Below are 144,179 nucleotides of genomic sequence, written 5' to 3'. Positions count from 1 at the left end.
AATGCCAATAAGTCATAGATTTTGTTCCTTTACATAATCCTATATTTCTCAAAAGTTTGGTTCATTATTTTTAAATTCCTTTTTTTATTTTTGTCTGACTGGGTTGATTCGAAGGTCTGGTCTTTGAGCTCTTAAATTATTTTTTCTATTTGGTCTAGTCTGTTGCTAAGGCTGCCAACTGTTTTTTTAAATTCCTATAGTAAATTTTTCAATTCAAGAAGCTCTGCTTGGTTCTTTCTCAATATAGCTATGTTGTCATTCAAATCCAGGATCGTTGTTATGGGGTTGTTGGATTCAACTTTCTGTTGGATTTTGGTGAATTTTTTTGCCACTTATATCTTGAATACTATACCTGTCATTTCAGACATTTCATTCTGGTTAGGACTCATTGCTAGGTTGCTGGTGTAATCCTTTGGAGGTGATGGAACATTCTGGCTTTTTGTATCGCCAGAATTCTTGTGCTGGTTTCTTCTCATCTGAGAGACTTGATGCTTCTTTTGTTGAATTTGATATCATTTGGAAGGAGGTTTTTTTTTTTAATTTTTCATTCTTTCTTTCTCTTAAGGGTGTGACTGTGGTGTATGTTGTATAGGATCAATTTGCTTCATTTCTGGGTACTTTCAGAGGACCAAGGCTCTGTACAAGTTCCTTGGTTGCAGATAGGCTCCTGTGGTGGCTTGATGTGGTGATGTATTTTTGTTTGGTGGTGTAATTCAGGCTTTAGTGCAGTAGAAAGTGCTTAAGAGTAACAGCTGGCTGCAGGGTCTTCTCCTCTGTGTACTTGTCCTCAACAGGTGCAGAAGTGACAAAGTGCCAAAAGTGCCCTGTCCCCATGTGTACTAGTCTTCAGCAGGGGCAGAGTCCTGGAGAAACCTAAGAAGCAGCCTCTTTCAGCTCACGTTCCTTGGGCCCCAACAGGGTGACCACTACTGGGTCTGCAGCAGTGCACTAGGAAGGGGACAGAGGGCAAGAGATGACCACCTCTCTAAATCTGTTCCCAGGCTTTGGTGTGCCCCTTTCAGCAGCTGATGTCATGATCGTGTTTCCTTTGACCCAAGGGGTGGGTTTGGCAAGCTGTATTCCTCCTTCCCTTAGGGCTGGTCCTCACCAAAGTTTAGGTCTCCTGGGGAATGGGGTTCACCTCCCCCCTGTTTTGTGGAGCTGATGGGGTACTCTCTCAACTGACCAAGGGAGCAGGCTGGGACACCCAGCAATGACACACACAGACCAGTTCCAGGTTGCAAAGCTGTTCTTGGCTGCAAGTCTCACCATCCTTGAGAAACCTCTGCTTTAGCAACTCTCTTCCCACTACAGTCCTGCAAGAGGAGAGAGCCTAATTCCAACACCTACTGCTGGGGCACTTTCCACACTCAACACTCAATTCTGGCTGTGGAGGCTGCTCCCCTGCTCCAGAGCAAGCACTTCAATTCCTAGCCCAAGATTAAAGTGTCTGCAGTGGCCACCATTGCCAGGCACCAAAGAATGATTGACTTTGTATGAGCCCAGATTTAAAATGGCATCCTTCGCTCAGTCCCAGGTCTGGGGAAATGCCTGCAGCTTTTCTGAGTGTCTTTCCTCTTTCCCCATCTCTCAGCCACTTTTGTGCTAGCTCTAAGCACATAAGTGCTTTCTTGGGAGAAAACAGTGCTCTCCCTTAATCTGGGTTGCGCAGATCCCCAGTGGAAAGGTGAGTCGCAGAGGGAGACTGGATGCTCTTCTCTCGTACTGGAGTTTCATTCCCTTTTATGAACCAAATGCTATCACAGAGGCTGCTTTCCCACCTCCCCCTCCACAGGGTCTGGAGTGTTCTTCTCTATTCCTGTGAATTCCTATTTTTCTTCTTGAATTGAAGCTCACAAAGTTTATCTTTATGCTTATTTTTCTACTTCCAAGTGGCTGAGGCACACTGAAAGCCCCTAATCCATCATTCTAGGAAAAAAAGGATGGTTTAAATAAAGGAATGTTCATATAAAATATATATTAATTAACCCAAACATATTTTGTTTGACATGAGTTAGGTGAATCTTTGATACATTAATTAATTTTAAAATTGTTAAATAAAATTAGAAATATCTTCGAATTTGCCAAGGTATGTTTCTCTCCTGGGATTACTGGTCAGTTTTATTTTTTCCTCGGATAGATGTTTTAAGCCATAAATCTTGACATAGACCTGATGTAGACCTCCATACCTTTCCCAGATGTGGGACGGAGCAACTGGGACAGGTCCATCCTAGCACTAAGGGATGATTAAGCCTAACTTGTAGTCGTTGTACAACCATAGACATGGTTGATGCTTCAAGAGAAAGATCTTGATGGAAAGGGGTAAATGTAAAAATTGATCATATGAATTGGGTCATTCTTGTCACACCAAATAAAACCATCAAGAAGCCAGGGGGAGGAGGCATTCAGGGCAAAAACACCACTCCAAAGGCGTAATTCTCTGCATGCCTGGCTGCTGAAATTACCTGCTTTAAGCTGAAACCAGTTTTATCGAATGGTCACTGAAACAACCTCTTGCAACACTAAGACTAGTTTTACCCACCACTGTCCCTCACCTATCAGAGCCTGCCAGCTCTCAAAAACCTTACTGGTGCCAGTGAGCTTTCTCAAAGAGAAATACATACCGTTTTACTCTCTGTCTCCCTTTTTATAAAACCTCTAACTTTCTCTTTATGTTTTGGACATACTAAAGACACCCATTCTTCATGTATGTGTCAAATTGTAATACTTGAATATCAAATAAAACATTTTAATTTCGGATGTTTGTCTCTATATTTATTTGACTTTGACAATCTGATATTATTTAGCATTATTTCCAGTCTCCCAAATAATGTCAAAATTTTGTTATGTTAGATAGGAATATCTTGTTATTCAACTTGAAGGTAAACTGCTTGATCAATGCATGCAATTCCTTGACAGATCGTCAGCACCTCTAAGACAACATGTAGATATTGCTCATTATTAACTCATTTCATCTTTTCATGATAAATTACATAAATCTAATTTTCGTTTTTAAAATGCAAACCATTATGCCTCGTATTATGGCATTCTTGCATTACTATAAAGGAATACCTAAGCACTACGTAATTTATACAGAAAAGAAAGGTTGACTTGGCTCACAGTTCTGCAGGCTGTACAGGAAGCTTTGCACTGGCAGTTGCTTGGCTTCAAGAAGGGTCCTCAGGGAGGTTTTACACATGGCAGAAGGTGAAGCAAAAGAAGGTATGTCACATGGCCAGAGCAGGAGCAAGCAGGGAGAGGTGCCACACACTTTTAAACAGCCTGATGTCATGAGAACTCACTCACTCTTGCAAGGACAGTGCCAAGAGGATGGTGCTAAACATGAGAAATCAGCCCTCATGACCCCATCACCTCCCACCAGACCCCACCTCCAACACTGGGAATTACAGTTCAACATGAGACTTAAAGGGTACAACATCCAAACTATTTCATTCCATCCCTGGCCCTTCAAATCTCATGTTCTTCTCACATTGCAAGATACAATCATCCCTTCTCAATAGTCCCCCAAAAGTCTCAACCTGTTTCGGCATCACTCGAAAGTGCAGTTTCTTCTGAGACAAGGCAAGTCCCTTCCACTGATGCGCCTGTAAAATCAAAACAAGTTATTTACTTCTAAGATAAAATTTGGGTACAGGGCATTGGGTAAACATTCCCATTACAAAAGAGAGAAATTGGCCAAAAGAAAGGGGCTACAGGCCCCACACAAGTTCAAATCCCAGCAAGGCAGTCATTAAATCTCGAAGTTCCAAAATAATCTCCTTTGAAACCATGTCCCACATCCTGGGAACATAGAGCATTCCCAGGATGCATAGGGTGGGCTCCCAAGGCCTTGGGCAGCTCTGCTCCCACAGCTTTTCTACACTGAAGACATGAGCTGCTGGTGGCTCTATCATTCTGGGATCTGGAGGGCAGCAGCCCCCCTCCCACAGCTCCACTAGGCAGCCCCCCCGAGTCAGGACCCCGTGTGGGGCCTCCAACCCCACATTTCCACTTGGCACTGTCCTAGAAGAGGTCCTCTTTGAGGGCTCCAGCTGGGCATAGGCTTCTTCCTGGGCATCCAGCCTTTCTCATACATCCTCTGAAATTTAGGCAGAGAATGCCAAGCCTCCTTCACTCTTGCACTTTGCTCACCTGCAGGCTTAACACCACATGGAAGCCACCAAGGCTTATAGTTAGCACCCTCTGAAGCCATGGCCTGAGCTCTATCTGGAGCCCTTTGAACCAAGGCTGGAGCTAGAAGGGCCAGGATGCAAGGAACACCCTCCTGGGGGTGGTACAGGGCAGTGGTGCCCTGGCCCTGGTCCAAGTGGAACAGGAATTAAAAGAAATTAAAGAATGTGTAAGCAGGAACTCAGTTGTATGTAAGAAAACCCAATTCCCCCTGAGAAAGAGAAAGAGCTGGAGCCCTTTAAAAATTAACTGCCGGTTTTTCTGTGGCTAGTGAGCCTCGTCTCTCCTCCTTTCCCAGGCATTGTGAAGACCCTGTTCCTCTAGCTGCGCAGCTGCAAGGTCACTAGACAGATAAACTCAAGTCGTAAAACATGTTTTTCCTTGAAAAGTAAGAAATGATATAATGCATGTCTCAATTAATTGAATAACTGTCTTTGTTTCTCGCTTCTGTAATACACTTCCCCCTGGACAGATCTCCCCACTCCCCACCACCCTACAAAATGCTTAAAAGGTAACTTAAGTCTTTGATCAGGACTCAGTCCTTTGGATGTTAATCTGACTGGGCCGGTGCAACTAAATAATAAATATCCTCCTCAACCCCATTGGTCTCTGATTCCTTAAAAAATCCCACTGCAGCCTGGGCATGGTGGCTCACGCCTGTAATCCCAGCACTTTGGGAAGCCGAGGTGGGCAGATCATGAGGTCAGGAGATTGAGACCATCCTGGCTAAGACAGTGAAAACCCGTCTCTACTAAAAATACAAAAAATTAGCCAGGCATGGTGGCAGGTGCCTGTAGTCCCAACTACTTGGGAGGCTGAGGCAGGAGAATGGCTTGAACCCGGGAGGCAGAGCTTGCAGTGGGCTGAGATTGTGCCGCTGCACTCCAGCCTGGGTGACAGAATGAGACTCCATCTCAAAATAAATAAATAAATTAATTAATTTATAAATTCCCACTACACAAGAAACCATTCTTTCATCCTAGACCTCTAGGTCTGTGCTGGGATGAGCTGCTGCAAAGCTTTCTGAAATGCCTTCAAGGCCTTTTTTAATTGTCTTGGCTATCAGCACCTAGCTTTTTCTCAGTTATGCAAATGTCTCTAATAAGTGGTTGCTCCACAGCCTGTTTAGATTCTTCCCCTGAAAATGCTTTATCTTCCTCTGCCAAATGGGCAGGCTGCACATTTTCTATACTTGTATGGTCTGCTCTTCCCATTTAATTGTAAATTCCAACTTTAAGTCATTTTTTGCTCCTGCATCTGAGTGTTCAAACTTCCTCAGATCCCTAGTACATGAACAGACTGCAGCCAAGTTTTTTGCAAAGGCATAACAGGCATGACCTTTATTTGAAGTCCCAGTAAGTTCCTCATTTCCATCTGAGACCACATCAGCCTATCCTTCACTGTCCATATCACTATCAGCATTTTGGTCACAACCATTTAACTAGTCTCTAAGACATTCAGAACTTTCCTTCATCTTCCTGTATTCTGAGCCTTACAAACTCTTCCAACTCCTGCCCATTGCCTAGTTCCAAAGTCACTTCCACATTTTCAAGTATCTTTATAGCAATGCCCCATGTCTCAGTACCAATTTTCTGTATTAGGCCATTCTTGCATTGCTATAAAGAAATACCTGAGACTGGGAAATATATAAAGAAAAGAGGTTTGAAAAGAAGATTGTATAGCTGCAGGCTGTACAAGCATGGTTCTGGCATCTGCCTAGCTTCTGGTGAGGCCTCAGGAGGCTTTTATTCATGGCAGAAGATGAAGAAGGAGCAGGCAGGCACATCACCTGGCAAGGCAGGGGAAGCACCACACACTTTTAAACAAATAGATCTTGCAAGAATTCACTCGCTATCACAAGGACAGCACCAGGGAGATGATGCTAGACCATTCCTGAGAAATCCACCCCCATGATCCAATCACCTCCCTCCAGACCTACCACCAACATTGGGGATATCACAATGCAACATGAGATTTAGAGGGAACAACATCTGAGGTATCTCATGCCTCATGTTGTGACTTGGTATAATTTCCATAAGATTACACTGACTTTACACATCATATTGCAGTTTTTGCTAGCTCTCCTGTAATAAGAAAATGGGATTCATCAGCAATGCCTTCTAAGTCTGGCTCTGTTTTCCCATGCAGACTTTTCCCTGAGCTCTGCTTGTAAGTCTTGCTAGAACCTCACCCTAGGCAGCAACCCCCAGTCTGAGACTGCCCTTGACAGTGGCTGAGGTTTGCATTGTTGGGATTAGAAAAAACAAAGGGAAGATAGACCAAAACAGATTTAAATACAGATCCCATTCGTTGAAGTTTTAAGTAATTTTAAATGTTTATTTTCACCAGCTGCCCACTCCCTTTGTACTCTCCTCACCCAAAAAAGCTGACTTGATATTCTAGTAAAAAGCCAAACTGTGCTTTAGAGAAACCCACTTGTTACTTCTTTAAATCCATATAATTTTGCCAAAGTGAATTTTTCTTAATATGCTCTGGCAGGATCAGAAAACTAATTATTTACACTAGAGTCACTTAACCTTTCCTCTTGGTCATTTGCATGTAAATTATTTTTATATGTATAAAATTTGCTTACTCATGAAAGCTCTTAACTATGCATATTTTTTGTTTCTGTGGTATCTTAACATATTCTAGTCTTGTCTTGAATTCCTTAAGACTTTGGGGTAAAGAACTCTATTGCAACAAGTTTCCACATCAAAGTGGGAAAGAGGAAGATTAGGTTAAGCATTAGGTCGTCAGGTATGTAGGACAGCTAATACCATTATCAGAATGGTAGCGATAGCCAGTTTGCATTTTGCATATTAGTTGTAACAAAAGTATTCAGCATTTTAGTGACAAAACCAAAGTTGTTGTGAATCAGTTTGTAATTTATTTTTTGAGATAGGGTCTTACTCTGTCACCCAAGCTCAAGTGCAGAGGTGTGATCTTGGCTCACTGCAGCCTCAACCACCTAGGCTCAAGAGATCCTCCCAGCCCAGCCTCCTTAGTACAGGTGAGTGCCACCACACCCAGCTATTTTTTCTCTAGTTTTTGTAGAGATTGGGTCTCACTTTGTTGCCCAGGCTGTTCTCAAACTCCTGGGCTCAAGCAATCCTTCTGTCTCAACCTCCCAAATGGTGCTGGGATTACAGGTTTGAGCCACCTCACCTGGCCAGTTTATAATGTTAATGGCTTTTGGAGCAGGAACCAGTGGGTGCTGCTTCTTGTCTGCAAGATGAGGAGCCTCCTCTCCCCAGAAGTGAGGCATCTTCTACCACAAGGGAGGCTTTGCCCAAACAGTCACCGAAAGGCTGAGATTGGGGAGAGAACAAAACAGGAGTGAATATTTCCCTGGAAACTAACTGCTCCCCAATTCAATTCTACTGCAGACATTCAGAATGAAGGGGACATTCAGCTGAGGAACAGGAGTGCACTGGCTGTTAAAATCTCAGATTGTAACAACAATTTTGCTTCATTTTCCCTAAATAATTTTTAAACAATTGTTCTTAGGTGGTTTTCTAAACTTCGGGTAATATCTGTGAATTAGTAAATGTTCTTTAAAAGATGAGATAATATTTTTATTTTGTTTAATTATATGTGTTTTTAAACTAATTTTGTGGGAAAAATAATTTCTTTCCTTCCCTGTTATACCAAACACAGCCTTTAGCTCAAGACATAAGTAATTCCAGGAAAACTGGAATTTAAGTTCAATATGTTACACTAAGTACATTTGAAAGTTCATGCATTTTTATTTTAATTTAAAAAACAAATTTGCTTTATGCCTAGAAAAATCAGCAGACCAGACCTCCCTGGATACGCCTTCTGCTGCACTCATCCTCTTGAATGCCCAGCTTCAGGGAGGTCCATCCCCAGGCCTGATGGCTATCCCCATCTCTTCATCTCTGGTAACATTTTGGCTTGATTTGCAGCTCATACAGTGAAGGCTTTGTAGCCCTGGGAAATTTCTACTAAACAGAAAAGTGGTTTTGTGAAGGTCAAGTTTTTTCAGTTGTGGTGATGGAAAAACCAAATTCTGCCAAAGTATTTAGATAGCTTTATTCTAAGCCAATGTGAGTGACCATGGCCTAGGGTTACACAGTCTTAAGAGCTCCTGAGAGAGTGAGCCCAAGGTGGTCAGCTTACAGTTTGATTTTGTACATTTCATGGAGACAAATTGCAAATTAAATTGTAAATCAATAAGTGGAAGGTATACATTGGTTCATCCTGAAAGGGCAAGACATCTCAACGAGGGGTCTTACAAGTCATAGGTGAGTTTTAGGAATTCTTTAGTTGACAGTTGGTCAAGAGAGTTAAACCACTGTGTAAAGACATGAAGTCAGTAGAAAGGAATACTTGAGTTAAGATAAGGGGGTCTGCCATCTGTTATGTGATGCTATCACAGGGTCAGGTTGGAAAATAAGCCACATTATACCAGGTTAATTGAAAAAAAAAATCATGAGATTTTATGGCTTGTAGAGTGTGAATCTCCAGGCCCCTTAGACAGGATTTTTGGCAAGAGAATAAAAGGTCAGAGTTGAGGCCTCAGTCCCCACTATTGGCCAAAGATCATTTTATGGAATGTATGTGAAGGCCAACAACCAACAGGAAGTCCCACAATGCTAGGAAGTCTCATTCCCAGGGTTGTTTATTTGGTCATCTGTCATTGGTGATGATAGCTTCAATATTAGTGAGTTCAGATCACAGAAGAAGGACACAATCTGACGTGATTTAATAGCCAATTGTTTAAGTGGTGAGAGGGAGTAAGGCCCAGGGTTCAATCTGAAAATCCATCCTGGATGAGATCTATCCTACAATTTATGATGATCTGGGTCTTTGATTGCATCTTTTTCTTTTCCTGCAATAGGCATGGCATTGACAGGAGACATATAATGATAAAATAGCAATACATGTATAAAAATAGTGAAGATTGGGCATACAAGAAAGTTATAGATAGAATCAGAGGACAGTAAACAACACAACCAGCCAAAAAAGTCCCCACATGCATCATCATATTCTTTAATGGAACTTACAACATGCATAACTTCCTTGTCAATAGACTTTTGAAGTTTACGATCAATCTTATTTGAGGATTGTAGGACCAACACCAAATCAGAGTGCAGTAAATTTAATTTCTCTTCTGGCCAACTGGTCTCAATAAGGATAACACCCTGCGGGGGTGTAATAGGCCATCCTTGCCCTGCTATAAAGAAACTCCATGAGATTGGGTATTGTATAAGAAAAGAGGCTGTAATCCCAGCACTTTGGGAGGCCGAAGCAGGCGAATCATGAGGTCAGGAGTTCAAGACTAGCCTGGCTAACATGGTGAAACCCCATCTCTATTAAAAATACAAAAAATTAGCTGGGTGTAGTGGCAGGTGCCTGTAATCCCAAGCTACTTGGGAGACGGAGGCAGGAGAATCACTTGAACCCGGGAGGCGGAGGTTTCAGTGAGCCAATATCGTACCACTTACTGCACTCCAGCCCAGGCAACAGAGTGAGACTCCATCAAAAAAGAAGAAAGATGAAAGAAAGAAAGAAAGAAGAAAGAAAGAAAGAAAGAAAGAAAAAGAAAAAAGAGAGTTAATTGGCTCATGGTTCTGCAGGCTGTATAGGAAGCATAATGCTGGCATCCGCTTCTGGGGAGGTCTCAGAAAGCTCACAGTTGTGGCAGAAGGCAAAGGAGGAGCATGCCTGTCACATGGTGAAAGCAGGAGCACGTTTATTTTTTTGGCAGGGGCGGGGGTGCCACATACCTGTAAATGTCCAGATCTCATGAGAACTCAAAGCCAGAGCTCACTCATCACCAAGGGGATGGCCCAGGCCATTCATGAAGAATCACCCTCATGATCAAAACACCTCCCACTAGGCCCCACCTCCAAAACTAGAGATCACATTTCAACATGAGATTTGGGCAGGGACAGATATTCAAACTATATCCGGATGGTATGTGTTAGGCCATTCTTGCCTTGCTATAAAGAAATACCTTAAACTGGGTAAATATAAAGAAAATATGTTTAATGGGTTCACAAGCTTTAATGCAACCTGTACAAGCATGGTGCTATCATCCATTCAGCTTCTGGGGAGGCCTCAGGGAGCCTTTACTCTTGGCAAAAGGTAAAAAGTGGGAGCTTGCACATCACATGGCAAAGCAGAAGCAAGAGAGAGAGTTGTGGGGGAGGTGCAACATCCTTAAACAGCAAGATCTCATGAGTACTCACTCACTATTGCAAGGATAGCACCAAGCCATGAGGTATCTCTCCCCCTGGCCCAAATGCCTCCCATTAGGTCCCACCGCCAGCATTGGGAATTAAAATTGCATGAGATTTGGCAGGGACAAACATCCAAACTATATCATTCCACCCCAGGACGAGCCCCAAATCTCATGTTTTTCTCACATTGCAAAATACCATCATGCCTTCCCAATAGTCCTCCAAAGCCTTAACTCATTCCAGCATTAACTCAAAAGTCCCAAGTCCAAGTTCTCATCTGAGGCAAGGCAAGTCTCTTCCACCTATGAGCCTGTAAAACCAAAAACAAGTTATTTACTTCAAGACACAATTGGGGTACAGGCATTGGGTAAACATTCCCATCCCCAAAGGGGTAAATTGGCCAAAAGAAAGAGGTTACAGGCCCCACGTGAGTTTGAAACCTACCAGGGCAGTCGTTAAATCTTAAAGCTCAAAAATAATCTCCTTTGACTATGTGTCCCACATCCAGGGTACACTGGTGCAGGGGGTAGGCTCCCAAGGTCTTGGGCAAACTCTGTCCCTGCATCTCTGCAGAGTACAGCCCCCACAGCTGCTTTCAGGGGTTGGGGTTAAGTGCCTACAATTTTTCCAGGCACAGAGTGCAAAATGCCAGTGGATCCAGTATTCTGGAATCTGGAAGATGGTGGTCCCTTCTTACAGATCCTCTAGAAAGTACCCCATTGAAGACTCTGTGTGGGGGTCCAACCCCACATTTCCCCTTGGCACTGCCCTAGGAGAGGTTCTCTGTGATGGCTCCACCCCTGCAGCAGGCCTCTGCCTAAACACCCAGGCTTTCTCATACGTCCTCTGAAATATAGGCAGAGAATGCCAAGCCATCACTCTTGCACTCTGCATGCCCATAGGCTTAGCACCACATGGAAGTTGCTGAGGCTTATAGCTTGCACCCTCTGAAGCAGTAGCCTGAGCTGTATCGGGGGTCTTCTGAATTGAGACTGCTGCTGAAGTGGCCAGGATGTGGGGAGCAGTGTCCCGGGGCTGTCCAGAGCAGTAAAGTCCTGGCCCTCAAAAGCATTCTTTCCTCTTAGGCCTCAAGGTCTGTGATGTGATGGACTGCCATGGAGATCTCTGGAATGCATGCAAGGCCTTTTCCCCATTGTCTTGGCTATCACCATCTGGCTTTTGTTGTAATTATGCAACTCTCTCTAGCAAGTGTTTGCTCCACAGCCTGCTCAAATTCTTCTCCTGGAAAAAGCTTTTTCTTTCTTTGTCACATGGCCAGACTGCAAATATTCCAAATTTTTCTGGTCTGCTTCCTGTTTAAACATACATTCCAACTTTAAGTCATTTCTTTGCTCCTGGATCTGAGTATAGAAGCAGCGAGGCCACACCTTGAATGCTTTCCTGCTTAAAAATGTCTTCCATCAGACACCCTAACTCATCATTCTTAAGTTTGGACTTCCACAAATTCCTAGGGCATGAACAGAATGCAGCCATTTAACCAGTCTCTAAGAAATTTCAAACTTTTCCTCATCTTTCTGTCTTCTTCTGAGCCCTCCAAACTCTTCCAACCTCTGCCTGTTACTCACTTCCAAAGTCACTTCCACATTTTCATGTATCTTTATAGCAAAACACCACTCTTCAGTACCCATTTTCTGTGTTAGGCCATTCTTTCATTGCTATAAAGAAATACCTGAGGCTGGGTAATTTATAAAGAAAAAATGTTTAATTGGTTCACAATTCTACAGGCTGTACAAATGTGGCGCTGGTATCTGCTCGGCCTTTGGGGAGGCCTCAGGGAGCTTTTACTCATAACAGAAGGTGAGGCAGAAGCTTGCACATCACAAGGCAAAAGTGGGAGCAAAAGAGAGTGGGAGGGAGGTGCCACACCCTAAAACAACCAGATCTCACAAGTACTCACTCACTATTGCAAGGACAGGACCTATTCATGAGAGATCTGGCCCCATGACCAAAGCACCTCCCACCAGACCCCACCTCCAACACGGAGGATTATATTTCAGCTTGAGATTTGGACAAGGTCGTTAAGTGCCTCCTTGCCACTTGGGAAATGCTGATCAAAATCAGTGCTGAGCAGTGGAGCTGACAAGTCCCCCTTGCAGACGTTCTCGCTGCACTGGGTACGCGTCTGCCCAGGAGTGGGGAACACAAGGGCTGGACACAGGTCCTCCTTCTGACCCTGTGTATTCCTTTACATAAAATGGGAGAAAGATACTTAGACCAGGACAGCTTCTCAGGTCCCTTCCACTCCAAACTCCCTGACCTATGACCTGGTTTCCTGCATGAGGCCTGGTGTGTAAAAGGCTCCCCTCTGCTGTAACCATGTGGCTCTTTGGTTGCATAGAGGAGGAACAAAGGAGTGATTCTGGCTTCATAAAATAACTTATACACTTGGCCTCCCTTAATTCGCGCATGTCACTGGCAGCTGTTTATTGAGCACTGATGGAATGCCAGGCCCTGTTTCAGACAGGATTGTCTTAGGTCCCCGTGTGCCAAAATCTACATTTTACAGGGCTTAACTACAGATTTCTACACCCTCCCAGTGATGTGAAACCATTTCACCACTAATCTGAAAGGGGAGCTCCCTCTGTAGTCTGTGTTTGCCCACCTAGGACTTCAGGTGGCCCAGGGCTGCTTCCCCACGTGCTGCTCTGCTCCTCCAGGAGGCCCAGCCTCCCTCTAGGTGATTGGGAGTGAAAAGATTCCCTTGTGGTGACCGAGGTGAGGGGGCTCAGAGCCCTGCAGCCTGGTGCTGAACCCCGGTGTTAGTTCAGAAATCAAAGCCTGTGCTTTGAGTTCTTTGAGATTAAGCTCACAGAGGGTCACACAGCAAGGCGGGAGACTGGGGTTTGAGCCCCAGTCCTGCCTCTTTGCTGCTCACAGTCTGGTGGGAAGAGACCACTACTGTTACCCGCAGGAGCCCAGTGGCAAAGTGCCAGGACCCTGGACCTGTGTGGGGCCCTGGGATGCCCCCCTTCTCAGCAGGGAAAGTGGGCCTCAGTGGTGTGTGGTTTGCTCCCTACAGCAGCACCCCTGTGGAATCCTGGGGTGCAGTGGGCTTTCCTTGAGGGGAGGAGTTTTGAGGATTGCCTGGCTGCCTGGAGAAGAGGGTGAGAGGGGCAGCAAGAAAGGCAGGGTCTCCAATGGACCTTATTTCTCAGACACTGGGAGCCCTTGTAAGTTCTTGAGAAGAGGAAGAGCCATGTGAGGCAAGCGGACTTACCTGTGGGGTGTCTGGGTGATTTCTGCTCATAGTCGACTCTGAAGAAATGGCCAGAGATGAAGAGATAAGGTGTTTGGACAGCTGCCTGAACCCTGATGCAAGGAGTAGGATTCAAATGTGACTCTGAAAAGGCAAGTGCCTGCAGAGCAGAGGGGAGGTAGGCAGGCCTGGCCAGCAACAGCCTTTGGAGCTGGGCCACCTGTACCCTCAGTCCAGCAGTCCCCAGGGAGAGAAAAGCTGGGGTGGATGGCACTTGCTGACTGCTTCCTTTGGCCCTGCCCCATGGGACACACAAAGACTGTGGGCTGAGTCCAGCACAGCCCTTCAGGAAGCACCCACTCTGCCAGTCCCCCTGAGGCAAATGCACTGACCCCTGACACCTGGGGCTGGTGCTGGCCACTCTGGACACAGTGCAGTGGGAGTGGGAGAAGGAGGCCCCCAGCAGCTTATTGCTTAGCAACTGACCTTGGTGTAAGAAGGGGCGCTCAGAGATGGGGATGGGCAGAGGCCATATTTGCCACTGTCCTAAAGCCTAAAGCAGCCTGTGGAATGTGGGTGGGGTGAACTGGCTGAGTGGCTGTATCATAGGGCCTGTTGGAGAGAGTCCTTTGCTGAGGAGCAGAGGAAGGAGGCCATGGCAGTCACCCAGGCAAGGGAAGCTGGATCAAGTGGGTGGAGCAGTGGGGCAGCCAGGGGAGGAGCATAAGGAGGTAAATCCAGGTGCCTGATCTGAGGGCCAGGCAGCGTAGCAGTGGACAAAGACACCAGGCCCTGAGTTGGCCACTTGCCCTCCAAGGGTCTGAGCTGGGCTTTACAGCTTCCAGGGGAGTGGGAATTGCAGGGAGGGGTCTTCTACCCAGGGCCCTCACCCATGGCCAGGCCCTCTGGAAGAAGTGGGCAGCCCCTCTGCAGCCCAGGAGTCCACCCTCCCCAGAGAGCCAGCAGAGGCTGGCTGTAGAGAGGAGCTCTGGAAGTGAGGGAATGATGGGCTTTCTGGGCTAACCCTATGTTCCCTCCCTCCTTCTGTGTCCTCTGTGCAGGCCACAGCCCAGGAAGCCAAGACCCTCCTGGATGCAGGGCATCCTGGGAAGGGCACTGGGCTACTGACTATTGACCATCCTGGCTGGTGGCAACAGTGCCTGTCACCTGCATCTGCTGGCTGCCTGATCAAACTGCATGAGTTTGGAGGCCTTGGGGGCCTGGACAATGTGCTCTAGGAAGGTTCAGGGGATGACAACCTCCCAAGATGGATAGAGACTTCTGCAATTGGGGTTGCCTGCTGCTGAGACTGAGGGACAAAGTGAGGGCAAAGAGGCCTTTGCCCAGGCCCTTAAGCTGGGGCTCACTTTGGCCGAGAACAGCCTGTGCTGGGCCCCCACAGTACAGGTGTTTCTGTGTCATGGACAATGCTGCCTGGAGGAGCACTGCTACACAGAGGCTTGGATGACAGCCGAGATCATTCTCCTGGTGAACCCCGATCACCATGGCCTAAAGAGGCTGAAGGCCAGAATCCAAAGAGAGGCATCGTCAGATTGCCAGCTCCACTGATGGGAGACAAACAACCTCTCAGGCCTAATCATAGGCCCACCCTAACATTTTCATCCAATGCCCAGGCTCAGGAGTACACCTGGCTCCCTCAAACTGGGAATGTGCCAACCTGCCCTCCCAGCCTTTCCAGCCCCAGGGTGGGTTGGTGCTGGACAACCAGCCTCATACGTTTTTGTCTTGGGAAGCAAAGGAGCAGCTTCCTGCTTACATGGAGGAAATGCCCTAGGAGACTTACAGTTTCTTCTACCATGAATAGCCTCATCCTTGAAGTTGGAGTCCTCTTGACCCATACCTGGGGCTCAGACCCAGAAGCAGCAGCCTCGGGTCTTGTTCCTGACCTGGGATCCTGCAGGATGGAATTAAGGCCCCCACCCTGTGGCCCTTGAGGAGGTAGTGCCATGCCCTCCTTGGGCATGAAGCTGACTTTGATTTTGATCCTGGCCTGAGCCTAGGGTCAGCGTGCAACAGAGCCTAGGAAAGCATCCTTCCCCAAAAATAGAACTCCCAAATGGGCCCAGCCAGCTGAGACCCATGGAGCTGACCTTTCAAAGTGCATTCATGGGGTCCTTCATGGAGAATCCAGTGCCTGAGCCATCACCTACAGCCCCGGTGGTTGATCTTACAGTCCTCTGCAGCCCGGCTTCCAAGCAGAGACCACCAAGTGTTCCCCTAATGAGCAGGGTTCCCTGGCTTTCACTGGTCTCATCTCCCCACAAAACTGTCAGAATGTAAACTGGTGCTTCCAAAGAGCATGAGAACAACGTGTTCTTTGTGGATTCACCATCCTGTGCAGTCTCACTTGCTGCAAGTGCTTGGGAAATCTCTCTTGCATAGGGCAGAGGATGTCAGCCCCATTACTGTGGGTTTCACAGATGTGAGGGCCAAGCTGTAGGGTTTTCTCTCACGTCTGTGAGGAGAGATGTGCTGGGTAGACCGGCTTTGCATGAATCCTGTCTCTGAGCTCCTTCCTGGGTCTGCCTGCAGGGACAGGGCCACAGCCACCTGTCCTGGCTTCTCTCTCCTTCTGCCAGCCACTGTAATTTGCCTCCTCACTTGTTGGCCTCCTTCTCTACCCCTTCCTTCCATGGTCTTGAACCCAGGAACAAACCCCGTGCCCTTACCTCCAACTCAGCTCTAGAATCATCTGACAGAACCCTGAGCCAGTCCATGGGCTCAGGCAGGGAGATGGCCCTGGTCCTCGACCTGCAACATGCCTTGCCCCATGCCTCTGGTACCTTCCTACTCCAGGAAGCAGGTTAGGGGCCAGGTAGGGTTGGTGGCCCTCTTCCTCCTGAGGCCCCACCCACTACACATCATCCCTTCATGGTGAGGGAGACTTCATCCCTCAATGCCACCTTCATCTTGGCTGGTGCCACCTAGGACCTGCTGGACTGTAGCCACAAGAGCCTGGGCAAAAGGTGAGTGCCTCCCACAAGGAAGACCAAGGGGATGTGGACACCACAGAGTGGGAGAAGGCTCTGAGGGAGGCCCTTCAGCCCTGCTTCACCTCCTCACTTTCCCCACTTGGAATTTTCAAACAGTTTCTGCTCTTCCGTGATTTCCTAATGCACATTCCTCACCAAGTTACTCCTTTATCTGGCCACCCACCATCTCTCCATCTGTCCTTCTGTCTGTGTTTCCATCCATGCACTCATTGGCCCAACAAACACCTGCTGACAACCCAGGAGCCAGGTGTAGGACCAGGTGCAGGGGTACAGGCAAGTCCCTTTTGTCAGCTGGGTGTCGTGGAACCAAGGGAATGAGGCCAGGGCTGGTACAGAGGGGCTGAGTTGCAGCAGAAGACCCAGCCCCTGAGCTACAGCACAGAGTGGAGGTAGTGGGGAGCTGTCACCTGGGTATGCCACCCTTTCCCCTGTGCCATCACTCCTGCCATCCTCCTCAGCTGGGGTGTCCTGCCCGATCCGTCCATGCAAGGCCATGTCAGAGCTCATCATGCTAATTGTACAGATGGCCAGCCCAACCAAAACTCCTTCAGAGCCTTCTGGGCCTCTCCCAGCCACTGGTGTTTCTCGCTCACCAGGGAGCTGCACTTTTTGCCAGTGACTCATCTGGCAGGTATCTCAAGTCAGCCCTTGCCTGGCCTGGCACCTTGCTGTGGTCTGAATGGGCTCAACTGGCTGAAAGTATTATCAATAGAAAGGAATGTTTGGGTTCTTCAATTTTAGAGTGTCCTGGCCTAGAAGAAAGCCCATTCAGATGGTTCTGGGACCTTAGAGTTTAATTTTTTGTTTACAGGCTGATGTATTTTCTCCCTAAAATATATAAAAGCAGGCTGTATCCTGACCACCTTGGGCACATGTTGTCAGGACCTCCTGAGGCAGTGTCATGGGCATGTCCTTAAACTAGGCAAAACAAACTTTCTTAAATAACTGAGACCTGTCTCAGATGTTTTTGGAAGTGGAGGTCAGATATGCCTCATTTTACTTCTCCACAGAACTTAAGTCTGATAAGAACTATTTACAATCTGTTATCTTGGAAGCCTGCTACCTGAAGGCTTCATCTGCATGACAGAAACTTGGTCTCCACAACCTCTTGTCACAATGCAGACATTCCTTTCTGTTGATAACTCTTTCAACCAATAGTCAATCAGAAAAATTTTTAATCTACTTATAACCTGGAAACCCCTGCTTTGAGTGGTTCTGGCTTTCTGGACAAAACCAATGTATTTTTTAAAAATGTATTTGACTGAAGTCTCATATCTCCCTAAAATGTACAAAACTAAGATGCACTCTGACCACCTTGGGCACATGTTCTCAGGGTCTTCTGAGGGCTGTGTCATGGACCATGGCCACTCATATTTGGCTCAGAACAAATCTCTTCACATATTGTACATATTTTGACAGTTTTTTTTTTTTGAGATGGAGTCTTGCTCTGTTGCCCAGGCTGGAGTGCAATGGCACAATCTCAGGTCACTGCAACCTCCACCTCCTCGGTTCAAGCGATTCTCCTGCCTCAGTCTCTGCAGTAGCTAAGATTACAGGTGCCCACCACCATGCTGGGCTAATTTTTGTATTTTAGTAGGGATGGGGTTTCACCATGTTGGCCAGGCTGGTGCCGAACTCCTGACCTCAGGTGATCTACCCGCCTCAGCCTCCCAAAGTGCTGGGATTACAGGCATGAGCCACTGTGCCTGGCTGATTTTGACTGTTTTCATTGACAAATCAATACATATAAGATTTGCACTGGTTTGATCTCAGGGTGCAAAGTGGGGGCTTCCAGGTCATAGGTAGATTTAAACATACCCTGATTGGCAATTGGTTGAAAGAGTTATTATCAAAAGAAAGGAATGTCTGGGGTAAGATAAGGGGTTGTGGAGACTAAAGTTTTATTATGCAGATGAAGCCTCCAGGTAGTAGGGTTCAGAGAGAATAGATCGGAAAGATTTCTTATCAGACTGAAAATCTGTGTTGATGTTAATGCTGGTTGGCTTTTCCTGAATTCTGAAAGGAAAGAGGGCATAATGAGGCATATCCAAACCTCCCTTCCCATCATGGCCCAAACCAATTTTCAGGTTAACTTTGGAATGCCCTGGTCCAGAGGAGGGGTCCATTCAGATGATTAGGACATCTTCAGAATTTTAATTTTGGTTTACATAACTTAAGAATGAGGATTAAACTCTGACCTTTTTTTCTTCTCTTGCCCAGATTTCTATCTAATGTGCCTGGGGAATCATGCTCTATAAACCATAAAATCTTGTTAGACAGTTTTTTTTTTAGGTTAACCCTGTATAATGTGGCTTACTTTCCAACCTGACTCTGGTATAGCATCATATGACAGCAGACTCTGAAGGAAAATGAAAGTATTTTACCCCAAAATATTTTTTTTGACATATTTTGAAATGGCTGTCACAGGGCCAACACATTAAAATGGCCCTGCAAGGATTTCTTTTGTGGAGGAAATTTTGCACATGTAGAGAATCTCCATTAGTGCAGCCAGGCCTTCCTTTTCTAGGCCTTTCCTGGATCTAGGAGAGATTAACTGAGAGTCTGACACCTTTAAAGTCTGAAAAGAGACATTCACCATCTATTCTCTTGGAGGGCTACCACCTAAGAGCCTTCATCCCCATAACAAGGGCCTTGACCCCCACAAGTTACTAGACATTCCTTTCTAGTGATTTCAGGTTTTACAAATAGCTGAAATGTGCCCCTGGGTGACAAGGGGCCAATTGGGAGTGTCTGAGGGTGACTCCCCATGATGTGCAGTGACCCTAGACGAAATCCCATAACAAAATTAATTAAAAGAAGGCTCATCCAGGAAACACATATAAGAGCTGTTTACTCAGTGTTTTATGCCCTCTTGGAGATAATAGATCTCTGAAGAGAGACACGTAAGAGGGTGGAAATAACTCAATGGTGAAATGCTATGGAGTCCTGACCACAATCGGCACACTCTGTTCTGACACACTAAACCCTAGGGCACAGTTTGTTCTTCCTTTTTAAAAAAAATGGGAAATAAATCCTCTAAAAAGGAGGAAAAGCAAGGAGAGTGGCCCCCTTTGAGCATCTCAGTTGGCTTTATGTTTGGTAATTATGGCACTACTACTTGCAAGTATTTATATAAATGGGAAGATCTTACTAAGGATGACCTAGGTCTAAAGTTTCCAAAATGGTTGATATTTCCAAATTGGTTTTCTTGCTTACTAAATTAAAGAAATTAGGCTCCCAAATCAAGGAAAATGAATGACAGCTGTGTTTTAGCTGGTACCTAGAATCATCCAAAAGAGAGAATGATAAGCCTCCCTCCAGGAAGTTAATAAGAAAATATTGGAGACTGTCTTGGAATTCAAGAAATTAGCAGAAACCGGCCTGCGACCCTTGAGTTTCTTGCTACTGGGAACCCACGTGCATGTCACAAAAGATCAATAAACATTTAAAGGTGAATGTTGTCCAGATTGCATGACTGTCCCCATACCAGTCCCGAGAGGAGGCACTTAGGCCCACTGCAATGTTCCTGAAGGAGGAAGGGACTTGGCCAAGGTCGCACAGCTCTTCTGAAGTCCTGGGACTTATCAGTTCTCTTTCCAGAGGCTGCGTGGCAACAGCTTGGGAACCCGCCACAAGTGAGATTTCTCAAACGTGCTGCATGGGCTGCCAGGAGATTGGCCTTCTGGACCGAGACCCCAGACGGAGAGGGCTTGAATGTCATGTTCCCCTCAGCCACTGGCATGTCTGCCTTCGGGTGCCCAGACTCGCTCTGCTTGGTGAATTGGAATTATTACAAGTAAACACTGTATCAACTACGTCAGAAAAAAGATCACTGTGTCTGCTCCAGTACTCCACTAATTAAAACTAGCCTTGTGCTCCAGATTCCCACCCATCAGGAGGGTCCATTGATGAGCAAATCTAGAATATGTGGAACTGTTTTGTAGGGGATGGAGACAAGCTAATTCACTGAGCACCTGCTCTATGCCCAGTCCGACACCATGACTGGAGTGAGATGTGGAGCCAAGCTAGGCTGAAGGGTGCTTATTATCTGGCTGGAGGCATCTACAAAGGAGAATAGTAAAGAATATTTTCCTGGGAAGTAATGCACACATTCTGAAATCTACCCCTCGGGTTTTCTGGTTCTAAATGTCTCCTTTTTGCTACATCCAGAAAAGACCTTGCAGATCATTGATTCTAACTATTGAATTTATAAAGAAGAAAAACTGGTGCCCAACTAAGGGAAGGATCTTGCCAAAAGTCACACAGTAGGTTAGTGGCAAAGCTCATACTGCCTCACCTACTGAGAAGGTTCGGCCTTTAGGGCAGAGCTACTGTGCACCCAATGAGAGAAAATTGTATCCAGTGGTCCAGGGTGGGTATGTTTGAGGCTGTGGGTTAAAAGGAACATTCCACAGCCCCAGGTATTTTCTTCCTAAGAAATGTGATGGGAGGGGCTCAAAAATGTCCACTGGAAAGATTTTTATTTTATTTTTTTCAATAATAACTTTCATATTAGAAAAGCTGCTGGACATGCCTATAATCTCAGTGCTCTGGGAGGCTGAGGCGGGAGGATTGCTTGAGCTCAGGAGTTCCAGATGAGCCTGGGCAAACAAGTGGGACCTCATCTCTACAAAAGATTTTAAAAATTAGCCAAGCATGGTGACACGTACCTGTGGTCCCAGCTACTTGGGGGGCTGAAGTGACAAGATAGCTTGAGCTTGGGTGGTTGAAACTGCAGTGAGGCGGGATGGCACCACTGCACCCCAGCTGAGGTGACAGAGCAAGATCCTGTCTTAAAAAAAAAGCAGTAAGTATTTGTTGCTAGACCGGGCAAAGGTAAGATAATGTAAAGTATGCCCAACTCAAACTGTACTTGATTTTTACATCATGTTTGAAAAAACATTCAAACATTTAGGGACTCTTCCAAAAACTTTGAGCATGGTGGAAGTGATGCGTTACTAAATTCTAGATTTGCACAAGGCTTAGATGATGAGTTAGCGACTTCAATAAAGTGAAATAATGTGGCTGGGGCTTCTTTGCCCACTAGTCATCAAGTCCCCACAGCTGACCAGTTGTCACAAATGATCACCGAGATGGAAAAGGAAACATCGTTTAAGGTCATGAGTTCAGAGCAAAAACAACTTAGTAACAAAGTAGGAAAGTTGTAAGTGTTCCATTTTCTGTTCCTCACAGAGATCCCAAAAAGGTAAAAAAAAGCAATTTGCCACTATTGCAAGAAGAAAGGACATCTTAGAAAGGATTGCATGAAACACAAACAGGTGCTTGCACAACGGGAGGAGAATACTCCAGAGGAAGGCACCAAAATAACTGAAAAATTAGAATGAAGATGCACTGAGGGAATAGAGAGGGTTTTCCCTCTACTTTTAACAAACAAGGAGAAGTAGAAATATCCACAAATACGGAGAATACTAGAGCCCTTATAGACAACGGCAGCTATACTGTCGGTCCTCAACCCTACCTTGTTTAAAAACCCTCTCCCTTGGGGTCATATAAAAGTTCAAATGGTAGAGATTTTGAACTCCCAAGTTATAGCTTTTCCATCTAATCTTCTTCTATTTCAATTAGAACTAATAGGGCATCTTTTTTTGTAGTAGAGAGTGAGCCCATATATCTGCTTGCACAGGATTTTCCAGATACCCAAAATGCCCACATGTCATTTTCGCAGAAGGGAAATATGATTCTCAACTTGGAAAACACAGAAGACTTTCAAAAGCTCATGTGTGATATTATGCTTGCCAAAGTCAATAAAGAATTTGAACAGGGGTAATTAGAGTCTTATCCAATGTACCAGATTCTTTATGGGCAATTTATTCCATGGATATCAGGAGAATTAAGTCAGCAGTACCCATAGAGATAACCACAGATAAACTTAAACCTCTGCCAAACATTAAGCAATATCCCCTTAGACCTGAAGCCTTACTGGGAATCAAACCATTCACTCAGGACTATTTACACAAAGGACTTGAAGCAGTCCTGGCAGTACACCAATCCTCCCAGTTAAAAAGCCAAATGGAAAAAGCTGGAGATTTGTTCAGGACTTAAGAGCTATATAAATACACTAATAATTCCTAGAAATCCTGTTGCTCCTAACCCCCACACCTTGCTGCCTAATGTTCCTATCACTGCCAGCCACTTCTCTGACACTGGCATATGTGATGCTTTCTCCAGCTTACCTGTGGAGCAGAACAGCCAATATCTTTTTGCCTTTGCTTCAGAAAATCACCAATACACATGGACAATTTTGCTTCAGGATATTCCAAGTGTCCTACTTACTTTTCTCAAATATTAAAGACATTTACGTGATATCAAATTTTCTAGCAGAACCATCCTAGTCAATATGTGGATGATTTGTCACTTTCATCCTCCTTGACAACATGCAGAGAAGACACTGTCCACTTGCCACAACAGCTTGCTTTAAGGGACAAAGATTGTCCAGAGATAAATTGCAATTTTCTCTCTCTCAAGTTAAATATTTGGGACATGTGATTTCCAGGAGTGGGCTACTAGTAAGCCCTGATGGAGCCTTTGTTGTTATGACATTTCTTGTGCCCAAAACAAAAAGACAATTAAGAGGGTTCTTAGAGTTAACAACCCATTGTGGAAGTTGGATTTGGGATTACTCATTCATGGCTCAGCCGTTTCATAAAAAATGAAAACAGACCCACTGGACCAAATCTGCTGGGAAGAAAGGGGAACACAACACATAGAGGATCTAAGGAAGGCTCCCACCCGAGTGCCAGCCTTAAGCTTCCCAGGCTTCTGTTTTCTATTTCTATTTCTGTACACACAATTAATAGAAATGTATTTCTATTTCTGTACACACAATTAATGGAAATGCTCTAGGAGTATTATTATTATTATTATTATACTTTAAGTTTTAGGGTACATGTGCACAATGTGCACATTAGTTACATATGTATACATGTGCCATGCTGGTGCACTGCACCCACTAACTCGTCATCTAGCATTAGGTATATCTCCTAATGCTATCCCTCCCCACTCCCCCCACCACACAACAGTCCCCAGAGTGTGATGTTCCCCTTCCTGTGTCCACGTGTTCTTTTTTCAATTCCCACCTATGAGTGAGAATATGCGGTGTTTGGTTTTTTGTTCTTGCGATAGTTTACTGAGAATGATGATTTCCAATTTCATCCATGTCCCTACAAAGGACATGAACTCATCATTTTTTATGGCTGCATAGTATTCCATGGTGTATATGTGCTACATTTTCTTAATCCAGTCTATCATTGTTGGACATTTGGGTTGGTTCCAAGTCTTTGCTATTGTGAATAATGCTGCAATAAACATACATGTGCATGTGTCTTTATAGCAGCATGATTTATAGTCCTTTGGGTATATACCCAGTAACGGGATGGCTGGGTCAAATGGTATTCCTAGTTCTAGATCCCTGAGGAATCGCCACACTGACCTTCACAATGGTTGAACTAGTTTACAGTCCCACCAACAGTGTAAAAGTGTTCCTATTTCTCCACATCCTCTCCTGCACCTGTTGTTTCCTGACTTTTTAATGATTGCCATTCTAACTGGTGTGAGATGGCATCTCATTGTGGTTTTGATTTCATTTCTCTGATGGCCAGTGATGGTGAGCATTTTTTCATGTGTTTTTTGGTGGCATAAATGTCTTCTTTTGAGAAGTGTCTGTTCATGTCCTTCGCCCACTTTTTGATGGGGTTGTTTGTTTTTTTCTTGTAAATTTGTTGGAGTTCATTGTAGATTCTGGATATTAGCCCTTTGTCAGACGAGTAGGTTGTGAAAATTTTCTCCCATTTTGTAGGTTGCCTGTTCACTGTGATGGTGGTTTCTTTTGCTGTGCAGAAGCTCTTTAGTTTAATTAGATCCCATTTGTCAATTTTGGCTTTTGTTGCCATTGCTTTTGGTGTTTCAGACATGAAGTCCTTGCCCATGCCTATGTCCTGAATGGTAATGCCTAGGTTTTCTTCTAGGGTTTTTATGGTTTTAGGTCTAACGTTTAAGTCTTTAATCCATCTTGAATTAATTTTTGTATAAAGTGTAAGGAAGGGATCCAGTTTCAACTTTCTACATATGGCTAGCCAGTTTTCCCAGCACCATTTATTAAATAGGGAATCTTTTCCCCATTGCTTGTTTTTCTCAGGTTTGTCAAAGATCAGATAGTTGTAGATATGCGACGTTATTTCTGAGGACTCTGTTCTGTTCCATTGATCTATATCTCTGTTTTGGTACCAGTACCATGCTCTTTTGGTTACTGCCTTGTAGTATAGTTTGAAGTCAGGTAGTGTGATGCCTCCAGCTTTGTTCTTTTGGCTTAGGATTGACTTGGCGATGCAGGCTCTTTTTTGGTTCCATATGAACTTTAAAGTAGTTTTTTCCAATTCTGTGAAGAAAATCATTGGTAGCTTGATGGGGATGGCATTGAATCTATAAATTACCTGGGACAGTATGGCCATTTTCATGATATTGATTCTTCCTACCCACGAGCATGGAATGTTCTTCTATTTGTTTGTATCCTCTTTTATTTCCTTGAGCAGTGGTTTGTAGTTCTCCTTGAAGAGGTCCTTCACATCCCTTGTAAGTTGGATTCCTAGATATTTTATTCTCTTTGAAGCAATTGTGAATGGGAGTTCACTCATGATTTGGCTCTCTGTTTGTCTGTTATTGATGTATAAGAATGCTTGTGATTTTTTGTACATTGATTTTGTATCCTGAGACTTTGCTGAAGTTGCTTATCAGCTTAAGGAGATTTTGGGCTGAGATGATGCGGTTTTCTAAATATATAATCATGTCGTCTGCAAACAGGCACAATTTGACTTCCTCTTTTCCTAATTGAATACCCTTTATTTCCTTCTCCTGCCTAATTGCCCTGGCCAGAACTTCCAACACTATGTTGAATAGGAGTGGTGAGAGAGGGCATCCCTGTCTTGTGCCAGTTTTCAAAGGAAGTGCTTCCAGTTTTTGCCCATTCAGTATGATATTGGCTGTGGGTTTGTCATAGATAGCTCTTATTATTTTGAAATACGTCCCATCAATACCTAATTTATTGAGAGTTTTTAGCATGAAGGATTGTTGAATTTTGTCAAAGACCTTTTCTGCATCTATTGAGATAATCATGTGGTTTTTGTCTCTGGTTCTGTTTATCTGCTGGATTACATTTATTGATTTGTGTATATTGAACCAGCCTTGCATCCCAGGGATGAAGCCCACTTGATCATGGTGGATAAGCTTTTTGATGTGCTGCTGGATTTGTTTTGCCAGTATTTTATTGAGGATATTTGCATCAATGTTCATCAAGGATATTGGTCTAAAATTCTCTTTTTTGCTTGTGTCTCTGCCCGGCTTTGGTATCAGGATGATGCTGACCTCATAAAATGAGTTAGGGAGGATTCCCTCTTTTTCTATTGATTGGAATAGTTTCAGAAGGAATGGTACCAGTTCCCCCTTGTACCTCTGGTAGAATTTGGTTGTGAATCCATCTGGTCCTGGACTCTTTTTGGTTGGTAAGCTATTGATTATTGCCACAATTTCAGATCCTGTTATTGGTCTATTAAGAGATTCAACTTCTTCCTGGTTTAGTCTTGGGAGAGTGTATGTGTCAAGGAATTTATCCATTTCTTCTAGATTTTCTAGTTTATTTGTGTAGAGGTGTTTGTAGTATTCTCTGATGGTGGTTTGTATTTCTGTGGGATCGGTGGTGATATCCCCTTTATCATTTTTTATTGTGTCTATTTGATTCTTCTCTTTCCTTTTTTATTAGTCTTGCTAGTGGTCTATCAATTTTGTTGATCCTTTCAAAAAACCAGATCCTGGATTCATTAATTTTTTGAAGGGTTTTTTGTGTCTCTATTTCCTTCAGTTGTGCTCTGATTTTAGTTATTTCATGCCTTCTGCTAGCTTTTGAATGTGTTTGCTCTTGCTTTTCTAGTTCTTTCAATTTGGATGTTAGGGTGTCAATTTCGGATCTTTCCTGCTTTCTCTTGTGGGCATTTAGTGCTATAAGTTTCCCTCTGCACACTGCTTTGAATGCATCCCAGAGATTCTGGTATGTTGTGTCTTTGTTCTCATTGGTTTCAAAGAACATCTTTATGTCTGCCTTCATTTCGTTATGTACCCAGTAGTCATTCAGGAGCAGGTTGTTCAGTTTCCATGTAGTTGAGCGGTTTTGAGTGAGATTCTTAATCCTTAGTTCTTGTTTGGTTGCACTGTGGTCTGAGAGATAGTTTGTTATAATTTCTGTTCTTTTACATTTGCTGAGGAGAGCTTTACTTCCAACTATGTGGTCAATGTTGGAATAGGTGTGGTGTGGTGCTGAAAAACATGTATAATCTGTTGATTTGGGGTACAGAGTTCTGCTGATGTCTAGTAGGTCTGCTTGGTGCAGAGCTGAGTTCAATTCCTGGGTATCAATGTTGACTTTCTGTCTCGTCAATCTGTCTAATGTTGACAGTGGGGTGTTAAAGTCTCCCATTATTAATATGTGGGAGTCTAAGTCTCTCTGTAGGTCACTCAGGACTTGCTTTATGAATCTGGGTGCTCCTGTATTGGGTGCATATACATTTAAGATAGTTAGCTCTTCTTGTTGAATTGATCCCTTTCCCATTATGTAATGGCCTTCTTTGTCTCTTTTGATCTTTGTTGGTTTAAAGTCTGTTTTATGAGAGACTAGGATTGCAACCCCTGCCTTTTTCTGTTTTCCATTTGCTTGGTAGATCTTCCTCCATCCTTTTATTTTGAGTCTATGTGTGTCTCTGCACATGAGATGGGTTTCCTGAATACAGCACACTGATGGGTCTTGACTCTTTATCCAATTTGCCAGTCTGCGTCTTTTAATTCCTGAGCAGCCTAACTGAGAGGCACCCCCCAGCAGGGGAAGACTGACACCTCACACGGCTGGGTACTCCAACAGACCTGCAGCTGAGGGTCCTGTCTGTTAGAAAGAAAACTAACAAACAGAAAGGACATCCACACCAAAAACCCATCTGTACATCACCATCATCAAAGACCAAAAGTAGATAAAACCACAAAGATGGGGAAAAAACAGAGCAGAAAAACTGGAAACTCTAAAAAGCAGAGTGCCTCTCCTCCTCCAAAGGAATGCAGTTCCTCACCAGCAATGGAACAAAGCTGGATGGAGAATGACTTTGACGAGCTGAGAGAAGAAGGCTTCAGACGATCAAATTACTCCAAGCTATGGGAGGACATTCAAACCAAAGGCAAAGAAGTTGAAAACTTTGAAAAAATTTAGAAAATGTATAACTAGAATAACCAATACAGAGAAGTGCTTAAAGGAGCTGATGGAGCTGAAAACCAAGGCTTGAGAACTACCTGAAGAATGCAGAAGCCTCAGGAGCCGATGCGAGCAACTGGAAGAAAGGGTATCAGCGGTGGAAGATGAAATGAATGAAATGAAGCAAGAAGGGAAGTTTAGAGAAAAAAGAATAAAAAGAAACGAACAAAGCCTCCAAGAAATATGGGACTATGTGGAAAGACAAAATCTACGTCTGATTGGTGTACCTGAAAGTGACGGGGAGAATGAAACCAAGTTGGAAAACACTCTGCAGGATATTATCCAGGAGAACTTCCCCAATCTAGCAAGGCAGGCCAACATTCAGATTCAGGAAATACAGAGAACGCCACAAAGACACTCCTCGAGAAGAGCAAGTCCAAGACACATAATTGTCAGATTCACCAAAGTTGAAATGAAGGAAAAAATGTTAAGGGCAGCCAGAGAGAAAGGTCGGGTTACCCACAAAGGGAAGCCCATCAGACTAACAGCGGATCTCTCGGCAGAAACCCTACAAGCCAGAAGAGAGTGGGGGCCAATATTCAACATTCTTAAAGAAAAGAATTTTCAACCCAGAATTTCATATCCAGCCAAACTAAGCTTCGTAAGTGAAGGAGAAATAAAATACTTTACAGACAAGCAAATGCTGAGAGATTTTGTCACCATGAGGCCTGCCCTAAAAGAGCTCCTGAAGGAAGCGCTAAACATGGAAAGGAACAACTGGTACCAGCCGCTGCAAAATCATGCCAAAATGTAAAGACCATCGAGACTAGGAAGAAACTGCATCAACTAACGAGCAAAATTACCAGCTAACATCATAATGACAGAATCAAATTCACACATAACAATATTAACTTTAAATGCTCTAGGAGTATTAACTCAAAAACATGGTAACAACCACAGGCCAATTGCTTATTTCAGCCAACAATTAGGTCTGGTATCAAGAGGATGCCCCCTTGCATGAGGGTCAAGCCAGCTGCAGGCTTCTTATCCAAGGATGTTGAAGAATTTGTTCTATGGTCCCCACTAATCATCTGCACCCCCTACAACTGTAGCATCTCTCCTAAGCTCTCACCACATTGAACACTGTTTGGTCAGCCACCTCGCCTCTTATCAGGCATTCCTGCTTTCTGTCCCTAACATCACTTTGAAGTGCTGTAACACTATTAACCTGCTCCATTTTTTCAGGTGAAAAACAAGAAGAGCACAGCTGCTCTCTAAAACAAATATCTTACTCTCCCCTAGGGAAGATTTACATGAAACTTCTGTGGAGAATACTGAATTAATTTGGTTTGCAGATTTTTAAATTAAGACAATCAGGGGCATAAGTGAGCAGGATATTCCATCACTTTCACAGTAGACATAATCAAAAGCACTAACTCCAAGGAGTAAAATCAGTCCAGATGGCTGAGTTAATAGTATTAACTGGAGCTTACCAATTGGTTGAAGGAAGGGTGGCAAATATATACACTGATAGCCCATATGCTTTTGGAGTAGCCCATGATTTCTACATGCTATGGAAACAGAAGGCTTTCTCACTACACCCGGGTAACCTACATGAAACATGTACTGAGTCTTGGAACTATTAGAAACAGTTTAAACGCCAAAGCAGCTCACAATGGTAAAAATCCCTGGACACCAAAACTAATAATACTGAAGAAACAAAAAGAAATAATCTAGCTGATGCTGCAGCAAAGAAAGCTGTCCTAGAGATGATGGCCTGTCATATATAAGCATGCACCCTCCATCCTGCTAGTACCCTCACTAACATTGTTTTACAATACCAGTGGGCATCAATTCCTCAGGAGAAACAAATCTGGCAGCAAAAGGGAGGCATGAGAATTGTGGCTAGGCCCTAACAAAAACCACATGGTTCCCAAAAGTGCACAATTCCCTCTCCTTCAATTTTTTTCATGAAAAGATTCACTGGACCCTGAGAAAATGATATGATGGGGAAATACTTCTGGAAATCATACCCCTTTGTAGCCCAAAAGGTATGTTCTATATATGGGTAATATATGCCAAAAGCATAACCCTAGAAAGCCCTCACATGGCTCCCAAGGTCACTGTCTTTTGCCAACAAGACCCTTTGAATTACAGCAATTGGATTTCATCCAGATGCCACCATCTCCAAGTTATCAATGTGTGCTGGTCTTGGTTTATATGTTTCCTCACCGGGTAGAAGCATTTCCTAGTTGGAGGGCTATTGCCTTAACAGTAGGCAAAATACCACCAGAGAGAATAATTCTGGTTTGGAAAATCCCTTCTGAACTACACAGTGATCATGGGACTCATTTTACTGGACAAGTTGTTCAACCCATTCGCAAAATCTAGCCCATAACACAAGATTTCCTTCGTGCCTATCATCCCCAATTCTGTGGGTTGGCAGAAGGGACAAATGGCACAATGAAAACTCAATTAGCTAAGTTAACAGAGGCTTTTAAGCTCCCTTGGCCAAAAGTCCTCCCACTGGTCTTGCTTAATCTTAGATCTACTCCATTTGGAAAACATTGTTTATCACCTTATGAAATAATAACAGGAAGACCTATGAGGTTGGACAAGGGCTTACAAGAGCCAGTTTTACCCAAGGGAAAAAATACTGCATTATAGCCAAGGATTTTTTAAACTTAAAAAAACACAAAGTTGGTAACAGAACCTTTCCACAATGAGCTCCTGGGAGCCAAGGACTCCAAGGATCTGAGATCACACCCATTTGACTTTGTGTACTGGAAAGACGTCAACTGAAAGACTTCCTATAGCCTCGCTGGAAAGGACCTTACCAGGTGTTTGCAACTAACTCTTGTGCTGCAAAACTAATGGGCATTGCTTCTTGGATTTACATCTCACACCCATCATGGGCATCCAAACATATTTCTGACTACACCTGGACTTCTGAACCAGCCTCTGACACCCACGTGTGATTTTAGAAAACAGCTGAGGTTCAGCCGGTCTCCAGAGCAACAATCAAAGCAGACATTCTTCCAGAGAATTCATGCCTGTCCTCATGAACCCTGCAGTAACTCTCATGCTTGATTTCCTTGCTATAGAATATTTTGTTGAAAACCCCGAATGTTTTAACCAAGACCCCTGAGAGGTTATTTGAGATCTATGGAATCTCCCTTGGTATATCTTTCTAAATGGGTGTGGTTATGAATTCCCTTGTTAAAAAGCAGAAAATAATGTTTTACCTGATCACTCTCATTCCCATAATCTCTTTTATCTGCCTATCTCACACTCCTTTTCTCTTCAAACCTAAAGACTTCTCCTAGTTCCCTGCAAACCTCACCAATTTTCCGGCAGATAAAGCTCACATTTCTTTTTTGTATGACATATATCAGGATGAAAGAAAGTCTACTAAATGGAACAGTTCAACCCTAAACATTGTCTGAGGGCCCTCCCTTTTCAGGGTGTCTCTATTATAAGGTTCTTACCAAATATAATGCCCTGCAGGAATATTTACTTAACAAAGATATAACATCATATAACAACAGATATTGGTGATGACAAGCTTAGACAATTGCCTGGGTATGACGGAAGAAACCTAGCTGCCTTCTGTGTAAACTGCTGCAGCATAGCCTGACCAAATGACCACCAGCCCTGTGCCTGTGGCTGGATGCCCTACCTAGCACCAGACACAGTGACACTGCCCTTAAAGTACTATTATGGGAGTCAGTTGGTGGTTAGAAGTCTCTGACAGTACAAATTCTACCCTAAATGCCAGGGCACCTCTGGTAGGCACCTCTGGTAATTACCCAGACAAGGGCATGCTTAGATGTAATCTCCACTCTCCTGACAATCATTTGGGAAACCCTATGATTCTGGGTTGACTTCATTTATTCAAATTACACTGATGCCATCAGGATACAATAGCAACAGCATTCCTGGTGGATACCTCAAACTTGGCCACCCAAAAGGCTAAAACGTGACATCATTGAATGAATTGGAGCTGGGCTAAGTATATTTGGACAAGCTGAATTTGTGGCTAATGAAGGGAGGCATTACTTTGAGAAAAATTCCCTTTCAAAAATAGGCCACATGGGGGGAAGGCTTTTCCAAGAAGAGGGAAAGAGATGGGAAGCTGCCCTGAAAGGTGATGCAGCAATCATCAAATGGATAGAAGAAACCAGACAAATCATGACAACATACCTCCAAACCCAAAGTTGGGAATGGGTGTGTGCTCTCACCCAACAAGGTTTCACATCCATGTTATTACAAATGGAATCTGAGGTGGCTATAAAGTGATGGCTTGCAGTTCTCATTGCCGAGGCACCGTCCAAACACCCATGGAAGGTATATGGTCCCAAAAATTTATATGAGTTTTAGATGGTAAATGTGACCTCAGACCACTATTCTTAAAGAACAGGTCTCAAAGTTGGATTAGGCAGGCATTGGGCCCGTTGTAAATAATATAAGGATACTCCTGTGGGAAGCTGGTGGGCTGTTTTGGCTAAGAAAAGCACAGGGTGTCCTATTTACCTCTGAGTTTGTGAGAAGAGAAAAGGAGAATGGTTATGACTTCAAACCACTTGGAACCCCAATTTCTCCCATATTTGGCTTCTAATATCCACCCTGATGGGACATGATATTTGGCATTTGAGAAAGGGATGTTTTTGTTCTAAGGGATGACAAAATGACACTAGAATTATATGGCTTCTCATGTATGAAACCTCTTGTTCTCTCCCAAATACCAATAGATGGTGCAACAAAAAAGAGGTGGGAAAAATAGATCTGTCAATTGTAAACAAGTCCGATGACAATTTTGACATTGAAGATCATATGCTTCTTGAATGTGATTTATATCCCGATATAATTTGGATATTTGTTCCTGCCAAATCTCTTGTTGAAATATAATCCTCCGTGTTGGAGGTGGGGTCTGGTGGGAGGTGCTTTGGTCATGGGGCCAGATCTCTCATGAATCGGTCCTGTCCTTGCAATAGTGAGTGAGTACTTGTGAGATCTGGTTGTTTTAGGGTGTGGCACCTCCCTCCCACTCTCTTTTGCTCCCACTTTTGCCTTGTGATGTGCAAGCTTCTGCCTCACCTTCTGTTATGAGTAAAAGCTCCCTGAGGCCTCCCCAAAGGCCGAGCAGATACCAGCGCCACATTTGTACAGCCTGTAGAATTGTGAACCAATTAAACATTTTTTCTTTATAAATTACCCAGCCTCAGGTATTTCTTTATAGCAATGAAAGAATGGCCTAACACAGAAAATGGGTACTGAAGAGTGGTGTTTTGCTATAAAGATACATGAAAATGTGGAAGTGACTTTGGAAGTGAGTAACAGGCAGAGGTTGGAAGAGTTTGGAGGGCTCAGAAGAAGACAGAAAGATGAGGAAAAGTTTGAAATTTCTTAGAGACTGGTTAAATGGCTGCATTCTGTTCATGCCCTAGGAATTTGTGAAAGTCCAAACTTAAGAATGATGAGTTAGGGTGTCTGATGGAAGACATTTTTAAGCAGGAAAGCATTCAAGGTGTGGCCTCGCTGCTTCTATACTCAGATCCAGGAGCAAAGAAATGACTTAAAGTTGGAATGTATGTTTAAACAGGAAGCAGACCAGAAAAATTTGGAATATTTGCAGTCTGGCCATGTGACAAAGAAAGAAAAAGCTTTTTCCAGGAGAAGAATTTGAGCAGGCTGTGGAGCAAACACTTGCTAGAGAGAGTTGCATAATTACAACAAAAGCCAGATGGTGATAGCCAAGACAATGGGGAAAAGGCCTTGCATGCATTCCAGAGATCTCCATGGCAGTCCATCACATCACAGACCTTGAGGCCTAAGAGGAAAGAATGCTTTTGAGGGCCAGGACTTTACTGCTCTGGACAGCCCCGGGACACTGCTCCCCACATCCTGGCCACTTCAGCAGCAGTCTCAATTCAGAAGACCCCCGATACAGCTCAGGCTACTGCTTCAGAGGGTGCAAGCTATAAGCCTCAGCAACTTCCATGTGGTGCTAAGCCTATGGGCATGCAGAGTGCAAGAGTGATGGCTTGGCATTCTCTGCCTATATTTCAGAGGACGTATGAGAAAGCCTGGGTGTTTAGGCAGAGGCCTGCTGCAGGGGTGGAGCCATCACAGAGAACCTCTCCTAGGGCAGTGCCAAGGGGAAATGTGGGGTTGGACCCCCACACAGAGTCTTCAATGGGGTACTTTCTAGAGGATCTGTAAGAAGGGACCACCATCTTCCAGATTCCAGAATACTGGATCCACTGGCATTTTGCACTCTGTGCCTGGAAAAATTGTAGGCACTTAACCCCAACCCCTGAAAGCAGCTGTGGGGGCTGTACTCTGCAGAGATGCAGGGACAGAGTTTGCCCAAGACCTTGGGAGCCTACCCCCTGCACCAGTGTACCCTGGATGTGGGACACATAGTCAAAGGAGATTATTTTTGAGCTTTAAGATTTAACGACTGCCCTGGTAGGTTTCAAACTCACGTGGGGCCTGTAACCTCTTTCTTTTGGCCAATTTACCCCTTTGGGGATGGGAATGTTTACCCAATGCCTGTACCCCAATTGTGTCTTGAAGTAAATAACTTGTTTTTGGTTTTACAGGCTCATAGGTGGAAGAGACTTGCCTTGCCTCAGATGAGAACTTGGACTTGGGACTTTTGAGTTAATGCTGGAATGAGTTAAGGCTTTGGAGGACTATTGGGAAGGCATGATGGTATTTTGCAATGTGAGAAAAACATGAGATTTGGGGCTCGTCCTGGGGTGGAATGATATAGTTTGGATGTTTGTCCCTGCCAAATCTCATGCAATTTTAATTCCCAATGCTGGCGGTGGGACCTAATGGGAGGCATTTGGGCCAGGGGGAGAGATACCTCATGGCTTGGTGCTATCCTTGCAATAGTGAGTGAGTACTCATGAGATCTTGCTGTTTAAGGATGTTGCACCTCCCCCACAACTCTCTCTCTTGCTTCTGCTTTGCCATGTGATGTGCAAGCTCCCACTTTTTACCTTTTGCCAAGAGTAAAGGCTCCCTGAGGCCTCCCCAGAAGCTGAATGGATGATAGCACCATGCTTGTACAGGTTGCATTAAAGCTTGTGAACCCATTAAACATATTTTCTTTATATTTACCCAGTTTAAGGTATTTCTTTATAGCAAGGCAAGAATGGCCTAACACATACCATCCGGATATAGTTTGAATATCTGTCCCTGCCCAAATCTCATGTTGAAATGTGATCTCTAGTTTTGGAGGTGGGGCCTAGTGGGAGGTGTTTTGATCATGAGGGTGATTCTTCATGAATGGCCTGGGCCATCCCCTTGGTGATGAGTGAGCTCTGGCTTTGAGTTCTCATGAGATCTGGACATTTACAGGTATGTGGCACCCCCGCCCCTGCCAAAAAAATAAACGTGCTCCTGCTTTCACCATGTGACAGGCATGCTCCTCCTTTGCCTTCTGCCACAACTGTGAGCTTTCTGAGACCTCCCCAGAAGCGGATGCCAGCATTATGCTTCCTATACAGCCTGCAGAACCATGAGCCAATTAACTCTCTTTTTTCTTTTTCTTTCTTTCTTTCTTTCTTTCTTCTTTCTTTCTTTCTTTCATCTTTCTTCTTTTTTGATGGAGTCTCACTCTGTTGCCTGGGCTGGAGTGCAGTAAGTGGTACGATATTGGCTCACTGAAACCTCCGCCTCCCGGGTTCAAGTGATTCTCCTGCCTCCGTCTCCCAAGTAGCTTGGGATTACAGGCACCTGCCACTACACCCAGCTAATTTTTTGTATTTTTAATAGAGATGGGGTTTCACCATGTTAGCCAGGCTAGTCTTGAACTCCTGACCTCATGATTCGCCTGCTTCGGCCTCCCAAAGTGCTGGGATTACAGCCTCTTTTCTTATACAATACCCAATCTCATGGAGTTTCTTTATAGCAGGGCAAGGATGGCCTATTACACCCCCGCAGGGTGTTATCCTTATTGAGACCAGTTGGCCAGAAGAGAAATTAAATTTACTGCACTCTGATTTGGTGTTGGTCCTACAATCCTCAAATAAGATTGATCGTAAACTTCAAAAGTCTATTGACAAGGAAGTTATGCATGTTGTAAGTTCCATTAAAGAATATGATGATGCATGTGGGGACTTTTTTGGCTGGTTGTGTTGTTTACTGTCCTCTGATTCTATCTATAACTTTCTTGTATGCCCAATCTTCACTATTTTTATACATGTATTGCTATTTTATCATTATATGTCTCCTGTCAATGCCATGCCTATTGCAGGAAAAGAAAAAGATGCAATCAAAGACCCAGATCATCATAAATTGTAGGATAGATCTCATCCAGGATGGATTTTCAGATTGAACCCTGGGCCTTACTCCCTCTCACCACTTAAACAATTGGCTATTAAATCACGTCAGATTGTGTCCTTCTTCTGTGATCTGAACTCACTAATATTGAAGCTATCATCACCAATGACAGATGACCAAATAAACAACCCTGGGAATGAGACTTCCTAGCATTGTGGGACTTCCTGTTGGTTGTTGGCCTTCACATACATTCCATAAAATGATCTTTGGCCAATAGTGGGGACTGAGGCCTCAACTCTGACCTTTTATTCTCTTGCCAAAAATCCTGTCTAAGGGGCCTGGAGATTCACACTCTACAAGCCATAAAATCTCATGATTTTTTTTTTCAATTAACCTGGTATAATGTGGCTTATTTTCCAACCTGACCCTGTGATAGCATCACATAACAGATGGCAGACCCCCTTATCTTAACTCAAGTATTCCTTTCTACTGACTTCATGTCTTTACACAGTGGTTTAACTCTCTTGACCAACTGTCAACTAAAGAATTCCTAAAACTCACCTATGACTTGTAAGACCCCTCGTTGAGATGTCTTGCCCTTTCAGGATGAACCAATGTATACCTTCCACTTATTGATTTACAATTTAATTTGCAATTTGTCTCCATGAAATGTACAAAATCAAACTGTAAGCTGACCACCTTGGGCTCACTCTCTCAGGAGCTCTTAAGACTGTGTAACCCTAGGCCATGGTCACTCACATTGGCTTAGAATAAAGCTATCTAAATACTTTGGCAGAATTTGGTTTTTCCATCACCACAACTGAAAAAACTTGACCTTCACAAAACCACTTTTCTGTTTAGTAGAAATTTCCCAGGGCTACAAAGCCTTCACTGTATGAGCTGCAAATCAAGCCAAAATGTTACCAGAGATGAAGAGATGGGGATAGCCATCAGGCCTGGGGATGGACCTCCCTGAAGCTGGGCATTCAAGAGGATGAGTGCAGCAGAAGGCGTATCCAGGGAGGTCTGGTCTGCTGATTTTTCTAGGCATAAAGCAAATTTGTTTTTTAAATTAAAATAAAAATGCATGAACTTTCAAATGTACTTAGTGTAACATATTGAACTTAAATTCCAGTTTTCCTGGAATTACTTATGTCTTGAGCTAAAGGCTGTGTTTGGTATAACAGGGAAGGAAAGAAATTATTTTTCCCACAAAATTAGTTTAAAAACACATATAATTAAACAAAATAAAAATATTATCTCATCTTTTAAAGAACATTTACTAATTCACAGATATTACCCGAAGTTTAGAAAACCACCTAAGAACAATTGTTTAAAAATTATTTAGGGAAAATGAAGCAAAATTGTTGTTACAATCTGAGATTTTAACAGCCAGTGCACTCCTGTTCCTCAGCTGAATGTCCCCTTCATTCTGAATGTCTGCAGTAGAATTGAATTGGGGAGCAGTTAGTTTCCAGGGAAATATTCACTCCTGTTTTGTTCTCTCCCCAATCTCAGCCTTTCGGTGACTGTTTGGGCAAAGCCTCCCTTGTGGTAGAAGATGCCTCACTTCTGGGGAGAGGAGGCTCCTCATCTTGCAGACAAGAAGCAGCACCCACTGGTTCCTGCTCCAAAAGCCATTAACATTATAAACTGGCCAGGTGAGGTGGCTCAAACCTGTAATCCCAGCACCATTTGGGAGGTTGAGACAGAAGGATTGCTTGAGCCCAGGAGTTTGAGAACAGCCTGGGCAACAAAGTGAGACCCAATCTCTACAAAAACTAGAGAAAAAATAGCTGGGTGTGGTGGCACTCACCTGTACTAAGGAGGCTGGGCTGGGAGGATCTCTTGAGCCTAGGTGGTTGAGGCTGCAGTGAGCCAAGATCACACCTCTGCACTTGAGCTTGGGTGACAGAGTAAGACCCTATCTCAAAAAATAAATTACAAACTGATTCACAACAACTTTGGTTTTGTCACTAAAATGCTGAATACTTTTGTTACAACTAATATGCAAAATGCAAACTGGCTATCGCTACCATTCTGATAATGGTATTAGCTGTCCTACATACCTGACGACCTAATGCTTAACCTAATCTTCCTCTTTCCCACTTTGATGTGGAAACTTGTTGCAATAGAGTTCTTTACCCCAAAGTCTTAAGGAATTCAAGACAAGACTAGAATATGTTAAGATACCACAGAAACAAAAAATATGCATAGTTAAGAGCTTTCATGAGTAAGCAAATTTTATACATATAAAAATAATTTACATGCAAATGACCAAGAGGAAAGGTTAAGTGACTCTAGTGTAAATAATTAGTTTTCTGATCCTGCCAGAGCATATTAAGAAAAATTCACTTTGGCAAAATTATATGGATTTAAAGAAGTAACAAGTGGGTTTCTCTAAAGCACAGTTTGGCTTTTTACTAGAATATCAAGTCAGCTTTTTTGGGTGAGGAGAGTACAAAGGGAGTGGGCAGCTGGTGAAAATAAACATTTAAAATTACTTAAAACTTCAACGAATGGGATCTGTATTTAAATCTGTTTTGGTCTATCTTCCCTTTGTTTTTTCTAATCCCAACAATGCAAACCTCAGCCACTGTCAAGGGCAGTCTCAGACTGGGGGTTGCTGCCTAGGGTGAGGTTCTAGCAAGACTTACAAGCAGAGCTCAGGGAAAAGTCTGCATGGGAAAACAGAGCCAGACTTAGAAGGCATTGCTGATGAATCCCATTTTCTTATTACAGGAGAGCTAGCAAAAACTGCAATATGATGTGTAAAGTCAGTGTAATCTTATGGAAATTATACCAAGTCACAACATGAGGCATGAGATACCTCAGATGTTGTTCCCTCTAAATCTCATGTTGCATTGTGATATCCCCAATGTTGGTGGTAGGTCTGGAGGGAGGTGATTGGATCATGGGGGTGGATTTCTCAGGAATGGTCTAGCATCATCTCCCTGGTGCTGTCCTTGTGATAGCGAGTGAATTCTTGCAAGATCTATTTGTTTAAAAGTGTGTGGTGCTTCCCCTGCCTTGCCAGGTGATGTGCCTGCCTGCTCCTTCTTCATCTTCTGCCATGAATAAAAGCCTCCTGAGGCCTCACCAGAAGCTAGGCAGATGCCAGAACCATGCTTGTACAGCCTGCAGCTATACAATCTTCTTTTCAAACCTCTTTTCTTTATATATTTCCCAGTCTCAGGTATTTCTTTATAGCAATGCAAGAATGGCCTAATACAGAAAATTGGTACTGAGACATGGGGCATTGCTATAAAGATACTTGAAAATGTGGAAGTGACTTTGGAACTAGGCAATGGGCAGGAGTTGGAAGAGTTTGTAAGGCTCAGAATACAGGAAGATGAAGGAAAGTTCTGAATGTCTTAGAGACTAGTTAAATGGTTGTGACCAAAATGCTGATAGTGATATGGACAGTGAAGGATAGGCTGATGTGGTCTCAGATGGAAATGAGGAACTTACTGGGACTTCAAATAAAGGTCATGCCTGTTATGCCTTTGCAAAAAACTTGGCTGCAGTCTGTTCATGTACTAGGGATCTGAGGAAGTTTGAACACTCAGATGCAGGAGCAAAAAATGACTTAAAGTTGGAATTTACAATTAAATGGGAAGAGCAGACCATACAAGTATAGAAAATGTGCAGCCTGCCCATTTGGCAGAGGAAGATAAAGCATTTTCAGGGGAAGAATCTAAACAGGCTGTGGAGCAACCACTTATTAGAGACATTTGCATAACTGAGAAAAAGCTAGGTGCTGATAGCCAAGACAATTAAAAAAGGCCTTGAAGGCATTTCAGAAAGCTTTGCAGCAGCTCATCCCAGCACAGACCTAGAGGTCTAGGATGAAAGAATGGTTTCTTGTGTAGTGGGAATTTATAAATTAATTAATTTATTTATTTATTTTGAGATGGAGTCTCATTCTGTCACCCAGGCTGGAGTGCAGCGGCACAATCTCAGCCCACTGCAAGCTCTGCCTCCCGGGTTCAAGCCATTCTCCTGCCTCAGCCTCCCAAGTAGTTGGGACTACAGGCACCTGCCACCATGCCTGGCTAATTTTTTGTATTTTTAGTAGAGACGGGTTTTCACTGTCTTAGCCAGGATGGTCTCAATCTCCTGACCTCATGATCTGCCCACCTCGGCTTCCCAAAGTGCTGGGATTACAGGCGTGAGCCACCATGCCCAGGCTGCAGTGGGATTTTTTAAGGAATCAGAGACCAATGGGGTTGAGGAGGATATTTATTATTTAGTTGCACCGGCCCAGTCAGATTAACATCCAAAGGACTGAGTCCTGATCAAAGACTTAAGTTACCTTTTAAGCATTTTGTAGGGTGGTGGGGAGTGGGGAGATCTGTCCAGGGGGAAGTGTATTACAGAAGCGAGAAACAAAGACAGTTATTCAATTAATTGAGACATGCATTATATCATTTCTTACTTTTCAAGGAAAAACATGTTTTACGACTTGAGTTTATCTGTCTAGTGACCTTGCAGCTGCGCAGCTAGAGGAACAGGGTCTTCACAATGCCTGGGAAAGGAGGAGAGACGAGGCTCACTAGCCACAGAAAAACCGGCAGTTAATTTTTAAAGGGCTCCAGCTCTTTCTCTTTCTCAGGGGGAATTGGGTTTTCTTACATACAACTGAGTTCCTGCTTACACATTCTTTAATTTCTTTTAATTCCTGTTCCACTTGGACCAGGGCCAGGGCACCACTGCCCTGTACCACCCCCAGGAGGGTGTTCCTTGCATCCTGGCCCTTCTAGCTCCAGCCTTGGTTCAAAGGGCTCCAGATAGAGCTCAGGCCATGGCTTCAGAGGGTGCTAACTATAAGCCTTGGTGGCTTCCATGTGGTGTTAAGCCTGCAGGTGAGCAAAGTGCAAGAGTGAAGGAGGCTTGGCATTCTCTGCCTAAATTTCAGAGGATGTATGAGAAAGGCTGGATGCCCAGGAAGAAGCCTATGCCCAGCTGGAGCCCTCAAAGAGGACCTCTTCTAGGACAGTGCCAAGTGGAAATGTGGGGTTGGAGGCCCCACACGGGGTCCTGACTCGGGGGGGCTGCCTAGTGGAGCTGTGGGAGGGGGGCTGCTGCCCTCCAGATCCCAGAATGATAGAGCCACCAGCAGCTCATGTCTTCAGTGTAGAAAAGCTGTGGGAGCAGAGCTGCCCAAGGCCTTGGGAGCCCACCCTATGCATCCTGGGAATGCTCTATGTTCCCAGGATGTGGGACATGGTTTCAAAGGAGATTATTTTGGAACTTCGAGATTTAATGACTGCCTTGCTGGGATTTGAACTTGTGTGGGGCCTGTAGCCCCTTTCTTTTGGCCAATTTCTCTCTTTTGTAATGGGAATGTTTACCCAATGCCCTGTACCCAAATTTTATCTTAGAAGTAAATAACTTGTTTTGATTTTACAGGCGCATCAGTGGAAGGGACTTGCCTTGTCTCAGAAGAAACTGCACTTTCGAGTGATGCCGAAACAGGTTGAGACTTTTGGGGGACTATTGAGAAGGGATGATTGTATCTTGCAATGTGAGAAGAACATGAGATTTGAAGGGCCAGGGATGGAATGAAATAGTTTGGATGTTGTACCCTTTAAGTCTCATGTTGAACTGTAATTCCCAGTGTTGGAGGTGGGGTCTGGTGGGAGGTGATGGGGTCATGAGGGCTGATTTCTCATGTTTAGCACCATCCTCTTGGCACTGTCCTTGCAAGAGTGAGTGAGTTCTCATGACATCAGGCTGTTTAAAAGTGTGTGGCACCTCTCCCTGCTTGCTCCTGCTCTGGCCATGTGACATACCTTCTTTTGCTTCACCTTCTGCCATGTGTAAAACCTCCCTGAGGACCCTTCTTGAAGCCAAGCAACTGCCAGTGCAAAGCTTCCTGTACAGCCTGCAGAACTGTGAGCCAAGTCAACCTTTCTTTTCTGTATAAATTACGTAGTGCTTAGGTATTCCTTTATAGTAATGCAAGAATGCCATAATACGAGGCATAATGGTTTGCATTTTAAAAACGAAAATTAGATTTATGTAATTTATCATGAAAAGATGAAATGAGTTAATAATGAGCAATATCTACATGTTGTCTTAGAGGTGCTGACGATCTGTCAAGGAATTGCATGCATTGATCAAGCAGTTTACCTTCAAGTTGAATAACAAGATATTCCTATCTAACATAACAAAATTTTGACATTATTTGGGAGACTGGAAATAATGCTAAATAATATCAGATTGTCAAAGTCAAATAAATATAGAGACAAACATCCGAAATTAAAATGTTTTATTTGATATTCAAGTATTACAATTTGACACATACATGAAGAATGGGTGTCTTTAGTATGTCCAAAACATAAAGAGAAAGTTAGAGGTTTTATAAAAAGGGAGACAGAGAGTAAAACGGTATGTATTTCTCTTTGAGAAAGCTCACTGGCACCAGTAAGGTTTTTGAGAGCTGGCAGGCTCTGATAGGTGAGGGACAGTGGTGGGTAAAACTAGTCTTAGTGTTGCAAGAGGTTGTTTCAGTGACCATTCGATAAAACTGGTTTCAGCTTAAAGCAGGTAATTTCAGCAGCCAGGCATGCAGAGAATTACGCCTTTGGAGTGGTGTTTTTGCCCTGAATGCCTCCTCCCCCTGGCTTCTTGATGGTTTTATTTGGTGTGACAAGAATGACCCAATTCATATGATCAATTTTTACATTTACCCCTTTCCATCAAGATCTTTCTCTTGAAGCATCAACCATGTCTATGGTTGTACAACGACTACAAGTTAGGCTTAATCATCCCTTAGTGCTAGGATGGACCTGTCCCAGTTGCTCCGTCCCACATCTGGGAAAGGTATGGAGGTCTACATCAGGTCTATGTCAAGATTTATGGCTTAAAACATCTATCCGAGGAAAAAATAAAACTGACCAGTAATCCCAGGAGAGAAACATACCTTGGCAAATTCGAAGATATTTCTAATTTTATTTAACAATTTTAAAATTAATTAATGTATCAAAGATTCACCTAACTCATGTCAAACAAAATATGTTTGGGTTAATTAATATATATTTTATATGAACATTCCTTTATTTAAACCATCCTTTTTTTCCTAGAATGATGGATTAGGGGCTTTCAGTGTGCCTCAGCCACTTGGAAGTAGAAAAATAAGCATAAAGATAAACTTTGTGAGCTTCAATTCAAGAAGAAAAATAGGAATTCACAGGAATAGAGAAGAACACTCCAGACCCTGTGGAGGGGGAGGTGGGAAAGCAGCCTCTGTGATAGCATTTGGTTCATAAAAGGGAATGAAACTCCAGTACGAGAGAAGAGCATCCAGTCTCCCTCTGCGACTCACCTTTCCACTGGGGATCTGCGCAACCCAGATTAAGGGAGAGCACTGTTTTCTCCCAAGAAAGCACTTATGTGCTTAGAGCTAGCACAAAAGTGGCTGAGAGATGGGGAAAGAGGAAAGACACTCAGAAAAGCTGCAGGCATTTCCCCAGACCTGGGACTGAGCGAAGGATGCCATTTTAAATCTGGGCTCATACAAAGTCAATCATTCTTTGGTGCCTGGCAATGGTGGCCACTGCAGACACTTTAATCTTGGGCTAGGAATTGAAGTGCTTGCTCTGGAGCAGGGGAGCAGCCTCCACAGCCAGAATTGAGTGTTGAGTGTGGAAAGTGCCCCAGCAGTAGGTGTTGGAATTAGGCTCTCTCCTCTTGCAGGACTGTAGTGGGAAGAGAGTTGCTAAAGCAGAGGTTTCTCAAGGATGGTGAGACTTGCAGCCAAGAACAGCTTTGCAACCTGGAACTGGTCTGTGTGTGTCATTGCTGGGTGTCCCAGCCTGCTCCCTTGGTCAGTTGAGAGAGTACCCCATCAGCTCCACAAAACAGGGGGGAGGTGAACCCCATTCCCCAGGAGACCTAAACTTTGGTGAGGACCAGCCCTAAGGGAAGGAGGAATACAGCTTGCCAAACCCACCCCTTGGGTCAAAGGAAACACGATCATGACATCAGCTGCTGAAAGGGGCACACCAAAGCCTGGGAACAGATTTAGAGAGGTGGTCATCTCTTGCCCTCTGTCCCCTTCCTAGTGCACTGCTGCAGACCCAGTAGTGGTCACCCTGTTGGGGCCCAAGGAACGTGAGCTGAAAGAGGCTGCTTCTTAGGTTTCTCCAGGACTCTGCCCCTGCTGAAGACTAGTACACATGGGGACAGGGCACTTTTGGCACTTTGTCACTTCTGCACCTGTTGAGGACAAGTACACAGAGGAGAAGACCCTGCAGCCAGCTGTTACTCTTAAGCACTTTCTACTGCACTAAAGCCTGAATTACACCACCAAACAAAAATACATCACCACATCAAGCCACCACAGGAGCCTATCTGCAACCAAGGAACTTGTACAGAGCCTTGGTCCTCTGAAAGTACCCAGAAATGAAGCAAATTGATCCTATACAACATACACCACAGTCACACCCTTAAGAGAAAGAAAGAATGAAAAATTAAAAAAAAAAACCTCCTTCCAAATGATATCAAATTCAACAAAAGAAGCATCAAGTCTCTCAGATGAGAAGAAACCAGCACAAGAATTCTGGCGATACAAAAAGCCAGAATGTTCCATCACCTCCAAAGGATTACACCAGCAACCTAGCAATGAGTCCTAACCAGAATGAAATGTCTGAAATGACAGGTATAGTATTCAAGATATAAGTGGCAAAAAAATTCACCAAAATCCAACAGAAAGTTGAATCCAACAACCCCATAACAACGATCCTGGATTTGAATGACAACATAGCTATATTGAGAAAGAACCAAGCAGAGCTTCTTGAATTGAAAAATTTACTATAGGAATTTAAAAAAACAGTTGGCAGCCTTAGCAACAGACTAGACCAAATAGAAAAAATAATTTAAGAGCTCAAAGACCAGACCTTCGAATCAACCCAGTCAGACAAAAATAAAAAAAGGAATTTAAAAATAATGAACCAAACTTTTGAGAAATATAGGATTATGTAAAGGAACAAAATCTATGACTTATTGGCATTTTTTTTTTGAGACAGAATTTCACTCTGTTACCCAGTCTGTAGTGCAGTGGCATGATCTTGGCTCACTGAAACCTCCACCTCCTGGGTTCAAGCAATTCTCGTGCCTCAACCTCCCAAGTATCTGAGATTACAGGCATGTGCCACCATGTCTGGCTAATTTTTGTATTTTTAGTAGAGATGGGGTTTCGCCATGCTGGCCAGGTAGGTCTCAAACTTCTGGCCTCGAGTGATACTCCCACCTTGGCCTCCCAAAGTGCTGGGATTACTGGCATGAGCCACTGTGCCTGGCTGACTTATTGGCATTTCTAACAGAGAAGAAGAGAATGTAAGCAACTTGGAAAACATTTTTGAGGATATAATTCAGGAAAGTGTCCTCAATCTTCCTAGAGAGGTCCACGAGCTGATACAAGAAATCCAGAGAACTCCCGTGAGACTGAAGGTAGGCAGTGAAGCATATGTTTGCATTCTTGTGTGGCTCTGATTAGCATCAGGATATCTACATTTTACATAGGAAAGGAGGGAGCAGAGGAAACAGTTAATTATGTGTTCATCTCGCATTCAGTAAATCTTCATTTTACATAAGATAAAGTAAGCATGTGAATAGAGGGAGTGGAATAGAGGAAAAGTCAATGATTCATTCATCTCAGGATAGGCAGAGGGATGATTTCTGGTCCTGACCTTGTCCCAGAACTATGAAAATAACCTCGTAATTGAGATTGTCAGGGTGAAATTGAGCCGACTCACTTTTAGGGCTAGTTTATAGGTGGGATGTGCATTCTGAAAGATTTAGGGGCTCACAGCAAATTGTGAGGGAGGACATCTGAGGAGACATGCGGCCTTCTGTCACTGTGGGAACCTGGCTTATGGATGAGGCTATGACACAGGGTTGTGAAGTTATAGCTATGTGTTTGAGAACAAGGAAGGCAGTATTGCATAACTCAGTTCCCAAGCTTAATTTTCCCTTTGACACAGTGAGCTTGGGGTTGGGTCTCTATTCTCTTTTCTCTCACAAAATCATATGGGAACATTCCAGAAAATGTGAGGTTCTGCACTCACTATTAAATAAAAATGACCAGGAGAGCCATGGGTAAGCTCCCTCCTCAGTCATCAGGACCGCAACAGAGAGTGTTCCCCTGTGTGGACGGGGTCCTGAATTCTGCAGGATCCTGTGGGGACACAAGTGTCAGGATAGAGGCACTCATTCAGCCAGGTACAGTGTCTCCTGCCTGTAATGTCAGCTACACTGGAGGCTGAGGTCGCCTTGAGGCCAGGATTTCGAGACCAACCTGGGCAACAGAGCAAGATCCCATATCTAAAAATAAAATTAGCCAGGTGTGGTGGCATGCACCTGTAATCCTAGTTACTTGGGAGGGAGGCTGAGGTGGGAGGATTGCTTGAGCCTAGGCGTTGGAGACTACAACGAGCTAGGATTACACCACTGCACTCCAGTCTCGGCAACAGTAAGGCTCCGTCTGTAACAACAACCAACCAATTCTGTGTTTTGAGTGTAAATTACCATAGCCTTTGTAACAGAAATTAGGCAGCAACTCTCATCATTCAAAATGCATAAGCAATTTGGCTAAGCAACTGTACTTCTAGATTATTTACTTATTTATTTATTATTGGGACAGAGTCTCACTCTGTCCCCCAGACTGGAGTGCTGTGACATGATCTCAGCTCACTGCAGCCTCTGCCTTGTGGGTTCAGGCAATTGTCCTACCTCAGCCTCCCAAGTAGCCGGGGCTACAAGTGCGCATCACCACACCCAGCTAATTTTTGTATTTTTTGTAGAAACGGGGTTTTGCCATGTTGGCCAGGCTGGTCTCAAACTTCTGACCTCAGGTGATGCACCCACCTCGACCTCCCAAAGTGCTGGGATTACAGGCACTAGGTCCCTAATTTAGAGCCATATTCTTTAATGTCTGAAAGCACTCTTGCATATTTATTACTGCATTGTTTGAACTTAAATATCCACAACAGGATAACAGGATAACTAAACAGTTAATTGCCCTATGGCACATCCATCTGTTAACAAAATGAAATCGATCTTTTTGTACTGCGGTGGAAAGATTTTCTGAACATAGTTCAGGTAAAAAAAAAAAAAAGACCACTGTTGAATAATGCTTCCGGTATAACACAATGTGTTTGAAAATGTACACAATACACTGTAATATCCAATACATACATCTATCAAAGTAAATATATTTTATTCTAGGGTAATTATTAAAACATTAAGAAATACTCTTTAATAATATATGTTAAAACTTGTAGAAAATCAATAACATACAAGTTAAGAAGATCAAGAAGCCAAAAAAAGTAATTCCAAGTATAGAATGCATGGTGAAAAGTGATGGAAGAAAACTGCAGAAATATAAAATGCAAAATTAAAATACAGCCCTATAATTCATGATACAGAATTCTTCACTGAACCCCGAATCTGTCAGGACATATGTGTGATCTTGGATAACGCATTCAAACTCCTTGACATTGAATTTTCTTGACTGTAAACTGTTTTAGAGATGTTCCTCACCCAGTTGCATGAAGCAAACCTCTGTGTGTTAAGGCACTTCCCACAGCATCTGCGACACAGAACAGTGGCAGCTGTGCTCTTCGTGGTCCCTGCACACAGACCCACAGCAGTATGTTGTGTTTTTTTTTTTTTTTTTAATATAAAAGGCTTTGAAAATGTCCCACAGGTTCCTCAGTAACTGACTATCAAAAGGGGCAGCCTTCAAAAGTAGAATTCTGGCAAATGTCTTCAAAAGACATGAAATTCTGGCAATGGGCACATTTCCCCCTCCCACCTTGCTCTTCTGGATGGATCCATTCTCTCCCACAGCATATTCGTTTTCTTCCACTCCACTGTGAAAATTGTCCTTCTAGTGGCAAGAGTGACGTAAGTGATATGCGGAAATTTCTTTCCAAGCCTGCTTGGAGGAGCTTCCTCTGCCTGCTTCTCTTTGGCCACCTCCAGGGCTGCTCTGTCACCCCCAACAGCATGGACCTCACTGCAGTCACTCTGGAAGCTTCCCTCAAAAGGAAGCTTGTGCAGGAAACATCATGCATCGAGCAGCATGGGGACAGGGGCTGGCCAGCTGGGCAGGGCTCACACTCCTGACACCCAGACTCCACGATACTCCTCTGTCCCCACCCAGGGCAGATCCCTGCCCTAAAAGTTTTCCCTCTCATGTCCAGCAAATGCTGCATGGAGCCCTGGAATTCTATGTGGAAAGCTAGGAAGAGGGAGAGCTGAAATGAGGATGTTATCACCCTTTCCAAAGAGGTCAGTCCAGTACTACCCTGTGCTCCTGGGCAAGCTCTCCAGGCTGAGGGAACAGGAGCAGGGGTTATGTCGGGTGAAGGTGGAAGTGAGGGACCTCCCAGGAGGTGTAGAATACTCCACTAGGGACACCTTATACCCTTCCGGGATTAGACCTTGAGGCCTGGAGATCCCCAGGCAATTAGTATTGAAGGTTGAAAGGCCAATGACAGGAATAGGAAGGCCCACTGTGTCACTCACTCACAAATCACTTCCAAACCCATCACCACAGGTGACCCTCACAACAACCCTGTGAGACCTGCAGGTCACGGGCTCTCACCAAGGAGGAGTTGGGAATGTCAAGATTTTAACACCTTCTCCAAGTCAGGATCAGGAAATGCTGCCCCAGCACTGACCTATATTCCCTATGCTTCCTCCCACAAAAGAGCTTAGGGTGACTGCCAACTTGTGGGCAGAGACCCTCACTTTCCAATCCCCACGAGGGGCTGTGCAGTGGGGAGGATGAGGCCCCCTCCTCTAACTGTCTCCTCCAAGACCCTGTTTTCTGAGGAAGGTCACTCTGGGAACTGTTGGCCTCTGCAGATGGGGGCCTGGACCATGTGGAAAGATGACGTGAAGGTCACACCTGGCAGGGACCAGGGCTGGAGGGTAAACCTCACCTTTAAAAACTCACACTTTTAATTTTAAATTTATTTTTATTTTTAATTTCTATGAGTACATAGTAGGTGTATATATTTATGGGGTACATGAGATAGTTTGACACAGGCATGCAATGTGTAATAATCACATCAGGGTAAATGGGGCATTCATCACCTCAAGCAAGGGAAATGCTAGATGCTTATAAAACCGTCAGATCACATGAGAACTCACTTACTATCATGAGAACAGCATGGGCGAAACTGCCGCCATGATTCAGTTACCTCTCACTGGGTCCCTCCCATGACACATGAGGCTTATGGAAATTACAGTTCAAGATGACGACATTTGGGTGGCAACACAGCCAAACCATATCATCTTATAAAATGAATAATGTGAAAATAGCACTGGGCCTGAGGCTTGGCCCCTGCTGTGTGATGCCCCCTCTTGGGGAGAGCCTGGCTTCTGTGCCATGCAGAAACTTCCCTGTGGGCTTGGGGTGAGCCAGGCCCTCCTGGGGGAGCTGGGCACTGTGGGACAGGAGGGTCCCTGGCCTGGGGTCTCCATTTGCCTCCTTACCCCATCAACGAAACACCAGAGGAGCCAACTCAACAAACCTCAATGCACGGCCCTTCCTGGACCATAGGTGCTCACGGCCCCCTGAGCTGCCCTGGGGCAGAACACTGGGCAGTGGCCAGTGCTTCCCTAACAACTCCCCCATGCACAGATGCCTGGTGGACATACTTCCTTTAACCCTGCTCAGCTGGAGCTCAGCCCCCATCCTAGTACCTCTGCCTCCTCCTCCAGGGCAGGAAAAGAAAAACCAACCCCAAACCCATGGAGAATCCTCACCTTGGGCGAGGCCCTTGCTGGGACTCAGTCTCTTGTCAGACCCTTGAGGAGCTCCATCTTTCCTTGTTTCCCTGCCCCATGGGACCCCAGGCCTCTGGGAAAGAGTTGAGGGTGTCATCCACTCAGCAGGTACCGCATGATCTTTGGGAAGGATTTGTGTTATACCTGCTCCTGGTGGGATGGGAGCCTCTGGAGCTGGGCAGTATTTGGGCTGTAGAAAACTGAGAAGCCCCTGACCCATCAGGTATCAGAGCCCACTCCCAAGATGTGGAGCCCTCAGCTGGAAGAGCTGGGAAGTGGCAGGGGACCCCAGACCCTGAGGCCTTCCTCCCTTCCATCAGGTGACCCTAACATGTGGCCTCAGCTCTACGGAGGTGGGCCCTAGCTGGAGGCACTGCACAGCAGCATCCTGGGTAGAGGTGCCAGGAGGGCAGGCCTGCCTTTGAGGCTGTGAGGCAGGGCTGCGGCAGGCAGTGGCCAGTGGAGGGAATGGGGTGGGTGCCAAGGGGCTACATGGCCATCTGCCAGACATGGGGTCGGGCTGGGGGACATGGGATGGGCAGACACTGCCATCTAGACTGCATTGGCCCATCTGTGGGCTGGGACGGCAGCTGGGAGTGTGGCCAGCTGGGAGGTAGGAGGACTCTTGGTGAAGTGACAGTCACCTGCATGAACTCAGGGCTAGAAAGCTGTGGCTCTGGGACACACCGGGTGGCCAGGGGGAGGCTGCAGTGCCCTCTGCTGTTGGGGATGAAAGGTGCCTGCCTTGAAGTGAAAGGGTCCCTGTTCCGCTCTGGGCTCCTGTGGGACCCTCAGCAGGGATGTCCTGAAGGCTCCTGACAAGCTGGAAAGCAAGGAAGCTGCCTTGCCTGGAAGTCAGGATCGCCCAGCCAGGGTGGCCATCCCATGGCCTGGCTGTGTGAGGCCCTGGGGATAGCTGTCCGCCTACCCTGCAGGGAGTGCCTCTCCTCAGCCATCAGCTGATCCAGTGCCCAGAAGATGTCTTCCTCTGTCAGATACAGGAAGAGGATGGCAGTTAGGCAGCTCATGTCCCTGTGCTAGCCCACCTCCTGCAAGGGCCAGAGTCACCATGGAAGCATGTCACCTGAGAGGGCTGAGGCCATCTGGGAGGACTCATGTCACTGGAGAGGACAGAGGTCACCTGGGAGACCTCCCTCTGGCCCTAGCAGATTTAGGGTGCAGACTCTGCACCCCTCCCCTGACCCTGGGCATGAGGACTAAGCAAGTCCCCCACAACTCAGTTGAAAAGGGACCAGGAGGGACTTCTGCAGTGAGTGTCCAAACTCACGTAGTCCGAAGGGGCACAGGCAAGGATCATTCATGTCCCCTATCCTGGGACAGGCTGAGAAGGCCACTGTGCCAGGCCTGGGGCAGCACCTGTGAACTGCACCCACCACAAGGGCAGGCGATGGGCCACTGATCACCACACAATGGGTCCTGTGATGGCGCAGGGGCTGCCTGCCAGGCACGGGAGGGCGGCTGGGTCCAGACCCCATGTGGGCAGCCCATGGAGTGAGCTCAGCGGCTCTCCGTGCCTGGAATGGTCTGGGAAGTGGGGGCCAAGCAGGAACAGCCACCTGGGTGACCTCCGCCCTGTCTACTGTGCTCCTATGGGGTTAAGGCAAAAGGGAAATTGGATCCTTGCCAGGTTTCCAATGAAAAGGTTTCCTCAGGATGCAAACTCATTTCATGACAAGAGCCTGGCCCCATCAGGCACCTCAGCAGCTTGTCAAACATGTCTCCTGCAAGGACTATCCTGTGTGCAACACTGCTAAGCTCCTTGTTTGGGGCAGCACCAGGAGGGGAGGGTCATTTCTTCTTCTGAGACATGGTGGTTGGGTCCAGGTGACATCAACAGTCTGGGCCCTGACCCCTTTCTATCTCAGCGGGACCCCTTGAGACACCAGCTTCCCATCCGTGCTTGGGTGTCCACGCCAGCAGTTCTACCTACTACGTTATTACAGCCAGATCAGGATAAATGTCCTCTCTCTGGAATAAATGCAGTGACCACTGTTCTTTGAGCATTATTTATCTTAAATTATTGTTTTAATTAGAAATGTATCTAACTTATATTAGCCAAATTTCCTTTCAGTGTAACCAAATTTCTTTTAAGTGAAAATTAAATATTTACCTCCTGTTATCAAGCATTCTATGAATACAAAATATTTATTTTTTTCAACTTTAGAAGAAATTGAGAATGTCTACATGCTACTAATCTAAAAATACAGGCTCTGGGTTTATATGGTGTTAACCTTTCTTCCAAATTTTAAGGAATAGATATTTAAATGCCATCCACTTTGTTTTAAAATACATAAAATGTTTTAAGCTTTTGACCTCAAAATTTACAGTAGCACAGCTACTCCGTAATGAATAAACCACAGAATCAAAACAAAGAAAGATTCTACAGACCAGTCTAACCAACAATACAATTATAAACTAGTGGTTCAAATATCAAAAACCAATTTCAATGACAAATACATGGTATGAAAACCCCGCAAAGGTCAAGTAGAATATATTATACTTGAATGAAATTATGAGTTGAGAGTAGGAAATCTATGGTTAACCAAACAAATTAAATAATGTTTATGAGGAAATTATACTGCTAATGTTTTATTATTTGGCAAGCTATTCAGTGGAACACAAAGATATTCTTAATGAAGTTGAAAATATATTTTAAAATGTTACTAAAGTGGATTAAAAAATAATGAGGACATGAATAACTTTAAAAAGTATTTAGGGATAAAGAGAGAAAAATTAATTTAGATTTCATACATAATTAAAATATATTTTTAAAGTTGTGTTTTTTGGTTGCTCAAATAAAAGGAGCAGATACTTAAATTCCACGCTTTTCATTTTAAAGTTTAGGAAATGCTTATAGCTTTCCACACTGACATTTATACTAACACAGTTAATCTAATCTAATCTAATCGATAACAAAATCAAAACAAGCAGAATTCTCTTGACCAATCTATTTCCTTGATTTTTAAAAGTAAATGTACTCTCAAAGAAATAAAACTATTATTCGTGGATTCTGTTATTTGAAAATATTTACTGATCCTTTACCTTACACCAAGTGATCTCCAGCTCATGGAATAATATGTAACGTTGCCCAGCTTCATTAAGCTTAAACTCTTCTGAAGAAGAAAAGAAGCAATGGAGTAGGGACATTAAAGCAGGAGTGTGGTGATATGGCTGAGACTTCTACTTGCACACTGTGGTAGCTGTGTGGAGACTGGATTGAAAAAAGGGCAATGACAGAAGCTTAAATTAGTATCAAATATAGTAATCCTATAATTTTAAGGGTCCTTGAAATAAGAATGTATAATAGTTCTCATTATTTCCCCAAGAAATCTCTGCACTTGGCCTTGTGAGAGAAGTGCTATAGTTACCAAGTGGTGGGGGTGGGAATGTGAATTTGGAAACAACATTTGGAATTATTACACTTTAAAGGTAAAGCTGGCAGGAATTCCATACACATCAGATCTGAAAATGTGTGTGTGTGTGTGCGTGTGTCTGTCTGTGTGTGTTTGTGTGTGTGTGAAGCAGGGAGAGAGAGCAAGAGTGACAGTGAGCAAGAGAGAGAGGAGAGAGAGGGAGAGAATCAGACAGATACAGAAAGAGAGTGACAGAGCTACAGAGACAGAATTAAAAGGGGACACCAAGAATATTGAGCTGAGAAACTATAAAATGGGAGTTGCCATTAAACAGAATGGGGAAGAGCAAATTTGGGGAGTTTCAGTGGCTCCATATAGACATATTAATTTTGAGATTCCTAACTGACATCCATGTGGATAAGTCAGGGAGTGCTGGGTGTAGTGTCCAGTGTTTAAGTGTAATGTGAAATATCAGGAAATTAATGACACAAAAATCAGTAAGAAAGCAAAGATAAGAAAGATAAGAAGTCAAAGTCGTGAGCCTAATCGTCCTCTGACATTTAAAAAATAGTAAAGATGAAACCTGCAAAAAAGGACTAGAGGTAATTATCAAAAACATGGTGGAGGGAAAGTAGGTTAAGTGTTCTGGAATTCTATAAAAAAAATTTTACAAAGAGGAGGAGGAGATCAACTGTGTGAAATGCTGCTGATATATAAATTAAGATGAAGTCCGAGGAGTTATGGTTCAATTTATAATTTAACAATATGCATAGCACTTATGTTTTGATACGAGCAGCTTCGTTGGGGTGAGTAGGTGAGAAACCATATTGGAGTGTTTGCTGAAATGAAAGTCTGATCTCTGGATTCTTAAGGAAAAATTTTATTGGACTGCAGAGGCATAAATTGGATTTCTAATTCTGGAGTCAGGATGTGCTCAGTAAACATGTGCCCATCAATGCCTCCTCGCATTTTTTTTTAGCTAGGTATTCTGTTATCTTTTAATAATACAATAATTACCTGCAAAACCTACACCCATTTTGCACATTTTGCAGCAAACCATGACACATGTATATCTATGTAACAAACCTGCACGTTCTGTACATTTATCCCAGAACTTAAGTATATATATATATATATATATATATATATATATATACTTGTGTCTGTGTGTATATATATATATATCCCAGAACTTAAGTATATATATATATATATATACTTGTGTCTGTGTGTGTGTGTATACATATATATGTATATACTTGTGTGTGTGTGTATATATATACATATATATATATATATATATATATATGTATATAAAAGAAAGAAAAAGAAAACCCAGCCAAGTGCGGTGGCTCATGACTGTAATCCCAGCACTTTGGGAGGCTGAGACAGGTGGACCATCTGAGGTCAGGATTGAGAACAGCCTGGCCAACATGGTGAAACCCTGTCTTTACTATAAATACAAAAATTAGCTGGGTGTGGTGGGGGGGCAACTGTAGTCCCAGCTACTTGAGAGGCCAAGGCAGGAGAATCACTTGAATCTGGAAGGCAGAGACTGCAGTGAGCCAAGATCACACCACAGCACTAGAGTCTGGATGACAGGGTGAGACTGTCTCAAAAACAAGAACAAAAACAAATACAAAAAACAAAAAAAACACCCATTTAATTGACAAACTTTACAAAGACTGATACTGGAGGTTGTTGGAGAGGACGTTGTTCCACATAATATCTTATGAGTTGCCGATGGACAAGTATGATGGTAAAATGCCTTTGAAAAACTGACCATACCTGCTATACTTAAATATTCAGATACCAAACACCCAGAAATTCCATCTTGTCATTTATTTCCACAAGAAAAAACAAGAGACCTGTATTAAAATATCCACTTCTATTAAAAATAATCACACTACGTTTCCTGAAATTTTTTTATTAATAGCTCTTATTTTCAGCAGTACAACCTCTAATATATGTGTATATGTATATGTGTATATACACACACATATGTATATGTGTATATACACACACATATATGTATATGTATACACACACATATGTATATGTATACACACACATATGTATATGTATACACACACATATGTATATGTATACACACACATATGTATATGTATACACACACACATATGTATAGGTATACACACATATGTATATGTATACACACACATATGTATATGTATACACACACACATATGTGTGTGTATACACACATACATATATGTGTGTGTATACATACACACATACACATATATGTGTGTGTATACATACACACATACACATATATGTGTGTGTATACATACACACACATGTGTGTGTGTATACATACACACACGTGTGTGTGTATACATACACACATACACATGTGTGTGTATACATACACACATACACATGTGTGTATACATACACATATACACATGTGTGTATACATACACATATACACATATATGTGTGTGTATACATACACATACATGTGTATGTATATATACACATATACACATACATGTGTGTGTATATATACACATATACACATACATGTATGTGTATATATACACATATACATATACACGTATATGTATACATATATGTATATATACATATACACGTATGTATACATATATGTATATATACATATACACATATATATGTATATATACTCATGTACATATATGTGTATATATATACACTTATACATATATATGTATATGTGTATATATATTAGACAGATATATATGTACATATACATATATGGTATATGTATAATATATGTATATGCACATATATAATATACATATACTATATATGTATATGTATAAATATATTATGTATATATATACACATATGTATATATGTATATATACAAAATGTATGTATAGATATTAGACAGAGTTTTGCTCTTGTTGCCTAGGCTGGAGTGCAATGGTTCAATCTCGGCTCACTGCCACCTCCACCTCCCGGATTCAAGCGATTGTCCTGCTTCTGCCTCCCGAGTAGCTGGGACTACAGACATGTGCCACCACCCTCGGCTAATTTTGTATTTTTCGTAGAGATGGGGTTTCACCATGTTGGTGAGGCTGGTCTCGAACTCCTGACCTCAGGTGATCCACCTGCCTGGGCCTCCCAAAATGCTGGGATTATAGGCATGAGCCACTGTGCCTGGCCTATTTTGTATTTTTTAATCTACCACACTCTAAGAACACATATTTTAAATCAATTTGTACATTCATTGCCTAGAACAAAACCAGCATTTTGTAGATTCCAAAGAATTATTTGTTTTATAAATGATGAGTAACGAGTTATTATTTATAACATCTATATACAAACAATATATTACCTCAGAATACAGTGATAACATTTGTTATGTATGATTTCAATTTCAGTTAAAAATATTTTTTGCATGAGTTATTGTCATATACAGATGTTCACATTGTTTTGTTTATATGAAAATGTTTGTAACTACTATGCACATTTTTGCTACTTAAGCCTTTTGGTCTTGCTGCCGTAGCAAATACTGTGCCTCTTAAGAACATGAACCTGTTTTACTTCATTTTTTAGCAGATTTCTTAATGAAATATATAGCATACTATTTTGTTGAACACATAAGCAGACACCCTGTCAGAAGCAAAGAGACATCTACTCCACCATTACCACCCATGCCTCTGCTAATGTGGCTGCTGAAGATGTTACCTAGAGCAGAGGACTTTGTGTTCAACCTAAGCACTTTATATCCTTTATTTTCAGTTGGGTGGGAGATAAAATAATTCAGCAGCAATAAAAGTCACACTTCTTAAAGTTGCAGTCTCGCCAAGGCACCACAATGTAGCAGTCTCTCTTGTGAGGTATCACCTGGAGTTCTTCATCTCACCACCAAGATGATTAAGGAACGGGGACACACGGGTGAGGTTGGAGTGAAAGTTTAATAAGCAAAAGGAGGAAGCTCTCTGCAGCAGACAAGGGCGTCCAAGTGGATTGCCGTTTTTACAGTTGAATCAAAAAGCTTTTATAAGAAACTCCTCTCAGCTATGTATAAAACTGTCTGCACAATTCCCTTTATATATCCAGCTGTGGGTATGTCTCTAGTCAAGCACAAAGTGGGCTTCTCTTGTTGTATAACTGTGGGTTTGTTTTAGGTAAGCCCCCCTCCTCCCTGTGTAAGTTTCCACAGAGGCCACCGTGTATATGCCTGAAAAAGGGAGGAAAATTTTTCCTGGGAGCTTGCCAATTACACAAAGAACAGAAGGCGTCTGTGCTGGACCCTGCATGCTCATCTGTGCAGGGCTTATCTGTAGGTGCAGTAGTTGTGATTTTTCAGGCAGACAGCTTCCCTGAGGACCAGTCTCTTTCTTGTTTACTCAACTAATTTTCCTTTCCTTCTCCCTCAACATTATGCAGCTAAACAGAATACACTTCTCTTTCCCAGTAAATCAGTGTTGGTACTCCACTCCGAATACTTGTATTATTGGATTTCTTAGAAAAAAAATATTTGGGATCATAATTTAGATGCCATCAAACAATGAACAAAAATACGCTACTTTGTTTCCTTTCTCTTCTCGTTACCAGACAACAGCTAGTTTTCTTTTCTCTCCAACTTCTTTTTTCTGTGCTTCTACCTGATTTTTAGAAAAACTACGCATTTCCAATCTTAGTACAGCAGACATCAAATATGTGGTCAAACTACGTACATAGGAAGAGTTGAATTATATAATTATATTCAAGCATTTAAAAATAATTCCCCTTCAGGCTGTTTTGCAGTTATTTTACATAATCAAATGTCTTCTTGATATATGTCCCAACCCAGTGGTTGTCAAGCTCTGCTTTGTTCTCTAACTGCATCAGAATTACCCACAATTTTTTTTTGAGATGGAGTCTCACTGTTGCCCAGGCCGGAGTGCAGTGGCATGATCTCAGCTCACTGTCATCTCTGCCTCCCTGACTCAAGTGATTCTCCTGTCTCAGCCTCCCAAGTAGCTGGGACTACAGGCGTGCACCACCATGCCTGGCTAATTTTTGCATTTTTAGTAGAGATGAGGTTTCACCATGTTGGCCAGGCTGGTTTTGAATTCCTGACCTCAAGTGATCCACTTGCCTGGGCCTCCCAAAGTAAGAATTATCCCAAATTCTTATGATAAATATGGATAAATCAGCACAACTCAAGATTTAAGAAATAAAAATTTTCAAGAGAAGAAACCCAGGAATATGCATTGAAAACATCTCCCTCAGGTGATTCTGATGTGATATGTGGTCTGAGTTTAAAATGCAAGGAAAATTACCTTCCCTGCCCTCCAGTTGGCCCTTATGTCCAGATGTCCCTCTTTCCCTTTCTCATTGTGCTCTCTCCTTCTGTGCCTTTGTTCTATTCTCCCTCCACTTCTCATCCAGATGCCAAGCCCTCTTCCATCAATTGTCCTAAAACTCCAAATGGTCAGTTGCCTCTAAACTTCCCTCTGTCCCATGAACAAGTTATGCAGGCAAATGTAGAATTTAAGCTTGGACCAAGCTGAATCAAGAGCTGCAATTAAAGATTTCCCTAAGCCCAGAGGGGACCAGCAAATACTTATAGGTGATTTTGGATTTCCTCTGAGTGCATAAGGCTCTGGGTAACCTGATGCTATAGACCAAATGTTATTGTCCCCCTCAAATTCCAGTGTTGAAATCTAATTCCCTATGTGATGATATTTGGAGGTAGGGCCTTGGGGAATGATTACATCATGAAGGCAGGGACCACATGAGCGGGATTAGTAGCCCCTATTGAAGGCACCATAGAGAGCTCCCTCATCCCTTCTGTCATGTGAGGACATGGTAGAAACATGGCTGTCTATGAACCACAAAGCAAGCCCACACCAGACCTGGAATCTGCTAACCACTCGACCTTGAATTTTGCTATCTCCAGAACTGAGAGAAACAAATTTGTTTATAAGCTTCCTCATCTATGGCATTCTGTTTTGACCCCAGATTAGCTGAAAACACCAAAATATCAACTTGTACACCAAATTTTGGAAATGGATGCTAAAACTTTCATGGCAAAAGGTGACTGATCTGCCTGAGAAATGAACCTACATGATCCCTCTTTCCGCAAAGCTGGAGGGAGTCTGCTGTACATCTGAGACCTTGGTGTCTATCTGAGGCCTGATGTCTACCTGGTGACTGCCATCCTCTTGAGGCCTGATATCCACCTGGGAATGGTTTATCCATGGAAACGTTTATGTCCACCTGGGGCTGGATGTCGCCCAGGGGCTAGATGTCCACCTGTGGCCCCATGTCCACCTAGGGCCTGATGTCCACCTGTGGCATGGTGTTCACCTGAGACCGGGTGTTTACATAGGGCCTGATGTCCAGCTGGTGCCTAGGTGCCCACTGGGGACCTTGTGTTAACCTGGGGACTGGTATCCAGCTGGGTCCTAATGACCACCTGGGTTGAATTATTCACCTAGCGTTTGGTATTCACTTAGGGCTTGAGTGTCAGCCTTGGACCTGGTGTCCACCTGGGCCTTGGGTATCAAACTAAGGGTTGGGTGTCCAGTTGAGACATCAATTGCACCTGGGGTCTGAGTGTTTGCATGAGGCCAGATGACCACTGGGGGCCTGAATGTCAACCTGGTGTCTGAAATTCACTGGGAGCCTAGGTATCCACCTGGGGCCTGATGTCCACCTGGGACTAGGTGTCATCATGTGGCCTGATGTAAACCTCTAGTTCAGTGTCCACCTTGGGCCTGGTGCCCACTGGGGGACTGATGTTCACCTTTGATCTGATGTCCACCTGGAAACCGTGTATTCACCGATGGCCTGATGGTCACCTGGGGTTGAATGTCCAACTGTGGCCAGATGTGCACCCGGATCCTGGGCATCCACCTGGGGCCTGATGTTCAGCTGGGGCCTGGAGTTCACCTGAGGCATGATGTCTACCTGAAGCTTAATGTTCATCTGAGTGCTGGATGTTCACCTGGGGCCTGATATCCACCTGGAGCCTGAGGACCCTTCTCAGGCCTGATGTCCACAGCTTGGCCTGGTATTCGTCTGGGGCCTTCGTGTTAATGTGGCCTAATGTACTCCTGGGTTCTAGTGTCCTCTTGGGACCTGATGTCTACCAGGATCCTGGTATCCACCTGGGGCCTGGTATCCACCTAGGGCTTGATATTCAGCTGGGGCCTAAGAATCCACTTGATAACTGGTGCCCATCGGGGTCCTGATGTTCACCTTGGGACTGGGTAACCACCTGAGGCCTGATGTCTACTTAGGGCATAAGTGTTTATCTGGGGTCTAGTGTTCACATGGGGCCTGATGTCAACCTTGAGCCTAGGTATTCACAAGGGGACTAGTGTCCAGCTGGGGCCAGATGTTTACTTGGGGTCTGGTGTCAACTTGAAGCATGGTTGTCAACCTAGGACCTGATGTCCAGTCCAGTGTCCACCTTGGGCCTGTTTTCTAACTGGGGCCTGTGTGTCCACATAGACCCTGGTGTCAATCTGGGGCCTGGGTATTAACCAGGGGCCTGGATATTCATTGGTACATTATGTCTACTGGGGTCTTTGTGTCAATCTGAGCTCTGATGTCCACCTAGAGATTGGGTATCCACCTAAGGCCTGGTGTTTACATGGGGCCTGTAATACGAGGTTCCAGATGAACTCGGATGTCCACCTGATGCAGTGTTCACATAGGGCCTGCTGTCAACTTGGGACCTAAGTATTTACCTAGGGCCTGGGTGTCCACCTGGGGCCTGACTTCCAACTAGATCTTGTGTCAACATGGGGCCTGATGTCCACTTTGGGCCTAGGTAACTTCCTGATGACTAATGCCCACATGGCTCCTAAGGACCATCTGAGGCCTGGTATTAATTTAGAGACTGGTATCCACCTGGGGTCCAGGTATCCACTTGGGACCTGATGTTCACCTGGAGTGTAGGAATTCACGTGGGGCCTGGTGTCCACCTTGAGTGTGTGTATCCAATTGAGTGCTGGTGTCCACCTGGAGTCCAGTGTATACCTGGGGCCTGATGTACACATGGGGACTGGGCATCCATCTAGGACCTGATGTTCAGATAAGGACTGATGTTCTCCTGGCCTGGTGTCCATATGGAGCCTGGGTGTACACTTGGAGCCTGATGTCCCAGGTGGATACCTGGGCCCCAGTGGTCATCAGATCCTAGGAAACTCTCAGGCCCCAGGTGCACATAAAGCTACAGTGGCCACCTAGGTCACAGTTTGATACACAGTTTCCAGGTGGACACTGGGTGCAAGATGAATACCAGGCTCCTTGTGAACACCAAGCCCCAGGTGTCTACCTAGTCCTCAAGTGGACACCATGGACTAGATTGGCACGCAGGTACCAGGTGGATATCAGGCCGCAGGTGAACACCAGGCCCCAGGTGGGGTGGGTTACTTATAGCATAGGTGACCATCAGGTCCCAGGTCTATATCCACTCCCCACCTGAAAATCAGGATCCAGGTGGATACCCATGTTCTAGGTGAACACCAGGTTCCAAATGAACATCAGGCTCCAAGTGAACACACAGGCCCCAGTTCAATACCAGCCTCAGGTAGACATCAGGACCCAGGTGGACCCCAGGCCCAATGTGCATGCCTAGTCTCTTGGAATACATCATTTTCAAGGTGGACACCCAGATTCCTGGTAGACATCTGGTGCCAGGTGGATATGTGGCTGCAGGTGGACATAAGGCCCAATGTGCATGCCTAGTCTCTTGGAATACATCATTTTCAAGGTGGACACCCAGATTCCTGGTAGACATCTGGTGCCAGGTGGATATGTGGCTGCAGGTGGACATCAGGCCCCAGGTGGAGACCCAGTACACAGCTGTAAATCAGGCTCCAGTATTTCATCAGGCCCCAGTTAAACACTTGACTAAAGGTGCGCATCAAGACCCAGGTTGACCCCCAGGCTTCAGGTGCACACTAGGCCCAAAGTGTACACCCGTGCCCAGGTGGGCATCAGGCCCAAGGTGTACACCAGACCCCAAGTGGACATCAGGTTCCAGGTTGACACCAGTCTCTAGGTAGATCCTTAAGCCCCAATTGGTCATCAGGCCCAAGGTGGATACCTTGACCCCAGGGGGTCACCAGGTCCCAGGCAGGCCTCAGGTGGACACCAGGCCCTAGGTTAACACAAGGTCTGAGATGGTTTCAGCCCCCATGTGGACTTTAGTCATAAGGAGCTTACCTAGGCCCTATGTGGACATCAGGTCCCAGGTTGACACAATGAACCATGTAGAAGTCAGGCTCTAAGTAGACGCCCATGCCCTAGGTAAATACTTTGGTCCCAAGCCAACACCAGGCCCTATGTGGACACCCAGACTCCACGCAATGTCAGGCCCCAGGTGAACACTGAACTCAGGGTCGTCATCAGGCCCTAGGTTGACACATAGGCCTCAGGTAGACAACAGGCATAGGTGAACTTCAGGCTCTAGATGAATGTTGGGCTCCAGGAGGAAGTCTGTGCCCCAATTAAACACTGGGTCTTAGGTAGACATCAGGCCTCAAATGGATGCCCAGGCCCCAGGTGGATATAAGGCCTCAGGCAAACACCAGGCCCCAGGTAGACATTAGACACGAAATGGACACTCAGGCCACAAGTGAACATCTGTCCCCAGGTGGACATCCATCCCAAGGTGGACATCAGGCCAGAGATGTACACCCAGGCCCCAGGAGAACCCCAGGCCCCAGGAGGACACTCAAGTGCCAGAAGGACACCCAGTCCCTAGGTGACTACAAGGCCCCAGGTGGACATGATGTTCCAGATGGATATGAGGCCCCAAGTGGATACTAGGCCCAGGTGGACCCCAGGTCTCAGGGGCACACCAGGCCCCGGGGAAACACCAGGCCCTAGGTAAGCATGCAGTCCCAGGTGGACATCAGGTGCCAGGAGGACACCAGGACCCAGTTGGTCATCAAGCCACTGCTGAACACCAATTCCCCATGAACACCAGTCCTCAGGTGGGCACCTAGTCCTCTTGTGTGCATCAGGTGCCAGGCTGACATAGGCACCACCTGAACTCTGGGCCTCAGGTGAACATCAGATCCCAGGTTGTCACCCAGGCCCCAGGTGAACACCAGGTTTTAGGTGGACACGAGGTCCTAGGTGGATGTCTATGCTCCTGGTGAACCTCAGGCCCTAGTGGACACTCAGGCCCTTTATAGACATCTGGCTCCATGTGCACTCCCAGGGCCCAGGTAGACATGAGGCCCCAGAGGAACACCAGTCCTTAGTCACCTAAGACTGAATTCCCCTAGGGCTGGAGACTGAGTATTCACCTTGGGCCTAGGAATCGATCTGGGGCTTAATGTCTACTCAGGTTCAGCTGTCCACCTAGGGCAGGGTGTTCTTCTGGGACCCAGAGTCTACCTGAAATCTTGTTATCAACCTGGGTCCTATGTGTCCACTTGGAGTCTGATGTGCACCTGAAGCCTGAGTTTTCACCTAGGATCTGATGAGCACCTGGGGCCCAGGTTTCCATCTGAAACATCAGGCTCTAATTATACATCTGGGCCCCAGGTATACACTAGACATGAAAGGAACTCCAGCTCATATCTTAACATGAGGTCGTAGGTGGATGCCCAGGCCTCATGTCTACATTAGGCCTCAGGTAGACACGATTCCAGGTGGGCATCAGGCCTGATATTGGCTCTATGTCTCCACCCAAATCTCATGTTGAATTGTAATCCCCATGGGTTGAAGAAGGGGCCTGGTGAGAGGTGATTGAATCATGGGGGCAGACTTCCCACTTGCTGTTCTCGTGATAGAGTTCTTACAAGATCTGGTTATTTGAAAGTGTGTAGCACATCCCCCTTCTCTCTCCCTCCTCCTCTCCCATGGTAAAAAGGGCTTGCTTCCTCTTGGCTTTACATCATGATTGTAAGTGTCCCGAGCCCGCCCAGTCATTCTCCCTATTAAGCCTAAACAACTGTGGGTCAGTTAAACCTCTTTTCCTCATAAGTTGCCCAAAATCAGGTAGTTTTTTATAACAGTGTGAAAACGGACAAGGCCTTAGGATAACAACCATGCTTCAGGCCATAGGTGGACATCTGGCTGCAACTGGACACTATTCCCCAGGTGGATACCTAGGCTCAAGGTTGACATTAGTCCCCAGGTAAACAACAAGCCCCAGATGAATACCTATGCCCTAAGTAGACATCAGGCCTCAAGCTGACACTCAGTCTAACCTCAACATTAGGCTCCAGGTGGATGCCCAGACTCCAGGTGGATACTAGACCCCAGGGGTACACCAGACTCCTGGTAGGCATAAGGCCCCAGGAGGACACTAGAATCCAGGTGTACATAAAGCCACTGGTTGACACCAAGCCCTCAGATGAACACCAGGCCAACTAGTGGACGTTAGGCACATGAGAATACTTGGGCATCAGGTAGGTATCAGGCCCCAGGTAAACATCAAACTTCAGGTGGACATCATTCTCCATGTAAACTCTAGCCCCAGCTAAACATCAGGCTCCAGGTGGAAGCCCAGACCCCAGGTGCACTTCTGGCCACAGTTGAACGTCTGTCCCCAGGTGAATATCAGACCATGGAGGGATAGCAAGTCCCCAGGTAGACATCAGGTCAAAAGTGAATATAAGTCTCTAGGAAGACATCTGGCCCCAGGTGGATACTGAACTAGAGGTTTACATCAGGCCCCAGGTTGACAGCAAGGCCCAGGTAGACAGCAGGCCCCAAATGAAGACCAGGCCCAGGTGTATACTGAACTAGAGGTTTACATCAGACCCCAGATTGACATTCAGTCCCCAGGTGGTCAAGACACCTCAATTGGACACCAAGTCCTCAGGTTGATACCCAAGTCCCCGGTGGACACCAGGTCAAAGATGAACACAAGACCTAAGGTTGACACTGAAGCCCCAAGTGGACATGAGGCCCTAGGTGAATAATATGACCCAGGGGGTCATTAGGACCCAGCTGCATACCAGTCCCCAGGTGTACATGAGGCCCCCAGTAGGTTCCTAAGCTCTAGTTGGACATGAGGTCTCCAGTAGAGACCCAGGACTAAGGTGGACATCAAGCATCAGATGGACATCTGGCCGTGGATGAACATCAAGCCTCACATGGATACCTAGTCCCCAGGTAGACATCAGACCCCAGTTTGACATCAGTTTCTGGGTGGATCCTTAAGCCCCAGGTGGATATCCAGTCTCCAGCTGAACATCAGCCCCTCGTGGACGCCCAGGCCCCAGGTGGATATCAGGTCTCAGGTGAACACAAGTCCCCAGGCAGACATCAGGCACCAAGTGCACACTCAGACCCCAAGAGGACATGTGTCCCCAGGTTGACATCACTCTCAAGGTGTGCATTAGGCAACAGATGTACACCCAGGTCCAAGGCAGACACGAGTCTCCAGTAAAACTCAAGGCCCCAGGAGGATACTCAAGCCCTAGGTGGATGCCCAGACCCCAGGTAATTACAAGGCCCCAGGTGGATATCAGATTCCAGATGAACATTAGGCCCCAAGTGGATAACTAGGCACCAGGTAGACAGGAGGCCCCAGGTGCATCCCTCAGTCTCAGGTGCACACTAGGCCCCCGGTGAACACTGGCTCCAGGTGAGCACCCAGTCCAAGGTAGACACCATGACCCAGGTGGTCATTAGGCCACAGCTAAACACCAATCTCAAGTGAACACCAGATCCCAGGTGGGTACCTAGTCTCCAGGTGGATATCGGGCCCCAGGTGGACACCCAGCCCTCAGATGAACATCAAGCTTCAGGTGGACATCATGCCTCAGGTGAACTCTGGGTCCCAGCTCAGCTGAACATCAGGCCGCAGGTGGATGCCTAGGTTCCAGGTGCACAACAGGTCACAGTTGGACATTCAGCCCCATGTGAACATCGGGCCATGGGTGGATAAACAGTCCACAGGTGGACATCAGGTCAAACGTGAACATCAGTACTCAGGTGGACATCAGGCTTCAGGTTGACATCAAGCCCAAGGTGGACACTGAACTAGAGGTTTACATCAGGCCCCAGGTTGACACCCAGGCTCAGGAGGACATTAGGCCCCCGGTGGATACCTAGGCCCCTAGTAAACCTCAGATTCTAGGTTGACATTCAGGCCCCCAGTAGTCATTTGGCCCCATGTGGACACTCAGGTGCCAGGTTCACATGTTGTCTTAACTTGACACCAAGGGGCCAGTTTGATACCCAAGTCCTATGTGGGTGCCAGGTCCAAGGTTACACTCAAGCCCCAAGTGGACACCAGGCCCTAGGTGAATAATACAACCCAGGTGGTCATTAGGCCCCAGATTGACACCAGTCCCCAGGTTAACAGGAAGCCCCCAGTGGGTACCGAGGCCCTAGTTGGACATCAGGCCTAATGTAGACACCCAGGATCAAGATGGACATCAGGACTCACGTAGACATCTGGTGACAGGTGGACATCAAGCCTGGTGTGGATACCTTGTTCCCCGGTGGTCATCAGGCCCCAGTTCAACACCAGTCCCTGGGTGGATTCCTCAGCTCCAGGTGGACATCCAGTCTTCAGCTGAACATCAGACCCCAGGTGAACACCACGTCTTAGGTGGACATTAGGCCCCTGGTGGACATAAAGTGCCAGTGGACATCCATGCCGCAGGTGGACACCCAGGGCCCAGATGGGCATCAGGCTCCATTTGGACATTGAGGCCCCAGGTGGATATCAGGCCTCAGGTGAACCCTAGGTCCAATATAGACATCAGGCCGTAGGTTGACACTCAAGCACCAGGTGGACTGCTGCACCTAAGCAGAAAACAGACCCCTATCTAGATATCTAAGATACAGGTGTACAACAAGCCCCAGGCTGACATCCAGACCCCAGGTGGACAATATGCCCCAGGTGGACACCATACCCCAGGTGAACAGCAGGCAACAGTTTGGCACCAAGTACCTAAGTGAAACAAAGCCTTAGATGATTACCAGGCCATAGGTAGTCATTAGTCTCCAGCTGGACAATAGTCCCTAGGTGGATATCTAGGCCCCAGGTGGACACTAGACCCCAGATTAAAACAAAAACCAAGTAAAAAAATCAATCCCCAAGTGGACAACCAGGCCCTAGGTAAATACACAAATCTCAAGCTGACACCAGGCCCTATTTGGACACCCAAGCCCTAGGTGGACTTCAGGCCACAGGTGAACACTGAACTCTAGAAGGTCTTCAGGCACCGTGTTGACTACCTGGCCCCAGGGGGACACCAGGCATAGATGAACTTCAGCCACCAGCTGTACATCAGGTTCCAGGCAAATGTCCAGGCCCCAGGTGGATATCAAACCTCAGATGAACACCAGGCCCCAGGTAGACATCACAAACCAGGTGGACACTCAGGCCCCTACTGAATATCCGTCCCCAGGTGGACATCCATCCCAAGGTGGACATCAGGCCACAGATGTACACTTAAGCCTAAGGCAGACCCCAGGCCCCAGGAAAACTCCAGGCTCCATGAGGGCACTCAGACCTCCGGTGGATGCACTGGTCCTAGGTAAATACAAGGCCCCAGGTAGACATCAGGCTCCAGTGAACACCGGAGCCCAGGTGGGTACCTAGTCCCCAGGTGTGCATCAGGCAGAAGGTTGACCCAGTCCCCAGCTGAACTCTGGGCCCCAGCTGAACATCATAACCCAGATGGTCACCCAGGCTCCAGGTGAACACATGGTCTTAGGTGGACATCAGGCCCCACATGAACACCCAAGCCCCAGGTAGATATCAGGCCTTAGGTGTACACCAAGCCTCTGGTGGGCATCTGGCTCCAGATGGCCATAGGTGGATAACTAAGCCTCTCCTGGATATCAGGCCCCAGGTAGACACCAGGCTCCAGGTGAACATCTAGCCCCAGGGGGACATCCAGCCCCTGGTGGACATCAGGGCTCACATGGATAAACAGTTTACAGATGGACACCTGCCACGGGTGCCTCACCTCTACTCCCTGAAACCTCACTTCCCCTCATGGGCCTTCTGTCCAGCTTGGGGTACCCCTAGCCGCCCTAGGCGCACACTGGACCCGAACCAGGGACGCCAGGGTCCCTGGGGTTCAGCGCAAGGGTTCATGGGAATACACTTTCATCCGTGGGGGACCCAGTCCCCGCTTCTCGGCGGCGCAGTTTTGTTTTGTTTTGTTTTTTCTCTGTCCCAGGTGCCTCACCTTCCTCTCATGGGCCTTCTGTCCACCTTGGGGTACCCCTAGCGGCCCGAGGCGCACCCTGGGCTCAAACCAGGGATGCCAGGGTCCCCGGGGCACAGCGCAAGGGCTGATGGGGAGACATTTTCTTCCGTGGGAGACCCAGGCCCCGCTTCTCCGAGGAACGGTTTTTTTTTTTTTCCTCTGCCCCAGGTGGGTCACCTTCCCTTCATGGGCCTTCTGCCCGCTTTGGGGTACCCCTAGCGGCCCCAGGCACACGCTGGACTCGAATAAGGGTCGCCAGGGTCCCCGGGGCCCAGCGCAAGGGTTGATGGGAAGACACTTTCACCTGTGGGGGACCCAGGCCCCGCTTCTCCGCGGCGAGGTTTTTTTTTTTTTTCTCTGCCCCAGGTGCCTCACCTTCCCCTCACGTGCCTTCTGCACGCTTTGGGGTACCCCTAGCGGCCCGAGGCGCACCCTGGGCTCGAACCATGGAAGCCAGGTTCCACGGGGCCAAGCGCAGTGGCTGATGGGAAGGCACTTTCGTCCGTGGGGGACCCAGGCACCGGTTCTCCGCTGCGCGTTTTTTTTGTTTTTGTCTTTGTTTTTCTGCCACAGGTGCCTCACCTCTCCTCCCTCAAACCTCAGCTGAAACTTTTGGGCCTTCTTTCCTCCATGGGGTACTCCTAGCAGCCTGAGGCGCACTGTGGGCTCGAACCAGGGACGTCAGCGTCTTCGGGGCCCAGCGCAAGGGCTGACGGACACTTTCGTCAGTGGGGGACCCAGGCCCCGCTTCTCCGCGGGGCGGTTTTTTTTTTTTTTTTTTCTCTGCCACAAGTGCCTCACCTTCCCCTCATGGGCTTTCTGCTCTCCTTGGGGTACCCCTAGCGGGCCCGAGGCGCACCCTGGGTTCCAGCCAGGGACACCAGGTTCCCCAGGGCCCAGCGCAGGGGCTGATGGGACGGCACCTTCCTCCGTGGAGGACCCAGGCCCCGCTTCTCTGCAGCGCGGTTTTTTTTTTTCTTTGCCCCAGGTGTCTCACTTCCCCTCATGGGCCTTCTGCCGGCTTCTGGGTACCCCTAGCGGGCCGAAGCATACCCTGGGCTCAAACCAGGGTAGCTAGGGTCCCCGCGGCCCAGCCCCGCGGAGGGGCTGATGGGAAGGCACTTTCGTCCTTGGGGGACCCAGGCCCCGCCTCTCTGCAGCGCGGTTTTTTTTTTTCTCTACCTCAGGTGCCTCACCTTCCCCTCATGGGCCTTCTGTCCGCGTTGGGATACCCCTATTGGGCACGAGGCGCACCTTGGGCTCTAACCAGGGTCGCCAGGGTCCACGGGGCCCAGCGCAGGGGCTGATGGGAAGGCACTTTCGTCCGTTGGGGACCCAGGCCCCGCTTCTCCGCGGCGTGGTTTTTTTGTTTTTGTTTTTTCCTGCCACAGGTGCCTCACCTCTCCTCCCTCAAACTTCACCTTCCCCTCATGGGCCTTCTGTCCGACTTGGGGTACCCCTAGTGGCCAGACGCACACCCTGGGTTCGAAACTGGGACACCAGGTTCCCCGGGGCCCAGCGCAAGGGCTGATGGGAAGACACTTTCTTCCTTGGGGACCCAGGCTCTGCTTCTCCGCGGCGTTTTTTTTGTTGTTGTTTTGTTGTTTTTTGTTTTTTGTTTTGCTTTTCCCCAGGTGCCTCACCTTCCCCTCATGGGCTTTCTGCCCGCCTTTGAGGTACCCCTAGCGGGCCCGAGGCGCACCCTGGTTTTGAGCCAGGGACGCTAGGGTCTCCGGGGCCCAGTGCAGGGGCTAATGGGAAGGCACTTTCGTCCGTGGGGGACCCAGGCCCCACTTCTGGGCGGCGCAGTTTTTCATTTTTTTCTCTGCCCCAGGTGTCTCACCTTTCCCTCATGGGCCTTCTGTCTGCCTTGGGGTACCCCTAGCGGACCCGAGGCGCACCTGGGGCTCGAACCAGGGTGGCCAGGGTCCATGGGGCCCAGTGCAGGGGCTGATGGGATGGCACTTTCGTCCGTGGGGGACCCAGGCCCCACTTCTCCGTGGCGCGGTTTTTTGTTCTTTTTCTGTGACAGGTGCGTCACCTCTCCTCCCTCAAAGCTCACCTTCCCCTCATGGGCTTTCTGCCTGCCTTTGGGTACCCCAGCAGACCCGAGGCGCACCCGGGGCTCGAACCAGTGTCGCCAGGGTCCACAGGGTCCAGTGCAGGGGCTGATGGGAAGGCACTTTCGCCCGTGGGGGACCCAGGCCCCGCTTCTCCGCCGCGCGGTTTTTTTTTTTTTTTCTTTTCTTTTTCTGCGTCAGGTGCCTCACCTCTCCTCCCTCAAAACTCACCTTCCCTTCATGGGCTTTGTGCCCCCCTTAGCACAAAGCGGCCGAGGCGCACCCTGGGCTCGAACCAGGGACACCAGGGTCCCCGGGTCCCAGTGCAGGGGCTGATGGGAAGACACTTTCGTCCGTGGGGGACCCAGGCCGCGCTTCTCGGCGGCGAAGTTTTTTTTTTTTTTTTCTCCCTCTGCCCCAGGTGCCTCACCTTCCTCTTCAGGGCTTTCTGCCCACCTTGGGGTACCCCTCGTGGCCCGAGGCGTACCCTGGGGTCAAACCAGGGACGCCAGGGTCCCCAGGGCCCAGCGCAGGGGCTGATGGGATGACACTTTTGTCCGTGGGAGACCCAGGCACCGCTTCTCGGCGGCGCGTTTTTTTTGCTCTGCCTCAGGTGCCTCACCTTCCCCTCATGGGCCTTTTGTTCGCTTTGTGGTACCCCAAGCGGTCCCGAGGCGCACCCTGGGCTCGAACCAAGGTCGCCAGGGTCCACGGGGCCCAGTGTAGGGCCTGATGGGAAGGCACTTTCATCCGTGGGGGACCCATGCCCCGCTTCTCCGAGGCGCGGTCCTGTTTTTTTTTCTGCCCCTGGTGCCTCACCTCTCCTCCCACAAACTTCAACTTCCCCTCATGGGCCTTCTGTCCGAGTTGGGGGTACTCCTAGCGGCCCGAGGCGCACCCTGGGCGCGAACCAGGGATGCCACGGTCCCTGGGGCCCAGCGCAAGGGCTGATGGGAAGACACTTTCGTTCGTGGATGACCCAGACAGCAATCGCGGCGCATTTTTTTTTTTTTTTCTCTGCCCCAGGTGCCTCACCTTCCCCTCATGAGCCTTCTGCCCTCTTTGGAGTCCCCTTGCGACCTGAGGCTCACCTGGTCTCGAACCAGGGATGCCAGGGTCCACAGGGCCAAGCGCAGGGCCTGATGGGAAGGCAATTTCGTCCGTAGGGGACCCAGGCCCCGCTTCTCCACGGCACGGTTTTTTTTTTTTTTTTTTTCTCTGCCCCAGGTGCCTCACCTTCCCCTCATGGGCTTTCTGCCCTCCTTGGGGTACCCCTATCAGGCCCGAGGCTCACCCTGTGCTCCAACCAGTGTCGCCAGGGTCCACGGGGCCCAGCGCAGGGGCTGATGGGAAGACACTTTCGTGTGTGGGGGACCCAGGCCCCCCTTCTCCGTGGCGCGTTTTTTTTTTTTTTTCTGCCACAGGTGCCTCACCTATCCTCCCTCAAACCTCACCTTCCCCTCATGGGCCTTTTGTCCGCCTTGAGGTATCCCTAGCGGCCTGAGGCGCACCCTAGGGTGGAACCAGGGACGCCAGGGTCCACTGGGCCCAGCGCAGGGGCTGATGGGAAGGCACTTTCGTCTGTGGGGGACCCAGGCCCTGCTTCTCCGCTCGCGCGGTTTTTGTTTTTTTTTTTTTTTTCTCTCTGCCCCAGGTGCCTCACCAGCTACTTGGGAGGCTGAGTCAGGAGAATTGCTTGAGTCTGGGAAATGGAGGTTGCAGTGAGTCAAGAGATCACAGCACTGCACTCCAGCCTGGGCAACAGAGTAGGAGTCCATCTTAAATAAAGAAAGAAAGAAACTAAAGACAAAATAGGCATCACTGAAAAAGTTGGAATTAGTTAATTCAGGGAAATATTAGGATGAATGATATAAAAGAACTAAAATCAAAATGAAAATAAGTATGCTGACTCCTCACACTCTCTTTTATCTCCATGATGAAATAAATACAATTTAAATACCAAGATATGATATACATATCAAATGAGTTTTGAGGAAGGACAGTAAAACGTAACCATGCATCTTGTATTAATGAACCAGATAACCTATTACATATGGTTTAGCAGTAAGATTTGATAATATATGTATTTCATATTATTTCATGAGAAATATTTAGATTATACATGGATTTTTCTAGTAAGATTTGATTATATGTATTTCATATTTCATAAGAAATATTTAAATTATACATGGATTTTTCTAGTGGCAACTTCATCTCCCACTTTTTTTCGTAGTACTGACTAGATTTTAAATTACTGATCATAATGTGTCCTAGTTCACTGAGATGATAAATAGCAAAACATTTTGAATTTAAATAAAGGACAGAAATTTTAAGTTTGATTTTTCTACTAAGCTGAGCTACCTTCCAATTAGATTATTTAAGATCTCACAAACAAAATAGTATCACAGCAGGACATAACCTCAGGATTCCTTTTCACTTCAAGTTTTTTACTTTCAAAACTCCCACCTTTACACTATATTGATATAAAAGGCATCAAGACCTATAGACGGGAGGTAATGTTATAAATGTACAAATCTCTTATCTATATTTAGAGTTATACTTTACATAAAGATGTTCCCAAAACAGAAATATTATTAGAAATACTAAAATTGAATTTCATTAATAGCTAATTTAGATAATAATTATGAGAAAAAACATGTATTACACTTCATTGTACCTTAAATTTTTCTCATACCTTCATTCACTAGATTTGTCATCAATTCAAAATTAGATAACCCATGAAGGAGCTCATATATATGTATATATACTAATGAAGCACTACTATGTTACTTTTGGAATAAAAATTAATGCTTATCTATATAACTTGCCCATTAAAATCCCCAAGCATGGCAGTGTGTATAGTCAAAATAGCTATTAGAATTCATTTTTAAATTCTTGTATATATAATTCTAAGATATAACAGTAAATTAGAGTCTGGCACATAAGGTTTTTTTAAATAAAAGAGAAACTATAAAAATGCACATGAAATTACACTCATTAGAAGATATTTAATTTTTACATAAACTTGGATTTGCCACTGGTTAGATTTGAGTCCTCAAACATAAACTATATATAAATAAGGGTTGATGTCAATTAATATTATGCTAGACTTATGCCACAACAAACGCATCATAAAATAATACCACTCTTTAAGATATAAATTATGTAATTGCTAATAAATGTTTTTTCTTCTGAATAATTTTACCCTAGTAATTTTCTTCAACCTGACAGGGTTTCATGGAGAATTCGAACCATGAGTATATGCAAATGATAAGGTCAGGATTCATATTTTCCCTCAACTACATATTATAATCACTATGCTTTGTTAAGAATTTTCTATTTATTATCACAAAAGGCATTCCTTTATGACATAACAACCTAAATGTCAGGGTTTTATTTATTGTATAAATATCTATCTGCATTAGTTCTAAAAAATTTATTAGCACTTTAAGGGCAGAACCCAAATACTGTAATACATTTACACAGCACTGAATACATCATGCATAGTCTAAGTGTGTATAAAATACCAGCAATTGCACATGTAAAGAAAACTTACCAGACAGTTGTTTCCACTTGACTGTCATTGAGCTGCCGATTATCCAATTGGGGAAACAGTGGAAAAAGCACTTGAATCTGTCCAATTGAATGAATTGCACTATGAATTGAATGTGTTACTATCCCTTTCACATCCTATGTCTAAAACCAAAAATGTTTATTAAACTTCTATAGAATGATTTTCATCACTATTTCCTTGGTCCAAATACCTTTATAAGGGAATTAAATAACATAGTTGGACATTTTTGAAGCCTTCAATTATAATTTTTATACACACATAAGACAAAAAAGTGAGTACATTTGCTAATCACTTTTAAATTTCAAATCTTAGGTTGAGACATTTTTACACTAAAAATATGAAGTTAAAATCAAATGTTATTTTAAAACCAGAAATACTATTGATGGATTTAAAGACAAGTAATTTTAATGTTACAGAATATTAGTAATACAATCTTAAAGCAAAGTATGTTTTTATATCTAACAACTAACTTATTCAGTTAATTGATTTAATTTCAAAGGCTGTATAATATATAAGATAATAGATATGACAGATTTCCTACTAAGGAGACAAGGCCAGGGTAGAGCATATTGCTACAGAAAAGATAGACATTCTTTAAAGTTTCACTTAAAAGATCTGCAAAAGCCAAAAAAGAAACAAAAAGTCACAGATTTATAGATGAGCAATGTTTGATATATAAAATAAAGATACTGTTAAATTCTGACAAGAACATGAAAACACAGCCATGATTCACCCACCTGAAGCATTAGAGCATGTTGGGAATGCACAAAAATTGATGCATTCTCTTTTGGCGATGATTCCAGGCAGAGTTGAGCATCAGTAGCCTTAGCAGTGTATGTAAAGGTAATGCTACTTGCAAGTTTCCCATCATACAAAACCCGTTTATGATGTTCTGCCAAATTAATATCACTCTCAGATTTAAACTTGAAGGTACTCTGAAAAAATAAAACCAAGGTAAACACTCTTTTTAAAAGCAACAATTAAAACTCAAAAGTTTTAAAGCAGAGAAACATTTGCAATAAGAAAGTACTTGTGTACCTTTCATGTGTCAGGGACTATTCAGTGGTGTTACTTACTTTGTTATTGTCACTTCAATTCAATGAGAGTTAAGTTTTATTATGCCAATAAAGATGCTCAGATCTTCATTTTCTAATTTAAAGTTTTTGATTACTGGCAAAATCATTTCATTAGAAAAAAATATCAAACCTGATATTATATATAATAGGATTTTACTTGACTACATCATAGCATAAGTTTAATTTTTCTTATTAACACTTTAAAAAGTATTTATGTAAATAAACAGTGCCTGACACATGAATTACTTATAAAAATGACTATTATTTGAGGCTATAAAAAGTTAATATGCAAAAATATTCATATCTTCACTAAAAAGCAAATCAATCTATGAAATACCAATGCTACTCAACAATAATATCACAATATACATACTAAACTCAGAAGAGAAGTTTGTTAAAACATGTTATTACTTTTTATGAAAGACAACTAAACATATGCCATCTATAACAAGAAAGGTATTGTCAGACATGGTTAAAATTGCTCTGCAGATATGAGTCTAATAATGATAAATGATATTTAACCTTTGCAATAATCACATATCAATATTACTATTACTTTCAACTTACAACTATGAAAGCTTAATGTTAAGAAATTAAGATGTAGAAGGGAAGGGGCCAGCATGTAATTCTAAGTCTTCTGATTTATAGTCCATATTCAGTGTATTGCTGCTGACATCAACTTAAAATCCTGACTCTGCCACTAATTATCTTTTTCAAGCTTAGGAAATCATTTAGCTGATGTGGCTCCAATTTTCTCACTCAATGTTATAATAAGGTTAAATCAAATGTCCCAAACTCAAGTTCTCACAGGAGGCACACAGATATGCATGTAAGTGAACTGGGCCAGATGGGGACTTCCTCAAACTAGAGAATGTTTGTCCTTTCTAAAAGTGGCCCCTACTCCTCAGCTCAAGTCAATTGTTCACTGTTGCTAGTTCTTCCATATTTTTCAAGAGAAACATGAAATCCGAATTTTTATCTAAAAGCACTATATTTTAAAATTTAATTCAAACATTTTAACACTGTGAAGACCAAACATGTCAGTTTTTACTTCTGGACTAGTGTGTAGAGACTAATACGAAACTGGATGCAAACTATTAATTATTAGGCATGTGCCAAGACAAGAGCAACATGAATAATTAAAAATTTGTGTATGTTGTAGTCTGAAGTATTTCATTGATAATACTTTTTTTTTGAATGAGGAAGGTAGTGTTATCACTAGAATGCTTAAGAACTCAGCATATCTGCATTCAAAAAAACAATGACTGAATTAAACACACAAGATACGTTGTTAAACACTAAATCAGCTTTCCGTGTCTGCATTTTACCACTGCGGAAACATTTGTACATCCCATTGCCTAGAACAAAACTCTTGTTTTCATTTTGTTCATACTGCTTACACTGGAATTAACAAGTTTTAATATATTATCTTAAAAGATTTAAAATACTTTTGTGGAAATGTAAGGTGTCTAATAAAACCTATTCTTATTTGGAAATACATTGGTCTTAGTTTTTCTGAGTCCATGATACATACCATACCCTATTTTGGTTTGTAGGAGGAAAACAAGTTTATGTAATTAAATCTAACATTTTCAGGTTAAAAAAGTGTATAATGTAATTTAAATATAAACATGAAATCCATTAAATAAAGATAATTTTCTTATCTTCCCTTATTTGTAGTATTAGGTTATTTCTATGTCTTTAAATTTATATATAAAGGTGGACATGCGCAATGGCTCACACCTGTAATCTTAGAACTTTGAGAGGCCAAGGTGGGAGGATCACTTGAGGCCAGGAGTTTGAGATCAACCTGGGCAACACAGAGAGAGACCCCATCTCTACCAAAAAATTAAAAATTAGCTGAGTATGGTGTCACATGCCTATAGTCCCAGCTCTTCAGGAGGTGAAGTGGAAGGATCACTGAGCCCAGGATTTTGAGGCCACAATGAGCCAGGATCACACCACTGCAATCCACCCTGTGTGACATAGTGAGAGCCTGACTCTAAAAGAAATTTAAAAAGAAAAAATTTTACATAAAAGTATAAGCCTTTACATAAATATCAATATTTATTGTATTATTTCTTTCAGAAGGATTTTCAGAGGAAGAATTGTTATATAAAACTGTATGAATAGGACATGGATGAGAATGAGGAGTGATTGCAAATAGGCAGGTAGGATCCTTCTGGGGTGATAGAAATGTTCTAAAATTAAATTGTAGTGATGTCTGCACAACTTTGTAAGTTTGTAAAAAATAATTGACTTGTACACTTAACATTAATGAGTTGTATGACATGTAAATTACACTTCAATAAAACTGTTATAATTATTTTAAGAGAAGAAAAGAAGGTATGAATATATTTTGTACCAATTATACTCAAATGAGTAGAGTATGATGCATGCTTTTCAATACGGACCACTTCAGCATAACAAAGAAGGTGGGTGGAAGCAAAGTTATACTGAGCTAAGGAAATGACTCCAAGTGGTAACTGAATCCGCAGAAACAAATGAAAAGATTCATAAATGATAAATCAGAAGATCAATATAATAAAATCTACAAACATATACTGTATCTCCTTTCTTCTCTCAGCTTCTTTAAAATACACAATTATATGAAGTGATAATTATGTCATGTTGGGTTTGTAACATATACAGATATTATATGTATAACAATAATGTCACAAAAAACGGAGAAAACAAATAGAGCTATATAGAAGTAACATTTATATAACTCACTAGGATAAAATTAGTATAAATCTGAGGCTGATTCCCGTGAGTTAAGATGTATACGGTAAGCCCTAGTGCAATCACTAAGGAAATGTTTTTTTAAGTGAAAAAAATTATTTAAAAATTGAAAATGCTATTTAAGAAAATAAGCACATAATCCAAAGAAAGCAGTAAAGAAGAAATAAAGAAATAAAAAGAACCTGAGACACATAGCTAACAAAAAGTAAAATGACACATGGAAACCTATCAATAATCACATTAAAGATGAATGAAATAACCAATCCAATCAAAAGGCAGAGATTGTCAGACTGGATAATAAAGTAAGATTCAATAACATACTGTTTATAGAATATTCAAAGATAAAAACATATTTAAAGTAAATTAAATGGGAAAAATATCAATAAATCACAAGAAAGCTGGAATGGCTGTGCTAATATCAGACAAAATAGATGTTAAAACAAGATATATTACTAGATATTAAAAAGACATTGGATAATGATAAAAGGGTCAGTCATGAGGAGGATATAGCAATTGTAAACATATGTGCACCTAACAGCAGAGTGTCAAAATACATGAAGAAACATCTGAAGAAATGAAGGGAGAAATAGACAAGTTAACAATAATAGTTGGGCACTTCAATACTCAACTTTCCATTCATAAGATCAAGAAAGAAACTGAAGATTTGAACAAAAACCAAACAGAACTAACAGACAACTCTAGAACACACCATCCCAAAACAGCAGAATACACATTCTTCTAAAGTACACATAGCTGGGCTCAGTGGCTTACGCCTGTAATCCCAACACTTTGGGAGGCTGAGGTAGGAGGATCACTTGAGGCCAGGAGTTCAAAACTAGCCTGAGCTTGCAAGACCCTGTCTCTATAAAAAGCTGAAAAATTAGTCAGACACAGTGGCTTGTGCCTATAATCCCAGCTACTCAGGAAGCTGAGGCAGGAGGATCACTTGAGCCCAGGAGTCTAAGTCTCCACTGTGCACCACTGCACGGCACCACTGCACTCCAGCTTAGGTGACAGAAGGAGAGACCCTGTTTCCAAAAAATATGTACACACAAAACATTCTCCTGGATAGGCCAAACTCAGGTCATAAAACAAACCTCAATAAATTTATGAAGACAGATATAATACAAAGTATATTATCTGTCCAAACTGGAATGTTAGAAATCAATAATATAAGGGAATTTGAGGAATTCATAAATATGTGGAAATAAACACGTTCCTAAATAACTGATGTGTCAAAGAAGAAATAATCAAAAGGGAAATTACAAAATATTTTGAGATGAATAAAGGCACAAATACCGAAATATAAGCAGTTAAGGCACTTAGAAACTTATACATGTAAATGTTTGTATTTAAAAAGAGGACTTCAAATCAACAACTAAACCTCCCACTTTATGACCCTGGAAGCAAAAAAGCAAACTAAACTTAAAACAAGCAGAAAGAAAAAAATAAAAAGAATTATAGAAGAACTTAATGAAATAGACAATAAGAAAACAACTGTGAAAACACAATAAAATCAAAAGCCAGTTCTTTGAAAAGATCAACACTACTAACAAGCCTGTACCTAGACTGACTAACATATTAATATTATTATCTCAACAGATACACTAAACATGTTTCACAGAATCTAACACTTTTTATAAGAAGCATTGAACAAACTAGGAATAGAATGGAATTCTAACTACCAAAAAAAGCATCTATAAAAAACCTACAGCCAACAACATAGTGCAATTTGTTGCAGGATGTCAGAGCATAAGACGGGTAGGAAGGGTAGGTAGGAGAGCTGCCCAGTTCATGAAGTCAGAATTCCAAAAAAGTGATAAGGCATCTACCTGAAACAACAAGGAAGAGGCAAGTGGGTTATGCCTTGACATAAAGTTTCTGAGTATGTGCAAGGTAAGGAAGATTAGGTACACTAAGGGCTTCTCTGTGTAGAGTCAGAGCCTGAAAAGGATGAGAAGGCATCTGCCTGAGAGGAGAGGGCAAACCATGGAAGGCAGCTGGATCTAGAGTGGGGGTTGAAAATCATTCATTTGGTGTGTGGCTTGGCATGTTGGAGCCTGGGCAGCCAGAGAAGGGCATCCTCACAGGGGGTTGCCTGGCTCAGGTTGTTGTAGCCTGAGGAAGATGAGAAAATATGCACAAAGGGAAGCAACCAGGCAAGGGAAGGCACACCACCAGCAGGGCAGGGAGCACATTGCCCAAAGGAGTAAGCCAGGATGGGGTGTCAAGAGTTCTACAGAGAGGGTAGCATCTGAATAAGAGGGCTGCCCAGCAGGAGGTAAAGAAACCGGGCCTCCAGAAGGATGTAGGGAAGGCATCAGCTCAACAGCCTAGCTCAGTGTATTGTGCTAGAACTGAGGAAGGGTTAAGAGGGCATCCATGATGGAAGGTAACCATAAAAGAAGCCAACACCTGCCTCAGGTGAAGAGGGCATCCATATAGAAAATGAAGGAAAGACTGAGAAGCTGTTTGATGCATTATAATGTAAATGCAGTAAACTGGATCTTTTTACTATAAAATATATTATACAACAATTAGCAAAATTTTAAAGGGGTCTGATAATTAAATGGTAGTAACAAATCATTGCTAATCTCTTGCTTTTATGTTATAGAATAATTATGTGAAAGAATGTTCTTGTTTGTAGGAACACAACATTCAGGAATGATGGAGCATCATGTCAGTAGTTACTCTCATGGTTCAGGAAAAAAACGGACTGGCATAGTGCTTGTAGCTTTTCTGTAGTTTTTATTTTACTTTTAAATTTTAAAATGTGAGAGAAAGAAGGAGATAAAGATTTAAGAGAAAATGAAATAAAATAAGTGATTTAAGAAAAAGATAAGCAAAGTAAATAAACATGCATAGTCAAGTCTCTGGAGAAGAAAACCAAAGCAAGGAAAGAGAAGAAATTCTAAAGTTATAGTATAAGAACAATTTCTTAAAATATGAAAAGATGCAAACTACATATGAAAGTGCACACCACATACCTGAGAAATTAACTCAGAATGACCAACACCAAGACATGTCTACCAAAATTACTAGATTTAAGGAAAAAGAAAAAGAAATCCTTTGAACATCTAACAAGACTGAGTGTCTTGTAATGGAAAAGATATTACATTGTCAAGAGACTTTCAATACTAATACCTCATGCCAGGGAAAAATTAGTAGCATATTTAAGACATCCAAAGAAAGAAAAAAAAGTCAAGGATTTTATAACCAGGCAAAATGACTTTCAAGTAAAAAATATAAAGCACCTTACAAACTAGTATCAAAATGCATTTCTCAAGAAATACTGTTTCCATGAACTCTTCCTGAGGAATCTACTACAGAAAGAGCTAAAACACAGCCAAAACACATCAATATAAGGAAATAATATAAGCCCTAAACACACAGGTACTTATAGGACTATGATTAAATAAGAGTTAAGAGAGAATGGTATGTAATAACTGTTGTGCTCACTATGTAGATAAGACTCTGTATTAGCTTGCTGGGTCTGCTATGACAAAGTACCAGAGTCTGGATGGCTTAAATAAAATAAGTTTATTTTCTCATAGTTCTGGAGGCTGTAAGTCTGACATATGGGTGTAAGCAGGGTTTTCTTCTGAAGACTCTCTCCTTGGTTTGAAGACAGCCTAACTACCTTTTCTTCCCTGTGTCTTCACATGGTCTTTCTTTTGCCTGTGTCTGAGTCTTAATTTCCTCCTCTTTATAAGGATACTAGTTATACTGGATTAGGACCCAATAACCAAAATGACCTCACTTAATCTTAATTACCTCTTTAAAGACCCGCCTCCAAAAACAGTCACATTTCAGGCTACTGAGGGTGAGAATTTTAATGAATTTTAGGGGAACATAATTCACCTTGTAACGCCTCAACTATTTTAAAAATGGCAAGAGGGAGAATGAAGAGAACACATTCAAAAACAAATTAACTATATTTTCAGTAATTATAACAATTGGGCATTATTGGTATTATTATTCTGAGGCTGTTCTTTATGTATAATTATGGGATTTTCTAATCTATTATCCTGTGTGTATTTGACAGTCAGTATCCTCAATGAAGAAAGGAGATTTAACTTCAAGTAGGTCAAGTTAAAACACCACACTCTCCTGCTTTTTCTCCTTATTCCCTTGCTCTCCTCTTTCTCCTTTGCTGGTTCCTCTGCAACTCCCCAACCTACAAACACTGGCTTTCCCCAGGACTCATTTCTCAGTTATCTTTTTCTCTGAACTCACTTCATTGGTACCTAAATCCAGTCCTTTACCTTTAAATCCTGTCCATATCCTGCCAATGCCAAATTTCTATCTCCAACCTAGACGTCACCTCTAAACTCCAGACTTACTTCATTTTTCCATTTAGATGTTTATCAGGCATCTCAAACAACTATGCCCGTAACCTATGTCTGTAACCTAATATTTGATCTTCTCCGCCAAAACTTATTTCTTCATAGTCCTCCCATCTCAGTAAATGACAACTCCATCAGCTCAGTTGTTCAGGCTAAAATTCATGGGGTTACTTGCTCCTCTCAATCCTCTCTTGCTCCCTTACTCCATGTTCACAGTGACAGAAAATCCTACTGACACTACCCCCAAAGTATATCCCAAAGCTGACCTTTTAGAGTCTTAGATATTTTAGATATGCTTTATCAAAAATCTAATCAAGTCTCAATACTTTCCAGAGCTCTTTCACTAAATAACTGCAACAGCCCCCTAACTAGTCTCCCTATTTCCACCTTTTCTCCCTATTTACCATAGTAACCAGTGTGATCCTTTTCAAATTGGTATCAGGCCAGGACACTCAAAACTTTTCAATGGCTGTCCCTCTCACTCAAGAGCAAAAATAAAGTCATAACAATCCTCTGAAAGCATATAGTTGTTCCCTGAATTAATCTTTGACTCTCCCCCTTGCTCCTTCTGTGACAGTTACAGGAAAACATAGTCACAGTGTTCTTTAATCTGTGAAGTAAGCTTCTGCTAATGGCCTTCATGCTTGCTCTGGCATTTACCCTTAAAGCTCTTCACCGGATATCCACTTGACTAGCCTCAACTTCCATCTTACCTGCTTTGTGTGTCTCATAGCTCTTATCACCATATAGACACTATATATTTTTCTTTTGTTTTGTTATGTCTTCTTCCATGATACTGCATACCCTACTTCTCCAAGATACAGGCATGGGGTTTTTGTTGGTTTTGTTTAATTGTTATGTCCCTAGCATCTAGAACAGTGCCCAACGGTTTAATAAAAGAATGAATGGATGAATTAGTGAAGGCTAATTATTTGTATTTAGTTAGCATTGATTTATTTTGTTTTTCCATTCAATTGGGCTTTTGTTATCTTTAATTTGAAAGAGGGGTCTACAGCATATGCTGTGGGTAAATGAAATACTGGATACATACCTATCATTCAAGAAAAGACATGCAGTTTTGACTTTGATAATTTTGTTTTAGCCATTGAATTGTAGTCAACATCATTCTATCAAGACACATTGCAAAATACGTAACTTTTCAACTACATAGGTGCATTTATAGCCTCTCCCCAAATCTTTCTGTTAGTTATCATATGTATTACATTTATATACTCTGAATCATCCAGGTTTGCTTCTTCAGTCAGTAATGAGAGTCAAATAACAACAAATTTTTTAAATTTTCTTTCAAAAGACTCAAAGAATATTTTCACTGGATAAAAAATTCTAGGTTGACAGATTTTTTTTCTTTCTTTCAGAACTTTAAATATTTTGTTCCACCTCTATGGCTTCCCTGCTTTCTGATGAGATGTGTACAGAAATTCAAATTATTGTTCCCTTATCAGTATCTAGTTTTCCTCTGCCTGCTTTCAAGGTTTTCTCTTTATCTTTGTTTTTCCACACTTTGACTGTAATGTGCCTACTTTGGTTCTCTTTGCATTTATTTTGGTTGGAGTTTTCAGAGTTTCTTCAATCTATAAACATAATCCTTTTATCAAATCTGAGAAGTTTTCTATCATCATTTATTCAAATATTTTTTCTGGCTCTTTCTCTTATACTGTGCCTATTAGACCTTTCAAAACTGCCCCCATACATCTCTAGGGTTCTATTTTTTCACCCCAATCTTTCATAACTCTCTTCAGATTTTCTGTCAATCTATATTCAAGTTCATTTACTTCTCTATAATATTAATTCTGCTAATAAGCCCATACAGCTTATTTTTAATTCTGATATATTTTTCAGTTCTAGAATTGCCATCTGATTTTGTTTTATTTCATGGCTGATACTTCCTATCTTTTAATTCATTATAAGTAAACTTTTCTCTACCTCGCTAGTTACAATAAGACCTCATGTGATATTTGCAACATGTGGGTTATCTTAGAGTTGGTATATGAGGATTTTCTCTTCCCTTGAGAATAAGTCACATTTTTCTGACCATTTTTAGAATAAGTACTTTTGGATTATATGCTAAATAGTGTGACTATTACTCTGTACAATATTATGGAGAAACTTTCTGGCCAGAAAGTTTCCTATAAAAGCAAAAAATGGGGATATCAGTCCATGTAGACAGACTGTTCTATATTTTGACTACCCTCCGAAGCTTGCCTGCTTTTATTCAATCTCCACAACCCTCAGATAGATATTATCTATATTATGTGCAGAGTTTACAAATGGTTATTTGTGAGAAGATCAGTTTGTTAGGAGCTCACCCCTCCACACAAGTACTGGAAATCCTCTGAAGTGATTTTTAATTTTGGAGGTTGTGTTATACTTTTTCTCTTATCAGTTAGAACTTTATTATGATATAGCAAATTATAAAAACCATTATGCTATCATATTCATAAATGAAAGAGAGAACTCAAAACTAAATTTTCAAATATCTGGCCATGAAGACTAACTGCTTGCTACACGGGATTAACAAAACAATGAGAAAATGTCTAGTAATAATTATAAAATATAAAAACTTTGTTAAAATCTGATTTGCAAGCTTATGTCAAAGGGCCACCTCATACAGAATCTTGAAGACATTAAATAACCCCAAATAGAGATCCACAGTAAACTTATGTGGTAGTAAATTTTACTATACTAGACAAATCTACAGTGAGATTTTCTGTATTTTAAATATTTTCTGTATTTCTGTATTTTCCAAACTGAATGGTTTATTTAGTTAATAAGTGATACCCTAACTTATTTACCATTTCCAGAAAATAACCAAGTACAGAATACTTACTGATAAGCTGCAATGCTCAAAACCAAATATTCAACAGAAAAAAATTTACCTAGCACTACAGTGACCAACAAGTCAAAATCATTTGTGACAGGTTCTATTGAATATATAGTTTGATGACATTATTTGAAGGTAGAATTAACTTATTTTATTAACTTTGAAGCCCATATGTTAACATGCTACCTACACTAAACTCAGAATCATAAATTTTGTCTGACCATTACAATGAAAGAAAGTTCCATATAACTTAAGACAATAAATATAAATACTATGTTATTATACAACACTAAGTAATCTCCATTTGTGATTTATCCAAATGTCCATTAGTTATTATATTCTCTACACCTTAAAAATTCCACTGTAGCCCTCTACCCCTTCTCTCACAGAGAGTGACTTTACTAAGATAATTGTGACTATAATGTGTGAACTACTCAGCTTTTCTGTCAAAACACAACCCGATCATTTGCATTCCTCCTTCTCTATGTTCTCTGAATTTCTAAAAAAAAAAAAAAAAAAAAAAAAAAAGCTTTTTAATATAAAAAAATTTTGCTGATGCCTGTCATGGTGCAATTGTACTTATAATATTTACAAATTTATCTACTTTTACTGACATGGGATCCTGAATAACATCATCTTGGACTCAGGGACTCATTTTATTCAGCAGTAGAAGTGTGACAGAGGGCATGTGACTGTGGGACTCATTTTTTCTACCATAATCCATATTAAGTAACTTATTAAAGGCTCAGCTAAAAAACCAGTTCAGGATGATACACTTACAAAGGTAGCTCTGTTCTCCAAAATAGTCTATATACAGTAAATATTCAATAACATTATGTGGTCTCCTATAGCTGGTCTCTAATAGCCAACAACATGGGTCTGGGAACAAAGAGTGGAAATACAATTGGTGTCCTTTATTAAAACTCTTAGTAGTCCACTTGCAGAATTTATGAGTCCCAGCTCCACTATTTTAGGTTTTGCTGGATCAGAGGTCTCAGATTCCAAGGACAGGGTAAGCAATCAACCAACCTGAAGCTACAATTACAACTCTGGTCACTTTGGGATCCTCATGCTGGTAGGGCAACCCTCAAAGAAAGGAGTGAGCAGCCAGGAGAAATAACCACAATCATCATGAGTAGCTAGAGATGGTGTTACAGGGAGCAGGGACAGGGAGCAGGGACAGGGAGGCATAATCTAGAACTTGTGTTCAGTGGGATCACCTCTTGGTGCTCCCATCATCAGGTGACAATAGTCAACATGCAACTGCAGCAACTAACCAGAGCCACCAAAGGTACTCAGACCCTAAGAGGTGAAAGGCAGGGTCATCTAATCTGGCAAGCTCCCAGAGCAGCTAAAGGTCTGGCTGAGGGAAGAAAGCGGGGAGTGAAGGGGGAGAGGACAAAGTCTAGTGTTGACCTTGGTACTAGCTGTGCAGTGGGATGTTTGCTTGTCCTACTACTTACTGTGTGTTTGTTAGGGATTATGCTGGCCACCTCTTTGAATAGGTGACAAAGTTTATCAGGTAGCCTCTGTAGATCCAAGCCATGTGAAGGTGAACCAGTGCAAATGCTTTCCATGTCCTCCATTCTTCTCCTGGGCCCACTTCTGACTTTAACTATGGCTGTGGTGAAGAATCTGTGTGCATGCCGCCTGTACCCCACCTCAATCACCCTCTGTTCCTCTCTCTGTTTTTCTGCCTTAGGATTTTTTCTTTCTTTCTTCTTCTTCTTTTTTTTTTTTTTTTTTTTTTTTTTTTGGTAAGAAACAGAAGCCCTTTTCAGCCCCAGATACAGGCAGGCACAGCTGAGAAGAAACACAAGGGAGTTAATACTCCTAGGGACAGCTCTCAGGCAGTGGCGGATGGCAGCTGGTGTGTGTGTGCTTTTTTTTCCCTTCAGCTCTGAGAGGCATCCTCACAGCTGCAACCTACATTGTGGACTCTTTATTGGATTTTCTCCCTCTCCATCTTGCTCTTCCTGCTCCTTCACTTCTCTTTCATTTTTTCCAACTTTGTTGAGACATAGTTAACAAATAAAAATTACATACATTCAAAAAAAATTTTACAAATTGAGAAAATGCATGTACCTGTGGATTTATCATCAACCCCCACTAACAACAAGGGTGCAGTAAGCTGAGAACTTTCAAAACTTAATAAAATACTATCTGATGTAATGCCCAAACTTACAGGTATATCTCTTAAAAGTTCTGGCTTTAGGTACTCTATTGTGTGTTAGGATACTAAGAATACTCTACGTCACATGAGCTGTGCACACATGATGACCAGGTTACTGCTCATTATCACTGTTGTTAAAAAGAATGATGAGAAAGGCGTGTGAAAAGAATACTACAAACTACAGAGTTTGCAAAGCTGTTCAGGACAAAGTTTGCTTCTTTGTGAATAGAATTACAAAATCGCTTATATTCAGCCTTTTTCCTTGATGTTGCCAGGAAGCTCCCATCAATTCTGAAATTTCACATTAGCAATCATATCGGATTTGTATTTTCTTGATATTCTACCTTTTTATATTTTATTTGTTTGCTTGTCACTCTATTTAATATCATTCTATTAGGGCTTAAAAAGACACTGCAAGTATTTTATGAAACAACTCAAAGAAGTAGGAAAGAAAAGCAAGCAGCATATTAATAAAAAATGTGAATTACAAAAATATTCCTATGCAAGATCAACAATGGCAGAACCAGGATGCAAACCCAACACAAAGACCCATGAAAGAAGAAATAGCTGGACAAGCACAAATTCATTTCTAGAGCTAGTAAGACAAAAACAAAAACGATACGGAAAATATATGATAGCAAGTATTGTTACCTTGACATAAAAATCATAGCATTATTATTCTTCAATATTATTATGGTTATTAAAGTCACTGAGAAAAAAAGATCTTTTAATATGGGTAAATTCAAACTTTCCTCTCTCTGTCTCTCTCTCTTTCACTCTCTCTATATGTGTGTGTGTGTGTGTGTGTGTGTGTGTGTATGACATAAAAACAAAAAGAGAAATACCAATGCAAAAATACAAAGGCCAAAGAGGGAATTTTTAAAAATATTTTTCCTTTCCATAACACAATCTTCACATTAATTATTTAAATTGAGTTCAATAAATAAACCACACTTCCATAAAAGACAAGTACTCCTTCAGAATTATAAACACTTTGACTATAATGTGTAATTCTCTTTCAGCTCCAAGTAGTTTGAGACTTCACAATTCCCAATGTGATTTAGACAGAACCTTTATATATTCCCCTATCCAGGTGTACTGCACATTTAAAACTAACTCATATATGTGCATGCTATATCTTACCTAGAGTCTTTGTTCTTAAAGTTTAAAAAACAGAAAGAATATTATAAATTACATTAAATAGTTTTGCTAAATTAGTTTACTCACTACTGTACCTACTTCCTCACTGCAATTAAAGCAAAAATATAAACTAAAATTAAATAATTTTAGGCCCATGAAGTATATTATCTTAGATTCCTTCTAAATCTTTAACTCTTCTTTCCAAGTTACCAGTAATATTAACAAGTTCTTTATTATGTTTACTATGTAATATATATATTTCAAATTTTTGTATTATAAATACTACATTAAGCAAAATAGTTTTATAAGATTTATTATTTCAGAACTGTTAACAAAAGGCATGCTATCAATATTAGAAAATATTCTGAAGAATAAAAAAGTTTATAAAGAGAAAACAGTTGAGAAAAAAGCATCTTTGAACCAAAAAGAAACACATAATAAAAACTGACTACAATCCAAAAAATAGAAATGACTCTTAAACTGTATTAAAGAAAGATTTTCACTAAAAATTATATTACATCACATTTTACATCTGAAATGCTCCATAGAATTTATAAAATTGCAGTTATTACTACCTTATATCTAGGTCCTAACTGATGAATTGCAAATATCTGTGCTGGGTTGAGTGCTTCACTGAACACATACACGGCACCAAGTTGACCACAGAATACCCTATTTGCATCAGCAGTTTCTGATGATCCAAGAAAGCACTTGTCATAGCTCTATTTATAAAAGTCATTAAAAAAGCATCATTTTTAATGATGAAAAGGTTTAAATCCTTAAATCAACCTTTATGAATATTTTAAAATATAACAATAATAATAGAGGAGAGCATCAATTAAGACTTTATTATTTAAATAATAAATGCCAGCCAAGTTTTTTGGGAAAAATGATCAATTACATTTTTTACACTTATGTTTAAGCAAACAGTAGCCATCTACTCAATCTTCTGACTTACCACTTTTCAAATATTATAGTTAAAGACAAAAGAGCTTATAATTATTTACAAACATTAAAATAATTTAAAACTGTAATGATGTATAATTATCCATATAGAGAGAGATTGATCTGAATCAAGGGAATGACTATTCCAAAATGTAATCGTGAACACATAGGGTCTAATTTTTTTATTCTACTTCATTTTTGAAATTATGAATCTATTCCTCTATTCCTCCGTATTTAGTAAAAGACACAAAGAAAATAAATCCCCTCTCATATATGAGTAGGAACTACACAGAATCAAATAAACAATAAGACTAAAATCTGCTGCTTAAAGCAGATGGTACAGTGCCCTCCACATTGAGGAATTCAGCACTGAAGAAGCCAAAAGCTTAACAAGATCTTTCCAGCCTCTACTTCTTACACCCCACTCACCCAAACCAGGGAAAGCAGTCATGGCTCAGTTCCCTTCCCCTATCCCCAAAGGCTATTTCACACCTTAGAATGAATAAGCAAGAATTATATATGTAAGAAGTACTTTTGGTACTTCAATAAAGTAACAAAAAAAATTGTGAATGCGTACAAAGGCAAAAAGAACTGTCGTCATTAAATACCCAATCTTTAATTAGAAGTATAGGAACTTAAACTTTAACTGCATAAAGTATGTATATATGTGTTATTATCTAGAATTCCCCACTTCTTAGGGCACTATTATAAATAACCAAAAAACTAAGTCTTTTCTTTCCAAGATACTGTCTTATCATTGAATGAGTCAAGAAGACCACTGGGATTTCTTCCACTCTATAATAAAAAGACTCTGGAGAGAAGATCTCCTCTGGAGAGAAGATAAAAAGCAGAATTTCATCTGTGTATTCTAATTCTGAAAACAACATTCCATTAAATATTAATTGGTTGTGGCACAACCATGAGTTTCTATGGCAGGGAAAAGCAACTTTTTCTACAAAGGGACAGACAGAAAGTATTTTAAACTTTGCTTGCCACACCTGGTTGCTGTCCCATTCTTCTTTGATTTTGTTTGTGTCTCAAGAAAAAAACAAACAAACAAAAAACCTTTAAAAATTAAAAGCCAAGAGTCTTTGCCCCCAGCTTACACAAAACCAGAAACAGCGGGAGGGTCAGATTTGGTTCATAGGGTGTAGTCTGCCAAGCCCCGATCTAGGGGACAACCTATGGACCATACACACAGTGCTGGTTAAAAGAATACAAGACAGGATAAGCAAATCCCTGCCCTTTGGGAGATTAAAGCCTATAGACATGCAAACAAAACTGAAAAATGAATTGTATTTAAGAGGTAAGTTCTTATAAAACCAGGTAAGCGTGAAGGGTTGTATATTATTGAGCTTGCAGGTACTTTCAGCATTAAAACAAACCTTTTACTTTGGCTCTGACAGGCCAGAATGTAGACAATAGAAAGCCCAAAGTAGAGAAACCGTAAGGACCCTTGAGGTTTTAATTCGAGTTTTTCACTATCTAGAATCCAACTGTGTCACTTCTTCCACTGCTAACATACTGGTAGAAACTAATATAATCTCTTTGTTTTATTGCAATAAGCCATTTAAGTGATTTTCCTGCTTCTGTAATTTCCCTTCAAAATATTCTCAATACTGCAGGCAGACTGATGCTTTTAAAATATAAGCACACATCACTTGTCTGCTGAAAACCTTCCAAGGATTTTTAAGCTGAGTAAGATGCAAAAGCCCAGGCCTTATGTTTGCTTATGAAGGCCAAAATGATTTCTGCCTAACCTTATCTCTTAATATTATTCTGCTTCTACCTACCTCTGCTCCAGATAAATTGCCTTTTCCTTGAACTTTCCTATTCTGCCTCAAAGCCTTTGCACTCACTGTTCCCACTGGATAGAAGAAGTTCCCCACATACCTTGCTTGTTCAACTCTTCCTACTAAAATCATCTCTGGACCATCCAGCTCCTCCCTTCCCTACAACTACACTTTCTGTATCCCCAATTTATTTTCTCCATAGCATTTATCACTATGTAATTAATAATAGTGACTATATGTTACACTTCTGTTTAGGGTCTTCTTTCTATATCTAAATAAGGGGTAAACCACATTTTTTAGTGCTTGATGCTGGAATAAATAGAATACAGGATTCACGGTTTTTTATCTAAAAAACTTAAAACTTTGGCCAAATGTTCCTGTTTTTGTATCACTAATCATGTCTTTTAGCAATTTTCTTATATTAAATTTAACAGTGAAAGATTTGTTTAATAAAAAGAATAAACTTCCAAAGTTTTAAGTTTCTACCAAACTATTTTATTATTCAATTCATTTTGTAATGATAGATCATACTCTCAAATTAAAACACAGACAGAAAAATAAAGACTTACGTCATTTGTGTTAACATGCCAAGCCATATCACCATAAGATACCAGTTGTCCATTAACATAACACTGAATTTCACTGTTTCTCCATCGATTGTAAATGTGGACAATGCTGATCATGTACCACTTAAATAAAAAAATTAAATATATCAATATGTAATGTTTGGTTATTATGATCTAAAATGCAATTATAATATTCATAAAACCCTACAATAATATGCTGACAGGACTATTAATGATCATCTAATACCACTTCCTCAAGTTCCCCCTCCCATCCCTCATTTCACAGATGGTAGAAGTGGCACATAAAGAATATTCATGGAGAAGACAAGAAGTACAGCCCCTTGACCTCCAGAGTAATATTCTTTCCACTATACCAAGATTCAAAATTGTGGAAATACAATTCATTTGTGTTCATTCATTTAAAATTTACATTGTGCCAGGCACTGCAGATACCCAAGGCTAACCAGTTCTCCTAGAAGTTATGAGCTATAAAAGAAATATATATGACACAATTAAACAAATGTAGAATTATAAATCATGGTGGTTACAGTGAAGAGAAAAAGAACAGTATAAACTGAAAAAGAATAAAGTAGGATTCTACTTTGGATTACATGGTCAGGAAAGATCTGTCAAAGAAACAACATTTTAGCATTTATAATATGATTTAGGTAGTTTCAATCTCACAATTAAGATTTAGTAAATCCAGTGATAATTATATATTTAATAACTTAATAATGTGTGTTTATTAAGAATCAATAAATGAGTTCATATTAAGTGCCCATTTTATAGTTACTGCTGTCAAATAGCATTTTAAGTACCTATTTTAATATGGATGGTTTGATTTCTGAAACAACTTTTAGTCTCTTGAGAGTTAATATCCTAAAATAGAGAATATAGAAATATTTTTTTCTAAAGTATAGAAAAATACAAATGATTTATAAACATTTGAACAAGTATGCTTTCTGAAGTTAAGGGGGGAAAATTAACTGGTTTCTCCCTCCTACCAAAATATAAAACACAAACTTTGTTCTACAGATTACTTCAATGCACTATTCAATTATTTCATATATATTTTGAGAAATAAAAAGTTATAATAATCCTTAATCACTAAAATATTAGTCATTTCAAGGTATCTAAAATACTTTGAGCAAAATTCAATTTTTTTCATTTCAATTTAGAAAATAAAAATAGGCAGGGCACGGTGGCTCATGCCTGTAATCCCAGCACTTTGGGAGGCCAAGGTGCGCAGATCAACTGACGTCAGAAGTTTGAGACCAGCCTGGCCAACATGGTGAAATCCCGTCTCTACTAAAAATACAAAAATTAGCCAGGCGTGGTGGCATCTGCCTGTAATCCCAGCTACTCGGGAGGCTGAGGCACAAGAATCACTTGAACCTGGGAGGCAGAGGTTGCAGTGAGCCAAGATTGCACCACTGCACTCCAGCCTGGGCAACAGAGCAAGACTCTGTCTCAAAAAAAAAAAAAAAAAAAAAAAAAAAAAACAGAAAGAAAAAGAAAAAGAAAAAAAATAGTGTGTTAAAGAACTCAAAAAAGTCAGTAATACAAAACAACAGTGTAAAGGTCAAGACATTTAACTGTCTAAAATGCACATCCTCTTTTAAGGTTTTTCATTCCAGGTAATCATTAATTTATTGCAAACTAAGTCTTTCACTTGATTCGAAACTGACATATATGTTAGCCCTGATTAAAATTAGAAGAGAAAATCTTTAAAGTAGTCATTTAACCATTGTTTCTAAATATTACAAAATTATCAAGAAGAAACCATAAAAAAGAGCTTCAAATAAATTTAAGGAAAATCTTACAGAATTTTACATGTATAAGAATTAGTTTGCACATATTACCTTCACTGAGTTTGAAACTATCCAACAAGAATGCTATCTACATAACACAGAAGACACAATCTTTATATTCTGGAGTAAAATGTGTAAAAACTTTACATTTTTAAAGAGAAGAGACACAAATAAATACCCATATATAGGCAAAGATTTCCTGCCCAAAGACAATTTTAAGATAAATACTAGATATATTATTATACTTATTGGTGTACTTACGATAAAAAAAGTACTCATTCAAATAATACTTACTGAGTTCTTACTACTTCAGATAACTTAATGTACTGGGCAGGATAAATTTTACTTCCTAAAGACATGAATTGGGTTCCCAAATTACTAGCTCTATGGCTTTTGGCAAATTACTTAGCATCTCCGAACCTATTTTCATCTCCCTGAAAAAGGGGAATAATAATGCCTACTTTGTGGATTCCTTGTGAATATTATAAACAGATAATACATGAAAACTACGAAGAAAAGTTCCCAATGTATTCAGCACCCATAAATAACACACCATTAACTAAACTACTATTATGATTTTATCTACTATGTCCTCATGATGAGGTTCATTTATGCTAAAATTGATTATTATTTACCTTTCAGAGTATTTCATTCATTCAAAAAATGTACTAAGAGCCTACTTTATGCCAAGTACCCTGTCCCAACCTTGGATCATGGATATATAAAGACAGACAACATATACACACTCAAGGAAGTTTCACTAGAGAAACAGTTATGAGAACAATAGAGAATATCTAAAATACAGATTTGAGAGTAATAAAAGTAATTACTGTAAGTAACAGGGAAGGAAAGACAAATAGAGAAGAAAGACTATCATAGAAGTATTCACTAAAAGAATAAAATGAACCATAAGACTATGCTTGAAGGATGAAAAGGAATTGTTCAGTAGACAGGGGTAAAAAAACATTCCAGGTAGAATCTTAATATGATACAGCACAGATGCTTGACAAAACTTTCTTCAGTGTGTAGGTTTAGCAGGAAAAAAAAAAAAAAACCAGGCAAAGACCAGATTGTAAACAGACCTTTAGGAAACTGGCCTTTGTTTTTTTGCATAACGTGGTATAACTAAATAATTTTGAGCAGGAAAGTTAAACGATCAGCTTCATAGTTAAGGAAAATAGCTGGCAGCAATTTGGAGGTGAGATAGGTAGGCAAGTGTGGACAAAGATAAAACTGAAAAACCACTGCAAAGGTTTGGGTAAGACACCATAAGCTGCTGAACTAAGAAAAAGGCATTAGTAATTTTAAAATGAGGATGGGAATTAACTAACAGAAATGATAGGAAGTGTTAACATATAACAGGGGAGTCTAAGATGGATTCCAATTTTCACTTAGATGGGTAAGGGTACCATTAACTTAAGATCATTAATACAGAAAAATTAATCAGATTTGGAGTTTATCAAGGTTTGCTTTTGGTTGTAACAATAATATATGATAAAACTAAATGAATGCACTGATGAATTAATGAACTGATCTCAGTTAAGACCACAGTACTTATTTATAAGAAAAATAACTTTTCTCTTTCCTTGATACATCAAACTGTACTCTACAGATAACAGACACAAGTGAGTTTTTCAATGGTTAAAAAAAAGCCTAACTTTTGACCTGATATACATTGACTAAAGAAAATAAAAATAAACTTGGAAACTACCTGTGCATAGTGATATTATGTATATATAGTGAAGTCTGCATTTAGTTTGAGACTCAAAAAGAAATTTATAAAAGAAGGACACAACCAGAAATAAGGAAAAAATAAAGTTCCATATTAAGAATCCACAAGATATATATTACAAATTGAAGATATGGAAATAAATTGAAGATAAAAAAGTACAGATGATATCAATAGTAGCTAATATGTCTAGAGCACATATTACCATTAGATAACATGCTAATGGTTTATATCCATTTTCACAAGTTCTAACAGCTGGTAAGTGGTGCAGCTGGGAAAGCAAAAGTTTTAATGTAAAGATTTCTTTTTGAAAGGCCAGTAAATCTCTTATTAGGAAGGATAACAACAACTTAGCTAGGGCATCTGTGGGAAATTAAAGAAAGGAAGAAATAAGAGAATAAATTTATTTTGAATAATGAAGCACAATAAAAGCAAATACTTATGACTTTTCCAGGTTTGTGAGAATCTTCACAGAAGACTTTTTAAAATCCACATCATTCTCTGGCCCTGCTCCTAACTAGACCCCTTAGAATCACTGCATATTGAGAGCTTTACAAAGGAGAATGTGTTTTCCACAAGTAAACAGTGAAGAAAACACAAAATAGAAAAAGTGAAAACAAATGGGTTAAAGCACTTTTTATTGGTTAATGACAATTTCATTTGGTTATAACTTCACTCTAATTGTTTGCATGTATATTCTTTAAACCACTGTTTCCTAAAACTGTCTGATGAGAAAGTTACCTAAATATTTGTTAAAAACACACAATCCTAACATGAAAAATCATAATACCAACAATCTGTACTTCTAATCAATTCCACTGAAATTCAAAATAATTTGGCAATTTTAGCAAACTATCTTGGTCTCATCTTAGTTTTAATAAAACAGAATTTCCAGAGCAAAGGCAATGTGATTGGTATTAAAGTAATCAATTTGTATTAAAAAAGAAAGAATACACCATTATAATGAATGAATATATTTATTCAGGTCACTGCTTTTTAAACTATTTTCTAAGTATATATTGATGAATTATTGTTAAATTGATATTCTTTAATAGAAACTACAATTACTGACATTAAATATAAAACAAATATTTTCATTAGAATCATGCAAAATCTAAACAAATTTTTGAAAATACCACCCAAAATATTTTTTTTCTGTATATGACAAGACACACATCAGATCATAAGCAACAAGAAAACAAAAAAGATATGAAAAAGATATAAAGACCTCTCCCTCACCACATTTGGATTCATCATATCTATTATGATTGTACCATTAATCACAAAGGGTAAGGTGATATTTCTGTTAGGAGGAGGCAGTGTGCCCTAAAAAGCATTGACAATCTCATTGTCATATACCCAAGAAAGAACCCTGAACCTGGAAGGGGAAAAAAGCCTTAAACGTGTGTGACGGGAACTCCTACGCACTCTGTCCTTGTTTTCTTTCATCTCGACTTTCAGTTGGCTTGTTACTCTGACACAAAGATGGAGTCCGGTACACAGGCAGGAAAATCTCTCTAGAAAATGCCACCTGATTATGAATGAATTATCTCTTATAATTCTAATTATACAGTTGCACATTTCTCTGCATTTTCTCTTTACAGCAGTTTTTAAAATGTGTTTTGACCTTGTTTTTGCTATTATTTGGGATATTAAGTAAAGACACATTTCATGAGCCAAAACTAACAGTACAGCAACATTCCACTCCTTGAAGCCAGCATTATTAAAGCATCAGAAATTAACAAAACCTCCAATCTTAGGAAACAAGATTCAGAACTACCAGGATTAGGTGAATCTCCCACAAGAAAAGTATCTGTGCATTGCTTAATCTGGGGGTTTAACATTTAACTTTTTTAAAAAAGAGGCAAAGATTTATAACTCCCTAGTGCCTACAATGGTGTCCAATACTCAGTAAATAATAAGTATCTATTGAAAGAATGCCATAGAACAGATCAGACTGAGATAATGAGAGAATGTAAGAGAAATACACCACAAGAGATCAAAGCACTGATCTTATAGAAGACAAAAATCAGACATAAAAGTAAAAAGAAAATGCAAACAAGGTTAAGAGAAAACCATTAAAAGCATAGGAAAGCCAGTGAAAGAGAATACTACAGAGGTCATAAAAGGATAGTTAAGAATTCTGTCATAACAAGTGAGTTATAAAAATATTTACTTTTACCTGCCTTACGTGGTTGAAAATCATATTTCACACAATGCTGAAAGCATTTTCCTTTGGACTTCAATGATGTGACTATAAAACAGTTGCCAACAAAATGAGCAGAGTAACCAACTCCTTTGCTAGCATGAAAACTGTAAAGACAACTGAGAATAGTATAATATCCTCTGATAAAAATAACTAAACACCTAATGGCTGTTAAACATTCCTATAAAAATAAAAGTTATTTCCCTGTATGGTAGAAGGAGTTTAATATGTGTCAAACAAAAACTAAACAAAAATATAAAAGGTTTGGTTATAAGTAAATATAAGAAATTTAAACTAGGAAATAAAAGACTATGGAAGCTTTCAGTATTTCAATCTAAAATCTCAGAAATACATAAAAACAAATTACTTGCCAACAAAAGCCTACCACCAAGTAGACTTTATCTACTTTTAAGGACCATTTGCAATCAGCAAATACAGAACACATTTATACAAAGTTCACATTTTAAATAACAACCTGCTCTCTAATTCCGGTGTACCTTTGAAAATAGCATACAAATTAAAAAGAAAAAGGAAAAAAAAATTGTTCATAGTCAAGTTTGATAATGCAGTTGATCGAGCAAAGCAGTACATTTTTAGTTTAAAAAATTAAAAATATGTAACTATGAAATATAGTTGTTTTCTTCTACAGGAGCATTCCCCTTAGCTGTAAATTTAATCATGAGGTAGAAAAATGTGTAGTCATTGAAAAATGAAGGTACCACTGAAATTAATGTATAATCTCCCAAAATGACCACTTTGAAGTTCAACCCCATTTATGTTTGGAAGTTCAGATGCTTATTTAAAACTTGCTCTCATATTATCCATATATCATATTTTATAATAGAGCTTAAAAGATAGTAACAGCTCACATATTTCTGTGCTCACATTTCTGACCCAGCCATTATAAAAGGGCTTTAAATATGATTCTCTCATTAAATCCTATGGGATAGGCACTATTCCTATCCTCATTTTATAGTTGAAGACACCAAAAGTACAAGGTGGTGAAGCCAGAACTTGAACACAGGCAGTCTTATTTCAGAGTATTGCAAGTATTAAATGAGTTCATATATATAAACATTTACAATGCCTAGCACATACAATGGCAATCAATGAATGTTTGATGTTCTTATTGGTAAGTATGCTGTACTGTGCATTACTGGCATACTAAAATTACCGAGGTTTCAATCCTTACAGATCAACACATCGTTAAGTTGATCAACTAATTCTAGTGGTTTTCAGTAGTAATCCATTTGGTTAAAGGAGATTGAATATTTAAAGCCAAAAATGACTGAGCTAGAGAAAGTTAATGGAATCAATATTGAAGAAATGCAAGCATTAAGAGATAATGTTCATAATGCTAACAACATTGACACCAAGAAAGGCAAAGCATGACATTTATTACTCAGAAACATAACCACTGATATTTATAACCAAAAAGGATTCAGATACATTCATAAGCAGAAAAGGAATAATATAGGACTCCCTTGAAAATAGCAATCAAATAAAATGTAGCCATTCTAAGGAATAAATGAGAAAGTAGCTGATTATTTCACCTGACTTCAAGAAACATCTGAATGGATTTATTTATTTTCCTAGACTTTATCCAAATTCTACATAAAAGATAATTACCCATTATTACTTTAAAATTAATCTGTTCCCCAAACAGATCCTTCACATTGCTGATAATGGCCTTTCTCAAATACAACACGGACCTTCCATGTCAAAAATCTTCTGCATTCAGAATAAAATTTTAATTTCTTCAGGTTATACAAGACTTCCCACATGCTATGGCTCCAACAAACCCTTTTGATTTTATCCTCCTCTAGTACCCAACCCCACATTCCAAAGTACATCTAAATATACCAGCTGTTCCACTTGTTCTTTTACAGTTCCTCTTCCTATACATCACGTTGCTTCTATCCAAATCATTCTTCCTTCCAACAAAATCTCAATTATTCTTTAATAGCAGACTAATATGTTCCTCATCTGTGAAGCTTTTCTGGACTTCAACCTAGCTTGGTTTCTCTTTTCAATTGTGTCCCCATAGTTTTGAGTACCTAAATCTACAGTATCATTTATAAAACAAGCTGTATTTGCATGTCTAGCCATCAGAGTTCTTCAAGAGTAAGGAATGTAATCTACTCCAAACATAATGGCTGAAGATATAGAAAATACTCTGTAGATGGCCACTAAATAATCTCAAAGTAGTCAAAGAATTCTAAGTGCTTGCCATGAAAAAAAATACACATACACACGCACATACACGTGCGTGCACACACACACTATTTCAGATGAGTTAAACCCTATACTAACGTTTCAGATTTTAGTGTGTAAGCAACTAGTTCAGGCAGTTTTATTATCATACAATATAAATAACATTTTATTATCAAACAATATAATTTTTCTTATCGATTTGCTATAAATGTTTAATTTAGCCACCTTCTAGTGACACTTTTACTACATTATTAAATAAAAAGTACCCCATTGAACTTAACATACTACAATACATTCAGATGTGAACAGTTAGTAGTGTTTTGGTGGCTACTAGTTCTTCCTTAGTATAATATTTAAAGTTTAATTTCTCTGTTAAAAAGCAAGACAGAGGTATTTTTCTGACATTTATTCTCTTTTCTCATATCCTTCCATCATCAAGCTCTTTTGAAGGGAAATACTAGAAATTACAAAAAGTGAAAAATTTTGTGTTATTAATATTATTACTGAGAAAAAGATAGGAGAATTAAGAAGCTTTATATAATAGCAATGTCAAAATATGAACTTCTATGGTACAATCACCCTCACTGTCACTTTTACATTTCAGTGCTGATGAATTATGTACCAGTAAACGACTATGCATGTAATTTTGGCTCATTCTCTAAACTGCACTCCATAGAGTAGCAGGAAATTTACAAAAAAAAAAAAAAATTAAGAGCTTAAACTCAGATATAAGAATTGAAGGATCATATGATGTTCTATAAAACATGTGTACACATAAGTCTATATTAATAAATTCCTATTAAGTAACTCTAGAATTTATAGAAATGCTACTATTAATATATCTGTATTAAAAAGATATTTTAAGAAATAGATGTCTGAATCTCATTTTTCACCAAGTTAGCCATCAGTCCCCAACACAGGGGTGCTAAGTCATTATAAAAAAAGATATATGCCACCCTGAAGGTAATTAGATATGATTTTTAATATATTTTCTCAGAAAATCAAATTTTTGGAAATATTTAAATTCAAAGCATTCTTTTTGCAATTTTGCATTCTTTTAACCCATTTTTCATTCCATTCTTTCTCATTTAATGTCTTGTTCCATAAATTTTAAAAATAATTAAATGCATAAGTCAAAATGTTTAAGAGTATTCTCTGGTATCTGAACTACTTTGCAGGATCAGATATAATACTGTGGAGAGTAATATCAGAACTTTTATAATTATGAAAATGCTTTTATGTCAGAAGATACTTAAGCTGAAGATTCATGGCTTACAAAAAATAAACATTTCAAACTTTAAACTTATTTTCTGGAATGATACTTGCTCTGGAATAATATTCAAAACACTTTTCTGAAATGCATCTAGCCACACAGGAGAATGAGCATGCAAGGAGGTAAAGAAAGGGTTGGTGGTGAAACAATTATAGATTTCAAAGCTATTGTTTGAAATAACCCAAACAAGCAAAACATTAGTATTTTTATCTTGAAATTCTTGGTGAATTTTATGTTCTAGCCTATAATATATTAGTTTATTTTAACACAAAAGTTTCTTCCAAAATGGACATGTCCAAAAGATACACCATGCTGGCGACGGTGGTGGCGGCGGCGGCAGCGGGTTCTGTTGCGCGTGACTCACGGGATGGGAGCGGAGCCCAGGCCGGGAGCAGGCGCCGCTGCCAGAGACCATGGGGAACGTGTTGGCCGCCAGGTCGCCGCCCGCAGGGCCGCCACCGCCGCCTGCGCCGGCCCTCGTGGAGCTGCCGCCACCTCCGCCCTCGCCGCCGGGCTTCACGCTGCCGCCGCTGGGAGGCGGCCTGGGCGCCGGCACCAGTACGAGTCGAGGTTCGGAACTGACCCCCGGGGCTGCAACTGCCAGCGCCTCAGGGGCCGCCGAGGATGGGGCCTGCGGCTGCCTGCCCAACCCGGGCACATTCGGGGAGTGCCACCGGAAGTGCAAGGAGCTGTTTCCCATTCAGATGGAGGGTGTCAAGCTCATAGTCAACAAAGGGTTGAGTAACCATTTCCAGGTGAACCACACAGTAGCCCTCAGCACAATCAGGGAGTCCAACTACCACTTCGGGGTCACGTATGTGGGGACAAAGCAGCTGAGTCCCACAGAGGCGTTCCTTGTATTGGTGGGTGACATGGACAACAGCGGCAGTCTCAACGCTCAGGTCATTCACCAGCTGGGCCCCTGTCTCAGGTCCAAGATGGCCATCCAGACCCAGCAGTCGAAGTTTGTGAACTGGCAGGTGGACGGGGAGTATCGGGGCTCTGACTCACAGCAGCCGTCACCCTGGGGAAACCCAGACATCCTCGTGGGTTCAGGAATCCTCGTAGCCCACTACCTCCAGAGCATCATGCCTTGCCTGGCCCTGGGCAGAGAGCTGGTCTACCACCAGCAGCCTGGGGAGGAGGGCACTGTCATGTCTCTAGCTGGGAAATACACATTGAACAACTGGTTGGCAACGGTAACGTTGGGCCAGGCGGGCATGCACGCAACATACTACCACAAAGCCAGTGACCAGCTGCAGGTGGGTGTGGAGTTTGAGGCCAGCACAAGGATGCAGAACACCAGCGTCTCCTTCGGGTACCAGCTGGACCTGCCCAAGGCCAAAGGCTCTGTGGATAGCAACTGGATCGTGTGTGCCACGTTGGAGAAGAAGCTCCCGCCCCTGCCCCTGACACTGGCCCTTGGGGCCTTCCTGAATCACTTCCCCATCCCTGGTCAGTCCACCTTGCCCCGTCCACTTTCCCATCTCCTCGGTATAAATCATGTTTATAAGTTATGGAAGAACCGGGACATTTTACAGAAAAAAAAACAAAAAGCAACAAAAAATATACGTGGGGAAGAAAAAAAGATACACCATGCTTATCTAAGGCTTTTAGTACTTCCTGTCATAGTTGCATATATGCCAGATTGAGGGGCACAGAACTAGGGGAATTTGGTGAAATGCTCATTATACAGAACTGTAATACCTATTGTGGCATTTTAATTATGTAAAAGCTTAATGAAATACTACATAAAAAGATACTGTTTATTTTTCTGATAGACTTCAGAGCACTCCGTGGTACTGAGATTTTCTAAAATTTAGAAAACAACGTTAGTAATTATGTTTGTCTACTATAATAATTATGTTTTTCTTCTTTCACTTTTCAGGTTTTCCATTAATATAAAAAGTAAAATTTCCATACATTTCCATTTATTTTAAATCAAAGCAGTGTCAACAAATCTACATTACCTATAGAATATAAAGAGAAGTATGTGAAACTTTATAAACATTTAAGTTATACTTTCCTGACAGACAACCCCATACCTGCTATCATGTCATCTACAGCACTCATTTTCAGCAATACTTGTTCAATTAGTCCAGCTTCTGTGCTAGTCTGTACATTCCGAACACTTTTTCATAGAATGGCTGTAAACATGCTCCCTATTTCTGCTTGACATGTTACATCACAGTGCTCTAAAAGCTCTGTCATGCATGTTATACTCTCAGCATCCTGGATAATAAAGTTCATCTCCAGTTCAAATTCTCTGCCAACCAACTGAAAGTAAACAGAAAGAAACAATAGTGTTAACATGGGAGGTTACCAATAACAGTAGAATAAAATAATAACAACAATTCAAAGCTACTACTCTAAAAAAGTTTCAAGGCTTTTGGTATAAAATTATTTTTTATAAAAAGTATAAGAGCTACAGATAAATGACAGGCATTGTAAGCACTGAAAGTAGCGAACACTGAAGGGGTGGCCTGCCCCTCCACACCTGTGGGATATCTCATCAGGTGGGATGAGAGACTGAGAAAAGAAATAAGACACAGAGACAAAGCATAGAGAAACAACAGTAGGCCCAGGAGACCAGCACTCAGCATACCAAGGACCTGAACCAGCACCGGTCTCTGAGTTCCCTCAGTTTTTATTGATTATTATTTTCATTATCTCAGCAAGAGGAATGCAGTAGGAGAGCAGGGTGATAACAGGGAGAAGGTCAACAAAAAAACATGTGAGCAAAAGAATCTATGTCATAATTAAGTTCAAGGGGAGGTACTATGCCTGGATGTGCACGTAGGCCAGATTTATGTTTCTCTCCACCCAAACATCTCAGTGGAGTAAAGAATAACAAGGCAGCATTGCTGCCAACATGTCTCGCCTCCCGCCATAGGGCGGTTTTTCTCCTATCTCAGAAATGAACAAATGTACAATCGGGTTTTATACTGAGACATTCAGTTCCCAGGGGCAGGCAGGAGACAGTGGCCTTCCTCTATCTCAACTGCAAGAAGCTTTCCTGTTTTACTAATCCACCTCAGCACAGACCCTACACGGGTGTCAGGCTGGGGGATGGTCAGGTCTTTCTTATCCCATGAGGCCATATTTCAGACTATCACATGGGGAGAAACCTTGGACAATACCCGGCTTTCCAGGGCAGAGGTCCCTGTGGCTTTCCACAGTGCACTGTGCCCCTGGTTTATCGAGACTAGAGAATGGCGATGACTTTTACCAAGCATACTGCTTGTAAACATTTTGTTAACAAGGCACGTCCTGCACAGTCCTAGATCCCTTAAACCTTGATTCCATACAACACATGTTTTTGTGAGCTCAATGTTGGGGCAAAGTGGCTGGGGCAAAGTGGCTGGGGCAAAGTTACAAATTAACAGCATCTCAGCGAAGCAATTGTTCAAGGTACAGGTCACAATGGAATTTCTTATGTCTTCCCTTTCTACATAGACACAGTAACAGTCTGATCTCTCTTTCTTTTCCCTACAAACAGAAATCTAATTTTCACATAAATGGGAAAGGGTGATTTCAAGTCTAGTAAAACAGAGCAAACTACAGCATGTGATTCCTGGGTGCGATTCAGGAAAAATTCCTAAAAAGAGGGTTTGGCCTTTAAAAGTGATAATCAACAGAAAATATAGAATTTACTAAGGATAAATTTTAAGACACGAAATTCATTTTCTTTTTAGATATTACTAGTCTTACAGATAAAGAGATGTAACTGGGGCATAATCTCCATATATAGAAGATGAAGAAATATGAAACTGATACAACTTACAATAAATGTTGCAATAATGAAATGAATGTTAAAAATAAGTTGAACAGAAATATACAAGGTCTTGTAATGCTTTTTTTTAAAGCACAAATGTGAATTGGGTAAAGAAAGCTGATTTAACAGCAACACATTTGACTTCAGCATTATGGCAAATGAGTCCAAAGTCATACTGCCCCTCCCGTTTCGTATTTTAAGTGCAGTAATAGACAAATACACACAGAATAAAATAACATAATACTACTCTGTTACTATCTGTTGATTGAATCCCATAGGAACTATTATATTCAGTTATAAGCATCATTCTTAAAAAAGAACACTGTCAAACTGGATATCCTTTTGGTCTAAAGAATGATAAGATTTAGGAATAACTTGATAAAAACAGAAGGAAGAGTAAAGGGGACTTTGTCTTGCATCTTAGGTACCAACACCACCACCGTGGGGTAGAGCACCAAGTGGGCTCTTGGGGTCCCCAATTCTAGGACTTGACTCTTGGACAGCATTTCTAGACCTGCCCTGGGCCAAAGGGGAGCCCACTGCCCTGACGGGTGAGTCCCAGGCCAGGCAATATTCACCACAAGCTGATATAAGAGCCCTTTCTCCTTAAGGGAACATCGATGGTACTTTGGCAGTACTCCTCATGGCCAGGAGTGGCAGTGGCTACAGGGTGAGGCTCCTCAGCTTTTGGAAAGGAGAAAAAGTGGAAAGAGTGGGAAGGATTGTGTCTTGTGGTTTGAGTGCCAGCTCAGCCGCAATACAACACAATGCCAGGTAGATTTCTAAGGTTTTTGACTCTAGTCCCTGACTCCCGTATGGCATCTCTGGACCCACTGGTGGCCAGGGGGACTTTGCCACCCTGAAGAGAAGGACACAGGCCCAGCTGACTTTGCTACCTGCTAATTGTAGAGCCCCAGGGCCTTGAGTGAACATAGGCTATAGCCAAGGAGTGATTAAGGCAAGGCCCAGCACTGTGCTTGCTTCAGGTGTGACCCAGCACAGTCATGGTGGTGGTGGTCATAGGGGTGCTTGTATCATACATCATATCAGCCCCAGCTTTAGGTATCTCAGAACAGAGAGAGAGAGAGACTCTGTGGGCTTGGGAGAAAGTAAGGGAAGAGAAAAAGAGACTCTGCCTGGTAATCTAGAGAATTATCCCAGATCTTATCCAAGGCCATCAAGGCAGTACCTCTACAAGTCTGCAAGAACCACAGTGTCACTGGAAAGCCTTCCCAAGAAGGATGGCTACAAATAAGCTCAGGCAATGAGGAGTACAATAAATACCTAACTCTTCAATGCTCAGGCCCCAAGGAACATCTACTAGCATTAACACCATCCAGAAAAACATGACCTCACCAAATGAACTAAATAAGGCACCAAGAATCAATCCTCAAGAAACAAAGATATGTGATCTTTCACATGGAGAATTCAAAATAGCTGTGTTGAGGAAACTCAAAGAAATTCAAGATAACACAGAGAAGGGATTCAGAATTCTATCAGATAAATTTAACAAAGATATTGAAATAATTTTTAAAACTCGAGCAGAAATTCTGGAGCTCAAAAATGCAATTCGCATACTTAAGAATGCATCAAGTCCTTCAAGAGCAAACTGGATCAAGCAGAGGAAAGAATTAATGAGCTTCTGAAGAAAGGCTATTTGAAAACACACAGAGGAGAAAAAAGAATAAAAACCAATGACACATGCATACACGATCTAGGGAATAGCCTCAAAAGGGCAAATCTAAGAGGTATTGGCCTTGAAAAAGAGGTAGAGAACAGGGTTAGAAAGTTTATTTTGAGTAAACATTCCAATAACAGAGAACTACCCAAACCTAGAGAAAATATCCAAGTACAAGAAGGTTATAGAATACCAAGCAGATTTAACCCAAAGAAGACTACCTCAAGACATTTAATAATCAAACACCCAAAGGTCAAGAATAAAATAAGAATCCTAAAAGCTGCAAGAGAAATAAACAATAACATACAAAGGAGTCCCAATACATCTGGCAGCAGACTTTTCAGTGAAAACCTTATATGCCAGGAGACAGTGGCATGACATATTTATATTGCTGAGGGAAAAAAACTTTTACCCTAGAATAGTATATCCAGTGAAAATATCATTTGACCATGAAGAGGAAATAAAGACTTACCCAAACAAATAAAAGCTAAGGGATTTCATCAACGCCAGACCTGTCCTACAAGAAATGCTAAAGGGGGTACTTCAATCAGAAAGAAAAGGGCATTAATGAGCAATAAATGATCACCTGAAAATACAAAACTTACTGATAATATAATTACACAGAAAAATACAGAATGTTATAAACACTGTTACTGTGGTTTGCAAACTACTCTTATCCTAGGTAGAAAGACTAAATGATGAATTAAACAACAATAATAACTACAACAACTTTTCAAGACATAGGCAGTATAATAAGATATAAACAGAAACAATGAAAAGTTAAAAAGCAAGGAAATGAGGTTAAGGCAAGTTTTTACTAGTTTTCTTTTTGCTTGTTTGCTTATGCAAATAGTATCATGTTATCAGGTTAAAATGATGAGTGATAAGACAGCATTTGCAAGGCTCATGGTAACCTCAAACCAAAAAACATACAATGGACACACAAAAAAATAAAAATCAAGAAACTAAATCACCAGAGAAAATCATCTTCACTAGAGGAAGACAAGAATGCAAGAAAGAAGACCACAAAACAACCAGAAAACCCAAAACAAAATGGCTAGAGTAGATCCTTACTTAATAATAACAGTGAATGTAAATACACTAAACTCTCCAATCAAAAGACATAGACTAACTAAATGGATGAAAAAACAAGACCTATTGATCTGTTGCCTAAAAGAAACACACTTCACCTATAGAGACACATAAAGACTGAAAATAAACAGATGGAAAAAGATATCCCATGCCAAAGAAAACCAAAAAAAGAGCAGAAGTCACTATACTTATATCAGGCAAAAGAAATTTCAAGACAAAAGCTAACTATAAAAAGAGACAAAGAAGGTCACCATATAAAGATAAGGGGGTCAATTAAGCAAGAGGATATAATAATTTCAATATATATGCACCCAACACTGGAGCACCCAGATATATAAAGGAAATACTATTACAGCTAAAGACAGCTATAGGCTCCATAATATCTGCAGACTTCAAAACCTCACTTTCAGCATTGGACACATCTTCCAGAAAGAAAACAAAGAAACATCAGAATTAATATTTACTGCAGACCAAATTGAGCTAATAGATATTTACAGAACATTTCATCCAGAAGCTGCAGAATACACATTATTTTCCTCAGCACATGGATCAGTTGAAAAGACAGACCATATGTTAGATCACAAAACAAATCTTGAAACATTCCAAAAAAATGAAATAATATAAAGCATCTTCTCTGACAACAATGGAATAAAACTAGAAGTACCAAGAGAAATTTCGGAAACTATACAAATACATGGAAATCAAACAATATGCTCCTGAATGACAAGTGGGTCAATGAAGAAATTAAGAAAGAAATTGAAAAATTTCTTGAAACAAATAATAATAGAAACACAACATACCAAAATCTATGGGATACAACAAAAGTTGTACTAAGAGTGATGTTTATAAGTGCCAATATCAAAAAAGAGGAAAAATATCAAATAAACAATCAAATGCTGCATCTTAAAGAACTGAATGATCAAGAGCACACCAAATCCAAAATTAACAGAAGAAAAGAAATAATAAAGATCAGAGCAGAAATAAATAAAATTGAAATAAAAAATACAAAAGATCAAAGAAATGAAAAGTTTATTTTCTGGAAAGCTAACCAAAATTGACAAATCTTTAGCCAGACTAAGAGAGAAGATCCAAATAAAGAAAATCAGAAATAAAAAAGGAGACACTACAACTGATACTGCAAAAATTCAAAGGATCATTAGCAGCTACTGTGGGCAACTACATGCAAATTAATTGGAAAATCTAGAAGAAATTTATGAATTGCTACACATATACAACTACCAAGATTGAACCAGGAAGAAATCCAAAACCTGAACAGACTAATAACAAGTTACAAGACTGAAGTTGTAATAAAAGTCTCCCAGTAAAGAAAAGTCTGGGAAATGATAGCTTCACTGCTGAATTCTAACCAAACATTTAAAGAACTAATATTAATTCCACTCAAACTATTCTGAAAAATAGAGAAGGGCATAATTCCAAATAGAGGAGGAAGGAATACTTCCAAACTCATTCTATGAGGCCAGTATTACACTGTTACCAAAACCAGTCACAGACACAAATTTTTAAAAATATATTTATTGACTGACCAAAAAATAGAACAAATGAGGGATTCTTACCCCAATTTTGTTTGTTATAAATATTTATAATATGTCTCTAGTTCTACAGTAAGGATATAAGCTTGGTTAGTTACATGGCTTTAACAAGTTTACATCAAAAAATATCTCATAAGCCACTGGCACTCTGAAAAAGGTACTGTGATGCATTTCATTGGTTTCATTATAATAAGGTCTCTTGTAAAAATTGTCACTAAGCAAAAAATAACATAACTCTGGGCTACTAGAAAATCCTTCTTAGTTCTTCATAAGTACAACAAACAAGCACCTAACAGTAGAAGTAAATTGGACATGCTGCCAGAAATTACAACAATGAATGCAAATTTGAATACTAGTTTCATAGTTCTCAGCCTCAAAAGTGAGAACCTTAAAAGGTAAAAAGATTTTGGAATGACAGTTTCAGTAACACTTGGTTGGGAAAAGATTGGTAAAAATACAAAGAATAACTTTATTCTTAGTTTTTCCTAAAAATGAATTATTAGGCAAAAATATAATGGATATCATGTCTGTAACTCATAAATTGCAGACATTACACAGCATAAATATTTTTAAACAACTACATTTACATGTAAGAGTTTTTGATATATTAGCTTGCTGGTCTAGAAGCAAAATAATTACCACTTGGGGAATAATAAGAAGGAAGAATGAGTTCATATATCAATGTGCAAAGGAATCAGCATATCCATATTTTAAAACTGAAAAAGATGTTACAAACCATCTATTTGAATTGCTCCCTTCATGGAGAGCCTAGCTAGGCTTTTATATAGTCAAATGGATACTGTTTAAATGACTTTTAATATTTCAAAAAGTATCACATATCATATTCTTGAGAACTAGAACTACATGAGCTAAGTGAAACATCATCTTTTATTCTTCACTGACTATAAAGGCAATGCTGTTAATCTAGCTATCTCACTGCAAAACCAAGTCATATTTATTTAATAGAAATAACAGTAGAAACTGGAGAAGAAGGTAAGGTAAGAAATAATTTTAAAAATTAAATGTTGGTAATCATGGAATCCCTACACCAAGGTCAAAAGCTAAGGTAACAGACAGGTAGACTATTCAAATTTCCTGACTAGTCCAGTGATCTTGCCTACCTCCACACTACTTTGAATACAGGACATAAATAATAGATTTAACAAATGTCAAATGTTTACAATAGTGACCATGGAGCAATGAGATTACGGGCGACTTTCCATTTCTTCTTCACATTTATTTTTAAATGATTTGCAATAAGCATATATACTATTATAATAAAAACATACACACACAAACACTCACACACATTTAATAGTGAGTCTTCCTAAAGCAAAACCTGTAATTGTACAAACCATGTTCAGAAATATGATTTTCCCATGTTTCCTTTTCCATTCACATAATCTTGGAGTATGTTTCGTCATTTATAAAACAAGGGTAATGGTTGGTTCTTACACTATGTTTCACCAATTATTGCTGGGACCACTCAAAAAATAGATGTAAAAGTAAATCTACTAACTGATTATGCAATGAGTGCCACTCATGTGGTATCTAATAAACAGTCTTCATTCACTAGAAACATGAGAATTTTTTTTTTTTTTTTTTTTTTTTTTTTTAAACAGAGTCTTGCTCTGTCGCCCAGGCCGGAGTGCAGTGGCGCGATCTCGGCTCGCTGCAGGCTCCGCCCCCCGGGGTTCACGCCATTCTCCTGCCTCAGCCTCCGGAATAGCTGGGACTACAGGCGCCCTTAAAAGCCTAAAGGAGAACTAACATTTTATTCCTTACTACACGTACCTATTGAATGTATCTTGCAAGCCATGTGTAGTTTCAAGGTACAGGAAATATAGCGGTAAATGAAACAAAGTCCCCGTCCTCATATAGCTTATGTTCTAATACAGGTCACAGACAATAAACTAGTAAAATGTATATAAATAATATGATTTCAGAAAATGATACTTTTTTATGGTATTTATTTTTATGAAAAAAATATAGTCTTGTAGTAATTTGTTATACAATTTTTTCCTGACTACGTTAGCACTACTTGAAGGCAGGGACTATAGCTTATAAATAAACTCTGCAGCAATAAGCTAGGCTCATTGATTGATACATGGTAAATAATTGATAAATGTCTCAAGGAAAGAAAGGAGGAAATAACTTAAAGGTAAAAATTCTAAAAATTCAATACATTCAATAGTTTGACACAGATTACTTACATTACAAGGCAATGTCACATATTAAAGGAAGAAAAACAAAAGGTTTTAAAGTCAGAATAAAATCATTCCTCTATGGGACTGTTAAATTCCCTAAAACATGATTTTGGGGGAATAATAAGGTCCTCAAAACTAGCATTCAAAGTATTGAATCATCATTGTTGTGTTAAGTAAATTATTTGGCCTCTTGGAGTCTTGACTTTCTTACCAATGAAATAGGAATGAGAGCATAGGAATGAACAGCTCTCATTATAGCAAGGGGTTGTAAGCACAAATGAGATAAATTATGATCCTTTGAAAAGTACAAAGTATTACAGAGAAAGCAATAGCATTAATTCTGGCAGCAGTCTGGAATGGAGCAGTAATTCCAGTCATCTGGAAATACAGGCAGTTGTGAGTCACGGCTCGTAGACTCAGAGCAGGGAACTGCTTTGGATAAAGTGTGTGACAAGTTGTGGGGGATGTTAAAAGGAGCTAAGCAGGGCCGGGCGTGGTGGCTCACGCCTGTAATCCCAGCACTTTGGGAGGCCGAGGCGGGCGGATCACCTGAGGTAGGAAGTTTGAGACCAGCCTGGCCAACATGGGGAAATCCCGTCTCTACTAAAAATACAAAAATAAGCCGGGTGTGGTGGCGCATGCCTGCAATCCCAGCTACTCGGGAGGCTGAGGCAGGCGAATCGCTTAAACCCGGGAGGCAGAGGTTGCAGTGGCCACTGCACTCCAGCCTGGCCAACAGAGCAAGACTCCCTCTCAAAAAAAAAAAAAAAATTGGAGCTAGGCAGGTTCCATGCCCAGAGCTAGTGGTCAGGAATCAAATGGCAAGGAATCAAAACTGGTCACACAAGCCACAGTTGGGGCAAACCTGAAAAGACAGTTGCAGTGACCATGGATCCTCAAGAATGGAATAGGAAGGCAATATAAAGCTTGGTAAACAGTCAGGAAACTGGAAATGTGATGAACAAAATGAAGGATAATGTAAACGAGAGGCCAAATTTGAGATCTTCAAAAATGCAGCAAGGCAGTTTTGTGTGTCAGCTCCAGTGTATGTATAAGGATCCTTTGAAGGAAAGCATTGACTCTTGAGGAGCAGGTGCTCAGGATTACATGATTGAGGTAAGGGAATGTAGGTGGAACTGAACCAACAGTTTCTCCTCAAGAAAATTCTGGCAATAAATATCTTAGACAGTTTTTAGAAGAACCTTTCCAGTCATCCATTTTCTAATTGGACAGCAAGATAAAGCTTTGTCAAATCTCTAGACAAATTTCCCTTGGGATTTACACCATGTTTTCATGATACCACAAAATATTTTGAAAGTAAAAAAACTCAGTTGTTGATGTATGCACTCATTATTAGATCCTCAGTATGTATGGTTTCAGCTAGGAATGAAAGCATTGCCTCCTCTCTTGTTGACCTGAGTTTACTAAGTAACTGGCTAAAGTTAATTAATGAATCAATTGTACTGTAGCAACATGCATGTGAATGCTAGGCAAAACCCTCCTGTGGATGGCAGAGAATTACTGTCTTTAGGTAACTGTTTGTTTGCTTTCTATCTCTACATTCAAATCTGACCAAGGAATGCCACTAGCTAGACATGTGTAGTGATTACCAGCGAACCTCAGGCCAGGCTCACTCAGGACTGGCTACCCCCAGGATGGAGGGTTGGCATGCCAGTAAGGAACCTGGCCTTAGCAGCAAGTTTTTTTTTTTTTTTCTGCAAGTATCGTATATTTCTTCTGCAACCAATTTTGTTCCCCTTGGTTCCTGGGAACCATTATACTGTTAGGTTAATGGATCATTGGTTTATCCACCTGTACGTTTCCTGAATTTTGGCCATTCAACCATGCATTCCTGGTGATTGGGTTTACAAGTACTAGTTTCCTAGGTCCAACATCACATTCAGATATCTCTTAACTATAAATTGGTGTAGTAACTGTGATATATCAGCATAGAGATGGCTCCATCCATTAAAAATATATTGGTGGCTTCAAAAAGTTTTATATTTGTTACTGGCATATAAAACAAATAAATGGCCAGATACAAAATTGTGCAGAACCCAGATTAGTATCTAATAAAGAATTAATAAAGAATATGTATTAATATAGATATATTTATTTACATATTAATGGTTTTTTCAAATTGGCCAAATTTTTCAAAACAATTACATATTAAAAATTGAGATATATGAAAATTCTAACTAATAGATTTATAGTCATTCCTAGGGTAGGCATTAACACCTTTTGGTAACTTCTGTAAGTTAATTATAGTTTAACTTCCTAATTAATTAATTCTGTAAGTTAATTTATAGTTTAACTTCCCAGAGGCTTTGGTGTCTTTTTTTACCCTCACTTTAAAATACACACAATAGTATATAATATATCACATTTGGTCAACAGTTCAAATTTTTTTATTCTTTAAAGCATGTACAAAAAATATACTAGTTAGAATTCCTGTGAAAAATTCTAATACAGAGGAATTATATGGCTATGTTTGGAAAGATAATATTTCTTTAAAAATGTGTTGTTTTTTATGTTTTATGTTTGCAATAAGCATTATTTAAGTTTGATTGAAGAACTTCATGATTTTTATGTATTACTTTCTTGTATTGAGAAATAGTGGTCCATTGTTGGGCTGTATTTAAAATTAATGTGTATGAAACAAGAATTATTTAATTAGTTATTAATTTTCCACAAGTAATATGTGTATTTGACCTAAATCAGTATCTTTTATCATAACAGCCTCACATACAACAAGAATAATAGCAAGGACAACAACACCAAATCTGAATGTTTCCTTTGTGCCTATGCTCCTAACTATCATGTTATACTCATTCATATAAACCTAACAATTAATTTGAAGTTAGACACACAGGATTTACTCATCAGTATTAGAGCATTCGCTGTTATCCAGGAAGAAAACTATCCCTGGTGCTGAAACTGCTCCGTGTAGTCCTTGTGGTTGAAGAATTAAAACAGTTTCTTTTAGACATTTCCTTTCAGGAAGTATTAAATTTCACATATGCTAACATCTTAATTAATATAAGATTAATATTCTACTTATGACTATGTTTTAATATTGAAAAATGAGTTTATGATGAGTTTCATTAGTTTCTAGAGAAAACAATGGTTTAAAAAATTTCAGTACATAAGACATTGAAGCATCTATGAATGTTCCAGAAATCTGAAAACATATACCACTAATCAAAAGTTTCTCCATTCATGTTGACTAGCATTTGCCTTAGGTGTCAGAATTAATGGATTTCTGTTAAAAATAAACACCTGAAATCTAATTCCCTAACTGCATTATAACACACTTGATTACAAGTACTTAGCTTTTATTTAATGCTTATAATGACTTTAAATTGTAGCGAAATGGGCTTCCCCCAAGAGGACTGCTTTGTTGATCCTGAGTTGGGGTCCTAAGCCAGAAGTTAACTATGCTTTCATATATTCTTGCAAGTAGAAGTACAGTGTTGGTGTAAATTCTCCTTAGATGGATAGCTAAGCCCAGAGGAAATAATGGTAATTGACACCATATGACCGTATGCAATTCATGTGCATATCAAGAAAAGAACATTATAGGTCTGGTGAGACCCTATTTTGTTCTGACAATGTCATCTGTATTTATATGTCTGTTTCGGGAATTTGGAAGTCAAGGGATTCTGTGCTGGATTGTAAAGCTTCTGCTTTGTGTGCTTCTGCTTGATGTAGCTACTCAATTTTGTATTCTTGACTAATAAAGTCATAAACATAATTCAACCTCTGTGTGTGTGCTCTCCTTCCATTAATTTACACTTTAGCAAAAAGTATTGAATGTGTGTGTTATGTAACAGTTTCCTATAAATTATATTAAATGATTTATTAGCTTTATTCAATAAAGTTTTAAGTGTTTTCTTCTATGACTACATTACTTGTTAACAAGAAATTTCTTTAACTGAAAACTTCAAGCAAGATTATCTGGGTAACTCTTTCAAAAAGAATTGTACCTGTATTTTGGGATTGAATATATTAATTTCTTTTACTGTTTTAATAGGACATAATTTTACAAGACAAGCCACTTTTTCAAAGCCTGCTTCTCCTCCCATTTTCCCTATCTCTGTGATTGACACCTCCAACCCCTGTAGCCTGCCTCTGCTCTCTCTTAACCAAGTCCTACTGATACTACTTCCTAAGTATTTTTCAGCCCTGTCCTTCCTCTCCATCACGATGGACTCATTTCCAGTTGAAATCCTTATGGTACCCTCCCTGGATTATTGCAGTAATCAGAGAGCTGGTCTCCTTAACTCAGGATTCACTTCTTCTCATCTGTTGTTCACAGTGACACCAGAAAGATATTTTAAAATGATGAACTAGAATTAATTATATAAAACACACATACACACATAAATAATACTTAAATCTTTCAATGATGTTCCAATTATATAAAATATAATATAGGAGGCACTTTATGTTCTGGCCTCAGTCTTTCAATTCAAACTTATCTCCTGCCACTATCTCCTTTGACAATTGTATTCTGGCTACTTTAGAATAATAATAATATATAATATTCATAGAGCCCTTCCTGGGTTCCTATCACTGTACAAAATACTTCACATATAACATTTAATCTTTGACAACTTTATTAGGCAGGTACTATTATTATCTATCTATATATCTATATCTATATATATATATAATCTATATTTTATAGATAAAAAAAGAGGGTAAAAACTTGCCAAAATTGCAAAGCTTAGAAGTGTAGCCATTGGGATTTGAGTCTAGGCATCCTGCCTCTACAGTCCACAGTGGCTTTCTTGTGCCAAAAGGCTTGCAGTTCCCTAGACTTGACATTTCTCAAAATCTGTGTCTTTCATATGCTCTTCCAATTGTCTGGAAAATCTTTCCCAACCTCAGTCTACCCATGGTACTCATGTTCATCCCACAAGAAATGACTCCATCTGTCCCCTCTCCATGAAAATTTCTCTGAATCTCAGCACTTTGGGAGACTGAGGCGGGTGGATTGCCTGAGCTCAGGAGTTCGAGACTGCCCTGGGCACCATGGTGAAACCCCGTCTTTACTAAAATACAAAAAACTCACCAGGTATGGTGGCACATGCCTGTAATTCCAGCTGCTCCAGAGGCTGAGGCAGGAGAATTACTTGAGCCTGGTAGGCAGAGGTTGCAGTGAGCCAAGATTGCACCACAGCACTCCACCTTGGGCTATAGAGTGAGACTCCATCAAAAAAAAAAAAAAGATAGAAAGAAAGAAAGAAAGTTTCCCTGGTAAGGACTCATGCCTTGGCACTGAGGGCATCTTGCAAAACTCAAGGATGCCACTTGGTGTAGCAGATAGAAAATAATTGTGATATGAGACAGGCCTGAATTGGATTTATGGCTCTATTGCATATTGGTTTTGTGATTTTGGGAAAGTCATTTAATCTTTCTGAATTTTAGTTTCTTTAGGGATTAATAGTACCTTTTCCAGGGAGCTGTTATTAGGATGAGACAATGATCAGAAAATAGCAAGAATTCATTAGTGCCCTTACCACCCTTCCTCTGTTGCAGCCCTCAGTACCTGAATGGCAATCGTGCATCTTCTCATCGGCCTGTGAATTGCTTCCCCTTTCATCTTAGGCTCTGCAGTATTCAGTGTCACTAGTGAAATGTGTGAAATGAATGAATTGACAACTGATGCTTAATACCTAATGAGACAAGTGAATGAATCCTTTTGTTCATTTTATGGCCAGAAAGATAGTGTAATTAAGTAATAACAACTGGCAAAAAAGAGAAACTCCACCTATACTTTGTCCTTTTCTCAAGTAGCATCTAAAACTTTTTCCTTCTGATTAAAAAATTATCACTGAAAGATCTCTTTGAATGTGTCTTGAATTTTATATAAGCAGGTGATCTCAGCTCAGCATAATATTAGAAGATTATATGATTTTAAAAATTGGTTCATAGTTTTATAGTCTTGGAATATCTATCTATCTATCTATCTATCTATCTATCTATCTATCTATCTATCTAGGTATCTATCTACCTATCTACCTACCTACCTACCTACCAATCTGTCATCTTCAAATATATTTAGGCTGCTTTCCTGAGGCTGATTTTTTATTCCATTCTTTCATTTTTTTCAAGATTCTGGTATTCCCTGGTGTATAGGGTCTAGGTATTTATGATTAGGAGAAGAAATGATTCAGTGGCAGCTCCCCAGGATTTTGAATTATGAGACATGAAACTAGAAATGGCAACTTGGGTGGATTGTTTGAGAACACTGTGTATTACTGCTTCTGTATCAATTTCTATTCTCCCTTGTTCATACTTTTTTAATATGCATTTCAAGCACTATGTATTGGTGAACATTTCAACCCAAATCATATAATAATAGAAGATGCCATAGTTGGAAAGGCATAAAAGGTCATTCTAAATGTGTGAACAAATTAGAGAACTACAAAATTAGAGATCATCATAGCTATATTGCAGACAGACTTCATTGCTTTTCACAGAAATTAAGCCATAGATAACAATGACAGGTTGAAATAGGTCATGATTTCTAAAAATAATGTCATGTAAATTACCTACGTAAATACATTAAAATATGAATTATTTGAAAAAATGAATAGTAGGTCCTCAGAATAGCCCTACACATAAGTATATAACAAAAGCATGAGTTCAAGAGCAGAATGTTAATGAAGCTCCCTGTCTTGGTTTCTTTAATAAGATTCTTCTATTCTGCTTTCTGGAACTATTATGTTCCCATTATAGACTTTGTACCAAGTTAAAAGTAAGGCCCCTTTTGCCCCTTTTTTCTGTCTTCCTGGCTCTCTAGTCCTAGGAAGTTAAAAAGAGTCAGAAAATCCCATCTTTTCTTCCATGAAGTTTGGGAGAAAAGTCAAGATAGGCTATAAGGTGTTGCACTTGATAATCCAACCATCCTTCTACTGATAGTAGAGTCTCATTATCCTTCCTCAGATATATGCAATGACAAAAATAGATAATGAGAAAGCATGCATCCAAGTAACTCTTTGAGTGTATAAGGGCTGATTAAGTTGAAAGAAGATTGCCAGGCGAGGTGGTTCACGCCTGTAATCCCACCACTTAGGGAGACTGAGGCAGGCAGATCACTTGAGGTCAGGATTTCGAGACCAGCCTCACCAACATGGTGAAACCCCGTCTCTACTAAAAATACAAAAAGTATTCGGGCGTGGTAGCGCATGCCTGTAATCCCAGGTACTCGAGAGACTGAGGCAGGAGAATCACTTGAACCCAGGAGGCAGAGGTTGCAGTGAGCTGAGATGATGCCACTGCACTCCAGCCTGGGCAGAAGAGTGAGACTCCATTAAAAAAATTGCAAAGTATCTACTAATCTAAAAAATGCACAGCCTCAGTTCTCAAAGAGTTTATGTTGTAGGATCATGTCAGTTCCATGTATAATTTGTTTATCACAACTGCACACTGTTACGTAAAGGAAATGCACAACTTGAGATATTTGTTTTGGCTAGAAAACTGAGAAACATTAATAGAGGCAATTTGTGAACTGTCTTTTCAAGGAGGTTTTTAAATGGAATGTATTCATGATAATGTCAATGCAGGGCTACCTAGAGACAGAGGGAAGAATTAAACAAGTTTTTTTTTTAACTTAACTTTTGGACTCAGTTATTAAGAAAGCATTTAAAAGCAAAGTCAAATTCAAATCTTTCTATCCTGTGAGCTCTGCCTCTCATCTCTGTCAGGCTCCAACTCCATCAAAGACTGGCGGTCACATGAATGGAGTGGAAAATATTCTCTAGTTTATTTGTTTGTGTATTTTTTCTTTAATGTTCCAACTCACATAATAAGTTTAACATGAAAATTAAAAGCAATCACATGTAATTCTCAATATCAGAGTAGATGAGAGTGGCTGCCTTCTCACCAATACCCAGAATGCATTGCAGTTTTCCCAGCTGCCCTTGCACCTTCTCAATAGCCACGTGACCAGCTTTGGTGACTGCTGTGTGTCAGTGAAGGGAGTATTTTCCCCTTTTCCCTAGCTAACATGCAGATGTGGTGATGAGCTCTTTTGGGCCACAAAGGCCATGCCATAGTGATTGGATAAAAGAAAAATAGAAGATACCCAAGCACTGACCTCCCTGTAAAGCTATGCCACCTTAACAACTTGTTCTATTATTATGTGACTGGGAAATAGTCTCTTTTCTTGTCTAAGCCACTCTTATTTTGAACTTCTATCACAGCCACCAAACCTGCATCTTAACTAACACAAAACTTTGTACCTGGAAGAGGAGCTGAACAGAAGATAATCTGAAATACGTGGCATTTACTCAGAATTCCCCAGCATGTGACAGTGATAAAGCTGGTGAGTTTTGCTAGGCCATGGACAAATGTTTGTTAAAACCACCATCTATGATGTCATGGAAGGTAGAGCACATGGCATCTGAACTTCTAACTCCAAAGAACATGGAGGAAAACATTTCAAGTGTCTGGTATAAGATGCTTGCTTCTTGCTACTTTTAGTAAAGGCTCCAAGAGAGGAACTCAAGCTGGAGCTAACCAACATAAAACAGGGCAGGAAAGGACTATAACTACACCAAGAAGACTCTCTGCCTGTGGCTTGAGATTGAAGTTGGCTAAAGTCTGGGAGGAGCTTCACAGTAAGCCTGCCAACTACTTCCCTACACTGAAGCAGCTGGAAGAAGTGGGTCTGAAGAGCCTGCCCTAGCAGGAGATAAAATTGTGGCCCCAAGCCAAGGCAGCCAAACAATGAATATCCCTAATCTGAAAATCTGAAATCTGAAATGCTTCAAAATCTGAAAGTTTTTGAGCACTTACATGATGCTCAAAGGAAATGTTCATTGGAGCATTTCAGATTTCAGATTTTCAAATTAAGGATACTCAACTGGTAAGTATAATGCAAATATTCCAAAATCTGAAAAATATCCAAAATCCAAACTACTTCTGGTCCCATGCATTTTCGATAAGGGATACTCAGCAAGTATTTTAAAAGATCAAAATAAGGCTAAGAAAATATGGATATTTAAGCTTATGGTTCTTTACATGGAACAGTTGAGGCCATTAAAAAAATGTCTAAGATATAGGCAGTGGAAGGCTGAATTCAAGAAAAAGTCTCAGAGGAAACTGAGAAAATGATGTTGCTTGGGTGGAGAGGAAGTTCTGGAATAAATGTGGCAGTTGTTAGAAGACATTATAGTTAGAAGACATTATAGTTAGATGGATAGACAGTAAAGAGGGGGCTTTTGTATTAAAATAGAAGAATAGTGGTTGGGAATAGGAAATATGGAGCTAAAATTATGCCAACCTACTTCTATTAAATAAATTCTATGACACCTTAGCCTTTGGGAAAATGACTAGCCTTCAGTGGAGCACACGTCAAGGGAAGCAATGTCCCCATAGAGATAGCTGAATTTTAATTAAAGCAAAGAAATGGAGTTGATGTCCTCTAATGAGGTTTCCAGAAGTCACATTGAAAATATTTGGGAGGGAGGGAAGATTGATTCAGAAGTAAAACACAGAGCAGTATGGAGATAAGACACTGGAGAGCATAAATGAGTCGAGTTTTCAAAAAAAATAGAACAAAATTTTTTGAAGTCAGTTGCCTATTATCTTCCTTCATAGTTCTTAGGGAGATATAACTAAAGGCCTCCAAAGAATTTGTGTCTGTCTATAGGGTACAGAATAAATTTATTTCAAAGATCTCCTCCTCCCAGAGTTGACTGTTTGACTTAGGGCAAAAGACTGAATGTAAATAGTAGCGAAACTGTCTCTGATATTATTGTAAGGAATAAAATAATTTTGCTTTGTAAATAAAATAGAATATTTTCTAGAGAGAACTGACCCAAACTCAATTTTAGGACTGGTCCTGAAATTCAGAAATGCCTTTCCCATATTGCCTAACTGTGCCTTTTTCACTGGAAATAAAAGTGCTGCCTTCAGGGAGCACACCTCCCCAGAGATAGTAAAATCAATGAGAAATGCAATGTCCATTTGTCAGTAAAGACATGTGAAGTTTGATGGGTTTCTTGGGACTGGACAACTAGTTAAAGATTCTACACAAAAATTAAGTTGGGCATAGAAACCAAAAATCTCAAGAGATCTTTGAAGAAGGAAACATGAAAAATCAGGACAAATTTAGAGAACTGTTGATGGCATAGATGTTAACTTCCAGAAGAAGATGGAAATAGACTACCATACAAAACAAAAAAGACAGAAGAGAATATTAGCACTCTGTTGCAAAGGAGAATAGGTATGCTCAACTGGTAAGTATAATGCAAATATTCCAATATCTGAAAAAAATCCCAAATCCAAAATACTTCTGGTTCCATGCATTTTTGATAAGGGATACTCAACAGGTATTTTAAAAGATCAAAATACAGATCAGAGAATATGGATACTGAAGATTATGAGCAAACGAGAATAAGAAAACATGTTGGAGGACTTTTAAAAATGTGTAAAGGAATTAATGAATTCTTGTCATCTGCAAACAGAGATAATTTTACTTCTTTAATTTAGTTGCTTTTTTTTTCTCGTCAGATTGCTCTTGCAAGTACTATGTTGAATAAAAGTGATGAGACTGGGCATCCCTATCTTGTACTCAATCTTAGTAGAAAAGCTTTTAGTTGTTCCCCACTGACTATGATGTAGGCCATGGGTTTCTGATAAATGGTCTTTATTATGTTGAGGAACTTTCCTTCTATACATAAACTATTAAGAGGTTTTATCAAGAAAGGTTGCTAAATTTTGTTAAATGCTTTTTCTGCATCAATTCAGGTGACCATGTGGTTTTATCTTTCATTTTGTTAATGTGATATATCACATTGATTGATTTACATATGTTAAACCAACCTTGCATGCCAGAGATAATTCCCACTTAGTCATGATGTATAATCTTTTTGATGTGTTGTTGAATTCTACTTCCTAAATTTTTTTTCCTCATCAGCCATTTATTTTTATACATATATATTTTTTTATTACACTTTAAGTTCCAGGGTATATGTGCACAACGTGCTGGTTTGTTACATATGTATACATGTGCCATGTTGGTGTGCTGCATCCATTAACTCGTCATTTACATTAGGTATGTCTCATAATGCTATCCCTCCCCCCTCCCCCCACCCTACAACAGACCCAATTTGTGATGTTCCCCTTCCTGTGTCCAAGTGTTCTCTTTGTTCAATTCCCACCTATGAGTGAGAACATGTGGTGTTTGGTTTTTTGTCCTTGTGATAGTTTGCTGAGAATGATGGTATCTTGCTTCATCCATGTCCCTACAAAGGACATGAACTCATCAATTTTATGGCTGCATAGTATTCCATGGTGTATATGTGCCACATTTTCTTAATCCAGTCTATCATTGTTGGACATTTGGGTTGGTTCCAAGTCTTTGCTATTGTGAATAGTGCAGCAATAAACATACGTGTGCATGTGTCTTTATAGCAGCATGATTCATAGTCCTTTGGGTATATACCCAGTAACGGGATGGCTGGGTCAAATGGTATTTCTAGTTCTAGATCCCTGAGGAATCACCACACTGACTTCCACAATGGTTGAACTAGTTTACAGTCCCACCAACAGTGTAAAAGTGTTCCTATTTCTCCACATCCTCTCCAGCACCTGTTGTTTCCTGACTTTTTAATGATTGCCATTCTAACTGGTGTGAGATGCTATCTCATTGTGGTTTTGATTTGCATTTCTCTGATGGCCAGTGATCATGAGCATTTTTTCATGTGTCTTTTGGCTGCATAAATGTCTTCTTTTGAGAAGTGTCTGTTCATGTCCTTCGCCCACTTGTTGATGGGGTTGTTTGTTTTTTTCTGGTAAATTTGAGTTCATTGTAGATTCTGGATATTAGCCCTTTGTCAGATGAGTAGATTGCAAAAATTTCCTCCCATTCTGTAGGTTGCCTGTTCACTCTGATGGTAGTTTCTTTTGCCGTGCAGAAGCTCTTTAGTTTAATTAGATCCCATTTGCCAATATTGGCTTTTGTTGCCATTGCTTTTGGTGTTTTTAGACATGAAGTCCTTGCCCATGCCTATGTCCTGAATGGTATTGCCTAGGTTTTCTTCTAGGGTTTTTATGGTTTGAGGTCTAACATTTAAGTCTTTAATCCATCTTGAATTAATTTTTGTATAAGATGTAAGGAAGGGATCCAGCTTCAGCTTTCTACATATAGCTAGCTGGGCAATGTCAACTTTGTAAATTAACTGAGACCTGTCTCAGATTTTGGGGGTTCACAAACTATACTCCAAGGATATAGTAACCAAAATATCATAGGTCTGGTACAAAAACCATGACACAAAAGCCAATGGAACAGATTAGAGAAGGTTGTAGGCTGCACTCCTACAACCATCTGATCTTTGACAAAGTCTATAATTAGAAGCAATGGGAACGGACTCCCTATTCAATGAATGGTACTAGGATAACTGGTTAGCCATATTCAGAAGATTTAAAATGGACAACTTCCTTCCAACTTATTAAAAAAATCAACTTAAGATAGATTAAAGACCTAAATGTAAAACTTAAAACTATAAAAACCCTAGACAAAAGCCCAGAACATAATATTCTGGACATAGGCAATAACAAGGATTTTATGATCAAGTTTCCAATAGCTATTGCAACAAAAACATAAATAGACAAGTGGGACCTAAGTATACTAAGGAGACTATGTTCAACAAAAGAAACTATCAGCATAGTAAACAGACAACCTACAAAATGGGAGAAAATATTTGCAAACTATGGATCTGACAAAGGTCTCATATCCAGAACCTGTAAGGAACTTTAAAAAAATTTTAAGCAAAAACTAAACAACCTAATTGAAAAATGGGCAAAGGAGAAGAACAAACACTTCTCAAAAAAGACATACATGCTGTCAACAAGAATATGAAAAAATGCTCCATTTCAAAAATCACTAATCATTAGAGAAATGCAAATGAAAACCACAATAAGATATCATTTCATACCAATCACAATGGCTGCTAATAAAAAGTCAGAAAATAACAGATGTTGCTGAGGTTGCAGAGAAAAGGGAAATCTTATACACTTCTGTTGGGAGTGTAAATTAATTCAGCCATTGTATAAAGCAGTTTGAAGATTTCTCAAAAAACTTAAACAGAACTACCATTTGGCGCAGCAATCTCATTACTGGGTACATACACAAAGAAATATAAATTGTTCTACCAAATGACACATGTACTTGTATGATTATCACAGCACTATTCACAGTAGCAAAAACATGGAACCAACCTAGAGGCTCATCAGTGGTGGACTAGAAAAAAAAATGTGTACCACCTGACGTGGTTGCTCACACCTGTATTCCCAGCACTTTGGGAGGCCGAGATAGGTGGATCATTTGATATTAGGAGTTTGAGAAAAGCCTGGCCAACATGGTGAAACACCACCTCTACTAAAAATACAAAAATTAGCCAGGCATGGTGGTCCGTGCCTGTAGACCCAGCTACTTGGGAAGCTGAGGTGGCAGAATAGCTTGAACCTGGGAGGTGAAGGTTGCAGTGGGCCCAGATTATGCCACAGCACTCCAGCCGGGGTGTCAGAGTGAGACTCTATCTCAAAAAGAAAAAAAAATTGGTACATATACACCATGAAATACTGCGTAGCAACAAAAAAAACAATAAAATTATGGCTTTTGCAACAAAATGGATGTAGCTGGAGGCTACGTCCCACAAATTAAGCAAATTAACACAAAAACAGAAAAAGAAAGCATATATTATCACCTATAAATGAGAGATAAACATTGGCTCCACATGGTCCAAAACAGGGACCAATAGATACCAGGGCCTATGTGAGGGTAGAGGGTGGAAAATCTGTGAGGACTGAAAAATTACTTATGTCTATCAGGTACTATGCTCACTACACCTCAGTGACTAAATTATTTTTTCCATGAAACCCCAGCAACATGCAATTTACCTACATAACAGAGCTGCACATGTACCCCCTGAACCTAAAATATAAATTAAAAAAGAAAAAAATGAATATCAATAAGATACTTAGTAAACACACAAGTGTTTGGAAATCAAACAACAAACTTCTAAATAATTCACAAAGAAACATCAAAATAAAATTTAGAATACATTTTGAATTGAAAGATAAACATCTGAAGTGCTGAAAGAATAGAGATGGCTTTAGTCTCGAAACTTATGTATAAAAACATTGAAATTTCAATCAGATGGTAATTGGTATGTGATTTGATAATCTATTTTAAAGTTTATACAAAACTGAGAACCTGGCTAGGTGCAGTGGCTCACACCTGTAATCCCAGGACTTTGGGAATCAGAGGTGGGTGCAACACGAGGTCAAGAGTTCAAGACCAGCCTGGCCAAGATGGTGAAACCCTGTCTCTACTAAAAATAAAAAAATTAGCCAGGCGTGGTGATGGATGCCTGTAATCCTGGCCACTCAGGAGGCTGAGGCAGAAGAATCAATTGAACCCGGGAGGCAGAGGTTGCAGTGAGCCAAGATTGCACCACTGCACTCTAGCCTGGGTGAGAGAGCAAGGCTTCATCTCGAAAAGAAAAAAAAAAATTGAGAACCCAGATAAAAATAGCTAACTTTATTCTCCAAAAGACAAAAGAACGACAGTGAGTAGACGTCTGCTTCTATTGGCTATCAGATAATCTTATAACCCTGCAGTACTGTGATGGTATGAAGCACATCCACAGCAGTAGTGTGACAGTCAGGTATCAAAAAAACAAGAACTTCAGAGAAGACAAATGTAACGTTTGAAATCAGTAGAAAGAAGTATTGCTTTGAGAAAGTTGGTTATTATTTGGAATTTGAAGAAATAAACAATAAATTTCAAATAACTTAAAGAATGAAATAAAAAATAAAATTAACACTACAAGGAAGTTTTTAAAATATTCATGCCTTTTCCTCATGACATGATATACAAATATGAAGTTAAAGATAGACAAATTTTACTAACTAAACAAACTCATTTTTAGCAAACAATTGATAAATACCATTAAAAGACAAATAACAAATTAGAAGAAAATATTTACATGGTATATATAACAAAAAATTGATATTCAGAATGTATAGAGATTATCAAATAATAAAGAACTTGCAAATCCCAGTGGGAAAATGAGCAAAGAATACAAAGAGGAATTGCACAGAAGAAAAAGTATGCATTATGTATTAACAAATGAAAAGTTGCTTCATCTGTGTAATGGCCAAAATGTATGTTAAAATATAAGACAGCATTTCTCCCATCTCATTGGTAAAATAAAAAATACATATGCACTTCATAAATTCATATGTCACTTCAGCATTTTTACAATTAATATCACTTTTGTTATTCTTAAAAAGTTGAAAAATTAAATGAGTTAAAAGCAGTATGAGAGAAATTATTGCAAATATGTGTATAATATTGTTAGGAGAAACCCAAGTAAGACCCCAGAGGCGTAAGTTTAAATGAAGACTAATTAGTTTATATATATAATAATTTAAAAATATTCTGTACATTATAAAACTCACAAAACAATTAAAAGGCAAAAAAATCAAGAAAAAATAATTTCAAAATAAATGCCACAACACAGCTTCCTGTGGTCAAGATTACTCTCCATTCTACTGTGACGTCTAAATAGATTTGTGGGCATCTAGACTAATATTGGGTTTGTATACTCCCAGAAAATTCAAGACTAGTAAATGCACCCAACCTTACAACCCTGAAGCATATTATCACATAGGGGTCTTGTGTAGTTTGCTAAAATGTAATGTACTACCTGTCACAGAATGAGCACTTAACTGATGTTGCGTGTGATGTAGCATAGTAGCAAAAAACTTTAGAATTAGGCCACAATATTTTTAAGGGCTTTGCATGACCAATTATTTTTTGGCACTTAATTTTAAAAAAATCTGCATGCTTATTTTAATTTTGTCATTACTTGCCATTGTATCCATCTCAGGACACTGATCGAATAATCACAAAAATCACAGAGATGATACTCTGCTAATTAAGCAAGTTTTATTTTTTTCTTTGTGAAACCATTCTTCATTTTTTTTTGGTATTTAGAAATAATTTCTAGTTCTAATTTATTTTCAGTGAAATTTTGCACAGATTCTCCAAATAAAAAACCAAGAATGACCAATTTTATTGGGAAAATACTAAATGTAACAAACTTTATTTTTTGATAAGTGAAGACTATTTTTCTAATTTTGCTTAAAAATTTTAGGTTTAGCCTTAGGTAATAAAATTAATAGAGAGAATGTTTACTACCATACATAAATTCAAAAGACTTGTTAGTTTAGATTGTCAATTTAATGTTGAACAAAGTTGCTTGAAATTTTCAGATAAAATAACTTTAGGTAAGCTTAAGAAAAGTTTGATTGCATTTTGTTTATAATCTTGTACTTCTATTTTCATTCTGATTTAGTAGGCTGCACACTTTTTAAAAAAAAATTTCAGGTGGATTGTGGCCATTCCTTTTCCTCTTAAGTCTTATTTGATTGTTCTTCCAGAACAAATATTAACATCTGCAGTGCTGCATCTGGATCAAGCTGTTTGGTTAGAGAAATTTAAACCTTTAAATCACAAAACAGCTTATTTTCAATTGTCATAGCTGACATTGAATCTATGCCTGATGATGTAAGCAATGTGGATATTGAAATGTCTCTGAGTTTTATATTAATAAATTTACTAGCTAAATAAGTGATGTAATCATCGGTTGATGTCTGAGATGAAGAGTGAGTAAAAACCACATGAAAATCTTCCATAAAACTAAACTTATCTTGGAATTCTTTGTAAAAATAAATTCTGTGAGACGGAACTTTGGAAAGTTTTCCTGTAATTTCTTGAAATCAAATTTAACAGTGCATGGTAGTCTGACCATTCGGCATTCTCCTTTCTGTATAAAAAACATCACTATTTCAAGGCCAGAGAGCCCCCTTTACATGGCTTGTTAAGAATTCTTCAAAATCCAGCATGATTCAAGATACTGATGGATTTGGGGTATTTGAAGAGAATTCCTCTGGTGGCTAAAATGCTTTGAAGATCATTTGTGCAGCAGTCATTCAAGGTGAAAGGCTCCCTAGTTAATTGTCCAGTGAGATCACAGTTCCTGTGATAGTGGCAGAAGATGTCCAGCAAGGAGTTAGCAGCAGCCTCGTTGGCTTTTGTTGCATTCTCAATGAAAGCAGAAACTAATGAATAACACTCAAAGTAACCAAGTTCCTGCTTTCTTGTCAAAAATTGAAGATGTACTGCTCCAGCTACTTTGGGGCTTAACACTTTCTCCAATTAAGAAGAGATGTTGAGAGCTTCTAGGACTCAACATCTAGAAGCCCATCATCCAAGACTGTGGCACTAAAAAAACACACCTGAGATTTTATTCTGCAAAGTTATTTTCTATTGAATTCACTGCCTTTTTCACATCAGAGTGAATAATGACAATACATTGTAGCTTGGTCATTTTGCACTCTTCATTCTTATTTTCCAGCAACTTGCATTCCTTTCAACTGCTCATAAGTTAAATTTCTCAATGAAGTAATCACAACAGAACTATCCCTTGGACAGTTTGGAGTTTCCTGAAAAAAACAGATATACCACCATATGATCCAAAAATCCCACTGCTTGGTATATACCCAAAAGAAAGGAAATGAGTATATCAAAGAGATTTCTGCATGCCTAGGTTTGCTGCAGCACTGTTTACAATTACTAATATTTGAAAGCAACCTAAGTGTCCAACAACAGATGAATGAAGAAAATGTGGTACATATACACAATGGAGTACTATTCAGCCATAAAATGAAAGCCTGTCATTTGCAACAACATGGATGGAACTGAAGATTATTATGTCAAGAAAAATAAGCCAGGCACAGAAATACAAACATCACATGTTCTCACTTATTTCCGGGATCTAAAAATAAAAACAATTAAACTCATGGACATAGAGAGTAGAAAGATGAATACCAGAGGCTGGGAAGGGTAGTGAGAGAATGAGGGGGAGGCAGGAATTGTTAATGGATACAAAAAACAAAAAAGAAATAATATATAATAAAAACCTACTATTTGATAGCAAACCCGGGTGACTATAGTCAATAATAACTTAATCATATATTTGAAAATAAGATAAAGAGTGTAATTGGAATGTTTGTAACTCAAAGAATCACTGAGGGGATACCCCATTCTCTATGATGTGCTTTTTTTCACATTGCATGCCCGTATCAAAACATCTCATGTACTCCATAAATACTATGTACCCACAAAAATTAAAAATAAAATATAAAAAAGAACCATCTTCTCTCTGTGTAACAAATATTATAGTTTCAAATCCAAGGCTAGAGAACTGCCCTGAAACAACATACACTCTTTTGACTTGAAGAGTTTTCTGTTTCCTCTAAATATAGGTATTTGTGGAAGTTAACATTCTGGAACACTGACTTCCAACACAGCAAGAGGGACAGCCACACATGTAAAATACAATGACAGAGCAGGACTCACAAGTGCGTTCTGCTGAAAATGGGAGCAAGCCAAATTCAAATTATTTTTCTTTTTTTACTTATTTATTTTTTATTATTATACTTTAAGTTTTAGGGTACATGTGCATATTGTGCAGGTTAGTTACATATGTATACATGTGCCATGCTGGTGCACTGCACCCACTAACTCGTCATCTAGCATTAGGTATATCTCCTAATGCTATCCCTCCCCGCTCCCCCCACCACACAACAGTCCCCAGACTGTGATGTTCCCCTTCCTGTGTCCATGTGATCTCACTGTTCAATTCCCACCTATGAGTGAGAATATGCAGTGTTTGGTTTTTTGTTCTTGCAATAGTTTACTGAGAATGATGATTTCCAATTTCATCCATGTCCCTACAAAGGACGTGAACTCATCATTTTTTATGGCTGCATAGTATTCCATGGTGTATATGTGCCACATTTTCTTAATCCAGTCTATCATTGTTGGACATTTGGGTTGGTTCCAAGTCTTTGCTATTGTGAATAATGCCGCAATAAACATAACGTGTGCATGTGTCTTTATAGCAGCATGATTTATAGTCCTTTGGGTATATACCCAGTAACGGGATGGCTGGGTCAAATGGTATTTCTAGTTCTAGATCCCTGAGGAATCGCCACACTGACTTCCACAATGGTTGAACTAGTTTACAGTCCCACCAACAGTGTAAAAGTGTTCCTATTTCTCCACATCCTCTCCTGCACCTGTTGTTTCCTGACTTTTTAATGATTGCCATTCTAACTGGTGTGAGATGCTATCTCATTGTGGTTTTGATTTGCATTTCTCTGATGGCCAGTGATGATGAACATTCTTTCATGTGTTTTTTGGCTGCATAAATGTCTTCTTTTGAGAAGTGTCTGTTCATGTCCTTCGCCCACTTTTTGATGGGGTTGTTTGTTTTTTTCTTGTAAATTTGTTGGAGTTCATTGTAGATTCTGGATATTAGCCCTTTGTCAGATGAGTAGGTTGCGAAAGTTTTCTCCCATTTTGTAGGTTGCCTGTTCACTCTGATGGTAGTTTCTTTTGCCGTGCAGAAACTCTTTAGTTTAATTAGATCCCATTTGTCAATTTTGTCTTTTGTTGCCATTGCTTTTGGTGTTTTAGACATGAAGTCCTTGCCCATGCCTATGTCCTGAATGGTAATGCCTAGGTTTTCTTCTAGGGTTTTTATGGTTTTAGGTCTAACATTTAAGTCTTTAATCCATCTTGAATTGATTTTTGTATAAGGTGTAAGGAAGGGATCCAGTTTCAGCTTTCTACATATGGCCAGCCAGTTTTCCCAGCACCATTTATTAAATAGGGAATCCTTTCCCCATTGCTTGTTTTTGTCAGGTTTGTCAAAGATCAGATAGTTGTAGATATGCGGCATTATTTCTGAGGGCTCTGTTCTGTTCCATTGATCTATATCTCTGTTTTGGTACCAGTACCATGCTCTTTTGGTTACTGTAGCCTTGGAGTGTAGTTTGAAGTCAGGTAGTGTGATGCCTCCAGCTTTTGGCTTAGGATTGACTTGGCGATGTGGGCTCTTTTTTGGTTCCATATGAACCTTAAAGTAGTTTTTTCCAATTCTATGAAGAAAGTCATTGGTAGCTTGATGGGGATGGCATTGAATCTATAAATTACCTTGGGCAGTATGATCATTTTCATGATATTGATTCTTCCTACCCATGAGCATGGAATGTTCTTCCATTTCTTTGTATCCTCTTTTATTTCCTTGAGCAGTGGATTGTAGTTCTCCTTGAAGAGGTCCTTCACATCCCTTGTAAGTTGGATTCCTAGGTATTTTATTCTCTTTGAAGCAATTGTGAATGGGAGTTCACTCATGATTTGGCTCTCTGTTGTCTGTTGTTGGTGTATAAGAATGCTTGTGATTTTTGTACATTGATTTTGTATCCTGAGACTTTGCTGAAGTTGCTTATCAGCTTAAGGAGATTTTGGGCTGAGACAATGGGGTTTTCTAGATATACAATCATGTCATCTGCAAACAGGGACAATTTGACTTCCTCTTTTCCTAATTGAATACCCTTTATTTCCTTCTCCTGCCTAATTGCCCTAGCCAGAACTTCCAACACTATGTTGAATAGGAGTGGTGAGAGAGGGCATCCCTGTCTTGTGCCAGTTTTCCAAGGGAATGCTTCCAGTTTTTGCCCATTCAGTATGATATTGGCTGTAGGTTTGTCATAGATAGCTCTTATTATTTTGAAATATGTCCCATCAATACCTAATTTATTGAGAGTTTTTAGCATGAAGGTTGTTGAATTTTGTCAAAGGCCTTTTCTGCATCTATTGAGATAATCATGTGGTTTTTGTCTTTGGCTCTGTTTATATGCTGGATTACATTTATTGATTTGCGATATTGAACCAGCCTTGCATCCCAGGGATGAAGCCCACTTGATCATGGTGGATAAGCTTTTTGATGTGCTGCTGGATTCGTTTTGCCAGTATTTTATTGAGTATTTTTGCATCAATGTTCATCAAGGATATTGGTCTAAAATTCTCTTTTTTGATTGTGTCTCTGCCCAGCTTCGGTATCAGAATGATGCTGGCCTCATAAAAATTTTTCAAACTCATTGATTTTAGCTACCAAAAGGTCTATAGGATATTATCAGACAGAGTTTTTGTAGAATCTAAGATTTAGAATGTGAACTTGAATGTGATTGTGATCATTATGCAATAACTTGTAAAAACTCAGGTTGGTGTTGGCCACATAGGACTACAACACTCTTGTGTTGCCTTCACAAGTTCCTCTAAACGTGGCAGTAAACTTAGTGCCTTTCAGTGTTCTCCTTTTTCCCATAGACTCACAGACAGCGAGAGACACCTGGCTCCCCCATATCACTTCCTTAGCAGCCAAGAACAGCATGTCACCCAGAATGAATTCTGGCTGTGGCAGAAAATGGCCTACATAGAGAGATGTCTGGCATTTGGTAATACCTGGGTGAGAGCTTTTCAAGCTCTTATGAAGTATACGATGCATAAGGTCCATTTCTAAATACTAGAAACATCTTGCTGTGAAAGCACATAAAGTCCATAGTTAAGATGATGATGCCATGCAGAAAAACATGTGGCAATGTGACCACCAGTCTTTACTTTTTCAATGGCCTTGCACATGGCTGTTACTGTACTGCTGAAGTCCAGTGTCAGCAGTTTATGTTTCCCCATTGTGTCATCAGCCCAATGCAAAGTACCGTCAAAATTACACCTGGAGGTGCTAACAGGAAAATAATCTGAGTAAATCCACATTTGCCATCTCAACTTCCAAAGATTGGTCATCAAACAGTGTGTTTCTGTCTTTCTATCTCGGCTATCACCTTTACTACACTGTAGGGATCTGAGGTTTGTAGAGTGGATATCGCAGAGTTCTGGTTGTCCTTGTGAGGTTTGATATGATAAACTTTTTCAAAGAAAGTATGCCTGATTACAGAAATGAGTATTGTCCCCTGACAATCCACATAGAATTCTGGGGCATTCTTCTCTTTACATTTAATAATGGCTCCCGCTAAACTTGTAATGTTCTGTGGGATGGTATCACTTCTTCACCTTCTTGCTCACTTCCCACCTTCTTGCTCAGAGCTCCAATGGGCTCAGAGCAATGTTTGGAGTGCCAATCACCGAGCTCAATCTTACTCTGAGCATCATCTTCTCTGAGCTCCATCTTACCCTGAGAAGCACCTGCTGCAAGCTCCATCTTGCTTGGAGCTCCTTCTTGCTCCAAGCTCTATCTACTCTAAGCTCCATCTTGCTCAGAGCTCCATCTGCTCCAAGCTCCATCTTGTTCGAAGTGCCAATCACTCCAAGCACTATCTTGCTGTGAGCAACATCCGCATAGACATTCATCTTACTCAGAGCTCCATCTAGTCAGAGATCCATCTACTTTGAGCTCCATCTTGCTGGGAGTTCCAATCACTCCAAGCTCCATCTTGCTGGGAGCTCCAATCACTTCTAGTTCCATTTTGCTCTGAGCACCATGTGGGTGGAGCTCATCTTACTCTGAGCTACATGTGCTCTGAGCTCCACCTTGCTTGGAGCTGTAATCACTGTGGGCTCCATTTTGCTCTGAGCTCCAACTAAAACCAAGCAACATCTCCTCCAAACTCCATCTTGCTTAGAGCTCCTTTTTCGCTCAGAGCTCTATGTGCTCTGAGCTGCATCTTGCTCAGAGCTCCAATTGCTCAAAGCAATGTTCAGAGTGCCAATAACTCTGAGCTCCCTCTTGCTCTGGGCACCATCTGCTCTGAGCTCCATCTTACACCAGCAACATCTGCTCCAAGTTCCATTTTGTTTGGAGCTCCTTCTTGCTCAGAGGTCTATCTGATCTGAGCTCCATCTGGTTCAGAGATCCAATCACTCCAAGCTCCATCTTGCTCTGAGCACCATCTGCTTGAAGCTCCATCTGCTCCAAGCTCCATCTTGCTTAGAGCTCCCATCACTCTGAGCTCCACTTTGCTCAGAGCTCCATTTACTCAGAGCTCCATTTGCTCCAAGCTCCATCTTTCTCAGAGCTCCAATTACACCAAACTCCATCTTGCTCTGAGCACCCTCTGCTCAGAGCTCCATATGCTCGGAGCTGCATCTTCTAGCTCCATCTTGCTGATATCTCCAATCACTTCCAGCTCCATTTTGCTCTGAGCATCATGTGCTCGAAGCTCCATCTTACTGTAAGCAGCATGTTCTCTGAGCTCTGTCTTGCTCTGAGCACCATCTGCTCTGAGCTCCATCTGAAACAGAGCAACATTTGCTCCAAGCTCCATCTTGCTTAGAGCTCCTTCCTGCTCAGAACTTCATTTGCTCCAAGCTCCATCTGCTCCGAGCTCCATCTTGCTGAGAGCTCCAATTAATTCCAGCTTCATTTTGCTCTGAACACCATCTGCTCAAGCTACATCTTACTGTGGGCAACATGTTTTCTGAGCTACATCTTGCTCAGAGCTGCATCTGCTCCAAGCCCTATTGTGCTCGAAGCTCTAATCACTCTGAGGCTGATCTTGCTCTGATCACCATCTGCTCAGAGCTCCAATCCTCCACAGCAAAGTTTTTAAGTTCCAATCATTTCAAGCTCCATGTTGTTATGAGCATCTGCTCTGAGCTCCATTTTACACCAAGCAACATCTGCTCCAAGTTCCATCTTGCTTGGAGCTCCTTTTTGTTCAGAGCTCTATCTGCTCCAAGCTCAATCTTCTCTGAGCTCCATTCTTGCTTGGAGTTCTAATCACTCTGAGCTCCATCATGCTCTGAGCACCATCTGCTCTGAGCTCCATCTGAAACTGACCAACATCTGCACCAAGCTCCATCTTGCTTAGATCTCCTTATTGCTCAGAGTTTCATCTGCTCTGAGCACCATCTTGTTCAGAGCTCCATCTTGCTCAGAGTTCCAGCTGCTCAGAGCAATGTTCAGAGTTCCAATGACTCCAAGCTTTATCTTGCTCTGAGCTCCATCTTACACAGAGGAACCTCAGCTCCAAGCTCCATCTTGCTTGGAGCTCCTTCTTGTCTGAGCTATATTTGCTCTGAGCTGGACACTCCAAGCTCCATCTTGCTCTGAGCACCATCTGCTCTTAGCTCCACCTTGCTCAGAGCCCCAGTCACTCCCAGCTCCATCTTACTCTGAGTACCATCTGCTCTGAGCTCCATTTTGCTCGGAGCTCCATCTTGCTGTGAGACCATAGGCTTGGAGCTCCATCATACTCTGAGCAACATCTGCTCCAAGCTTCATATTAATTGAAGCTCCATCTCACCTGGAGCTCCATCTGCTCTGAGCTCCATCAAGCTTAGAGCTCATCTTGCTCAGAGGTCCATCTTGCTTTGAGCACCATCTGCTCCATGTATGTTTATAGCAGCACTATTCACAATGGTAAAGACTTGGAACCAACCCATATGCCCATCAATGATAGACTGGAAAAAGAAAATGTACTACATGTACATCATGGAATATTACACAGCCATAAAAAGGTATGAGATCAAGTCCTCTGCAGGGACAGGGATGAAGCTGGAAGCCATCATCCTCAGCAAGCTAACACAGGAACAGAAAACCAAACACTGCATGTTCTCACCCATAAGTGGGAGCTGAACAATGAGAACACATTTTAATACTATTACGCCCTCTGAAAATGGTCTGTTTCTCTTAACAACGGATATTTATACTTTGTAATTTTTTTCTCTCTAAAGGATTGTGGCTTCTTCTGTCTGTGCCAGTCTAGGGTCCAGGTTGACTACCTCACTTTGAAATGACCCATGCCATGTCCACACATGGTTGGTCCCTCCTGTAAACTGTTTGTTCACAGACTGTTACCACCTGTGGGTCATTTGACAGGAGGTGACCTCACATAGCAATGCACCAGGCAAATCACCAACTGAAAGAATCACTGAAACAACATGTGTCTGCTTATTTCAAAGAATGAATAGGAGTCAGTTGAAGGTGATTAAGTCAGCAACATCTTAAGGTGATAAGATGTCAGTAACATCTTAGATGACCAAGAATAATCCTGTGGGCCCCAAGAACATATGACAATATGGACTACGCCAGCAAAAATCTCACCCATAAGACGACAGCAAATGACACTGTGGCTCAAATGTTAAATGTCCTCTCTTGATGTGTGAAAGCACATGACCAGCAGGAGGCAAAAACATCAGGGAGACAAAGGCTTTGTTGCATATCTGTGGACTTCAGTCTCCAGTGAGACACTCAGAGCCTACATCTCTGTTACCACTGCTGTTTTTATTGCACAGAACATTTCCATATATGTTTCATTCTACAAGAAACGTTTCAACAAACATATATCTGATAAAAGCCTGTCTTCAAAATGTCTAAGCAACTAACACTACTTACCAGCAAAAACACAAAAGAGAAACTAATAACCAAACAAAACCTGAATAGACATTTCTACAAAAAAGACATAACATTGAAAACAAGTTTTAAAAACTTGAATAACATCACAAACCATGAGAAAGATATAAATCAAAACAACACATATATCATCTCACTATAATTCAAATGGATGTTATCAAAGTGATAAAATATATTTAAAAAGACACAAATGCTGGTGGAAATTTCCAGAGAAGAACTCGTTTGGTAAGAATGTTAATTAGTATACAGCCGGGCACGGTGGCTCACGCCTGTAATCCCAGCACTTTGGGAGGCCGAGGCCTGCAGATCACGAGGTCAGGAGATTGAGACCATCCTGGCTAACATGGTGAAACCCCGTCTCTACTAAAAATACAAAAAACTAGCCAGGCGTGGTGGCGGGTGCCTGTAATCCCAGCTACTCAGGAGGCTGAGGCAGGAGAATGGCATGAACCCAGGAAGCAGAGCTTGCAGTGAGCTGAGATCATGCCACTGCACTCCAGCCTGGGCAACAGAGCGAGACTCCATCCAAAAAAAAAAAAAAAGAGAATGTTAATTAGTATACATACTACAGAAACCAGTGGGAGGTTCCTCCAAAAATTAAACCTACAACTACCACTTCAACTAACAATTCTACTACTAAGTATACTTTCAGTGCCAAAGAAATCAGTTTATGCAAGAAATGTCAGCCATCCTATGTGGACTGCAGCACTATTCACAATCGCCAAGATAAGGAATAAACTTACCTGCCCATCCACAGATGAAGGGATAAAGTAACTGTGGTGGACATACACAAACAGAATAGTCTTCAGCCAGAAAATCAGAATGAAATTTCATCATTTGGAGCCATACTGTTGAACCTGGAGGACCGCATGGTAAATGACCTAAACCAGGTAGAGAAAGAAAAACGTTGCCACATCTCACTCATGTAGAACCCAAAATAAAAGGCTTTATTGCAATAGATCTAGAGAGCATAACAGTGGTTTCCAGAGATTGGAGGGAAGCAGGGGTATGGGCAGGGATCAGAAATAGGTCCAAAATTACACTTAGATGAGAGGAATGAATTGTTCCTCTCTGTTCCACAGCACAGTGACCAGAGGTTAATAAAACATCACATCTTTTTCACAAAATCTGGAAAAGAAGATTCCAAATGTTTTCACCACAAAGAAATTAACAACTGTTTGTGATAACAGAGACTCTAAATATCCTGATTTTAACATTCCTCTGTGTCTGCATTAACCAAAATGCCCCACTCTAACTCCCCCCATTGTATACCTTTACTATATGGCCAACCTTTTAAAAAATATGTAAATACACAATGCTAAAATTCATGCAGACCACAAAACACCCTGAATTTCTAAAGCAATCCTGAGAAGTCCAAACTACATTGGTTGTGTCACACTTCCTGATTTTTAATTTCATTGAAAAGCTAGGGACCCCATTTCACACAGAGCAGTGGAACAGATTAGAGGACCCAGATGTAAACCCACACCCCTAACACCATCTGATCTTCAAAAAAATCCACAAAAATAAGCTTTGGAGAAAGGACTCCCTCCTCTCAATAGACGGTGCCAGGATAAACTGCTAGCCAGTTGCAGAAGAAAAACAGTGGGCCCCTGTGTCTCACCCTGTACAGTAATTAACTCAAGATGAATGAAAGATGTAAACGCAAGACCTCAAACTATGAAAAGCCTGCAAGAGAACTTGGAAATACCCTTCTTGACAGAGGATTTGGCAGAGCATGGCTGTGCCTAAGTCCCCAAAAGCAATTGCAACTAAAACAATTATTGACAAGTGGGGCCTAATATACAAAAGAGCTGCTGCACAGCAGAAGAAATTACCAACACAGTAAACAGACAGCCTACACAATGGGAGAAAATGTTCCCACATCTGCATCTGATGAAGTCTAATATCCAGGATCTACTTCAAATACATTAAGCAAATAAATCAGAAAAACAAAAATTCAATGAAGAAAGGGTAAGGGGCATGAAAACATGCATCTCAAAAGAAGGTTTACAGCAACCAACAGACAAGACAACATTTCTTTACCTCAGGAATCATCAGAGAAATGCAAAGCAAAAGGCCCATGAGATAGTATTTCACACATTCTGATGAATGACAATTATGACACAGTCCACAAGAATGAACACCAGCAAGGCAGAGGAGGAGGGATGCTGGTCTGCTGTTGGTGGAAATGCAAACTAGTTCGGACACCATGAAAGCAATGTGGGGATTTCTCAAATAACTTTCTCAACATCACTAAACCTCACAAAAAAATGTCCATGAAAACCACACTAAGATTCTGTCTCATTCCACTCAGAATGAGTACTACCAAAAACAAAACACGAATTTTTGAAGGTGACATCCAGTGTAGACTTACAGAAAGGTAACTTCTTAAACGCTATTGGTGGGGATGTAAATTAGTATACACACTATGAAAAACAGCTAGAGGTTTCTGAAAAAATTCACAGTACAACTACCATGTCAGCTAACAGCCCCACCACTGGTTCCACATTTAAAGCAGTTGAAGTCCCTAGGTTGAAGAGAGCTATCTGCCTTCCCATGGGTACTAAAGCACTCTTAACTGTGGCCAAGGTAGAGAACCAACCTACCTGTTCAAACACAGCTGCAGGAATGAGGAAACTGCTGTACAGATACACCACGGAATATGTTGCAGCCATAAACCTTTGGGAAATCCTGCCATCTGCAGCCACATGAAGAAATCTGAAGAACGAGGTCCAAAGAATAAGCCTGGTAGAGAAAGTCCCATGCCACGTGATCTCACGCATGTAGACTGAAAAAAGCTTTATCTTCTAGAAGTAGAAAGTTCAATAGGGCTTACCAGAGGCTGCTGGGGAAGTGGAGGCAGTCTCAGAAGGAATCAGTGATGGGTACAAAGTTACTCTCAGATGATAGTGATCAATTCTGGCCTTCTATTCCACAGCAGGGTGACTAGCCTTAACACAAATGTATCATATATTTCAAAGTAGCTAGAAGGAAAGATTCTGAATGTTGCTACCACTCAAAAATAATAACTATATGAGATGAAGAGATGCTAAATAACCTGATTTTATCATTATTCAACATATACATGTATGAAAATCTTCCTTGTACCTTCTAATTGTATACATTTAGTATATGACAAATAGTGTTTTAGGAAGTATAAAGAAACAATGCCAAAATTTATGTGGAAATGTGAAACACCCTGAATTTCCAAAGCTATTCTGAGAAATACAAACCATACGGGATGCATCACATTCCCTGAGTTCTAATTAAATGAAAATCCGTAGTTAACAAACCCATATGTTACTGGCATAGACAGAGAAACACAGACCAGTGAGCAAAATGAATGTGCTCAATAATAAACAAAAATTTATATGGAATGAATGCATTTTTCAAAACACCACCAAAATGACACAACAGGGAAGACTTCCGAAACTAGATATCCATATGCAAAAGAGTAATACAGGACCCTTATGGTACTAGATACACAATAATCAACTCAAAATGATTAAAGATTATACACAAAACTTGCAACCATAAAGCTCCTATAAAGACAACCGCGGGTGTGCGTATATTTAGGGCAACTTGGATGTATGCTTAGGGTTCACAAAAAGTAAACAAAAATACAAGGGAAAAAAATTATTGACAAGGGACTGCTTTGGTAGTGATTTTGTTTTTTCTTGATTAGTAACCAACAGCACAGCCACCAAGAAATTATGCACATGTGGGACCACGTCAAGCTGAAGCGTTTGTGCCCAACAAAGGAAACAATAAACAAAATAAAAAGGCACACTAAAAATTACAAGTTTGGGATAAGGGATTATTTTTGAAAAGGTACAAGCCAGTCATACTACCAGCTGGCAAAAAAATAACAAAACAACAGAACAATTGCCAGACAAAAACTGGGCAAATAACCGGATTAGATATTTTTCCAAAGAAGACAGGAAACTGACCGAATGTCTACAAAAACGTGGTTAACATTACTACTCATGAGAAAAATGCAGATCAAAACCACACTCAGATCTTATCTCACTCCAATAGAATGAACATTACAAAAAGATCAAAATATTTAAAAAGACAATTCCTGGTATGAATTGCCAGAAAGGGGAACTGTTTGTGCAAACATAAATTAGTATTAACACTATAAAAAACAGTTAGAGTTCTTGCAAAGAATAGGAAAAAAAGAAATACCATTCCATCTAGCAGTTCCATTACTGGGTATAAATTCAACCTACCTGTTCATCCACAGATAAAGAGATCAAGAAACTCTCATATACATACACTAGGAAATATTCTTCAGCCATCAAAATAATGAAACAGTCCCATTTAGAGCAACGCAGATGAACCTGGAAAACATTATGTTAAATGTAATGAGCTAGGCCTAGAAAAACACTGCATGATACCACTCATGTGAAATCTTAAGATGTTTATCTTAATGAAGTAGAAAGCACAATATTGGTTACCAGAGTTTGGGAGATAGAGGGGGAATGGGGAAGGATTGATTATGGAAACAAAGTTATCTTAACATTAAAGGAACAAATCTGAGGTTCTCCTCCTCAGCCTGGTGACTGGAGTTAACAATATCATATTTTTCTAGAGTAAGAAGGGAGAATTTTGAATGTTCTCCCCACAAAAAAAAAAAAAAACCTGGACGAGCAAATAGAGATCCTAAGTACCCTGATTTGATCATTACCCAATCTATATGTATGAAAATGTACCCCTAATTATGGACCTTTATGTTGTGAAAAAAAGTTAACAGAAATAAATACGTATTGCTAAAAATCACAGGGAACCACAAAAGCAATGAATATCTAAAGGAATCCTGAGAAATACAAAGTGAAGACCCACAATCCTCAATATCAAATTACACTGCCAAGTTGTAGTTATACAGCTGATATATGATACTTGCATAAACTATGGACAAAAACAGGGAGGACAAAAACATGATCAACACAAATATGGACACAATCAACTGACTTTGATAAAGAACACTGCAATGTGGAAGGCAGAGAATGAATACCTTTGAGAAAAATGATATCCAGATGCAGAAGCGAGAAATAGGACCTTATTTTACACGATGTATGAAAATGAACACCCACTCCCCCAAATTGAAGGCAAAACAAAAGACCATAAACCACAAAATGTTTTTAACTAAAACACAGGATGAGCATATATTTTGGGTCACTTGAATCTCTGCTCACCTTTGCAAAGAGGAAAATAAACACCCTGGAAGAAAAACCTCATTGACAATTAAATGCTTTGTCACTGACATATTATTTTCTTATATGGGTGACGAAAATTACATGCATGAAACGCAAAAATAAATATCATGTTGACTACATCAACATGAAAAGTTTCTGCACATCAAAGAAAACTACTTTCCAATTAAAAAAGCATCCTATAGATTAGGCAAAAATTTCAGGCAATCTTGTAATTCACGAGGAGTTGTCATCTAATATGAACACAAAAAACACTACAAAGTAGCAAAAGCATCCAATCTAATATTTTGCAAAGAACCTGGACAATTCTGCACAGCCATAAAATCGAACAACAAATAAGAGATAAGGTCCTCAAAATAAACTATTCATTAGAAAACTGTAATTCAAAACCACACAGAGATAATCTCACACTTATTGAATATTCCTTGTTTTTATAAAAAAATAGGAGAGGCTGGGAACGGTGTCTCATGCCTGTAATCTCTGCACTTTGCGAGGCTGAGGCAGGTGGGTCACCTGAGGTCAGGAGTTTGAGACCAGCCTGACCAATATCGTGAAACCCCATCTCTACTAAAAATACAAAAATTAGCTGGGCATGGTGGCAGGCGCCTGTAGTCCCAGGTACTCTGGAGGCTGAGACAGGAGACTTGCTTAAACCAGGCAGAGGTTGCAGTCGGCCGAGATGGCGCCACTGCACTCCAGCCTGTAAGACAGAGCAAGACTCCGTCTCAAAACAAAAACAAAAACAAAAACAAAACAAACCCCAAACCAAAAATAGTAGGAATGCGGGTGTGGTTTTGGAGAAAGGGAAACTCATACACTGTAGGTGGAAATGAAAATTAGGATACACACCATGGAAAACAGCTAAATAGCTGGAGACTCCTCAAAGAACTGAAAATACAGATGCCCGCTGCTCTAGCGAGGTCTCTTTTTAAAGGTGCTGAGGCATCAAAAATAATCCTAGACTCCAGCTCAGAGGCCCCTGGGGCTCCGAGGGACCCAGGTCCCGCGTTTTACCGCCAGCTGTGGGCCAGGGCGCTCCTATACGCTGGACGCGGGTCGGACATTGGCATAGCCTTCCCGGCCGGGGTGCGGACGCTGCAGTAGCCAGGACCGCACAACCGCCCCCAAGCGGAGGACTCGGGCCCAGATGCCCACGAAGAAGTGCGGGCACGAAAACAGGCAGAGGCAGGGAAGGAGCAGGGAGGGTTCCCGGTGGGGTCCACGCCCCCGCCACTTACCGCGGAGACCCGTCTCCTACTCCACCATCACATGGAACCCACCACCGCTTCTCAGAAGCTCGCTCTGACCACGCTGCTGCTGCTGCAGGGGCGTCGCAGGAAGTGCAGTCTCAGCTCCGTAGGGACACGCACGCTGGCAGCATCCCTAGTGCCAGGTTGAAGCTCCACCCCCTCTTAAAGGGACCGCGGCTCGGACTTGCCAGAAGCCGCTTAGGGTTGCGGCACAGGCTGAGCCTCTGCCCAGCCCCAGAGGACGACGAAAGGCCCCTGGTCTCTCATCCTCCCCAGCTTTCGGGCCCTAGAAGTCGCAGGAGCGCTCCCTGTGACCGCCTCCCGGAGATCGGCTCCCTTTGCCTAGGGAGCGCCCAGGACCTGCCCCTGCCCTCCTCTGGACCTCAGCTTCACCATCCGCAGAGGAAGCAGCCTCGCTAGAGCTCTGGGGGTCCCTCAAGCTTGGCGTCTCAGGATCCAGGGTGGGCTCCCCTGCCCCTCTGCAGAGGGGGCCCAGAGAACCACAGAAAGCTGGGGGCTGGAGGGACAGTCCGGAGGGCAGCAGGGCCTCCCGGGCCTCACTGTCCGCATCTGTCCTGTGGGAGCTCGCGGGCCTCGCTATGGCCCAGACACCCACAGCCTCACCAGGGCTGCCTGGGTCACCGGGCTCTCCAGGAGGCAGGCAGGGGCCCTGGGGTCCAGCGCTGCCCCCATCTCAACTCTTTCCTTCATCAGGGCCCACGAGGGGCCCTGTGGACTGGACCCAGGCCCGCCCATTCCCAGGGAGAGGCTATTAATTATTTCCTCAATTTCAGAGCCTGTTATTGGTCTATTCAGAGATTCAGCTTCTTCCTGGTTTAGTCTTGGGAGGGTGTATGTGTCGAGGAATTTATCCATTTCTTCTAGATTTTCTAGTTTATTTGCGTAGAGGTGTTTGTAGTATTCTCTGATGGTAGCTTGTATTTCTGTGGGATCAGTGGTGATATCCCCTTTATCATTTTTTATTGCGTCTATTTGATTCTTCTCTCTTTTCTTCTTTATGAGTCTTGCTAGCGGTCTATCAATTTTGTTGATCTTTTCAAAAAACCAGCTCCTGGATTCATTGATTTTTTTGAAGGGTTTTTTGTGTCTC

At 41.1% G+C, this 144,179-nt stretch overlaps 2 protein-coding genes across 42 annotated transcripts; one reads left to right on the top strand and one right to left on the bottom strand.

Moving 5' to 3' along the window:
• Window positions 1-42,425: 42,425 nt before the first annotated feature.
• Window positions 42,426-143,828, bottom strand: LOC459622 (neurobeachin-like). 41 transcript variants are annotated; one of them, XR_010150037.1, is made up of 12 exons: window positions 143,057-143,812; window positions 140,835-140,945; window positions 139,439-139,586; window positions 139,209-139,320; window positions 137,343-137,480; window positions 136,291-136,504; window positions 103,036-103,267; window positions 91,761-91,880; window positions 74,872-75,069; window positions 74,117-74,193; window positions 53,035-53,203; window positions 49,166-50,959 (listed from the first exon to the last, which is right to left on the bottom strand). XR_010150037.1 is itself a non-coding variant. In XM_063791115.1 (10 exons), coding segments are annotated over exons 7-10 (390 nt in total). In that variant the 5' UTR covers window positions 91,875-91,880; window positions 103,036-103,267; window positions 137,343-137,480; window positions 139,209-139,320; window positions 139,439-139,586; window positions 140,835-140,945; window positions 142,668-143,158; the 3' UTR covers window positions 45,597-45,677. The 41 variants fall into 41 exon arrangements, 12 of the variants coding, with proteins under 12 accessions (XP_063647185.1, XP_063647179.1, XP_063647173.1 ...); XR_001716055.4 differs by lacking the exon at window positions 136,291-136,504 and having other exon boundaries at window positions 139,439-139,553; XM_063791115.1 differs by lacking the exons at window positions 49,166-50,959; window positions 53,035-53,203; window positions 136,291-136,504 and adding an exon at window positions 45,597-45,678 and having other exon boundaries at window positions 142,668-143,158.
• On the top strand, window positions 100,814-102,713 carry LOC107973636 (mitochondrial import receptor subunit TOM40 homolog). The gene has a single exon (XM_054679000.2). The coding sequence runs from the start codon at window positions 101,404-101,406 to the stop codon at window positions 102,640-102,642; it is 1,239 nt and encodes a 412-aa protein (XP_054534975.1). The 5' UTR covers window positions 100,814-101,403; the 3' UTR covers window positions 102,643-102,713.
• Window positions 143,829-144,179: the final 351 nt, after the last annotated feature.

This window comes from Pan troglodytes, chromosome 13, assembly GCF_028858775.2.
Source record: "Pan troglodytes isolate AG18354 chromosome 13, NHGRI_mPanTro3-v2.0_pri, whole genome shotgun sequence".
Classification (NCBI taxonomy): Eukaryota; Metazoa; Chordata; class Mammalia; order Primates; family Hominidae; genus Pan; species Pan troglodytes.
This window is presented reverse-complemented; position numbering and strand designations above follow the sequence as displayed.

Bases quoted from the DNA above. Each gene is read 5' to 3' on its own strand.
- LOC459622 (XM_063791103.1), bottom strand. From the start codon at position 91,874: ATGATCAGCATTGTCCACATTTACAATCGATGGAGAAACAGTGAAATT. The intron at 75,070-91,760 runs GTAAGTCTTTAT...TTATTTTTTCAG, and splicing joins GGCATGTTAACACAAATGAC to AGTACCTTCAAGTTTAAATC. The intron at 53,204-74,116 runs GTAAGTTTTCTT...TTTTCAATCCAG, and splicing joins CAAGTGGAAACAACTGTCTG to TCTCCACACAGCTACCACAG.
- LOC107973636 (XM_054679000.2), top strand. From the start codon at position 101,404: ATGGGGAACGTGTTGGCCGCCAGGTCGCCGCCCGCAGGGCCGCCACCG.